The sequence below is a fragment of the Vulpes vulpes genome, chromosome 12 (assembly GCF_048418805.1).
Source record: "Vulpes vulpes isolate BD-2025 chromosome 12, VulVul3, whole genome shotgun sequence".
NCBI lineage: Eukaryota > Metazoa > Chordata > Mammalia > Carnivora > Canidae > Vulpes > Vulpes vulpes.
The window spans coordinates 110616611-110760789 of NC_132791.1; the positions used below are offsets into that span (position 1 = coordinate 110616611).

The window sequence follows — 144179 nt, forward strand, 5'->3', positions numbered from 1 at the left end:
TCACTATTAACTTGATGTCAGATGAGTTAATTCACCTATCTCAGATACCTAAACTAAAAAAAGAGAATAAGCAAATTCTTTTTGTACGAAACCAAACAAATAAGAGCCAATACAACTTAGAATTATAGGAGTAAAAGGTTGGTCTTGACATCTGAAAATCAATTAATGTAATATATCTTGTTAAATAGGAAAAAAAAAACCCACAAAAATCTTAATACAAAAAGCATTCCACAAAAATAAACACCTTTTCATAATAAAAACACTCAACAAATTAGTAACAGAATGTAACTTCCTCAAACTAATAATGGGCATTCAGGAACCCTTTATTAAAAGCCATTACTGGGGGCACCTGCCTGGGTGGCTCAGTGGGTTAAGCATCCAACTTTTTATTTCGGCTCAGGTCATGATCTCAGGATTGTGAGATCAAGCCCCATGTCAGGCTCTGTGCTGGGCATGGAGCCTGCTTAAGATTCTCTCTTTCCCTCTCCCTCTGACCCTCAGCCCTCACTGTCCCACCCCACTTCACTCTCAATCTAAAAAAAGTGCCTTTATTAAAACCCACAGCTAACATCATACATAATAATGAAAGACCAAATGTTTTTACCCTAAGCCCAGAAACAAGACAAGGGTGTCACTCATCATTCCTATTCAACATGGTACTGGTTGTTCTACTCAGAGCAATTAGACAAGAATAAGGTATTCATACTGGAGAGGAAAAGATTATCTCTATTTGCAAATAAGAAGATTATATTTATATATATATATAATATCCCAAGAAACCTCCTAAAAACTATTAGAAGTAAAAAATAATTCAGAAAGGTTGCAGAATACAAGATCAAGATACAAAAATCAATTATATTTTCTATACACTTGTAATGAACAATCTGAAAATAAAATTAACAAAACAATTCTATTTAAAACAGCATCAAAAAGAATAAAATGCTTTGGAATATATTTAACAAAATAAGTACACATTTTATGCTCTGAAAACTACATAACATTATTGAAAGAGATTAAAATAAATAAACACATAGATTAACAGAACAGAGAGCTCAGAAATAAACCCCTGCATTAATGGTCCATTAAATTTTGACAAGTGTCACATCAATTCAAAAGGGCAGGTAAGTTTTTTGAACAAATGGTGTTGGGACAACAAAAGAATGAAGTTGGACCCCTAACACTATACACAAAAACTAACTCAAAATAAATCACAGACCTAAATGCAAGGGCTAAAACTCTTAGAACACATAGGAGTGTATTAGGATTTGGTAATGGATTAGGTAGTGGTTAAAGCAACAAAAGAAAAGCCAGATGAATTGGAGTTCATCAAAATTAAGAGCTTTGGTGCCACAAAGGAAATCATCAAAAAAGTGAAAAAAACAAGCTCCAGAATAAGAGAAAATCTTTGCTAATCATGTCTGAGAAGGGGCCTGTATGTAGAATATACTACCCCTCGAAACTCAATTATCAAAAGATAAATAACCCAACTACAAAACAGGTAAAGGATCTGAAAAGATAGTTCTCCAAAGATATACAAAGGGCTGATAAGCAAATGAAAAGATGTTCAACATTATTAGCCATTGGGAAAATGCAAATTAAAATCACGTTGAGGTACCACTTTACACCCAGTGGGATGGCTATAATCAAAGAGACAGGTAAGGACACATGTTGGTAAATGTGAAGAAATCTTAACCGTTCCTACCATAGGCAGGAATATAAAATGGTGCAGCCACTTTGGAAAAGTTTTCAATTCCTCAAAATGTTCAACATAGAGCTACCATAGGACCCAGCATATACACTCCTAGGTATTCACGCCCAAGAGAAATGAAAACATATGTCCATAGAAAAATTTGTCAATAAATGTTCATAGCAGCAGAATTCATAACAGTCAATTAATAGAAACAGCCCAAATGTTCATCAATTGCTGAATGAGTAAATAAAATGTGTTATCCACAGAGTGGATGGAGTATTACTGGGCAAAAAGAAGCAATGAAGTATTGATACATGTTGTAACATGGAAAAATCTTAAAAACATTCTACTACACCAAAAATTCTATATATCGTATGATTCCATTTATATGAAAAGTCCAGAATAGATGCATCTCTAGAGAAAGAAAGTAGGGTGGTGATTGCTTAAGGCTGTGGATAGAGCGAACAGGAATGGAATAGGTGTAGAGTTTTCCTCCTTAAAATTTTTAATTGTGGTTTAAAAAAAGCCACATAATCTAAAATTTACCACTGTAATTGTTTTTAAGTGTACAGTTCAGTAGTATTAAGTAGATTCACATGATTGTAAAATAGGTCTCCACATCATTGTAAAATAGATCTCCGACAGTACTAAACAGATTGTAACATAGATTGCAAAAAGGAAACTCTACCCATTAAACAACTTCCTGTTTCCTCCTGCTCTCAGACCCTGGTGATGACTATTTTGTCTCTGTGACTTTGACTACTCTAAGTTCCTCATATAAGTGGAGTCATACTGTATTTGCCTTTTTGTGACTTTACTTCACTCAGCATAATATTCTTAGTGCTCATCTATATTATAGCATGTTAGTATTTCTTTCCTTTTTAAGGCTGAATAATATTCCATTCTGTATGTGCATCACATTTTGTTTATACATTCATCTGCTGACAGACACTGGGTTACTTCCACTTCTTGGCTATTGTGAATAATGTCACCATGAACATGGATATGCAAGGATCTGTTCAAGATCCTGCTTCCAATTATTTTAGATACATACCAGAAGTGGGATTGCTGGATTATGGGGGCATCCCCTTAGAATGACAAGATGATTCTAAAATTTGACAGTGGCTGATAGTTGCACAATCCTAGAATATACTAAAAACCACTAAATTGTACATTTCAAATGGGTTAATTACATGGTATATGAATTACATCTCAATAAAACTGTTAAATACAACTCATTAATGCTGAATCATGGATATAATTAAAGATTTTGACTGAACTAGATTATTAATCTGGGTAAATAACCAGTCAATCTTGTCATACAGGTAATTTTGACTCTTATTTTCAAAGACCTGGCTAGATGTTTAGGAGTTTTTTTGAGACATAACTCAAGTGCTTCTTCAACACTAATTATTAGAGAAAACTAAGAAAAAGGAATTATCTGGGATCCCTGGGTGGCTCAGTGGTTTAGTGCTTGCCTTCAGCCCAGGGTGTGATCCTGGAGTTCCAGGATCAAGTCTCACATCAGGCTCCCTGCATGGAGCCTGCTTCTCCCTCTGCCTGTGTCTCTGCCTCTCTCTCTCTCTGTGTCTCTCATGACTAAATAAATAATATCTTTTAAAAAAAGAAAAAAAAAAGGAATTCTCAGTATCTTTAATTCAATACTAAGCTTTTTCATATTTTGCATCAGGAAATACTATGAAGAAATAACAAATTCATGCTAACAATAGCAATTTTTATTTTATCTGCACTGTAGGTATGCCATTCACCAGATTTTTAAAAGATAGGGATAAATAAGGCAGGACTTTACTCACTTTGACTTCAGATTTACTTTTTGTTTTTTGTTTTTTTTTTAAACATTTATTTATTTATCCATGAGTGACACACAGAGAGGCAGAGGCATAGGCAGAGAGAGAAGCAGGGTCCCTGCGGAGAACCTGATACAGGACTCGATTCTGGATTCCAGGATCACATCCTGAGTGGAAGGCAGATGCTCAACTGCTGAGCCACCCAGGCATCCCCAGATTTACTTTTTGGATAATGACTTCACATAGAAGATGCTCAAAAGACAGAGGGTTTATTCACTTTATTTTTACAATACAAAATTATAAAATTAAAAAGTCTTAAGTCCAATGTCATTGAGTAGGGAAAGAGGTACTAAGTTTAAAAGCCAGGAGAGAAAAATCTTGAGAAAAAAATGTACATCAAATTCAGATTCTTCTCACTTCTAATTGTTATACACAACTAGAAAAGCTATCAGCAATACAGATGGCCACTGATGCTCAGAAACTCATTTCATCATCTTCTTTTTGGCTTTATCTAGACATTTTCAATCTTGTCAAGACTCAAAGTCAAGACTTTAAGAAAGACAAAATGAGAGAATCTCAAAGATTTCTCATGATCTCTTCTGACCAGAGCAAAGCTATTGGTCTGACTGATCATTTGAAAACAATAGACTCCATACAGTTCATGGCAAAAACACAGGTTTGGAGGTCAACTTTCAATTTCAATTACAAGCAGAGACTGAAACAATGGTTATGATCTAGTTATAGAGATGACTGTCATATGTGACAGTCCTTCTTACCAGATTACACATTTTAACAGCTTTTCCTAAATAATTTCTCAGGGTTGATTTTAAGCGAAGAGTGAAACACTAACAATTGGATTCAGATTCTCATTACAGATTTTTCAAAGTCCGTCTGTGTGCAGAAGCCAAATTATGCATGGCGACTCGAAGAGTTGAGGTCCCCTCAGGGATATCACAGGAATTGATGACGGAATGCAGTGCCCGGGTATATGCTGCAAATAAAGGTTTGCACAGTGATGAATGAAATCAGATTCTAAACTACTCTCCCAATCTCCTTCCCATTAGTACTGCTTCTTTACCAAGTCTCATAGGTATTTTGTCTATTCATTGAATAAATGTTTATTGAGCACTTAGTACACGCCAAGCACTCCATGAGGACAGAAAAGATAATGAAGAGAATGAACATACAAATTATTAAACTGCAGTGTAACACTCTCAAACTAGAGGCATATACAAAATATCATCACAGAAAGAAGTTCAGAATGAATGAAAAATACATCTAGGAAAAGATGGAAAAGATTTCCAGAAGTAGTAACATTTAGGATGGTCTTGAAGGATTAATAAGAGTAAAGGAAAGAAGGCCTTCTAGGCAGAAAAATACATAGTGTAAAAGGTATAAAAAAGTGATATGTACTGGAAATAGCAAGTTTGATAAGGCTCGAGTGTCACCTGGGGCCAGAGAGAAAATATGCCAATATGGCATACATTTTGTACTGTAATGGTGAACCCTCAAAGTTTTAGAATAGAGGAAGGGCATGATAAGATTTGTGTTTTTAAAATTTAACTCACGGAACTGATGAGAAACTTGTATCACACGGATGGGGCAGTAGGAGTACAAATACTGGCAGTATTTTTGGTGTGTACATGAAGCCTATATTATCTCTACACTATGTACATCAATATATTTAAGGATGGCCTGGAAACAGAAACATTAGTGCTAATAAGAAGGACTCTGTATTCTCAAGGTAGAACTTCTGAATACAGAGTTTATACGGGTCCTCATATTCCTCAGTGTCACTCGGCATAACTGGGAGTCTAACATGGATATAGATGGTAATAAGTCTATCTTAAGTGTCATGAAAGTTTTCAATAACAGGGAATTCAACTGGACAGAGGCCTAACTTAGATGGCCATAAAACAGAAGCTCTAGGGAAGCCTGGGTAGCTCAGTGGTTGAGCATCTGCCTTCGGCTCAGGGCATGCTCCCGGTCCTCACATCGGGCTCCCTACATATGGAGCCTGCTTCTCCCTCTGCCTATATTTCTGTCTCTCATGAATAAATAAATAAAATCTTAAAAAAAAAAAAAAAGCTCTAATTTCTTCATTTATAGGAGAACCTGGAATCCAAGTCTCCCAACAGTGGAGTGGAAATATTTCCCTAGCATAAATGGAGACAAGAAGATAGCAGACCTCAAAAAGGATTATAACTCACTATAATTGTTTTTATTGCCTCAGAGTTGTTTTATAAGGGGTTATAACAGTCTCTGATATATAGTAAATACCCAATAAATGCTAACTTCCTATTATCACTACATTTATTGTTTAGTCTTTTTTTCTTTTAATTGCCATCAGGCTCAACCATTCCTTTAAGAAGCTTACCTCTATGGTTTTTATAGAAAATACAATTGTTGGCACAGGTATCAGGATGAGCATCCCAAAAGTCAGGACCACAACAGCAGAGGGGAGGTAAAGTAATATTATACAGTCGCATTTTCTCCTGGATCTGGGCTCGTAGAGCTTCCATATATCTATAAAGATACAGTTTGATCAGGCAAAGTGAACCACTAGGAAGAGAATGAGCATGAGTTCCTATTTTACTACCAGCTTTAACCGTTAAAACTATTTCACATCTCCGTACCAATACAAAGACTTTATGCCGAACTTTTCAAAATACCTTTGGCATTCCTTTTTTCTCTGTTGTTGTTTTTCTCTGGCTCCTTTTATTTCCTCAAGTTGTAGCTGGGCTAGTATCTCACTCATCTTCTCTGAATATGGCTCTTCATGAAAGTTCATTCTTAGTATCCTCTGTTCTTCAGCATAACGCTGCTGCTCTTTCTTCTTCTTAATTCTGAGAATAAAATCATAACATGGTTAGGAATTTCATAAAATAATTATTGAGAATTAGCTTCTAGACCCAAATGATTCAAGGAATTCCCAGAGATAAGAGTCAGGAAACCAGTGTAACACCCTTAGAACAGCCTCAAAATTCCTGCTGGCTGATCTGAATTTATTCTACAGCTCACATAAATATACAGCCTCTCAAATGCCAATGACCACTGGTTACATATAAAAAAGTTTTTCTGTAAGAATCCAAGTACAAAAGCTTTCTTACCTTAAACAACAAATAAATAGGTAAGTCAACCAACCCAACCAACTAACCAGACAAAACACAAAAACAATGGTTTTTATGGCTCTGGACATCAGGCAATGAGAAATAGTGGTTCTTGATGGATGGTAAACAAATGAAGTGAGCCCGAAATTGCCCAAGCCTATTGCCTTGAAAGTTTCCAGGCAGTGGCACAAGGTGAGAGTGCTAAGGTAGAGCCTGATAGCCTCCCTGAATTATGAAGATGGAGCTGAAGGTCCAGGGACACAAAGGCAACTAGAGTTCATAAGAGGGAACACTAGAAAGGAGAGAGCTGCTCAAGAGAGAAAACATGGAGATCTATAGATGGTCTCCTTCTAATACACAGCAGAGTACTCTGACTTATTTGAGGAAATAACCTGAGGCTAGGGACAGAATCATCAAAACAGGTAACAAGGAACATAGCCTTGTGCTCACACAGAGCTGGGAATAGTGCCTGTTCTCACCAATCAGACTTGAAAAACTCATAATGCACAGGGCATTGGGTAGAGTTTTCAGGATGATCTTACCTCCACAGTGGGGAATAATGATTAGTCCTCAGCTGAGCACTGCACCAGACACAACCTAGTAAATCATAAAAGCAAAGCCCCAAAGTAATTTAACTGCACCCCAAAAGCTCAGAAAAATTTGTAAGAATATAGAGATATCTAGCAACCAACAAGGTAAAATTCACAATGCTTGACATCTAATCAAAGATTACCAAGCATGTTGGGATGCCTGGGTGGCTCAGCAGATGAGTGTCTGCCTTTGGCTCAAGGTGTGATCCCGGAGTCCCAGGATTGAGTCCCACATCGGGCTTCCTGCATGGAGCCTGCTTCTCCCTCTGCCTGTGTCTCTACCTCTCTCTCTCTCTCTTTCTCATGAATAAATAAATAAAATCTTAAAAAAAAAAAAAAAGATTACCAAGCATGCAAAAAAGCAGGAAAACATATTCATAATGAAAAGAATAACCAATCGGGAAAAAAAAATAACCAATCGGAATCAACCTAGAACTGAGTTATTAGAATTAACACAGGAACACATTAGAACAGTTATTATGTCTACATTTTATGCGTTCAAAAAGTTAAGATATAAAAAAGACAAATCAAATTTTTTGAGGTGAAAACTATAATTTCTGAAATGAAAAATACACAGGACAATAAGCCTATATCTAATGGAATCAAGAAGTAATAACCTTTCAAAAAAAAGCACCAGGCCCACATGGGTTTGTGGAAGAAATTATACCAGTTCTCTACAATCTTCTTTCAGAGGACAGAAACAGAAAGAATATTTAACTCATTCTATAAAGAGGCCAGCACTAACCTAATAAGAAAACCAGACAAAGATATTACAGGAAAAGAAAACTAGAGGGATGTCCGGGTGTCTCAGTCAATTAAGTGTCTGCCTTCAGTTCAGGTCATGATCTCAGGGTCCTTGGATTAAGCCTCGCATTGGGCTTCCTGCTCTATTAGGAGTCTGCTTCTCCTCTCCCCCTGCCCGCACCGTTTGTACTCTCTCTGCCTCTCTCTCAAATAAATAAATAAAATCTTAAAAAAAAAAAAAACAAAAAACAAAAAGAGACCACTATTTCTCAGGAACATAGAGACAAAAATTCTCAAAAGTCGAAACCAACAATGTATAAAAAGAATTATATGCCAAGACCAAATGGGACTTATCCCAGGAATGCAAGGCTGGTTCAACATGAGAAAAAAAAAAACAATGTAATCTATCACATCAACAGGCTAAGTAAGAAAAAGCACATGACCCTACAGATATATGCAAAAAAGCATTGGACAAGATCCATCACCATTTGTGATACTCTTGGTAAAGTAGAAATAAAAGGAACTTCCTAACCTTGATAAAGAGTATCTACAAAAAACCTACAGCTAGGGCAGTCCCGGTGGCTCGGTGGTTTAGTGCTGCCTTCAGCCCAGGGCAGGATCTTGGAGACCCAGGATCGAGTCCTGCATCAGGCTCCCTGCATGGAGCCTGCTTCTCCCTCTGCCTATCTCTATGTTCTCAAGAATAAATAAATAAATAACTTAAAAAAAAAACCTACAGCTAACATCATACTCACAAAAAATGATGAAACGAGAAACCTGCCCACTAGACTCAGGAATAAGGCAAGACTGTCTCCTCTCACCATTCCTTTTCAACACGGTACTGAAAGTGTTACTGAAATGCAATAAGACAAGAAAAGGAAATACAAGAGAAACAGATTGGGAAGTAAAATAAAAAGCTGTCTTTGTTTCCAGATGACATGATAGTCTATGTTCTTCCAACCTGATCCTACAGATTCAATGCAATTCCAATAAAAATGCTAACAAGTCATTTTATAGATATTCACAAACTGATTCTAAAGTTTATATGGAGAGGCAAAATTCCCAGAATAGCCAACATAATACTGAAGGGAAAAAACAAAGTTGGAAGATACACACTACTCAACTTTAAGACTTATTACAAAGCTAAGTAACAAGACAATGTGGTATTGGTGGGAGAATAGACAAATAGTACAGGATGGAACAAAGAGTCCAGAAATAGGCCCACCTTAATATAGTCATTGACCTTTGACAAAGAAGCAAAGGCAATGCAATGGCACAAAGACAGTCTCTTCAACAAATGGTGCAGGAACAACTGAATATCCATGTGCAAAAAATGAATCTAGACATAGATAGACCTTACACTCCTCACAGAATTAACTCATAAAAGGGTCACAGAATTAACTGTAAAACACAAAACTACAAAACTCCTAGAAGATAACTTAGGAGAAAATCTACATGACTTTGTGTATGATGTTTGAGATACAACATCAAAAGTATGATCCATAAAGGAAATAACTGTTAAGCTAGGCTCCATTAAAATCAGAAACTTCTGCTCTACAAAAGGCACCGTCAAAAGAATGAGAAGACAAGCCACAGACTGGGAGAAAATATTTGCAGAACATATCTGATAAGACTATTAACCAAAAATACAAAGAACTCTTATAACTCAATGATAAGAAAACAAATCTGATTTTAAAATGAGCCAAAGACCTGAACAGACACCTCAGCAAAGAATACAGTGTTGGCCCTGAACAACACTAGTCTGAATTGCATGCATTCACTTACATGTGGATTTCTTTTTATTTCTGTTTCTTATGATTTCCTTAATAACATTTTCTTTTGTCTTACTTTATTGTAAGAATATAGTATATAATACACATTATATAAAACGTGTTAATCAGCTATGTTGATTATGTAATTGTGAAGGCTTCTAGTCAACAAACAGGCTGTTAGCAGTCAAGTCTTGGGAGTGTTAAAAGTTACATGTGGATTTCTGACAGTGTAGAATATAACTGCCCCTAACTCCCATGTTGTTCAAAGGTCATACGATTATGGGATTGTGCCTTCGTGATGAGAGAGTGAGTGAATTACTGACTGACTGAATGGTCAGGTTGCCCTTTGGTGAACATTAATATGGAAGACAAATATCTTCCTATCTTTTGCCCAGAAAGGTCTGTACATTAACCTCTTCCCCAGACCTTCTTTTCACCAACTTTTCAATTACATTCCTTTCAACCAAACCACTGACCACAGCCCACGGATCAACATGAACTCTTACCTTTCTATAAGCATAAAAGTTTAGGTTAAGTGAATGGTAATAGATCTTAGATCACCAAAACAGTCATAATGGCCATTCAAGCAATTCCCAGACTTGAGCCAATTTACAGAATGAGAACCTCTTGAATGAAGTGGAGTCCAGGTTCCCCTGAGAAAGGACCTTGCTACATTGCCAAAATTTTATACTGTTAATCTACTAGCCAGATGCCACAGGTCTCTGTGAGTCAGACTCCTGTGATTATTGCTTTGGCTCCATTGTCCAATTATAGTAACCACATTCCTCTTGTTCTACCACTCCAGAACCACACCATCTCTACTGAATCAGGGATCCCAGTTTGATGGTTACAGTTCCTATTATGTTTGGATTACAGAGAAGAATGGTCACAGAACTCTTCAAGGATGCTGAAGTTCCCCTCACAAATTCCTCACAGTGGCAATGTAATTCCTCTTGACCCTCCTAGAGTTGGGAACACATCTTATCTAAGTCCATTCTAACATACCAATCTCCCTAAGCTTTCGGATACCTTCATCTACAATATGCCAAAGCTGTTCTGGCAGTTAACTTCATTTTGTGTAGGTTACCTTTGGGTATATGGTTTAGTCAACCAACCAAACTGTTAAAGACCTCTAACCCTTCAATCTCAAACTCCGAATTTGGAGTCTCTGCTGAGTGGGCCCATACCAGTAAGTCTGACTCAACTTTATATTCCATCCACCATGATCCTATCCTTTTTATCACCTAGTCTACACATACTCCCCAGATTTCTCTATGTATAAGTTGAAAAATAATGTAGTTTTCTTAGAGTGTAGTGTAGCTCCTCATAGGTCACACTTTGTACCTCCCTTGGGGCCTACTGGGACTTGAGTCTAGTTATAGGTTGAGAAACTAAGAGAGCTAGTAGAGGAAGCAAATTAATACAGGCCCAAATCAGGGCAGAGGCTACCAGGATGGGTAGGAGGGCGTGACAGTTATTTTTATGTCTCAACTTGATTTCAAGGATCACGGGACGTACATTATTCTGGGTATCTCCATGAAGATGTTTTTGGATGAGATTAACATCGAAATCAGTAGATGACACAAAGTAGATTGCCTTCTCTAATGTGGGTGGGCCTCATCCAATCAGTTGAAGGACTGAATAGGACAAAAAGGCAGAACCTCCCAAGAGTAAGAGGGACCCTGACTGTCCTGAGCTAAGATATCAGCCTTTTCTTGACTTTAGACTCAAACTGAAATATTGGCTCTTTGTGAATATTAAGCCTGCCAGCCTTTGTTGTTGTTTTTTAAAGTTTATTTATTTAATTTACTTTTTTTTTTAAAGATTTTATTTATTTATTCATGAGATACACAGAGAGAGGGAGAGAGAGGGAGAGACACAGGCAGAGGGAGAAGCAGGCTCCATGCAGGGAGTCTGACGTGGGACTCAATCCCGGGTCTCCAGGATCACGCCCTGGGCTGGAGGCAAGTGGCAAACCGCTGAGCCACCCAGGGATTCCCCTATTTACATTTTTTTTTATTTACTTATTTTTAAGTAATTTCTACACCCAACATGGGGCTGGAACTCATGACCCTGAGATCAAGAGTCACATGCTCTACTGACTGAGCCAGCCAAGCCCCCCAAGCCTGCCAGCCTTTGAATGGAAACTACACCATCAGCTCTCCCAGTTCTGACTGCAACTAAACCATTAAGTCTCCTAGGTCTCCAGCTTGTAGATCTTGGGACTTGCCAATCTCAGTAATAGCGTGAACCAAATCTTTAAAATAAATCCTATACACACATAGTTTATTTGTACACTGACTGTTAATGTCATATACAGCATATATGTACACATACACACACACACACACACACACACACAATCGGTTGTGTTTCTCTGGAGAATCCTAATATAGAGGGAAAGAATAAGAGAGACATTAAGATGAAAGAATACCTTTCAGCAACTGATAAAATACAAATTTGGAGGATGGGGAAAAGAGACAAAGAAACTCAGCCAGAGGACAATGGGGTTGAGATAAGTAAGTGAAGAAGATGAACAGGTTTGAAGGAGACAGTGCATCTGATATACCCAGCCTGAGTTTGAAAGGCATAGGATACACCCAGGGGCACATGTATAGGTTCCTGGAGGGAACTTAGGACTAGTTCTCGGAAAACAGGTCTAGTCATGAGAAAGCAATGGGAGTCATCTCTACAGAGAACTGAAATTTTAGAGTGAATGAGGCCATGTAGATTATTTTAAAGATCCTAACCAGCTCTGACTCTACGAGGAGTCTGAATTTTGGGATTATAACAGTCCTGCTTCTGATATTCTTAAAGGTACTTTGGCACCTATTCCTTTCACAACTTACAGGTTGATATTGCTGATTAGTGCTTCAGAGACCACTGCTGGAATCTCTCCCACACCATCCCTGCTAGATGGTTACCCTGTAACTACTAATGCCTACAGGGACGGGAAGCTCACTGCTTCAAAATCTGCCTATTTCTCTTTAGTCTGAAAGAAAAAAAGGCTGATTCTTGAGAGAAGGCCAGAATAAAAGGGAGTCAGGGCGAAGATTAACCAGTAAAATGGAGGAAGCAGTAGGTTGGTATCAGGGAAATCAAAGGAGGGGGTAAATCAAGAAGCTACAGGAGAGTTATGACATAGGCTCCTGGTGTTATAGATGAGGAGGCCCCTGGAAGGTGAGAAGAGGATGACTCCAAAGGAGGGGCAGACACTGAAGTCAGATCCCAGTGGCTAAAGATAGGCTTGGTGAGAGGAGTAAGAGTGTTGACTTTGCATTTCCCCTCCAGCAGCAAGGTGCATTTGAGCCTTTCTTGGTACTTGTAAATGGTGAACCCATTTCTATTTTGAATACTTGACTACATGAATACAATTTAGAAACTGGGTGTAAAAGAATCTACCTTTGAATGACTGCTTGATAAAGTGGGATGTATTTTGCAGATACAATTTTATTATGGCTCACAGTCATACACAATTAGGCTAGAGTCATCTGTTGCTGTATCACCAATCATCCCTACAACTTAACGGCAGGAAACAACAAAAAATACTTATCCCATTGTTTTTGTGGGTCAGGAATGCAGACAAAGGACAGTGAGGACAGCTTATCTCTGTTCCACGATGTCTGGACCTCAGCTGAGACTCAAATGCTGAGGAGCTAAAATCATCTGAAAGCTTAACTGAGATTAGACCTGTTTCCATGAATGGCTCATTCATGTGCCTGGCAAGTTCATGCTGGAAGTTGGTTCCTCCTGACATGATCTCCACAGTGTTGCTTGAATGTCCTCACAACAGGGTGTCTGGCTTCCCAGAGTGAGCAATGCAAGGGCTCAAGGTGGAAGCTGCAATTTCTGTTAATGATCTTGCCTGGGAAGCCACACACCATCAGTGCAATGCAATCCTCTGTTGGTCACATGGGTCAGTCTCTTCATTGTGTGAGGGGACTATGCAAAGGTGTGAATACCAAGAGATGTGGATCATTAAGGGCCACCTTGGAGGCTGGCTGCTGCATCTGGCATGACAGAGGTCAGTTAAAGCCAGATCAGACCACTACTGACAGAACACTAAAGGGCAGGCAACTGTCAGAGGCCCAAGCCTAACGGAGGTGGTACATTGTCCTGGCTACTCTAGCCATGGGGTCTAATAGAAGCTGTTCTTGGTCCATCAGGTTTGTCACCAACCCAATCCAATAACCTTCCATGGGTGGAGAGTTTATAATTTCCCAAAAGTGAAGCATTAGATGGGATCTTCAAAGCAAAGCCACACAAAGCTGCTTTGCTGGGCTGGATAAACTCTTGCTCGACACATGTCTATGGGATGCACAGTTTCTGGATGCACATTTTCTGTGGCTGCTAATGAATTTAGAGCTGAGTGGGAAGGGGTAGTGAAACAACAGCAGGGCTTCAAAAATGATTCTCCATAGAGCAAGGCTAAAAAGAAATCTATATTGACATAGTAGATTTACATGAAAATAGTCTTTCCACTCTGTAAACAGCCATAAATAAGGATAAGCAGTGACATGCAACACTTTGCAGGAGCCAGCAGGAGTTTCTGCTCTGGCACACTATATGGTTTCATGCTGGAGCACCTCTGCAGTTATTCTGCTGACCCGCAGGACAACTGAAAGCCTAACATTTTTCCTTCTCATCACCTCCTACATTCCCTGGTGGGAGCTTTCCTGCCATTTTCCTTTCCAGATGGAATGACGTGGCTTGGAACAGCCTAGACAGCTTGTCCTGAACAGAAGGGCAGAGAAAACCAGTGGACAGAATGTGACAGGGCTTGGTAAACAAGGGAGAGATACTGAGGCGCCAAAAGCACAGCTGCCCCACTAGAGAAGTGTTGCCTAGAACCCTCTCTCTTCTTGGGCAGGAGCATCTCAGACAGGAGGAGTGCCCCTGTTCTCAATGGAGCTCACTAACGCTGAGACTTGCTGCTACTGAACAGCTAAGTCAAGGTGGAAAGGACGGGATCTTCCCTCCAGGAAAAAAAGGGCTTCTGTTTCTATTACACAGCTTTTGTTATTATCATGTTATGTGACCAGGGCAAGTCTCAATCTTTCCACCTGTAGTTTCATCTGTGGATAAGAATAATCCGCTTCTCTGGAACTGAGACATGTAGTTACTAAGTGCAAAAGGAATGAGTAAATACTCACTAAACTCCAAAACACCATTAGGTGAAAGGCTTCAAAGGGGAAACTGGGCAAAAGTGTTATTTTGCTCTCCAGTAATTCCCTTGGCTTCCTTCAGAGCTGTGTGGCATTAAGACAGGGCCACGGGCTTGGGAGCCAAATGCCTGGACACCTGCTTGCTCTACCTTACTATGTTTCTGGAACATACTGCTCCCCAGGGGGCCTGCCACTTTAAAATAAGGGACTTGGGGGCAGCTCCAGTGGCGCAGTGGTTTAGCGCCGCCTGCAGCCTGGGGTGTGATCCTGGAGACCCGGGATCGAGTCCCACGTCAGGCTCCCTGCATGGAGCCTGCTTTTCCCTCTGTGTCTCTGCCTCTCTCTCTCTGAATAAATTAAAAAAAAAAGAGGGGGGGAGGACTTGTTCAGTGACCTCTGTATAGTGCTTTCTGCTCTGGTCTTTATGACCTTGAGTTTAAAGACTAGAACGGCCACATGGTGCCTTGTGGACTGTGGACCAGATGGACACCTGAACTCTCCCCCCCCCCCACGTCTTCAGGAGAGCTCAGAAACTAACCCATCCCATTTCTTTACCTTTACTATATGACTGATCTTGTAAACTCTATCAGCCCCCTGCCTCACCCAGACCAATTGAATAAGGATCTGAGGGCGGAGTCCCTGCTTAGATATAGTTTAGAAACTTCTGCAGGTGGATTCAAATGTGCATTCAAAGCTAAAATCATTTAGCCCATCATCATTTACAGCTCTCAGCACAGAGGCTCAGGGGCAGGCACTGGCCCAAACACGATGTTAGTTAGCAGCATAGTTAGAAGTGGACCTCAAAGCTTGTGAACCTGAATCTCTGAAAAGTACCTAGAAGGGACTTAGAGAAACTCTATCTCCCCCATCTGTGGAAACCTTGGGTTTCTGCAATAAAAATCATCCTAGATCCCAAAGGTCACAATGGAGAGACACTTCCACAGCAGGAGGGAAGCTGGACCACACACTGACTAACTTTCTGAGAATCACCCTGACATTGGCGATCTCACTAATCACAGGTGCTACATCAAGCTGCTATCAACTACAAGACCTCTAATTTAAATTTTAGCTTTGCTAAAAGGGACAACTGATGCAAAGTAGCCACAGAAAGTCACACATAACAAGAAAATCTGCTCCTGCTTTAGTTCACTTGTCTTCTGAGAGGAAGGCTGGTTGGTTGCCTCTGTGCCTAGACCCACATGGTCAGGCCATTTCTTTTTCCAGCAGACCAGAAAGTTCCATGAGGCCCATCACCGTCTGTGAAGTCAGAGCCAAGGAGAAAGGCCAGGAATCAGATTAAGGTCCATCTCGTACATTCAAGCTTCCTCTCCTGCTGACGTGAAAGGGCCACCCTCTCTGCAGCCCCACATCTCCCACAGCTGTCTCACACACTGGTCCCCTCCCCCCCTTTCGCAAATGCATTGAAAGCAAGTAGCAGAAGGGAGGTTTTGCTATATTCTGTTTCATCATTTCCTGGGTAAGTGACCCAAGATTCAGTCACAACAGAAAGAATTGCTGGTCCTAGTCAGCAGATCTGGATGGGGGTTTTGAGTGTTTGATTGACTTGCTACAAGTTAAGGGTCTATCCCTTAACTCCTCTGAGCTTTTGGCACCTCAACTTAAAAATAGGGATCTAGAACCCCACTCCATCTACCTCTCAGGATTGTGACAGAGATCAGTCTCATTAATGTACGTGAGAAGGATCTTTGTAAGCTGTAGAGACTGCTTGGGTGGGGAGCCTTATTAGGGAATTGAGCCTTGGATAGGAGTACAAATACTCTAAAGGATTGACTTTTCAGAGAAGCAGAATATTCTGCTAACCAAACCACTTTGGAGTTGAGAAATAGCTTCAAGGGATCTGTGCCTAGGTCTACAGGAGAACATCCCTAGTATTTATGGGTTCCCTGAGGGCGTACAACAGGGCTTATTGAGGAAGGCTTCAGCACAGACCCTGTTCTCTCCTGGGTGACAGAAGCTGTCCCAGAGACAATGCCTCCCTAAGGAAAGCTACACACTGTGTTCCTGCCAACCAAACGTGATGATCTGCACTACGGTCATTCATTGTGCCTAGTACATGGGAGATGTCCATAAATATTTGTTGAATGAACTGACTTCCATGTAAGCTAGTGCCCATGCTAATCCCATACTCTCTTGAGACCTGCAACTTGTCAGGGCAGAAGTAATAGCTATTACTGAGGATTAAATTAGTTAGAAGAGAAAAAAAGAAATAACCAAACAAATCTAATTATAGAATAAATATATATTCATTGTAGCTAAGAAGTAGGCATTACAGGTATGTACAACACATACACAACAAAAAGAAATAACACAATTCAGTTTCATAAAACTTTTCTAGTGACAGTTATTAATGAGCCCCAAACCATGCTGGGCATTGCTGTAGGCAGAGTATAGAAAGAAATCACCTACAGTGTTAGAACTGAGGTGAAAGACCCCATGGTGATTGAGGGATTGGGCGAGGTCAGGAAGGATTTGAGGAGGGGGTGACATCTGATGAAGCAGAGAAGGGGAACTAAGAGAACCATCCAACCAGGGAATCATGTGACAAGTGGAAACTCTAGAGCATATGATGATTAATTCACAACAGCAACTGCTTACTGAGGAGTGGCTATGTGTGGGAACTATGCTAAATGCTTTACAGACAGTATCTCATTTGCTCCGCATGTTAACTGCATGAAGGAGGTATTTTTATTCCCATTCTATATATGAGAAAACTGGATTTCGGATGGTCACAATGTTGGAACCAGCAGGAACAGGATTCAGACACTGGTCTCACTCATGCCCTCCCCCACCACCCCTCAGTCCTTGTTCTCATGTAGTACAGCATGCACAGAATTAATTATTCATGGAGCAACAGGTATATTGGAAGAAAAGACAGGATGAGGACAAATCATGTAATTTTTTTTTATGGATTCTGAGGTGCCTTTACTGAACATAGAGGTGGGGGAGGGGAGCCACAGAAGGGAAAGGCGGGGAAGAACAAGATTCGAATTGTGCTCTGAGATCACTCCAGCAGCCATAGAGGGAGTGGTCTAGAGACCACTTAAGAGGCTATGACCATGATCCAGGCTTGGGGTAAGAGAATCACTGCTTGTCATCAAGCTCTGCCTTCAGAGTGTGGTCCCAGGAACAGCAGCCTCCTCATCACCTTGAGCTTGTGAGAAATGCAGACTCTTGAGCCCCACCCGGACCTACTGAATTAGAATCTTTATTTTAACATGATGCCCATGGGGATCCCTGGGTGGCTCAGTGGTTTGGCGCCTGCCTTTGGCCCAGGGCGCGATCCTGGAGTCCCGGGATCCAGTCCCATGTCAGGCTCCCAGCATGGAGCCTGCTTCTCCCTCCTCCTGTGTCTCTGCCTCTCTATCATAAATAAATAAATAAATAAATCTTTTTTTAAAAAATAACATGATGCCCAGCTAATTCTACTGCACATTGAAATTTGACCAGCACTGGCATTAAGGACAGGAGCTCTGCCTGGCTGGGACAGGAGGGGGAGATGGACACTCCTAGAGGGGCACAGTTTTGGATAGCAGATGCCTTTGAGAATCAGAGGAAAGCCAAGAAAAAAGTGCTGATGCATACCAAAATTAGCCTACAATTTTAAGGGCTTCACAGAGTCCTGATGAGCACAAACGACTGCTGGATCTGTAAGAAATCCCTGAATCTTAATTCATTATTAATTTAGTTTGGGAGGAGTGAAATGGAGTTTTTTTGTTTTTTTTTTTTTTAAATCAAGTCTGAAACCATAGACTGTAATTTTAGAGAACTCTTAAGAGCCTGGACAAGGCTTTGGTCACTGTAGTCAGGGCCAAGACTCTGTTCCCACTCCCCAGCCCCACTGCTAGGCATTGTTCTCCAAATCCCCTGGTGATCTGAGCAGATACCCTGGCACTACAAAACAAGGCCTACCCCAGCCTCCTTGAGCTGGGCCTGACCTGTCTGCCTGCTTTTCTTTTCTTTGGTCCCAGAAAAGCCAAAATTAGCTTCACTTTTGTTCCTTTTCTTAGGTGCCTCTACATTGTATCTCAGGAAAGGATTATTGTGCTCTGGGGACTCTCTCATCATGGGATGTGGGGAAGGTGATGAGTGAAAAGGAAAATGGTCTTTGACAAATTGGTTCAACTCAGGTAATCACATGACTTTCCAGTAATTGCTCATCACTGCTTCAGGAAGGCTACTGTTTCAGCTCCCAAATATTAGCCCAATAGTAGGCCAAGGAAGGTTGGGGAGCAGTCAGAGGTTTGAAAGCATGACCACGTGAGCAAAGGACTTCTTTTGGGGGGTGAGGAGACATGTTAGGGTCACTGCCAGAATACAGAGGAATGGGAGCGACTCCTCAGCTATGGGCTCTGGAGGCTGTGGCATTTGAGCTTGGTTTGATTCCTGGATGGATAGGCTTTCCTTGCTGACTGTTCTGGGGCCAGAAGGAAATACTTTACCTCTCACAATGAGCACTGCTTGAAAAACAAAACCATGGACAATGATCCAGGGGGCAAATGTGATGTGAACTGTCAGAGCTAAAGGTTTCACGCAGAGAACTCAAGGTGTGGTCAGGCATTTGCCTTAAACTTCTCAAAAATTCCAGAGAGAGCTCCTACTGACCTCATTCAGACTTGCTCAGCCTGACATCCCTGGCCATTTGGGAAATGAAAGCAGTGGTGGCAGGAGCATGTGAGGATGCTTTCCTGGGCAGGACATTTTTTCCTATTCTCATCTATCTGATGTATCTGTGGGTGGAGGTGGACAGAGGGCAGTCACTAGTGACAGAGAAGAGACATGAGGTGATGAGAGCCAGCCCTGCCCAGCTGACCACTGCCAGCAGCTGTCTCTCCAGCCTGCATTCCCCAGGGTTTGCCTCCCTCCCATGGAGATTTCTGATATTGGGATTCCTACTTTGGACGTACGTTTTCCAAATCTGAAAATATGCCCCGATAGCCACACAGGGGATATATTATTTGGCAAGAGATTGGAGATATAACTTTGAGAGCCGCAATATGTTTCCACCTTCTGATTACACCTACCTACTTGAGATACCTCTCTTGCCTTGTACAACTTCCTGCTTAGGCAAACTGGAGGCAGTCTTCCACCCACTTTGTCCATACCTCCCCACAGGTCTCTTCCCCTGGCATTTCACTAGGATTTGGGATTCCTCCTCACTCCTCTACTCCCAGATGTACTAAATCAGCGAGACGAGAATCTGATGATAAGCAGACTGCCTGGGCGAGTGTGCTGCAGGCTGGGGCGAGTCAGCTCACAGCCTCCCAATTTGTATAGATGAATTTTTTTTAAAGATTTTGTTTATTTATTCATGAGAGACACACACACACAGAGAGAGAGAGAGAGAGAGAGAGAGAGAGAGAGAGGCAGAGACACAAGCAGAGGGAGAAGCAGTCTCCATGCAGGGAGCCCGATGTGGGACTCGATCCTGGGTCTCCAGGATCACACCCTGGGCGGAAGGCGGCATTAAAACCACTGAGCCACCCGGGCTGCCCTGTATAGATGAATTTTAGTAACCATTACACCTCACACTTCTTATACCAGTGATTCTCTACCTTGGCTGAATATCAGAATCATGCATGGGATTTTAAAAAATTAACATATAATATGGATTCCAAGCAGAGATTAGATGTGTGGGTTTCACCTCCTTTAAGCACAAAAAAGTACCTTAAAATCCCCAGCAATGGTTCCACCAGATTATATGTTAGCACCAGGTCATCTCTTGGAGAATATCCCTAATGAGGGTCAATCACTTGGTCCCACAGAGGACAGGAAGCCTTCTGAACAAAGGGGGTGTGGGGACCGTAGGACTTATCTTTAAAAGACTAACCTCACTGGGGACAGGGAAGTACTCAGACCTTTTAGGGGTCCAAGATGGTCAAGAAAAGCTGTAGAACCTAGAGTGGATCTCCGTGGGTAAGAAGGTGAGAGAATGGAGATTCTGGCTCCACTGGCTGGCGGGGCTGGAACTGGGTCTCACTCAGCATTTTAGGCCAGCTGATATCCTGGCAGGATGCTGCTTAGGTGAACTGCTATATTAGGAGACCAAGTCAGGGTACCCCTGGCTACGGTTAGCAAAGGGAGGTCCCTTCTTGAAGGGCCACAGCTGGGCCTGAAAGACTGCTAGGAGCAGGTGGTAAGCACCAGTTGCTCACAGGGTAGGACCCATGTCCAACAGTGACACCGTAAGGCAGTGAGAGGTCACAGCAGAAGTAATGGTAATATTTCTCTGATGTTATTTGCCCACCAATGATCTCAGTACCTTGCACTTATTCATTCATTTAGTAACATTTAATAAGAGTTCTGTGAGGAAGTCACAACCACCCCTATTGTCCAGAGAAGGGAATTGAGCCACCGAAGTTATACGGAGAGTAGCTAGCTGCCAGGCTGTGAGCCAGGCAGTTTGGCTCCAGAGCCCACACTACTAAACACTAGTCAGGCCTTGCTGCCCCCATTAACAAAAGCCACCATTTTTGTGCATTTACTGTGTGCTTCTATGTTGTCTGTGCTCTCTTAATCCTCACCACTATCTTATGACATGAGTACTGTTTCAATTTCCATTTCACAGATGAGGAAATTGAGACCCAGTGAAGATAAGTAGTGGATTGCTCATTATCTATTTTCATTCCCCTGGGGAAAAAAGGCTTATCTCACCCACAGCAGTTCCTTCACTTTTTCAAACTTCTAAACCTTTAGGCTTCTCAGAAAACTGAAGCTAGATGAGAATCTTTACTAGATGATAATGATACTGAGTGCATGTCCTGCAATAAAAACATGTGTAGTCTAGCAAGGAACTGGAACAACAAAGATGATACGACAATACTTCCACCTCTAAGTCTGTAAAAGCAGATCATTTCAATTTCAGCGGTCCTGCCCCAGACTTACTAAATCAGAATACATGAAAGGTGAGGCCAGGAAACCTGAACTAAAGCAAACCACGAGAGCTTCTAGTACACAGCCAGGGTTGAGAGTCACCGTCTTTATTTCATAGTATTATTTTGCAGCCCCCAAAGAGCATGCAGCAGTATTTCCAAAAACCATCTGTAGCTTTTAAATTTTTTTACTTTTTACAAGTAAATTTTTTTTACAAGTAATTTTTTTACTTTTTAAAATTTTTACAGAGGAGCTGGTTAAGGATAGGGGCAGAGAAGCAAAGGCCACGGGCTCAATGCTCACATCCACATGCTCTCTCTTCATGCTGGCCTTCTCAACTTAAAAAGTCATCATCTGTTCTTTGAAGACAGGCCCAAATGTCTTCTTCCCAGTGAACCCTTGCCCTGTCCAGCTTCCTCTCCTCCAGCCTTGTCCTGCCAAAGGACTGCATCCTGTGAGCCTGTGGCACACGCTTCCCTTAAAGCACTGCTTACCTCATCCTCTCTCTGTGCTCTCCCCGCACCAGGCAAGACACACCTGCAGGACTGGCAATAATTTACATGTTCCCCCGGCCCAGCAGATGTCTGCGACATAGCAACCTATCAGAAAGTGCTAGTTGAATGAATATAAAAGAGAGAAGACAAAGATATAAGGAAGACAAAAAGGGCCAAAGGGTAGCCATACATGGAGGATGGCTAGTGAAATCTGATTCAGTGCTGACCCCTTGAGCACATGTGATCCTTGCCCTGAACCATGGGACAGCCAGTCCAGGGTCATTTGGTCACCTTGGAACTGTGGGCAGAGTACTGACAGTGAGGTGAAAACATTTATGATTTCACCAGGAATCATTTCTTTCTCTTTCTCTTTCTTTTTTTTTTTTTAAAGATAGATTTATTTATTTATTTATTTATTTATTTATTTATTTACTTACTTACTTACTTACTTACTTATTTATGATAGACACAGAGAGAGAGAGAGAGAGAGAGAGAGAGAGAGAGAGAGAGACAGGCAGAGGGAGAAGCAGGCTCCATGCTGGGAGCCTGACGCGGGACTCGATCTTGGGACTCCAGGATCATGCCCTGGGCCAAAGGCAGGTGCCAAACTGCCGAGCCACCCAGGGATCCCCTCTTTTTTTTTTTTTTTTAAAGATTTAGTTTCTTATTTTAGAGAGACAGAAAGAGAGAGAGAGAAAGCAGGGAGGGACAGAAGGAGAGGGAGAGAGAGAATCTCCAGCAGAGTCCCCACTGAGCTTGAAGTCCAATGTGGGGCTTGATCTCACAACCCTGAGATCATGACCTGAGCCAAAATCAAGAGTAAGAGGCTTAACTGATGAAGCCATCCAACCACTCCATCATTTCTTATTTCTGTTGATACTTAAAACCACCTCGTGAGAGACACAGGGTAGACGTTAATCTCATTTTATAGTGAGATAACTAAGGCTCATAAAGGCTGATAAATATGTCCAAGGGTCACAGGGCTGGTAAACAGAGGATGGGTTAATCCAAATTCATTGCTAGATAAAAGTGGGACATATTGTTAAGGTTGGAAGAACCCTAGCATATCATCTGATCCAACTCTGGTCAATGGTGTATCTCCCCCAAAACCGCTTCAAGGAGGGGTGATGGAGTTTGTTAGAATTAACTGTAGTATAGGGGAGCTCCATGCAACCACTATGACTTGGACAGGGCCACATGAAAGTTCTCCCTGCATGGAGTTAAACTCTCTGTGGCACATCCCCACTACTTCAATCCTCTCCTCCTGAAGACCAAAGGCATTGCTCCCTTTCCACTCTGCCAGTTCCATTCCACTGCCCTTGAGATGCCGAGGCTGACATCTTGGACTGAGCGGAGGTCCCAATTCCCTTCCCTTGCAGCACTGTGGCCAAGAGCAGCCAGTGTTTGCTCAGCTAGGACGCTGGCACTGTGGATAGTGTGGGTGAGTCATCACTTGCCTATGGGGATTGAAGTCCCCATGAAGGCATTTCAAAAGGGGTATCATCCTCTGCCACTCTCTGTTCAGGAGAGTTTCAAAGAGCTATACTCCTCCAACTTCATGATGAAAATATACTCAAAACATCTAGTTGAGTTTGACCTAAAAAGGGGGGAAAGCTGCAAAATGAATTGCTTCATGCCTAGAAAGTAATAACAACAGGTATCTCACTGGCCTTTAGGAGTTAAAAAGGCCCTTTCATGGTTTGTTTTCAGTTTTTGCAGCTCATCAATAAGGTGGAGAAGTAAACTTCTTTTGCATGAACAAGAATAACAGGACTCAGCCTCACAGCTTGCATGTGGTGGGATAAGGACTTACTCCGGGCCTTCTAGGCCTGAGGTCAATGCCTTTGACCTGCACAGGAGGCCAGAGAAAACCCTCTGCAGACCACACAGGTGCTGACAGGGGCAGGCACTCACCTATTTTAGCTCAGCTCTGAGTGCCAGCACTTCTGAGCCCAGTGCTTTATTTTGCACTGTCTTATCTCAATAGGAAAAGGCAATTCAAGAGACCATCCTTGTCATGGTGCTCCAGTTTTTCCAGCTGTCCAGCTTTCTTAGCCCCAGTTCATCCCCTGGGTCTGACCCACTGTCTTATCTCAATAGGAAAAGGCAATTCAAGAGACCATCCTTGTCATGGTGCTCCAGTTTTTCCAGCTGTCCAGCTTTCTTAGCCCCAGTTCATCCCCTGGGTCTGACCATTACTCATAACCATGGAGGCCTCTTATCAGGGCTAAGATACAGGACCTATTTTTTTCTCCGTATCAGACAGACTGGAATCTATCCACCTTTTGTGGCTTGATATCCCACAATTAGCTGGCTCAATCCAGCCACACTGGGAAGCTGCTTGAAAAGCAGTCCCTAGTAAACCAGCTGCTTCCCTCACAAAACCCTAGGATTTTAGGGACTTCCTCTGCTAAGTGTGAGGGAGAGCCATTTCATGCTGGAGCTGATTCTGAGAGTCTTTAATCCTATACTTTCTCCCCCAATTTTTTACTCTGGAAAACTTCAAACCTACAGAAAAGTTGAAAAAATAATACAATGAACATGCATACGATTCACCTAGATTCACCAGTTCTCATTTTGTCACATTTGCTTGATTTTTCTCTCCATATACATATCTGCATATAACATATACACAGTCGGCCCTTAACAACATGGGTTTGAACTGCACAGGTCCATTTATACATGTTAGTTTTGTTTTGTTTTTATAAATGCAGTACCGTACTGTAAATATATTTTCTCTTTCTCATGATTCCCTTAATAACACTTTCTTTCCTCTAGCTTAATTTATTGTAAGAATACAGTATATAATATATATAACATACAAAATATGTGCTAATCAATGACTTAGGTCACCGGTAAGGCTTCCAGGTAATAGTAAGCTATTTGTAGTTAGGTTTTGGGGGAGTCAAAAGCTATGTACAAATTATCAACTGTGCAGGGGGTCAGTATTCCTAGCCCTCATGTTGCTCAAGGGTCAACTGTACAGATGGCAACCAAGTAAATGAAAAAATGCTCCACATCATGTGTCATCAGGAAAATGCAAAATAAAACGATGAGATACCACTGCACAGCTATTAGAATGGCCAAAATCTATAAACACTGACAATACCAAATGCTGACAAGGACGTGGAGCAACAAGAACTCTCATTCATTGCTAGCAGGAATGCAAAATTGTATAACCAGTTTACTAACTAAACACTTACCATACTATCTAGCACTCAGGCTACTTGGTATTTACCCAAAAGACTTCAAAATTTATATCCAAACAAAACCTGCACATGGATGTTTATAGTAGCTTTATTCAAAACTGCCAAATCTTGGAAGAAACTATGATGTCCTTCACCAGGTGAGTGGATAAATAAACTGTGACATATCCAGACCATGGAATATTATTCAGCCAATTTCTAACAAGAAATTGGCTATCAAGCCATGAAAAGACACAGAGGAACTTAAATGCATATTACTAATTGAAAGAAGCCAATCTGAAAAGGCTACATACTACATAATTCCAACTACAGGTAGTCTCAGCTTTTCAACAGTTTGCATTATACCACTTTGCTTTTATGAAAGATGTATATTTGTACCTGTTTTTGCTAACTGAAAGAAAGTCTGAGGAGGATTTTTGTTTTTATGAAAGAAAGTGACAAGTAAAACAGTGTTCAGCATTTATTTTGCAGTAAGCCATTATAGAGGCAGCATGAGCAGCCCCGCCAAGCTCCTTCCCTGGGAGCTACACTCAGGGGTCTCAACATCAAGTTGCCACAGCTCTGAACGGATAGCATCTGTGCTTCATCTAGAATTGTTTTGTGTATCCATTAGCAAGATGTGTTCTAGAGTTTCAGAAAAGCATGAGAGATTATTTTTTAGGTCTGGAAATGCTCAAAATATTTTTTGCATCAATTGATGGTAATTGCTTCTTGGCTTTACCATTTCAGTTTATGAAAGGTGTCACAGACATGCTCCACTTTTGGATAGTGGGGGAAATCTGTAAATAGCATTAAAAAACAGCTAAACAATGGAAACAATGAAAAAAATCAATGGTTGCCAAAAGTTAGCAGGGGAGGGAAAGGGTTAGAGGGATGAATGGGCAGAGCATACAGGACTTTTAGGGCAGTAAAACTATTCTGTATGGTGTTATAAAGATAAATACAGGTCATTACACATTTGTCAAAACCCATAATTGTACGATGCCAAGAGAGAGCCCTAATGTAAACTGTGGACTTTGGGAGATGATAATGTGTCAATGTAGGTTCATCATTTGTAACAAATGTACCACACTGGTGGAGGATGTTGGTAATTGAGGTGGCTCTGAATGTTGAGGGACTGGGAGTATATGAGAAATTGTTGTACCTTCCTCTCAAAGTTGCTGTGAACCTAAAACTGCTCTATAAAAATAATTTTACAAAATACACTAGATGGGATTACCAGCAGATAAATATTAAAAGAACCAAATATAAAAGCATAACAATAGAAATTATTTCAAGTACACTACAGAAAAACAATAATCCAAAAAGGAACAAACAATCCAATTAAAAATGGGTAAAGATGTTGAATAGACATTTCTCCAAAATGATCTGTAAATGCCATCAGGCATATTAGATGCTTGGGGGTTAGGGTTGAGGGGAGGCTGGGTGGCTCAGCTGGTTAACCTCTGACTCTTGGTTTCACTCAGGTCATGATCTCAGGGTCATGAGATCAAACTCCACATCAGGCTCCCTGCTCAGCAGGGAGTCTGCTTCCCATCTCCTGTCCCTCTGCCTCACCCTGCGCTTGTTCAAATAAATAAATAAATCTTTAAAAAAAAAAAAAAAAGATGTTCAGGGTACCTGGATGTCTCAGTCGGTTAAGAGTTCAACTTTTGATTTTAGCTCAGGTCTTCATCTTAGCATCCTGAGTTCAAGCCCTGCACTGGGCTCCACACCTAGTGGAGGTAGTGCTCAACAACAATTATAATCCAGAAAATGCAACCCAAACTAAAAAAAAAAAAAGTGCTCAACAACAATTATAATCCAGAAAATGCAAACCAAAACCTTAATGAAATATCACCTCACACCCATTAGGATGGCTACTATCAAAAAACCAAAATAAATGTTGCCAACGATGTGAGAAATTAGAACCCTTGTGCACTCTTGGTGGGTTTGTAAAATGGCACAATTGCAATGGAAAACAAAATGAAGGTTCCTCAAAAAATTAAAAATAGAACTATCATATGATCTAGGAATCCTACTTCTGGGTCTATATCTAAAAGAATTGAAAGTTTCATATTTGCAAGATGAAAAAATTGTGGATATCTGTTTCATGACAATGTGCATATAACACATATTTATTAATACTACTAAACCATACACTTAAAAAAAGTGTCATATAAATAAATGAACAGATAAAAAAAATAAAATAAATGAACAGATGAATGGGAATAAAATGAAACAAAGTTGGCTTTAGATGTACAAAAGCTGAAAGAATTCATCCCCAGTAAACCAAGACCTACAAGAAATGTTAAAGGTTGCAAAATAATATTTGTTATTATATATTATATATTATGATAAAATAATTCTTGTTTACATCTCTTAAATAACAATAGACTTTTAACAAAAATAATAATGTATTTTGACATAAAAGTAAAATGCATGACAACAATAGCATAAAGGGCAGAATAGGATAAATGGAAGTATACTATTGCAAGATTCTTATACTATGATTTTTATACTATATGGAAAGTAGTTTACTATCATTTGAAGGTATACAGTGGAAAAGCTAGAGATGTGTCCTATAAACCCTAGAACAACAAATAATATAACAGGAAAAAAGTTATAGCTAACATGCTAACAAAGGAGATCAAATGGAATTATAAAAACATAAAAGTAATTCAAAAGAAGGCAGGAAAAGAAAAAAGGGGAACAAATACCAAAAGGCACAAATAGCAATATGACATACTGACATCATACCTTATCAATAATCACATTAAAGGTAAATGGTCTAAAACACTAAAAGGTAGAAATAGTCAGGTCTGACAAAAAGTCAAGACTTGATTATATACTGCTGACAAGAAATGCACTTTAAATATAAAGGAACAAGCAGGTTAAAAATAAAAGGATGGAAGAAGATACACCCTGCTGGCACTAATTAAAAGAAGACTGGGTAACTATATTAATATCAGACAATGTAGATTTCAGAGAAACAAAATTCTCAGGGATAAAGAAGATCACTTCATAATTATAGTCGAAAAATTAGACATAACAACTCCAGACATTTACACATCTAATAATAGAACTTCAAAATACACAAAGACTGATGGAACTATAAGAAGATGTTACAAATCCATAGTTACAGAGACTTCAATAGCCCTGTCTCAATTATTGATAGAATAAGTAGGCATAAAAATGGCAAAGATATACACCTGACCAACATCCCCAACCAATGTGACTTGATGGACGTTTATAGAACATTGCACAACACTTACACAATAGAAGAATACACATTTATAAAACAACAGGATATACATTCTTTGATTGTGAGGTTATTAAACTTAGAACTTTTACCAAGTCACACTCTGTGCCATGAAAAAAAAGTGTCAATAAATTTTGAAAGATTCAAGACATGCACAGTATATTTCTCCAGCCACAATAAAATTAAATTAGAAATCAGTAACAGAAAGATGCGCTGAAAATCACCAAATATTTGGAAATCAAATAACACACATGGGATATCTAAATATACCATGATCAAAGAAGGAACTAAGGATACATTAACAGGTATTTTGAACTGAATGGAAATGGAAATGAAGTCATAAGGTACTGCTAGAGTAGTAAGTTTACAGCACTAATTGTCTATATGAGAAAAGAACACAAACATCAAATCAATGACCTACTCTTTTACATAACTAAAAAAAAAAAAACAAGAAAAAGAAAAAGAAAATTAAGCCTAAAGTAAGCAGAATAAAATAAAGATTGAAGCAGAAATCAATGAACTAGGGAACAGAAAAGTTAAAAAAGAAAAGAAAAGAAAAGAAAAGAAAAGAAAAGAAAAAAGAAAAAGCTAGGTCTTTGAGGAATTTAATAAAATTGATAAATCTTGAGTGTACCTGGATCACTCACACACAAAAGGAAGATATAAATTTTTTTTTTGAGAGAGAGGACATGTACATTCAACTATTGTGGGGCAGAGAGAGAAAGAGAGGATCCCAAGCAGGCTCCACATACAGCATGGAGCCCAACATGGGACTGTATCTCACAACCCTGAGATCATGACTGGAGCTGAAATCAAGAGTCAGGTGCTCAACCAGCTAGGCCACCCAGGCACGTGGAAGATACAAATTAGTAAGATAAAGAAAAAGAGGGGCAACATCACTACAGATGCTACAGATATTAAAAGAATAATAGAAGAATACCAAGAACAAAGTTATGCCAAAATATCTGACAATTTAAATGAAATGACAAATTCGTTAAAAGACACAAACTACTAAAGGTTACTCAAGAAAAAAAATAGCTAACCTAAATAGCTCTACTATCAACATTAACAATGTTGTTAATAACCTTTCCACATTGAAAAGTCTATAAGTAGATGGATTCACTGGCAAATTCTACCAAACATTTAAGACAGAAATAATACAAATTCCATATAAACTCTTGCCAAAAAATTGGAGAGAATATTTCCCAATTTATTCTATCAGTCTCTGAAACCAAAACCAATCAAAGATATTACAAGGAAAGTGCAAGTCAGTATCTTTTAGAACACAGATGTAAATTCTAAACAAAATTTCAAGCAAATCTAATCAATTAAAAGAATTATACATTATCATCGAACTGAGGTATACCCCAGGAACACAGAGTTAGTTTAACATCCAAATATCAAACAATGTTATTATTTTTTTTTTTTAAGATTTATTTATTCATGAGAGAGACTGAGGGAGAGAGGCAGAGACACAGGCAGAGGGAGAAGCAGGTTCCTTGCAGGGAGCCCGATGCGAGACTTAACCCCAGATCCTAGGATCACGCCCTGAGCCGAAGGCAGGAGCCCAACGCCGAGCCACCCAGGTGTCCCAAACAATGTTATTCCTATATCAACAAACTAAAAAAGAAAAATTAATATGATCATCTCACTAGAGAAAAATTTTTTTGACAAAACATAACATCCATTCTTAATAAAAATTCTCAACAAACCAGGAGGAGAAAAATTTCCTCAGTCTAATAAATGGCATCCAGGTAAAAACTATAGCTTACATCATACTTAATGATGAATGACTAAATGCTTTCCTAAGATAAGGATTGTCCACTCTGAGCACTTCTATTCAACCTTGTACTGAAGGTTCCAGCCAGTATAATCAGGCAATAAAGAAAAATAAAAGCCAATCAGATTTAAAGGAAGAAGTACAACTGTCTTTGAAGATGTTATGATCACCATGTAAAAATTTCCAATGAATATGTGAGCTTAATAAGGGTATAAGATCCATACCCAAAAATCAATTATGCATCTCTACATACCCACAACAATAAAAAATCAGAAACTGAAATAAAATAAATATCATTTACATAGCACCAAAAATATGAAATATTTAGGGTCAGATATGGCAAAAGACATGCGAGACCTATACACTGGAAACTTCGAGAAAAATTAAAGAGGAGCTAAATAAATGGAGTGATATACCTTGTTCATGAGCTGGAAAACTCAATTATCATTAACTATTTCTTCCCAATTCTCCCCAAATTATCTATAGATTCAATACAATCACAACCAAAATCCAAGAAGTCTTGGGGCATGTGGGTGGCTCGGTCAGGTAAGTATTTGACTCTTGATTTCAGCTAAGGTCATGATCTCAGTGTCATGAGATCCAGCCCCACATCAGGCTCTGTGCTCACTGGGGAGTCTGTCTGAGATTCTCTGTGTCTTTTTTTTTCTTTTAATTTTTTTTTTTTTTTTTTTTTTTATGATAGTCACACAGAGAGAGAGAGGCAGAGACACAGGCAGAGGGAGAAGCAGGCTCCATGCACCGGGAGCCCGACGTGGGATTCGATCCCGGGTCTCCAGAATCGCGCCCTGGGCCAAAGGCAGGCGCTAAACCGCTGCGCCACCCAGGGATCCCTGAGATTCTCTCTCTGAACCCCCTATTCTCTAAAATAAATAAATAAATATTTTTTAAAAATCCAAGAAAAAAATAAAAAATAAGAAAATCCAAGAAGGCTTTTTGTATGAATTGACAAACTTATTTTTTTAAAGATTGATTGATTAATTGATTGATTGATTTATGATAGACATAGAGAGAGAGAGAGGCAGAGACACAGGAGGAGGGAGAAGCAGGCTCCATGCCAGGAGCCCGACACGGGACTCGATCCCGGGGCCTCAGGATCGCACCCCGGGCCAAAGGCAGGTGCCAAACTGCTGAGCCACCCAGGGATCCCCTGACAAACTTATTTTAAAATTTATATGGAAATACAAAGGGCCTAGAATAGCCAAGATAGATCTGGGGGAAAAAATGGAGGGCTAACACTATGTGATTTCAAACATTACCACAAACTACACTAATCAGAACAGCATGGTAGGAATATTTAGACAAATAGATCAATGCAACAGAAGAGAAAGTCCAGAAATAAACCAATACATATATGGACAACTCACTTTTTAAATACCTTTACTAAGATACAGCTTGAATTATTATAAAGCTTACCATCACCATAATATAATTTGAGAACATTTTCATCACTCCCAAAAGAAATCTTATACTCAAAAGAAACTTTGTATTCATTAACAGTCACTCTCCATACTCTCTTTTCCAGACCTAGTAGATTTGCCTATTCTAGACATTTCATACAATGGGATCACACAATATGTGGCCTTCGTGACTGGCTTCTTTCACTTGGCATGATGTTTTCAAAGTCTGTCTATGTTATAGTATGGATCAATGCTTTATTCCTTTTTATTGCTAATATTCCACTGTACAGATATACGACCTTTTATTTATCTATTCATCAGTTCTTGGACACTTGGGATGCTTCCACTTCCTGGCTATTATGAATAATGCTACTATGAAAATGTATACAGGTTTCTGTTGGGATGTGCATTTTCAGTTCTCTTGGTTATATATCCAAGAGTGGAATTGCTGAGTCATATAGTAAATCTGTTTAACCTTTTGAGAAACTGCTAAACTATTTTTCAAAAACAACTATGCCAGTTTACACTCCCCGCCAACAGTGTATGAGAATTCTGATTCCCCCATATTCTCATCAACACTTGCTACTATTTGTTATTTTTATAATAGTAATACTTGTGGGTGTGGGATGGTATCTTATCGTGGTTTTGATCTGCATTTCCCAATAACTCTTGATGTTGAACATCCTTTTAAGTACTTATTAGCTATTTGTATATTTTCCTGGGAGAAGTTCTATTTAAATCCTTTGTCCGCTTTTTTTTTTTAAGATTTTTATTTATTCATTCATGAGAAACACACACACACACACACACACACGCAGAGACACAGGCAGAGGGAGAAGCAAGCTCCATGCAGGGAGCCTGAGGTAGGACTCAATCCCAGGACTCTAGGATCACGCCCTGAGCCGAAGGCAGGCACTAAACTGCTGAGCCACCCAGGGATCCCTCCTTTTGTCCACTTTTTAATTGGGTTGCTTTTTACTACTGAGTTGTAAGAGTTCTTTATATATTCTGAATAAAAGTCTCTTATTAGATATATGATTTGTAAATATTTTCTCCTATTCTGGAGTTGCTTTCCACTTGACAGGTTTTAATTTTAATGAAGTCCAGCCTATCAATTTTCTCTTTTGTTTGTTGCACAACTGATTTTTGACATATGCACAAAGGCAGTGTAGTGGAGAAAGGATAGCCTTTTTTTTTTTTTTTTTTTTTTTTTTAAGATTTACTTATTGATTTGAGAGAGTGTACAGGAACCAGGGAAGGGGCAGAGGGCGAGACTATCCAAGCAGACTTTCACTGGGCGTGAAGCCCAAGGTGGGACCTGATCTCATGACCCATGAAATCAGGACCTGAGCCAAAACCAAGAGTCAGACGTTTAACCAATTGAGCGACCCAGGCATCCCAAAAGGACAGCTTTTTTGACAAATGGTTATCTGTGTGCAAAAAAAGCCCCTTCATATCATATATGAAAATTAACTCAAACTGAATCATGGATCTAAATATAAAATCTTAAAGAATAATCTTTCTAGAAGAAACAAAAAAGAAAATTTTTGTGACCTTGGGTTAGGCAACAATTTCTTTAAAAATCTATTAAACAACAAATTGAAAAATGAGTCTTCATCGCAATTTAAAACTTCTACTCTAAAAAAAAAATAAAAATAAAACTTCTACTCTTTGAAAGACAATGTTAAGATAAAAAGATAAACCACAGGGTTTCACAGGGTAGGTGAAAATCTTTGCAAAGCATATATCTGATAGAAGACATATCCAGATTAAAGAAATCTTAAAACTCAATAATAAGACAATTAAAAAATTTGGATTTAAACAGATATACCACCAAAATTGATATACAGATGATAAATAAACACTTGAAAAGATGCTCAACATCTTCAGTCATATAGGAATGCAAACTAAAGCCACAATGAGATACCACAACACACTTTATCAAATGGCTAAAATAAAAAAGACTGACCAGCTTAACAATAACCCACAACCTTCGGACAACTGGGTGTTATGCTATATGCTGGCAAATTGAACTCCAAAAAAAAAATTTTTTTTTTAAATGTGTAATAAAGAAAAAAAAAAAAAGACTGACCATACCCAATACCAAACACTGGTGAAGATAAAAGAACTTGAACTCTCTCATACTGCTGGTGGTAAAATAATATGGTACAACCACTCTGGAAAATAGTTCAACAGTTTTTTTAAAAATTAAACATATACTTACCATATGATCCAACTATTCCACTCCCAGGTATACTCCCAAGAGAAAAGGATCATATTTCAAAAGACTTGTGCATGAATGTTCATTGCAGCTTTATTCTAACAGACCCAAACTGGAAACAACCCAAGTGTCCATCAAGCTATGAATGGAAAAAGTGTGGTCAATCCATAAAATGGAATACTATTTCACAACCAAAAGGAATGAACACTCGATAGTACAAGAATCAATCTAAAAATAATTATGTTGAATAAAAGAAGATGGGCACAAGAGTACATGTTGTATTGAGGCAGTATAGAGAAAATTCCTATAAAGCCATTGGTTTCAAGCAAGAGTTAAGTTTTCCATACACTTAAAGACAAATACTTCCTTCTGGGAAAGAGAACAAATAAGCAAGTAACAACTGTTAGTGAGTAATGATTGGCTGAACAAAAACAAAAGAAACAGTTTACCCAGAAGTAACAATTTAAAGTTGGCTTGCACAAGTATTTCTATTTTTCAGGTACCCTGAACAATGCTGATCATGGTAAAAGGCATCCTATGACTGTCTTGTGACCACTACAGAGTGACCAGAAGATAATGATCCAGAGACTAAAGGGCATTTCCCCAGCCCTAGCCCCTCATGCCTGAAAAGTGCCTTTCAGAACCATACATGGTACCCCTTGAGGGGTAGTAACATTCCTCTTTCTTATCAGCTACCTTGTATCCAAGCAATCTCCAATAAACTCTGCCTGTTTTCTTTCTCTCCAGTTCAAAGTTCATTTCTAGGACATTGAGACTCAAGAACCTGATCTTGGAGACTGGAATCATCATGATTTCAGAAAATGCAAGCTAACCTATAGTGACAGAAGACAAACCAGTGATTGCCTAGGGAAGTGGAGACAGGGAGGGAGAAAAAAGTGAGGTTACTAAGGGCATGAGTATAAGCTCTTGGGGATGATAGATATGTTCAGTATATTGACTATGGTGTGTGTATATATATATATATATATACACACACACACATGAACAACACATATGAAAACATCACAGTTTATACTTTAAATATGTGTAGTTTATTGAACACTAATTGTATTTATTTTTTTAAAAGCCCACCTAACAAGTAGAGAGGAAATAAATAAGTAGCTCATGGAGAAAAATATCAGAAAACCTAAGTAATGAGCATTTGTTAAAATACAGGACCGATTCAAGACTAAAACTTTTAAATACATGCTGATGTCAATTGCTAAAAAATTACTCTGAAACAAAGAACTATTGTTTTCTGAATAGTAGTATGAGGCCAATTCACACTCATACAAGGACTGCTGAAAATTCTGGGCTTCTATCCATTTGTGGCAAGCTATTTACTCCAGGGGTTATTATGGCCTTCCTTTTAGTTAGATTAACACAGGTATGTATTAAAAACCAGGAAACCATCCTACAAAGGCCAAAAGATCAGGCATTGGAAAAGTACAAGAGATTCTAGTCGTACTGTATATGGAACTCAATCCATCCAGATTCTGACCACTAATCATGGCCATCTCTATCCAAGTGAAAAAAAGGATTTTCTTACAAGTGTTCTCCCACACTTGCCATTCTTTGCTGAGCTCCAACTGTAGGTCTAAATTGAATATTCCTCAAGTATAAAATATAAACATATCTTTCTTTATTATATGATTCAAACTCAAATGCAAAATAAAACCATAATAGAGTTATTAAGCAAGAAGTCTCAATATTGCAACTTGGGTAGAGAGACGTTTTCATATCAGTGAAAATGAAGATGTAAAGGCATGTAAAGACAGTGTAGCAGGATTAGGAGAAAGGTAATGAGAATATGAGAAAGATAGTATGTGGAAGGCCGAAACAAGCACATACTCATCATTCACAACTGACCTTAAAATATATGTCAACTTGCTCACTTAAAATATAATGTGTGAAATAAGCAAGAGAATGACAGGAAAAGATTAGAAGAGTACAAAAGTTAAAAGATGAGCCTAAGATCATGAAGGTGGTCCTGGCTAGGGATCTACATAGAGATTGGATTCCAAAGACAGCCAGTAAAGAAAAGTGATATTTTGAGGACATTTATATTAGCTTAGTTCAATAACTGCTTATGCTGTGAAAATGGCAAGTGGTAAAAGATTTTTCTGTAAGTAATGAATCAAATTGAGGTTTTCAATGGTGAAATTTAAATGGAACCAAGAGAATGACAATGGAAAAGCTTAGTTACTGGTATAATTGTCTATACCAATTATTCTCTAAACAAGTAAACTAAGAACTATGGAAACACGTCAGCAGCAAATGTTGACACTTTAGATCTGGTAACAGAAGTTACTAGAAATGATGGACTCAGCGCCCCCACCTCCCTAGTTATTCCTTACGTCAAACATCTTGTAAGAGCTGTCTGGACTTTTTGTCTCTATTTCCTGATCTCCTCACCTACTCCAATGTGGCTTTGAGGCCCATCAATCACTCCACCAAAACAACTCTCTCAAAGGTCAATAGTGGCCTACAGGTCATTTAATCCATCTAGCACATTCATTCTCAATGGGAGCAATATTGTACCCAAGATAGCAAAAACGGATTTGAGAGAGCAAAAAATATTAGATATTAAAAATAGTCTGTGGCCCTCCAAAAGTCATAGTACATAAGCAGAAATGCAATATACCTAGGCATTCTCCACTTCTCCCTAGGTGACTTTATGTATACCATCTGCATCAGTTACCACCCACTAACACCTGTACCTTGTAAAGCTACAACTCCATCACAGTTCCTCTGAGGTTCAAACCTATTAACTACCTGCCAGTCTGACATCTCCATTTGAATGTCTCAAAGGCATTTTTCTGGGAAAAGAACCCACAGCTTTGGTTCAGATTCTCAGGTTAAGGACTACTGCCATATAGTAGTTTCAGAAAGGTTCATAAAATCAAAAATGACAAAGCAAACTTACAAAATGGATATAAACAATTATTCTATAAACAAGCTCTCATTCTTCTCTGACACTTTTAAGAAGCTGTAACTATAACTTGTGTTTTTGTTTTTTTTTTTTTTTTTTTTTTTATTTATGATAGTCATACAGAGAGAAAGAGAGAGGCAGAGACACAGGCAGAGGGAGAAGCAGGCTCCATGCGCCGGGAGCCCGATGTGGGATTCGATCCCGGGTCTCCAGGATCGCGCCCTGGGCCAAAGGCAGGCGCCAAACCGCTGCGCCACCCAGGGATCCCTATAACTTGTGTTAATATAACTTTGTATAAATATAACTTTCAGTTGATACACAATAGAAACTAAACTAGGTCAGAAATCAACATATCGATGTATTTGTTTTTTCCAGAGCACTGAAGTGAATGCAGCTATAAGCAGTTATGCCAAAAGATATTCTGAAACTAGTACAGACTTTCAATAAAAGAGAGGAAAAACAAAACATTGCAAATTGGTTGGTAAATTTGCTATGCTATTGGCAAATTTGCTATGCTATGTGTGGGCACAACTAAATAACAAGTATAGGTCAACATTTATATCCTGGGAAGAATCCTAAAGATAATATAACAGGCAAACTACATTAAAAAAAAGTCTTATAATTGCAACAACTCAAAAACTCGTCACTCAGTCATCTTCCATATGATAAGGCCACACCGCTAATCCTTTACAAAATTAAAACTAAAATACAGACCTAAAACTAAAAATGAGGCCTATCTTTTTGGCTCTATGGACTCTTGTCTTCCCAAACCAGAAATGTGTCAACCCCAATATGTTCAAATAAAAGGAATTCTGCTTGTAAGATTAAAGAAAAGGTTTATCTAAGGGGTTAAAGAGAAGAGGTGCCCTGTTAGATCTCAAAGACATGAAAGAAATCTTCCTCTTTGGAACAACAGGATTAAAGTCTAATCTAGCAGGTCTAAATCTTTGCTTGTTGATCCTGTTATTCTGTTCAACCTTTCTGTCTGCTCACTTCCTGATTCTGATACGAATTCCTCCTTAGTGATTTCTGAAATCATTATTAAAAATAACATAATACTTCCTACTGGGTTCTCTAGTTGGATTTCCTTTAAGCACCTCAAACCCAGGATGCCCCCAAACTAAACTTATCCTCTCCACATCTACCTCCTTCCAGGCAGATCTATTTTAGATTTTATCTGGTGACCTAAGCCATAAACCTTGGGCTTAACCCTGAATTCTCTGCTGACAAAATCTTATCTATCATATGCTCTTAAAATTGCCTCCTCTGTATTGCCTCGCTTGGCCCTGGCTTATATGAAAGGTGGTGTTACAGACTTTAACACCAAAGAGAGGTTAAGTGATAGAATCCAATAAATGGGGGATTGAATTCCAGTTCTGCCATTGCTAAGTGTGATCTTAATCTTAGGCAAATTACTCAACCTCTCTAGGGCTCATTTTCTATAGAATAATACTATTTGCCTCATAAGGTTACTGAGGTGAGTATAAATGGGCTAAAGCCTCGAAAACAACACTGTGCCTGGCACAGTATAAACACTCAATGAATGGCAGCTACCGCTATCCTGCCGAACTGTGTATCAATTAAATGAGGCAATAATCTTTGTAAAGCACTTGACACAAAGTAAGGACTTTAAATAATAATTAATTTAAAAAAATATTTCACCTCTCATCTTCTAAGTATATTACCGTTTTTTGTTTGTTTGTTTAAGATTTTATTTATCGGAGAGAGAGAGAAAAAGAGAGAGAGAGGCAGAGAGAGAAGCAGGCTCCATGCAGGGAGCCTGATGTGGGACTGGATCCCGGGTCTCCAGGATCACGTCCTGGGCCAAAGGCAGCGCTAAACCGCTGAGCCACCCGGGCTGCCCAAGTATATTACCCTATTAATAATCTCCTAACACTTAGTCTGAGTCACCTTATCTATTCCTCAAATGCCCTAAGTGGCTCCTGTTTTCAGGATAAACTCCAAATCCCTTCTGTGACATACAAAGCTGTTTATGATCTTGTCTTTATTTCTTAAGACTCACCTCTTGCCATTCTTTTAGCTCTAATCATATCCATCTCAGAAGTGTCATATTCTCTCAAGTCACTGCTTTTACAATGTTATTCCTTTTACCTAAGATTCCCATCTACTCTTTTCTCCAACACAATTACAATTTTGTCTCATACTACTGCTTCTAATCCTTCAAAACTCAGCCCAGGAAGCCTTCTGCTACAACCATATCCCCAATTCTGAGTTCAAAACAGTCTCTGTAATCCAATATTTTCTTGCAATTTTTTCTTCTAGTGATATACCTATGTTGATAAGAGAAATTAGTCTGTAACACTGCTTTCTTGTAATGTCTTTAACAGGTTGGCAGTAAGGCTATACTGGTGTCTATAATTATTTAGGGAGTATTCCCGGTTTTTCATTCTCTGGAATGATATAAAACTTGGTGTTATTTTTTCCTTAAACACTTGGCAACTAACATTTATGGAGCAGCCACTGTGCCAGATTACACACATTTACATGTTACCTCATTTAATCCTCACAGCAACTTTATGAGGTTTATGACACTATTATCCCTGTTTTACAGAGAAGAAACTGAGGCTTATTGAGGTAACTTTCCCAAAGTCACACAGCTGGTAAGTAGCAGAGGTGGGACTTGAACACATATCTCTGAATGTTCTTAACGACATGCTATGTTGTCTTGTAATACTTAAAATATGGTATTATTATTATTATCTACCCTTTTATCTGCTTCCTCACTCATGAGTGAAATCTATCTAGTAAGATCTTTGAAGAGCAGACTTTCATTTTTTTACAACCCTAAGTCTAGCCATCAAGTATATCAATTAATAGATACTCAATAAATTGCTACTAAATTAATGAATGAAAACATTATCATTTGATTTTTATAACTGAGTGAGGTAAAGCAGTTATTATTAATTCCTGCTTAGAAAACAGATGTATGTTCATTTTAGAATGCTGTTAAAGTGGTTTTGTCCTTAAGTTAAATCATATCCTCCATGCAAAAAAGGCTTTTATGATTTAGTTTCTTCAACAAGGAAAAGGCAAAAAAATAATTTTTAATTATTTGCAAACGACTGACAGCAGATTTAATTTTCTGATGCCATCTGTAAGACAGAGGCCTTCCTATTTTTTCTGGAGTCAAGAGTATAAATCAAAGAAGAAAAAGATTATCCAGTGAGAAAATGGCAATAAAACAAAAGCCTTAAGCAGAAAAGCTTTCAAAGAAGGTCAGCATATAGCTAAAGAAGAATTCCCCACTGACTATGCCATGTGGTAGGCATGTCATAAGAAGATTTAGGTTAGACATAAAACACCCACAGCAGGGATGTCTTCGCTTCAGTTATATAAACTGAACTAAATTTCTGTTCTTTTGCTTGATGAATTGGTAAAACACATACATGGGCACTAGAAAACTGAAAGAATTTTTGATGCAGATCAGATCCTAATTATGGCTAAACGACTAGGTTATAGTAAGACAAATCTGGCCTACATATAAGAACTAACTTCATGAGAGCCAACGTCCTTAGATTCTGAAATTGTTATCCAGGGAGATTATGTAATTATGGTCCTAATGAACATTAAGAAAAGATCCTTGAAATATTTAAAAAGAATCCTGCTGAAAGTTATCCTAGACAACATCATGGGGATTTTTCCAAGCTTCTACTTCAATTCAAAACATACACACACTTTTTCATTGCAGTCATTTTTGTCAAATTGTTTTTAAGACAATAATATTATATCTCAGGGGGAGAAAAAGCATGTGAGAATAAAAACATACTAAAGAAACTATTAAACACCTCAAAGGAAACCATTCTCACCAGTGCACTGCCACATAAACATTTCAGAAGTCCTCTATTAGAAAATAAACAGTATATTCACCAGTAGGGGGCTGCTGCAGATATTGCTTTGGCATTCAAAGTCAAATACATTAATGATAAAAAATTTGAAAAATCATGAAATAAAGAACAGAAAAAAATATTTCCAGTATTCAAAGATAATTCTTAAACATCTTGGAATGTTTTATTTTAGACATTTTTTTCATCATCATTGGTATTATAAAAAGCTTTGTTTCCATTGGATTCACGGCTTGGGAAAAGTTCAGGGGTATTAAGAAGCTGTCCTGGGGCAGGAGGCAGGAGCCCAGGAAGAAGTTCCAAGGGCAGGAGAACACAAGAGTGCCCCTGGAAGGAGAGTGGGCTACTATTTCACTTGTAATTTTACATTTCTGTACATGAGAGAAATCAGTCTGTAATGTTGCTTTCTTGTAATGTCCTTGTCAGACTGGTATTAAGATCATGCTGCCTTCTACAATTATTTGGGAAGAATTCTCCGTTTCCATTCTCTAGAATAGTTTATGTAAAACTTGTTTTTTCCCTTAAATATTTGGCAAGGATCCCCCAGTGAAGACATCTGAGCCTGGACCTGAGCATCAATTTTTCTTTTTGGAAAGATCTTTTAATAATTGATTTAATTTTGGGGGCACTTGGTGGCTCAGTCTGACTCTTGATTTTGGCTCAGGTCATGATCTCAGGGTGATGAGACTGAGCTCTACATCAGGCTCCTTGCTCAGCAAAGCGTCTGCTTGGGATTCTCTCTCTCCCTCTCCCTCTGTCCCTCCCTTCACATGCATGTGAGCTCTCCCTATCTCTCAAAAAATAAATTTTTTTATGTAAAAAACTTTATTTACTTATTCATGAGAGACACACAGAGAGAGAGGCAGAGACATAGGCAGAGGGAGAAGCAGGCTTCATGCAGGGAGCCCAATGTGGGACTTGATCCTGAGAAACCAGGATCATGCCCTGAGCTGAAGGCAGATGCTCAACCACTAAGCCAACCAGCCATCCCATAAATAAAATCTTTTAAAAAAAAAAACTCATTTCCTTTCTTTTTTAAAAAAAGATTTTATTTATTTATTCACGAGAGACACAGAAAGAGGCAGAGACATAGGCAGAGGGAGAAGCATGCCCTGAGGCAAGCTCAATGCAAGACTCGATCCCAGAACCCTGGATCACAACCTGAGCCAAAGGCAGAAGCTCAACCACTAAGTCACTCAGGCGTCCCTGATTTCTTCTTTAAGTGATATGGGATGAGTCAGATTTCTATTTCTTCTTGCATCCACGTTTGGTTTTTTATTTTTAAAGAAGTTTGTCTAGTTCAACAAAATGATCAAATTTTTTTAGCATGGAATTATTCATATGTCTTCTTATTATCATCTAATGTTTCTAGGCTCTGTAGCAATGACTCCTTTTTCATTCCTTTTTTTTTTTTAATTTTTTATTTATTTATGATAGTCACAGAGAGAGAGAGAGAGAGGCAGAGACACAGGCAGAGGGAGAAGCAGGCTCCATGCACCAGGAGCCCGACGTGGGATTCGATCCCGGGTCTCCAGGATCGCGCCCTGGGCCAAAGGCAGGCGCCAAACCGCTGCGCCACCCAGGGATCCTTCCTTTTTCATTCCTAATATTGGTAGTATTTCCCATCTTTTCTTTTTCCTGATTAGTAAAGGTGGTATATCCCTGGCAAAACTAAATTTTCAAAGAACCAGTTTTTGGCTTTGTTGATTTTCTCTATTGTACATTTGTTTTCTATTTCATTGATTTCCATTCTTTTAAAAAAACACACTTTTAAAAAATATTTAATATATTTATTTGACAGAGTGAGAGAGAGAGAGCACAAGCGGGGGTGGGGGTGACAGACAGAGGGAGAGGGGAAGCAGGCTCCCTGCTGAGCAGGGAGCAGCAGGGAGCCTGATGCAGGGCTCAATCCCAGGACCCTGGGATCATGACCCCAGCCAAAGGCAGACTCTTAACGAAGTGAGCCACCCAGGTGCCCCTGATTCCTGCTCTTTATGACTTCTTTCTTCCTGTATGATTTGCTATTATTCTTAGCTTTTTAGAGATAGAAAGTTAAAACATTGATTTTTAGTCTTTTTACTTTTTCTGATAATTGCAATTAAAGGCTCCAACATTCCTTCTAAGCACTGCTTTAGCTGCATCTGACAAGTTTTGATATGTTTTACCTTCCTTATTATTCTCTTCAAAGCATTTCCTTTTTTTTTAAATAGCATTTTTTCTTTTCTTTTCTTTCTTTCTTTTTTTTTTTTAAGATTTTATTTATTCATAGAAACAGAGAGAGGGGCAGAGACACAGGCAGACAGAGAAGCAGGCTCCATACAGGAAGCCCGACGTGGGACTCGATCCCAGGTCTCCAGGATCACACCCCAGACTGCAGGCGGCGCTAAACTGCTGCGCCACAGGGGCTGCCCTTCAAAGCATTTCCTAATAATTTCCATTGTAACTTTATCTTTGACTCAGAATTCTTTTAAAATGTACTGCTCATTGATTTCTAACTTAACATCACTATAGTCAGAGAATATACTCTGAAAAATAACCCAGGAAATGATCAATATTGGTAAGTGTGCCATGGACACATAAAAAGAATATATTCTTATCATTGTTCAGTGTTTTCATAAATGTTTTCATTTTCCTTGAGGAAATATCTAGTAGTAGATGTATGTTGAACTATATAAAATACTAAATGGTTTTCCAAAGTGGTTATGCTCTTTTCCACTTTCACAAACAATACATCAGTTATAACTAGTCTATATCCTTGCCAATATCTGGTACTGTTAAGTTCATTGTTCTTTTTTTTTTCTTTTAAAGCTATTCCAATGAGAATGAAGTGGTATCTCATTGTGTATCTACTGAGTTCCTATTTTAAGATTATATTTGTCAACTCCAGACTTTCTATTTTATTCTATTTTATAGATTCCAGTTCTTTTGTGAAATTCTGCATATCTTCATCTCTTTTCTTCATCTTTTCCTTTATTTACTTGAGTATATTAGTCAACAGTTTTAAAGTCCTTGTCTGCTAACCTGAATACCTGAATCATCTGTGAGTCTGCTTCTGTTGTTTCTTTTCCTTTTGGTCATCTGGTCTTATCTCTTGACATGCCTAAAAAATTCTGATTGAATGCTGAATGTTGTTTTAAAACAAATTTAGAGGGGATCCCTTGGTGGCTCAGCGGTTTAGCACCTGCGTTCAATGCAGAGCATGATCCTGGAGTCCCGGGATTGAGTCCCACATCGGACTCCCTGCATGGAGCCTGCCTCTCTCTCTGCCTGTGTCTCCCCCCCCCCCCCCGCCATGAATAAATAGAATCTTAAAAAAAAAATTTAGAGACTCCAAATGATGTTATCTATGACCAGAAAAAGTTCACCCTTATCTCTGCTAGGCAGAGAATGCGGGGTTCATCACCTTATTCCAGTCAGGCACTCAGCAGAATCAAGGCTGCTTTAGAGTTTAGGTAAGGCTTATTCTACAGTTGGTTAGAACCATTAGACCATCTTGTTAGTGTAGAACTCTCCAGTTCCTGTAGAACTCTTCAGTCTCTTTTTTTAAAAAGATTTTATTCATTTATTCATGAGAGACACACAGAGAGAAAGATAGAGGCAGAGACACAGGCAGAGGGAGAGGCAGGCTCCATGCAGGGAGCCCGACGTGGGACTCGATCTGGAGTCTCCAGGATCACGCCCTGGGCCGAAGGCGGCGCTAAACTGCTGAGCCACCTGGGCTGCCCACTATTCAGTCTCGTTTTGATTGAAAACCTGGGATATTCACTGGGTCCAAGCTCCCCTTTTTCACCCTGGTGGGTCCTGAACTCCAGATGTACTCTAACATCATAGAAAATTTTTCTCTGCTTCCCAGAAGTTTTCAACTTAGACCTTTAGTCTTCTTTACTGCACATATTTAGACATTGGCAAATGTCTTGAGGAGAAAACTAACCAAGTGTCTGAGACTCCTCAAAGTTTCCAATTTTGCTAATTCAGTGCCCGAAGACCAACGAAAGCTCCTCTTGGTTATCTGTCCCCCAGAAGTAGCTCTGTGCTTAGTCCCAATTCATGTTGAAACAAATATTGAAAATTCCTAAAGAAATCTTAAGTTCTCATTGCTGCCAGAACTCTAGTTCCTTATTTCCAAATGTGTGTAAGTCAGCCCTCCCTTAATGTTCCACAGGCTTCACACATTCAATGTCCTAAACTGAACTTGCTAGCTTTCTGTCAAATCTAGTTCTTCTGTGGCCATTGCCTACCTGTTAATGATCCTACCATTTAGTTATCCAAGAATAAAGTGAGAAACTACCCTTGACTCCTCTCAACACCAAACCCAACTGGTCATTGAGTCCTATGGATTCTATTTCTTTAATTTTATTAAATATATGACTCTGTTCCCAATGTCTCCATCATATCCTACCTTAACTACTAAAATAACTAATTAGACTCTGCCTTAGTTTTCTGTCCTCTCCTGACCAGAATGATCTTTCCAAAACACAAATCTGACAAAAGACTTAGTCTTAAAATCTTCCAACAGCCTTTTGATAGCCCCTCTGCCCCTTTACTTCCACCAATTTAGCCTCCCCCAGTTTTCATACCATTTGCCACACATATCTTATACTTCATACTAAGTTCTATGACCATCTAGCAAATTCCAGTTCATGATTCAAGATCCAGCTTGAGTATTAACCTATCTATATATAAAGCCTTTCTTGACCTCCTGAGACTGTCTCTGCCTTACTTCTCACATAGCATTATAATTATTATTTTCATCTCTTTTCTGTTTGTCTGGCCTCCTTTGGTGATCATCCTATTTACCACCATCATCATCATCATCATCATCACCACCACCACCACCACCACTATCATCATCATGGCCATAAAAGGTACTATTTATCATGTTTTTATTAAGTGCCAAATACAATGTTAAGTATTTTACATGTATTTCTCCATTTAATTCTAGCAACAACCTAGGAGCCAGGGATTATAATCCTCATTTTATAATTAAAAATACTGAATCTCAGAACAGGGCAGCCCCTGTGGCACAATGGTTTAGCGCCGCCTGTAGCCCAGGGTGTGATCCTGGAGTCCCCAGATGAGTCCCACATCGGGCTCCCTGCACGGGGCCTGCTTCCCTCTCTGCCTGTGTCTCTGCCTCTCTCTCTGTGTGTCGCTCATGAATAAATAAATAAAATCTTAAAAAAAAAAAAAAGAAAAAAGAAACATTTTGAAGGTTATACAGCTAACAAGTTGTAAACTCAACCCTAGGGCTATTTGATTCCAAGATTGTGCTATGAACCACTATCCTACCACATATTCATATTTAATATTCTCAGCATATAATGCACTACCCAGTATGTGCCATACTCTTAATAAATGTTTGATTGTTGGAAAATACCAAATGAAATAATGTATGAAAGCCCTTCTAAATTATAAAACTCTGTATGAATACGATTATTTGCTTCCACTCGCAGCTTATGGTTATTTTTCTACTTCACCATCCTTATCTGCTTCCTCAATGAACACATATTTATCCATCTAGGCCAACAGAAATGTAGTAATTTCTCTAACTTTCCAGATGGAATCAGTAATCCCTCTTCTGTATTCACAGGGACTCTGTACCTAGTTCTTCTATTTTTTTTTCCTAATTCTTCTATTGTAATAATTATATTACTTGTTTATATACAATTATTCCCCCATCCACCTTAGATTCCTCAAGAAGAGGAACTACATTATATTTATCTTTGTACTGCCTATGCCTAGGACAGTCCCATGATATGAAAAATGCCACATTAATGTTTGCTGAATAAATGCAGAATCACTCTCAGGGATGGATCAGAAGTGAGGTCTTTGCTCTGGAGTTCACATTTTCCCCCACAGCTTTATTGAGAAATAATTGGCAAAACCATTGTATAACTTTAAGGTGTACAATATATATCAATGATTTCATGTACATATATAGTGTGGACTGATTACCACGGTATTAGTTAACACTTTTCTCACTTCACACTTACCTTTTGTGTGTGTGATGAGAACATATAAAATCTACTCTCTTAGCAAATGTCAAGTATATGATACACAGTACTGTAATGATAGTCTCTACACTGTACATTATTGGATCCCTGAATTCCTTTATAACTGAAAGTCTGCAGCCTTTCACCAACATCTCATTTCCCCCACCCCCCTAGGTCCTGGCAAACACCAATCTATCTGTTTCTATGAGTTCATTTTTTTAGATTTCCCACATAAGGAAGATCATAAAGTATTTCTTTCTCTGACTTATTTCACTTAGCATAAAGCCTCAAGGTTCATCGATGGCAGAAACAGCAATATTTCCCTTTCTCGTGGCTGAATAATATTCCAATTTATATGTACCACATTTTATCCATTCATCTGTTGACAGACACTTACAAGGTTTTCCATGTCCTAGCTATTGGGCATAATCTTGCAATGAACATGGAGGTGCAAATACCTCTGTGAGACAGTGACTTGGTTTCCTTCAGATATATACCCAGAAGTGGGATTGCTGGGTCATACAGTAGTTCTATTTTTACTTTTTTGAGGAACTTCCATACTATTTTTCCATAGTGACTGCACCAATTTACATTCTCACCAATAGTGCACAAGTTTCCTTTTTCTCCACATCCTTGCTAGCACTTATCTCTTATGTTTTTAATAACAGCCATTCAAATGATGTGATATCTCATTATGTTTTTGATTTGCACTTCCCTGATTAGTAATGTTGAGCACTTTTTTAAGTACTTATTGGTCACTTGTATGTCTTCCTGAAAAAATGCCTATTTAGGTCCTTTGACCATTTTTTAATTGGGTCTATTGAACTCTAAGTTCCTCATCAACCTAGATATGAACATCTTATCAGGTACATACTTTCCAAACATTTTCTTCTATTCCACAGGTAACCTTTTCATTTTGTTGACTATCTCCTTTGCTATACAGAGTGAAGTCTTTTAGTTTGATACAGTCCCACCTGATTCTTTTAGCTTTGGTGCTTGTACTTATTACAATGTCATATTCAAAAATCATTGCCAAGATTAATGTCAGGAAGCATACCCCTATGTTTTCTTCCAGGAGTCTTATAGTTTCAGGTCTTATAGTCAAGTCTTTAATTGATTCTGAGTTGACTTCTGATGGTGTAAGTTATGGGCATTCTTCTGCATGTGGATATCTAGTTTTGCCAACACCACTTACTGAAGAGACTATCCTTTTGCCATTGTAAGGGAAATGTGCCAGGCTGCTTGGCCATAAATTTACTGATTTATTTCTGGGCTCTTTATTCTGTCCCATTGATCTGTATATCTGTTTTATGTCACTACCATGCTGTTTTGACTACTACAGCTTTGTAATACAGCTTTAAATCAGGAAGTGTAATGCTTTCAGTTTTGTTCTCTTTTCTCAAGACTTCTTTCACTGGGGCACCGGGGTGGCTCACTCAGTTGAGTATCCAACTTGTGATTTCAGCTCAGGTCATGATCTCAGAGTTATGGGATCCAGCTCCATGTTGGGGGTGGGAGCGCACTCAGTGGGGAGTCTGCTAGAGATTCTTTCTCTCCCTCTGCCCCTTACCCTTTACATGCATATGTGCTCTTTCTCTCTCTCTAAAATAAACCAATAAATCTTCAAAGAAAAAAATTCCTTTCACTATTCAAGGTCTTTTGTGGTTCCATGCAGATTTTAGATTTAGCATGGTCTTTTCTGTATCTGCTCTAGAACTTCGATAGGAACTGCATTAACTGTATATTGCTTTAGAAAGTATGATTTCTAAATCATACTTTCTAAATTTTACCAATATTATTTCTTCCAATTTATGAGATAGGAATATCTTTCCATTTATTTGTGTCATCTTTGCTTTCTTTCATCAATGTTTCAGCTTTTAGTATATAGATCTTTCACTTCCTTGGTTAAATTTTTTCCTAAGTATTTTATTCTTTTTGAAGTTTTGTAAATAGGATTATTTTCAGGGATCCCTGGGTGGCTCAGTGGTTTAGCACCTGCCTGCAGCCCAGGGAGCGATCCTGGAGACCCGGGATCGAGTCCCATGTCGGGCTCCCTGCATGGAGCCTGCTTCTCCCTCTGCCTGTGTGTGTCCCTGCCTCTTTCTCTGTCTTTCATGAATAAATAAATAAAATTTTTTTAAAAAGGATTATTTTCTTAGTTTCTCTTTCTGATAGTTCATTGTTAGTATATAGAAACACAACTGATTTTTGTAAATTGATTTTGAATCCTACAAAATACAGGAATTACTAAATTCATTTATTAGTTCAGACAAGTTTTTGTGGAGTTATTAGGATTTTCCATATATAATATTGTCATCTGCAAATGGTTACAGTTTGATTATTCCTTTCCAATTTGGATGTCTTTTATTTCTTTTTCTTGCCTAAATGCTCTGGCTAGGATTTCCAGTACGAAGTTGAATATAAGTAGGGAGAGTGGGCATCCTTGTCTTGTTCCCGATCTTAAAGGAAAAGATTTCAGCTTTTCTTTTTTTGAAAAAAAGATTTGAGAGAGAACAAGAGCACAGGGGCAAGTAAGGGGGTGCAAAAAGAGAGAATCTTCAAGCAGATCCCCAGTGAGTGTGGGGCCCTACAGGGGCCCCAATCTCAAGAGCCATGAAATCATGAACTGAGCCAAAACTAAGAGTTGGATACTTGAGCAACTGAGCCACCCTGGCACCCCATGATTTCAGCTTTTCACTGTGGAGTGTAATAGCTGTAGGCTTGTCATGTAGGGATTTATTGTGTTGAAGTACCTTCCCTCTATATCAGTTTCTTGAGTTTTTATCAAAATGGACATTGAATTTTGTCAAATGCTTTTTCTGCATCTATTAAGATGAACACATGATTTTTATCTTCCATTTTGTTAATGCAGGACTTTCATATATTTGTGAATTTTCCAATTTTCCTCGTTACTAATTTCTACTTACATACCAATGTGTTTGGAAAAGAAACCGGATATAATTTCAATCTATGATATCAGAGCAGAAATAAATGATATAGAGAACAGGAAAAAAGTAGAGATCGATGATACTAAGAGTTGATTCTTTGAAAAGATAAACAGAATTGAAATGCTTAGTTATTTTAACCAAGAGAAAAAAAAAAGAGGACTCAAATAAATAAATTTCTAGAAACATGCAACATATCCAGACTGAAATGTGAAGAAATAAAAAATCTAAACAGACCAATTGCAGGTAAGGAGATTGAATCAGTAATCAAAAACTTCCCATTAAACAAAAACCCTGGACCTGGCTTCACTGGTGAATTCTACTAAACATTTAAAAAATTAATACCAGTCCTTTCCAAATTCTTCCAAAAACTGAAGAGGAAGGAACACTTTCCAACTCATTGCAAGGTCTACCCTGATATGAAAACCAGACGAGGTCACTATAAAAAAATAAAATTACAGTCCAGTATCCCTGACGAATATCGATGTGAAAAGTCTCAACAAAATACTAACAAACTGAATTCAACACTACATTAAAAGGATCTTATACTGGAATCAAGTGGGATTTATTCCAAGGATGCAAGGAAGGTTCAACAACTACAACTCAATCAGTATGATACATTGATTGAGTATTATACTCAATGTATCACTGAATTTGTTAAGACTTGTGTCATGGGGGCAGCCCCGGTAGTGCAGCGGTTTAGCGCCGCCTGCAGCCTGGGGTTGATCCTGAGGACCTGGGATCGAGTTCCATGTCGGGCTCCCTGCGTGGAGCCTATTTCTCCCTCTGCCTGTGTCTCTGCCTCTCTCTCTTTCTGTGTCTCTATGAATAAAAAAAAAAAAAAAAAAAAAAGACTTGTGTCATGGCCAAAGTGGCATATGATCAATCTTGAAGAATGTTCTCTGTGTTCTTGAAAAGAATGTGTATTCTACTGCTATTAAATAGATTGTTCTGCATATGTCTGTTAGGCCCATTTGGTCTATAGGGCTGTTCAAAACATATGTTTCCTTATTAATTTTCTGTCTGGATGATCTATCCATTGTTTAAGGTATGACACTTTCAGTTCTGTTTGGATTTGTTCATGCTTAGGTACTCTCTACATGTGCTGCCAAAGTGAGCATTGCATTTAGATACTCTGATATTGGGTGCATAAATACTTATAATTGTTATATCATTTTGATTAATTTACCCCTTTATCATTATACACGACCTTCTTTGTCTATTGTGACTCTTTCAACTGAAAATCTATTTTGTCTGATATAAGGATAGACACTCCCACTCTATTTTGGTGCTCATTTGCATGGAGTATCTTTTTCCATCCCTTCACTTTCAGCCTGTATGTGTCCTTAAAGCTAAAGTGAGTCTCTCATGCATCACTTCCCTTTTAAGACAGTGTGGTATTGGCAAAAGAATTGACAAATAGGTCAGTGGAATAGAACAGAGAGCCCAGAAATAGACCTACATAAATATAGTTAACTGATCTTTGAAAAAGGAGCAAATGCAATACAATAGAGCAGAGATAGTCTTTTCAACAAATGGGGTAGGAACAAATGAATATGTGCAGAAAAATGAATCCAGACACAGACCTTATACCCCTTATAAAAATTAACTCAAAATGGATCATAGAGCTACGTGTAAAACACAAAATGATAAAACTCTTAAGAGATAACACAAAAAAAAATCTAGGTGAGGGGTGCCTAGGTGGCTCAGTCGGTTAAGCGCCTGCCCTCGGCTCAGGTCATGATCTCAGAGTCCTGGGACACAGCCACATTGGACTCCCTATTCAGGGGGCAGCCTGCTTGTCCTTCTTCCTCTGACCTTCCCTCTACCACCCCAATGCTCTCTCTCAAATAAATAAGTAAAATATTAAGGAAAAAAAAAAGAAAAATCTAGGTGACTTTGAGTATGGCAATAATTTTTTAGATAATATACCTAAGGCATGATACATAAAAAAAATTACAAGCTGGACTTCATTAAAATTAAAATTTTCTGCTTTCCAAAAGACAGTGTCAAAAGAATGTGAATTAAAGCCACAGATGAGGGGAAATACTTATGAAAAAAAAAAAAAACTGGTAAAGGACAATTATCCAGAACTACAAAAAAACTCTTAAAACTCAAGAATAAGAAAACAACCCAATTAAAAAATGAGCCAAAGACCTAAACAGACAGCTCACCAAAGAAAATGCATATGAAAACATGTTCCACATCATGTTATTAGGGAATTGCACACTAAAACAACAATGAGATACTACTACACAACTGTTAGAATGGCTGAAATCCAAAACATTAACACCAAATGCTGGAGAGGATCTGAAGCAACAGGAACTTTTGTTCATTGCTGACAGAAATGCAAACTGATACTTTGGAATAAAGTTTGGTAGTTTCTTTCATAAGTAAACATACTCTTACCATATAATCCAGCAAACATACTACTTGGTATTTACCAAAATGACGTGAAAACATACACCCACATGAATCTTGCACATAGATATTTAAAACATCTTTATTTATAACTGCCATATCTTTGAAAAGAAACAAGAAGTCCTTCAGAAGGTAACTGGATAAACTGTGGTACAACCAGATAATAGAATATTACTCAGAACTAAAAAGAAATGAGCTGTCAAACCATGAAAAGGTATTAGAGGAAACTTAAATGTATATTAGTGAGTGGAAGATAAACAATTTGAGAAGACTACATATTGTATAACAACTGTATGACATTCTGGAAATGGCAAAAACAATGGAGACAGCAAAAAGATCAGTAGTTGACATGGGCTGGGGGGAGGGAAGAAGAAAGATGAATAGCTGGAACACAAAACATTTTTAGGGCAGTAAAACTTATCTGTATGATATTATATTATGTGGATATGTCATTACATATTTGTCAAAATCTACAAGAACATATAACAACAAGAGTGCACCCTAAAGTAAAATATGGATTATAATGTGCTAATGGAGGTTTATCAGTCGTAACAATTGTACCATTGTGATGCAGGATGTTGACAGTGGAGGGGGCAGACCATGTATACTGCAAGGGGGTAAATAAAAATCTCTGTACTTTCTGCTTAATTTTGTTATAAACTTACAACAGGTAAAACAAACAAACAAAAAAGTCTATTAAAAAAACATAGCCCTGGGCAGCCCAGGTGGCTCAGCGGTTTAGCGCCGCCTTCAGCCCAAGGTGTGATCCTGGAGACCGGGAATCGAGTCCCACGTCAGGCTCCCTGCATGGAGTCCGCTTATCCCTCTGCCTGTGTCCCTGCCTCTCTCTCTCTCTGTGTCTCTCATGAATAAATAAATAAAATCTTAAAAAAAAAAACAAAAACCATAGCCTCTTATTACCTTTTCATACTTCTATCCATATGAAAAAAGTTGTTTCTACTAAGGATCAAAAGACAAAACCACTGCCTAATTGTTTTTATTTTTTTTATTTTTTATTTTTTTGCCTGATTATTTTTAAAACTTAGCTTTCATAATCATCCTAATTAGTAATTTAAGGCTCACAATAAGGATCAAAGAACTTACTTTTCAACTTTCTTCTGATGTTCTTTTTGCCTTTGTTGTTCTTTTACTTGTTCTCTCTCAATATCCATGAAAAGTCGTCTATATCTCAGGTATTGCTTTTGACGCTAAAGAAAAGAGGTTAAAATTGTTAAGATTCGGCTCTCAGAGGACTTTCCAAGGAAGGACAATACGCCTGTGCCACAGACATACTATGTGATACAAAAGTCACATGAAATTAAGTCCTTAACTCCCTTCCATTTTATGGTGACCTAGGATAATATCACATACAGCAAGAGCTTTATATTCTCAAGCACATAGCTATTAAACATTACAGACAAATCAGAGAAAGAAGTACTAATTTAGTTTGCCCTCACTATAGTCCTTTGTCAACAGCACTTGAGGAGATAACTGTATTTGATACGATATGTTACTATATTTACTCTGTGTTCCCAAGTAATCCGTACCAAAGAAGCAGGGCCAAGGAAAGAATGTGACAGGTATTTTATAAAAGAACAATAGTCACTTTAAATTTTCAAAAAGAAATTTTTAAAAAATATTTTATTTATTTATTCATGAGAGACACAGAGAGAGAAGCAGAGACATAGGCTGAGAGAGAATCAGGCTCCCTGCAGGGAGCCGGATGTGGCACTCGATCCCAGAACTCTGGGATCATGACCTGAGCCAAAGGCAGACACTCAAACCACTGAGCCACCCAGGTGCCTCTCAAAATTGAAACTACAACACAAAAGTAAACTCTAAGCCTAGCCTAATATAGTAAGAAGAAGGAAGAAGGACTGAGGAATATCTGAGCACCATACTTTCAAAGGGAACAAGTATAGGGGCTTCTGTATAGTTTAGGTGGTTAAATGACTTACTCTTGATTATAGCTCAGGTCATGATCTCAGAGTTGTAAGATCAAGCCCCTGTTGGGCTCATGCTGGGTGTGAACCTGCTTGGGATTCTCTCTCTCCCTCTCCCTCTGTCCCACTTCTAAAAAAAGGGTGGAGGAACAAATATAATAAAACCAAGTGCTATTGCCCTGTGGGTTTATACATTCGCAGGACACGAGCTACTCAAAGGGCACTAGTGTACATACAGACATGGTTTTGCCCTCTGAGTAGCTTATGTCTTTCTGGTAAAAATTATTAAAAGTATAATAGCTGATTCTTAATTCTGAGGCCAACACAAGCATCAGTGGTGTTTTTTAAAAACACAAGATGCCCCAAACCTACCTTTGCACATACGGATCTAATAGATCTGTTTGGGTCTAGGCATTTGTATTTCGAAAAAAGCTCCACATCTGATTCTGGCATGTGGGCAGTGTTAAAAACTGCTGGTTTAACTAACTTTAGATTGAGGAGGAAAAAAAGGAAGTCAGGATGCCTGGGTGGCTCAGCGGCTGAGCATTTATTTGCCTTTGGCTCAGGGTGTGATCCCGGGGTCCTGAGATCGAGTCCTGAATCAGGCTCCCTTCAGGGAACCTGCTTCTCCCTCTGCCTGTGTCTCTGCGTGTCTCTCATGAATAAATAAATAAAATCTTAAAAATAAAAAGGAAGTCATAAGTTAAAACTCTTCCTTTAAGTTATTGTGAGAAATACATACTAACGGGAAAAATTCACTAGGATCAGATCTCTGATCTTACATCAAGGTATCCTAAATCCTAGAAGCCTGAAAAAAAAAAAGTTCAACAGATTACAATGATTCAAGTAATTTCTTTGCCTTTATCCATGGAATTTTTTTTTTTTTAAATTTTATTTATTTATTCATGAGCCACACAGAGAGGGGAGGGGTGCAGAGACACAAGCAGAGGGAGAAGCAGGCTCCCTGCAGGGAGCCTGATGTGGGACTCAAACCCAGGACTGCAGGATCAGGCCCTGGGCTGAAGGTGGTGCTAAACCGCTGAGCCACCCGGGCTGCCCCTATCCATGGAATTTGCAGTATTAGCTCTTAATGTGCAAAAACACAAGAAATTATTCCCAATTTCACATGTACTATTATAGTAGAAATACTGGTGTCCAAGAGCGATTATCATTACATACCTCTTTCTTGTCTTCTTCTTGATCTACTCCAGACTGAAATGTCAGGGGAGTTTGGAATTCAGTGTTCAATCTTGATTGATATTCATCATAAACCTGTTAGAAGCCCAGTCACACAAAGTGACTAAACTGCCAAAAGTTAGTCCTATACATGCTTTTGATATCTTCACCAATTGATTCTTTTCTCCCTCAACCTCAACCCCAACCTCTCCCTCAATTGGATAAAAACAAATAAAAAATCAATAAAATAAAATAAATTTTAAAAGAATGAAAGAAACAGATTCAGAAGGAATAAACCAAATAAAAACCAATAAACTAAAGAAAAGGACTCAGGTCAAAAACACGGTCAATTAATAACAAATCAAAATGTTCAGAATGAGGGGCACCTAGGCTCAGTGGTTGAGTGTCTCCCTTTGGCTCAGGTCATGATCCCAGGGTCCCAGGATCAAGTTTAACATCATGCTCCCTGCAGGGTTGCTCCTTCTGCTTTTGTCTGCCTCTCTCTGCGTGTCTCTCACAAATAAATTAGAAAAAAAAAAAAGGTTCAGAATAAAAGTTCTTCTAAAGTGGCTACTTGAAATCTGAGTTTGCTTAGGATTGAATCCAGGATATAAAGTCAGATTCCTTATTATCTCAAATCTAATCATTTTCAATTTATATAACTCTTTTGGTGGGTATGAGTTCAAATAAGAATCTGAAAATATTATAACATCGAGTGATTAAAACTAGCTAATTTCCGCCCCCCCATGTTACCAGAAAAGCCTTATGACATAACTTGGTACACCTACTTTGTTACTGGTCAAAGTATGACCTCTAACTTTTAGAAATGTAAGCTTAATATTACTTTTTTAAAAAGATTTTATTTATTTATTCATGAGAGAAAGAGAGACAGAGAGACAGAGAAAGAGAGAATGAGAGAAAGGCACAGACACAGGCAGAGGGAGAAACAGGCTCCATGCAGGGAGCCTGACGTGGGACTCGATCCCAGGACTCCAGGATCACACCCTGGGCTGAAGGTGGCACTAAACCACTGAGCCACCCAGGTTGCCCTTAATATTACTTTTTGTTTAGTTTAAAGTTATGTATCCTTTAGCAAAGTGGCAGGATATAAGATCAGCATACAAAAATCAATTGTACTTCTTTATACTTGAAAATAAAATTAATGGAAAAATCCATTTAAAATGCCATCAAAAAAATTACTTAAAGTTAACAAAGTTAGTGTAAATTTTATACTCTGAAGCCTACAAAACATTGTTGGAAGATATTAAAGGAGGTCTAAATGAAAGAAAAGACATCTGTTCATGGGTTGGAAGACTTGATAGAATGGCAGTACTCTCCAAATTGATCAACGGATTTAATGCAATCTCCACTGAAATTTCAGATGACTTTTTTATAGAAGTTGACAGAGTGATCCTTAGATTCAAATGCAAGAGACCCAGAATAGCTAAAATGGTTTTGAAACAGAACACAGTTGGAGGAATCACTCTTCCCAATCTCAAAACTTACTACAAAACTACAGGAATCAAGATGGTATGGTACTGGCATAAAAACAGGCTTAAAAAATAAAAAAGAATAGACTTATATATCAATGGAACAGAAGTGATAGTTCAGAAATAAACCATTATATTTACAATCAACTGATTTTTGGCAAGAGTGCTCAATGGGTAAATGAGTCATGTACTATTATATTATATTATATTATATTATATTTATTATATTATAAATGGTTAAAATGAGTCATTTTAACAAATGATGTTGGGACAACTGGATGTCCACATGTAAGAGAATAAAATTTGATTCCTACCATATACATATATGAAAATCAACTCCAAATGGATCACAGACCTAAATATAAGAGATATAAAATTCTTAAAGAGTAAATATTCATGATCCTGGATTAGGTGGTTTCTTAGATATGACATCAAAAGCACAATCCACAAAAGAAAAAGTAACCTTAGACTTCTTTAAAACTAAAAACTTTTGTGCTACAAAGGAAACCATCAAGAAAACAAAAAGTCTACCAAATGGGAGAAAACATTTGCAAATCATGTAAAATCTAGTAAGAATTCACAAAAGACAAATAACTCAATTACAAATTGGGCAGATAATCTAATAAGCAGTTTTCCAAAGAAAAAATATACCAATAGCCAATGTGCACATGAAAAGATGCTCACCATTAACCATCAGGGAAATGTAAATCAAAACCACGAGATACCACTTCACACTCATTAATATAGCCATAATTAAAAAGGCAGATAATAAGTGCTGGTGAGGATGTGAAGAAATTAGAACCCTCATACATTGTTGGAAGGGATGAAAAATAGTGCAGCCGCTTTGGAAAACAGTTTGGCAGTTCCTCAGAAGGTTAAGTATAGAGTCACCATATGTCCCAGCAATTCCACCCCTTAGTATATTCAAGAGAAATGAAAACACATATCCACAGAAAAATTTGTACGCAAATATTCATAGCAACATTACTCATAATATCCAAGAAGTAGAAACAATCCAAATGTCCATTAATTGATGAGTGGATAAATAAAATGTGCTATATGTATAACATAGAATGTTATCTAATGATAGGGATAAAGTACTGCTATATGCTACAAGGTCAATGAACTTTGAAAACATTACACTAAGTGAAAAAAGCCAGTCACAAAAGGCCATATATTCCGTGGTCCCATTTATATGAAATGTCCAGAAAAGGCAACTACAGAGAAATTGGTTAGTAGTTTGCATAGGGTTGAAGGGTGGAGGAAAAAGGAATTGGCTGCTAATGAGTAAGGACTTTTAGGGTATGATGAAACTGTTCTAAAACTCATTGTGGTAAACTTTACACAACACTTTGAATATACTAAAAACACTGCTTTGTACACTTAAATAGATTATGTCATTCAGAGTCAATCGTCAACATTCTATGTTCCTTATCTGTGAATTTGCCTATTCACCAAAATTTATTTGTAATCCCAAAATTAACACTTGTGATGCTTTTATGGTCATTTACAGACATGTACAGAGCTTGAGAAATTTGAGTCACCAGATAAGAATGTTGCCAGCTGAGGCTGAACAAAGTGATGCTCTGCTCTTTTTGTTTCAGCTTTCATACTGTAACCAAGTATTCTTTCCAAGGTCTATTTAGTGCCAAAGTTTTTGCATTTTTGGCTCTTTTTTTGTTGGTGATTTCACTACTTAAAATGGCTTCCAGGGCACCTCAGTCAGATGAGAGTCTACTCTTGATTTTGGCTCAGGTCATGATCTCAGGGTCCTGGGATCGAGCCGCACATTGAATTGGGCTCCAAGCTCAATGGGGTGTCTGCTCAAGGAGGGAGTCTGTTTGAGGTTTTCTCTCCCTCTCCCTCTGCCCTTCTCCCAGCTTGGTCTCTTACTCTCTTTCTAAAATAAATAATCTTTTAAAACAAATAAAAATAAAAAATAGAATAAAATAAAATGGCTCCCAAGCACAGTGTTGAAGTAATATCTAGTATTCCTAAGCATAAAAAGGTTATGATGTGTTTTACAGATAAAATATTTATATTAGAGAAGCTCATTCAGGAATAATCTATAGTGTTATTGACTCAGAGTCCATGTTAATGAATCAACATTATATATTCAATAAGATGTCTTTAAACAGAAATTCACAGGGACGCCTAGGTGGCTCAGTGGTTGGGCGCATCCACCTTTGGCTCTGGCATGGTGATCCTGGAGTACCTGGATCAAGTCCCGCATTGGGCTCCCCTTGAGCAGCCTGCTTCTCCTCCTGTCTGTGTCCCTGCCTCTCTTTCTGTGTCTCTCATGAATAAACAAAATCTTTAAAAAAAAAACAAAAAAAACAAAACAGAAATTCACATAAAATAAAGTCAGGTATTAGTCAATGACCAAAACATGATCAGAGGCTCACAAAAACCTAACTCTGTATCTCCCCTAGGAACAATGGTTTAGTATTCACCAATTCAGTGTTTGTAGCAACTTTATATACTACTACAAATAACAAGAATTGATTGCATACCTCATTTTTAAAGCTATTTGTTATAGATAAAATCTGAAAATGATACATAGCAGAGACAGATGGTAGTTTTTTCTGGAATTTTGGGTTATTTTTTTATTTGTGTTTACTTTTGCTACAATAAAAATGAAAACATTTTCTGCTTTCAAAAAAGTAAGGGAAACTGGACTTTCAGCACTGGGCAAGGAGTAAGCTCACTATGGGCCTGTCTGTCTCATTCATTCTAACTAAAGATTCCAGGAAATGTGGCCTGCAGTTAAGTGGAGAGCGTAGGGGTGAGGTGTCCTGAAGAGGAATGAGCTAGAAAAGTGGATACCTTAACTCTGTGTATGAATTGGCTTAAAATCCCAAATCACCTCGGAGTTGCTCTTGCATAAGATGGACCTAACGGAGTATAATGAAGGCTTTGAAAATTGAACTAACATTCAAGCCACTGTTCAGAGAAGATGAGAAAGACCTTATAATATAAACTTAACCAGGTTGATTGCCTGCTAGGACCCGTAAAACAAAAGGTGTAACATTCCTTAGAGGATTTCAAGAGAGGCCAGAGTCTCACAATATTCAAAATTGGACACAGAAGAAAGGATGGCAAGAGAATCCAGAATGTGGTCCAAAGACAGACAACTCTTCTTCTGAGATAGTAGGAATATGTAAGAATGCCAAAAAAGCAAATGGCTGAGGGAATTAGCACATGATGGCTTCTATTTTCTTCATGAAAGTCTGAGTATGAGGATGCAGCAAGAACTTTACAAGGTATCTAAGCTTTACAATCATTAGTGTGGGCCACAGGATAAGGAGCAGCACAGGGGACTAAGCAGTTGTGACTGTAAACCGAGTATGACTGTGATCTAAATCTATACTATTGACGTGTTTTTCCTGATAAGGCTGGGTTATTTCAGGAGCCTAAAAAGGGAAAGTACTGACCCAGGAAATCAGGGCTTGTATGGTGGAAAAACAAGAAGAGGTTCCAACCACCAAGGTAGCACCCTCAATCACAGTTAGGTACGCCTCTTCTGTGCTCAGTTAATGCCCTATGCATCCTCTACCATTAATTATGTTGCTTCATAATTATCTGCTTATGTATCAGTCCCTCTTCTGTAGACTTAAAAAAAAAATTTGAGTTCTGAAATTTGAGTTCTATGGCTGATTTACAATTGTATCTTTGATATTTAGTGCCTAAACAATGGCTAACACCTAACACGGTGTTGAATAAATGTCTGACTGATTAATTCATTCAAAACATATTTAGGAAGAGACTAACAGGTACCAGGCACCAGACTATCAGGTACTATACAGGCTGCCCATATACTGGTAAACACCTTAGGTGAGGTACCTCTCTTCATAAAGCTTATAGACCAGTGGAAAAACATGTTAAATAAATAAATTATTACAAATTGGTTTGTGCACTGAGAAGGAAAGAGAATGTAAGGATAGAGAAAAACAGAAGAGAGGAGACCTATTTTTGATAAGGTGGTCAGGACAATCTTTTCCAAGGACGTAATATTTATGCTGAAATCTGAAGGATGAGAAGGGACTGGCTTTGTGAACTAAAAAACAGAAGGCTATCCAGGGAAAGGAAAAGATATGCAACAGATTTGGCATACTCCAGGATATCTAAGTGACAATGTATGACAGCATACCTTCAGGCCAGCCTCATAAAGACAAGCTAAAAATGACAGAGAGCTACAGTTCAGTCCTGAAAACCTCAGCCCAAATCCTACTTTCTGTCTTGATGCTCCTTTTCTTCTGCTCTCTTAAAAGAGCCAAGAGGAAATATCTCTTTAGCTCTTTTATATATCCTAACAACACTGGTTGCCTGAAGGCTCTGTTGTTAAAATAACATAAAATCATAAGATAGAAATTATCCAGACAGTGATAAATCCTAGTGGGAATAAACCAGACTTCAGTTAAGCCATGGAGGAATCTCAGAAGGCCACATTATTATAACATTTTCTTGAAAAACTATAGATCTTAACTCAGTACATCAAAGCTTAGGCAATATAACCCTAATAAGCTCCAGGCTACACTCTGAACAGTTTATTTCTTGGTGATCCCATGTTATGCTCTACCAGCTTACAGACGGAGATCTAGGCCTGGCCATTGGGTGGAAGATCTTCCTGACCCCTCTCCCATAGAAACCACTCATTTCTTCCTCCCTCATGCCATAAAAGACAACGGCCATCAGAAATATACCTCTTACAAAAGAACATACATTTTCCAACAGGCAGCAAGTGCTCCTGACAATATCCTAGGTTTCAGTGAAAGCACTAAAGTAATCTTAGGTCAGGGTAAATCTTACACACTATGACATAAAATAAGAAATCTGCTTTTTGCTCAGCCTTACCACTCCCAGCTCAGTAGGTGCCAACAATCCTGTCTAAATTCCAATACCCAGACAAAACATGAGAGACACCTAACTCTGGGAAATGAACAAGGGGTAGTGAAAGGGGACGTGGGTGGGGGGTTGGGGTGACTGGGTGATGAGCACTGGGTGTTATATGCTATATGTTGGCAAATTCAACTTTTTTAAAAAATTTAAAAAAACACACACACAAAAATAAATAAATAAATTAATTAATTCCATTACCCATACCCTACCTGTCTTCTGCTGGAAGCCTCTCTCTGGTGCTTGGGTGGCAGATGCTGATGGTCATCCAGACGCAAATCCTCTTGCCATCTTTCAGATGTCCCAACAGATGGCTGCTGCCTGAAACATAAGCTCTAAAAAAATACAAAAGCAGTCACCAAGGTGTGAGCAGTGACATAATGCTAGTAAAAATACTGTAGGCTGCAGTGACAGCCCTGACATACTCTACAGGTCTATTAGAATAGTCTGATACATCATGGCATAAAAAAAGACTTTACACTCCTTGCCACTATTAGGGATCTTAGCTGTATCCACAAAGCAATCATAAGTTTGTTCTTTTCTAAAACAAGGATAATCATAGTGTCTATCTCCCCAGATATTGTGAGAATGAGAAATGAGACAATGAATACAAAGTTCTAGAACTATTTTGGTTATAGAAAGTGCCTAATGAACGCAAGCTGTTATTCATATTATTAACAGTATTAACAAGAGATAACACTAACAGTTGTAGCACTGTTGTTGGAAGCAAGCCCAGATCAAACTCCAACTAACTTACTTTCTGCTATTTACTGTTTACTACAGTCTGATCTACCTGCTGTCCAGCAGAACCTGGATCATGGGTATCACCTAAAACATATTCATAAGGCTCCAGAAATAACTCCTTTTTCCATCTCTCCTCTGTCATATTATGTAAGGCCTGCCCATAGTTCTTGTGCTAAAAGACAACATAAACATTGAATAACATTTGTTGAAGCAGGAGCATCATGCCAGGGCAATGGTAAGAGCTTCAGTGAAGAGGCCTGAAGGAGTTTCAACAGGTCAGAATGGTATGATACATCACAGAACTAGAGAACAGGATAGCTTTGCTCACTATTTACTGGCCTTAACACTAAACCCTTAAGTAGTTATTATATTTCCCTGTTAAACTTGAGCCAAAACCTAAGCAATTTATTCTGGGGTACTTATTCCTCACTATACTCTGCTCTACTTATTCCCCAAGAGAGGCAAGATCTTAAACACTGGGTGAAACATACTGGTGGTACTCCAGAAGCCAGTCTTCTTTCAATCTCCCATTTCTCAAAAGATGAGGGTTGCTTGATATACTTGCTCTAGGAACAACAAAATACAAAACTGTCTAAGCAGAAATGATTAGTGACAACTCCAAAATACTACTATAGGAGGGTAACATAAAAGAGTTGGTGTTCATGTGTGCTTGCATGTGTTAATACAAAATCCCCAAATATAAAGCAAAGTAGGAAAGAAAACAGTATAGTGAATCCCAATATATACATCCCCCAACTTCAATAATTAGTAACACTTTTGTCCATCTGTCTCTTTTCCCAATTTTTCCTGGACTATTTTAAAGCAAATCCCAGATTATTCTGGTACTTTTTTTTTTCTTTTGCATCGGGTAACTTTTATTCAATAGTATGTTTGGAAGTAAGGCAGCAAAGTAGTATTTTTATCATGTTGCTAGCATTTTCCCAAGGTACAGCCAGGAAACAAGCTTATGTCATTTCCACAAGGATCCTATGAAATGTCCCCAATAATTCCATACACGAACACTAAAGGTGGTAGAGTTGAGGCAGTTCTGAGGTGATCAACAGCTTGTTTTATCCTTCCTCATAACTGGTTTGCAAACTACATATCTGGTTTTGGTGTATCGCTTCAGTTGGCCAAGATTAGAAGCCCTTCAGTATTCATAAGACTAAATGCAGAAAGCCAAATATGCTCCAGGATGTGAGTTTATGCAGAACGATTTGCTGTTAACCAATCAGTATTACACAAACCCTGCCTCTTGGTCAACCCAAAGGACAGATATATGCTTTCCCACCTGGACAGACTTTAGGTTCTGGCACATTTTGAAATAACTGAAGATGTTCTGCTCTTAGCCTCACTCTGGCAGCTCTAATTCTATGTAGCCTACATGTAAACTAGCTTGATAAGCTCCAACCCGAATCTTAAGTACTTTCACCTCCGTTACTCTTTTATGAAGGAGACAGTGTTCCCCCTGTATTCTGCTCTACCTCTTCTCTAGGGGAGGCTCGGTCCTGGGTTTTAGGTTTAGCACACTGCTGATCCTCCAGAGGCAATTCATCACTTACTCCCTCTGCTCTCATAAAAGATGGCATTTGCTTGAGAAACAAGTTCTAAAGGAATAAAAATAGAAACCAAACTGTCTGACCAGGGCAACATACTAACCAGGATACTGTAGGTCTCAATGACAACTCCAGGGAAATGGTACCAGGTGAGATATTCTGATACATTTTAACTTGAACAAGGATATAATGTTTTTATTTTATGCTATTTTTTTTAAGGATGTAACACTTTTAGCCCAACTCTGTAGACCTGAATTTTTACTCCTAAGCCATGTACAGAATAGTGTTAACAAACTCCCCATATGTTTCGTAATTTAAGATTTGCCACATCTTCCTACACTGTTCATGTGGGGACAGTGGGTTTGTGGTAATACTGTGGGCTCCAGCAGAAGTTGTAGCATAATCTTAGTAAGCTAAAATAGTCTGATTCCACAAGAGAATACGAATGTGATTTATCAACCTTCTGAATGACAGAATTGATTTGACTGGTATAGGTCATCAGACCAGGGTCTTTGCACCTGTCCCTACACTTTACGTTACCTATTACCGAGGATATATACGATCCAGTTACTTTATTTTGTGTTTATTTCCTTTTTATTCTGCTTTACCTGATCTCTGATGAAGGTCTGGTCCTGGAGCTTGGGAGGCAGATACTGATGACCTGCCACAGAAAAGCCTTCCCTCTTTTCCTCACTTGACATATCAGAGTATGACTCCTTGAAGCGTACTTTCTGAAAGAAAACAAAAACATGGACTGTAAATTGTCCAGTAGAATAATACGATAGTAATAGTGCTATAGGCTTTATTGAGAGCCTTACAGTAATTTTTTTTAACTCGAGATAATGTGAAATATGGAATAAAACCGAAAGCCATACTTTTTGTCATTTCCGAAGTCTAGCTGAGAACAACCTTTGCCAGTTCCCAACTACACCCTGAACAATTCAGTTCCTGCTGGTCTCTCTCCTTTTTCTGTTCTACCTTGTCCATGATGGTGGCCTGATCTTGATGCCTGTGTTGAAGGTCCTGATGGACAGCCAGAGGAAATGCCTCTCTCCCTCTTGGGCCTAACAAAATTGATGCTCCCTGCTTCAAACCTGCTTTCTAAAGAAAGAACAAACACAAGATATCAATTGTTCAGTTAAGAAAGACAGGTTAACCAGTAATACTTGAGGCTGCAGTGAGAATTCTGGCATTAACTGAGGTCAGAATATAACTGAACATGATATATAAAAAAAGAAAACACTAGACTCTTTCACATAAGCCCATAATTTACTTCCTGCTGATCCCTTGGTTCTTATTTTTGGCCTAGCTGATCTCTGGTGGAGGGATGGCCTTGGAACCTGAATAGTAAAAAATACTGCCCCACACTTGTGGGCCACTCCTTTTTCCATCTTTCAGCTGTCAAAGCAGATGATGGCTGCCAGAAATATTTTTCTAATAAAGGTAAAAAAAAAAAAAAAAAAAAGTAAATGGCCAGGGGTAATGTGCTACTGATAATACTTTAACAATTAATAAGAACCCTAGACTTCTGAGAAATTAATGAGGAAAGTATTTTTCCCAACTATGACTCCAAATCAGCTGTAATTTAGTGCTTGCAAACCCCACTCCAAAATTTAAGTAGCTATTTTTTTTTGTTTTATCTCCTTTCCACTCTATTTTACCTGATCCCTGGGTAGAAAATGCTGGTCTTTGGGTAGGAAGTCCTGGTCCCGACATCTGGGTAGAATATTCTGGTCCTTGGGTAGAAAATCCTGGTCTTTAAGTAGAAAGTCCTGGTCCTGACATCTGGGTAGAATATTCTGGTCTTTGGGAAGAACAGACTGTTCTTTGGGTAGCAAATCCTGGACTTTGGACATAATACTCTCATCTTCTAGTTCAATATTCTGGGCTTCTGGCAAAATACCCTGAGTTTCTATCTTAACAGCCTGGACTTTAGGCTCAATGGCCTGGGCCTCAGGCTCAACAGCTTGGTTTTCTGGATCAATAGGCTGGATACTGAGCCTTGGTTCAACACTCTCAGCTTCTAGCTCAACATTCTGGACTCCTGTCAAATCACTCCGGGTTTCCAGCAGATCACCTTGGGCTTCTGCAAGATAATCCTGGGCTTCCGGCAGAATATCCTGAAGGTCCTGAAGATCTAATTGCTTTTGCTCTTCCTCTTTCACCACAGCAAATAATGGGTTTTTGAACTGTACTTTCTAAAAGTGAACATAAACACCAGATATAGAAAGCCAGGTAGTAGCCATACTATAGGTTCTCCCTAAGATTACTAAAATAATCTCAAAGAGATATGGTAGTCAGGGGCACCTGGGTGGCTCAGTCGGTTAAGTGTCTACCTTCAGCTCAGGTCACGATCCCAGGTTCCTAGGATTGTGCCCCACATTGGGCTCCCTGCTCAGTGGGGAGTCTGCTTCTCTCTCTCTCTCTGCCCCTCCCCTTGCTTGTGCTTTCTCTCTCACTCTTGTGCTCATTCTCTCAAATAGATAAATAAAATCTAAAAAAAAAAAAAATATGATAGTCAAACAAATTACTAAAATAAAATGGGAAAATACAATCCTTGCTTGACTTAACAGAACCTAAATCTATAATCCCAAACCAGTACAACAATATGGCAGCCCTAGTCTAAATCACACTTAGTTTAATTTCTATTATACTATCTCCTTTCACTCTGCTTTACCTGAACTCTGCTGAAAGGTTTCTCCCTGTCTTCAGAAAGGAGATCCTGCTGCTGTCCCCAAAACAAATTTTCTCTCTCTCTCTTATCTACCGTAGTAGATGAAGATTCCTCAGAGTCAGGTTCCTGCAAACACACAATCAACAACAGTAAAAAAGTATCTATTATAGGTAGAAACAATGTGATTACAATAAAATCTTAGGCTTCAGCACACTATTAGGATAATTCGGTAGGTCAATATAATCAAGTATTATAAAAACAGGACATTACAAAAGAAGCATTAAGACTATATAATGAAACTATAAAACACAGTTGAAAGAAATTTAAAAAGATCTAAATAAATGGAAAGGCATCCCATGTTTATGGGTCTCAGAAGATAATACTAAGACATCAAAAAACCCTCAGTCAACTGTTTTTCAACAAGAGTGCCAAGAAAATCCAACAGAGAAAGAAGTTTTCCAACAAATGGTACTGCGACAAGTGGATATCCACATGCAAAAGAATTAAAATACTTCCTCAGTACCGCATACAAAAATTCACTCAAAATAGGTTTTAGACCTTAGTTGAAGGACTAAAATTATAAGTTTTAGAAGGACACATAGTAGAAAATATTGATGACTTTGGATTAAGCAATGGTTTATTAGATACTAGATCAAAAGCACAAGCAACAAAAGAAAAATAGGTAAGTTGAACTACACCAAAATTAAAATTTTTTCACAAATGATAGCATTAAGAAAGTGAAATGACAACCTACAGAATGGAAGAAAATACTTGCAAATCATCTATCTGATAAGACATGTATCCAGAATATATAAAGAACCCTTATAACTCAGTAAAAATCAAATAACACAATTAAAAAATCAGCACCACATATGAATAGACATTTTCTCCCTAAGAGACATGTAAATGGGCAATAAGCATGTGAAAAGATACTCAAGATCATAAGTCATCAGGGAAACACAAATCAAAAATACAGTGAGAGGGCAGCCCCGGTGGCTCAGCGGTTTAGTGCCGCCTCCAGCCGAGGGCATGATCCTGGAGACCCGGGATCGAGTCCCACATTGGGCTCTCCCTGCATGGAGCCTGCTTCTCCCTCTGCCTGTGTCTCTGCCTCTCTCTGTGTGTTTCTCATGAATAAATAAATACAATCTTTAAGAAAAAAAATACAGTGAGATATCACTTCACATCAGTAGGACAGTTATAATAAAAAATATGGACAATAATAAGTATTGGAGAGGATGTGAAGAAATCGGAGCCCACATATATTGCTGATGGGAAACAGCCTGGCAGTTCCTCAAAATACTAGTTAGCCTATGACCCCAAAATTCTATTACTAAAGGAATGAATATCCACACAAAAACATGTACACAACTGTTTGTAGCAGTTATTCATAAAAGCCAAGCCATCAACTGATGGATATACCAAATGTGATATAGCCATAAAAGGAACATTATTCAGCAATAAAAAGGAATGAAGTACTGATATATTCAACAACATAAAACATTATGCAAAGTGAAAGAAGCCAGTCACAAATGACCATTATATGATTTATTATATATATTATTAATGAAATAATTGATGGAGACGAGAGAATAATTAATATCCAGGCAAAATGTCTCAAATATATATATGTTTCCATTTAGAGGAAATGTTTAGAATAAGCAAATCTATAGAGACAGAAAGTAGATGAGTGGTTGCTTAGGACTAGGAGGAGGGAAAGGAGGGTATGGGAAGTGATAGCTAATGGGGATAGGGTTTCTTTTAGAGGTGAAGAGATTGTTCTAAATTAGATTATGTGGACAGTTGTATAAACCTGTGAATATACCAAAAAAATCACTGAAATGTATTAATTTAAATAAATGAATTGTGTGATATATAAATTATATCTCAAAACTTAGGAAAAAACCAATACTGGACATTAGAATCTTAATCCTTAGCGGTGCCTGGGTGGCTCAGTCAGTTAAGCATCTGCCTCCAGCTCAAGTCATGATCCCTGGGTCCTGGGATTGAGCCCTGCATTGGGGCTCCCTGCACAGTGAGGAGTCTGCTTCTCCCTCTCTGTCCCTGCTCCTGATCTCGCTCTCTTGCACATGTTCTCTCTCTCAAATAAATAAAATCATAAAAAAAAAAAACAATCTTAACCCTTAAATCCAAACTTAATTAGCTGTAGATGGCTCTAACAAGCGATTATCTTTCCCCTCTATTCTTTATATTTCCTTTCCTGATTTTCTATAAATTTCTGGTAATACAAAGTAGTTAAAAGACCAAAGATCCTGATGGACCTAAAGGTCAACTGTCCTGTTGTTCCTATATTTATTTTGAGGGGTGATGGTTTACTACAAAGTGCTTTCTGGAAAAAAGAAATTAATACAAATATAAATGGTCTAGAGAAAGTAATACGCTCATGATACTAAGTTGAGTTTTTAGGAAGATCTGGAATGATTTTAGCAGATTATAGTGGTTGAATAAAGAATAAAGAAAAACAAATAGTGAGGTCTACTTCAGATTTACAAACAAATCACTCACACATCAAACATGGAGTAAAACAGACTGGTAAGAGAATATATTAACTTTATAAATGACAATTTATCCCTATCCCCACCAGTGACAATTTTAGTAGGCTTATGATTTTGTCTTGGTGACCTAACAGTATGCAAGCAACTATATCTTCTATTTGTATCTCTAAATCTGGAATAACAATAACAACCAGACAGATTCTAAGGTCAGTAAAAATAAGTCTAACAAGGAAATGAAACCAGAGTTCAACCAGGTTATTGATTGTGTCCTTTCTGACTGGCAGATTTCCACTTCACACAACTGAGGGGCTAGAAAACTATTCAGATTTAAGGGAAAGTCCACATACATGATATAAGAAATAAGATCATTCTCATTTCTATGGAATAGATTTGTTTCCAATGTGTTAGCTGAAAAATACACATGCATTCTTTGGAAGCTGCAGTGAGTCTGAATTGATCATCACCATCATCATAATGAACTACATTTAAATGGCATCTTTGTCATACAAAACTGGTTTAAACAGGATGTTATCTTAGACTTAATCCTTTTCCCTTCTACTGAATGATTATTTCAGTCAGACCTGTAAACAGTACTTTTTCTGGAAAAACATCAACTGAAAGGTTTGAAAATGTTCCACACAATATAAAATAGGAGTGTCTAGGATCTGATAACCCTTTTTTTTCTGGTTTACTAGAATGTGTCCAATCACTTCATTCTAACCATACTCTGGAGTCAGTCCAATGGCACAAAATGTAGTTGCCAAATCCACAGGTATGAAAATTGTAAAAAAAAAAAAAAAAAACCTAAGCCATTTAGAAGAATTTAGGTACAAAAGAAACTATCTTGAGAATCATAACAAGGCAATGCTAGAAAAAGGTAACCATACTAAATGCATCTAGGATGAAATGCCATATGTGATATACACCCATGCCCGCTTGTTTTTTATATTTAACTATAAATGTCTTAATTATCACTGAAGAAGGAAGCATTATAGGTTAGTATTCTACAAACTGCAAACATATAAAAGACAAATGTTTTTGATGGTTCTGTTGAGACACGTAAGGAAAAAACTGTATATATATATATATATATATATATATATATATATATACACATACATATTTAGGAAGCAAAACTAAGAAAGAATAAGAGACAGAGGTGATGATGGCCAAAAAAAAAAAAAGAGTAAAAAGGATGAAATGGTCCATTTTACTAGATGTTGTCTATCAAAACTTGAAATTAATGCCAAAATGAGTAACCACAGGAAAATACATGAGTTTGGGGGTGCCTGGGTAGCTCAGGCAGTTAGGCGTCTGCCATCTGCCTTCGGCTTGAGTCATGATCTCAGGATCCTGGGACTGAGCCCCATATTGGCTCCCTACTCTGTGCTTCTCCCTCTCCTTCTGCCTCTCCCTCCCCCTCGCCCCCCACACTCTGCTTGTGCTCTTTCTCTCTCGAATAAATAAAATCCTAAAAAAAAAAAAAAAAAAGAAAATACAGGAGTTTGTTTTTAGCATCCAAATTTGTGAACACTGAAATAAACAGGCACAGAACAATGGCATTTTACAAGTATAGCCTTAAATATCCTTTTAAGTCTAGTTCCACATTTAGGTTCCAATTATTCATTCTAACCTTGTATTTTGAATTAGCGCTAACAAGAAATAATCAGTATTAACCTCTGGGTCCATTTCTTTCCAGGCTTTCATCTCTGCACATAGCATCACTCCCTATCTCTTTATTTAGCTTTATTTTTTTATAGCATTTATCATTTGAAATTATATTCTACATTTATTTGCTTATTATTTGCTTCCCTACTAGCACAGAAGCTCCTTGAGGGATCTTTGTCTATCTTTTCTTCATTCTAAAAGTCCTGCTTCTAGAACAATGCCTGGCAACTATAGACATTCCATAAATATTGGCCGAATAAAGTTTTTTCAATTGAGAATATATTGTGTATAATCTTGTATCCTACTTTTTTCACTTACCTTTGTACCACACTTTCCCTTGTTTTCATATATACTCTGAAAGCATGATAATTTTTAAAATGGCTATACATAGATACACTGTAATTTTTTAACCATCCCCTACTATTTGGATATTTTAGGTTATTTCCAACGATTTTTACAGTTCTCAATACTGTCGAGATATAAATAAATCTTTATCTGTACTTTTTAAAACAATTTATTAGAAATGAATTTACCTCTTGAGGGGGAAAGGTTTTCCTTCTACCATCTGGGAACATTGATGCATTTTTTTTATTCACAGTCTTAAAGGATGCCAGCCGGTGACGGGCCTGTTTCATGGTTTGACTAAGCTGCCAGGCAAAGGGAAGAAAGAGCAAACAAAAACAGGCTAAAGTTTTAATACCAAATTCACCAAGTGTTCCAACAGGAAAACAGGCCCCTATTATTAAAAAAAGCCAGACCTAAGACAAGAGGATTATCTGCAAAGGAGACTTTGTCTGCTGATAGTATTTTTACAACATGATTTTCATTACTCTAAAATACTGTATTTCATAACTTGATTTAAGTTCTGTTATTCAAATTTTTTTTAACAACATATGCTTTGTATTAAGAGTGTACACAAAAATATCAGAACCTTTATCAGGATAAAAAGTGTGAATTAATAAACTTAGAAATGATTGAGCAGATACATTCCTTACCTTCCATTCATGCTCTCAATAAGGAGTTATTTCTTCAACTAGTCCTTGCATGCCTAATCACTTTTGTCACTCCTTGCTAGAAGACTCCATTCCCAGTCCCTCTAAATTCTTTTTTCCTATTTATAAGAATCCCTTCTTCACCCCTAACTGGAAGACTGTAGCTCTTAAGTCTTTTTTCAAATCCCCCTTCTTCCAGAAAGCCTTTCTAAGTTAATTCAGAACACAAATTCAAACATCTCAACCCATTTGTTTCAAGTACTCCAAGTAACAGCTGATAATAAGTATTAATATTAAATACATTGACTTTGTGTTCATTCCTTCTATCTAGTAATTTTAGTAAGCACCTATTTTGATTTCTTTTTCAGAGAATCATAGCCTACCTATTTTTCACAAATCTGCACAAAATGTTCCCTTAAAGAAAATACAGAAATGAACAAAGTATGATTTTTTTTTTTTTAGGCTGAGCTCTATATCCATCATGTGGAAGAAAAGCATATCCCTACTATACTATTCAGTAAAATTATGGCAAAACCAGGACCAGTTCTAACCCATCCAGTAAAAGTTTAATGATATCAATTCTCCCTTGAAGGCAAATCATAACCATGATTTACAACTATAAATAATAAACACCTTGATTTTTACTAATAGTGAGCTAGGGATAAAAACACTCTCACTACCAGTGCAGTTTACTTACAGTGTATCACCTCTGTTTCATTCTTGCTTCTAAAGGTCTACATCTCCAGTCAGAAAAATCAGCTTGAAACATCACTCTTTATTCTGCTAAAAGGAGGACCTCTAAATTGGGTTAGCAGAGTGGCTAAAGGGGTCCAGATAGAGATAATCTTATTGCAAAAAGAGATACATGTGCAGCTGAGGTTATGGAAAATACAGAGCCACACATATGTCTGGTCTTACTCATTACCAAGTATGGTAAATGTTATTGCTTGCACAATGTGACCAAGGATTCAAAATACCCATTGTAACAGATCTGAAATAAGGATACATAATCTTCTTCTCCCATCAACTCCGAACCTCTATTAGAGTCACAGATTGATTTTAGTCCCTTAAACAAAATATTTCAACTGGTCCAATGGCTGAAATATACATTATAGTTTTTCCATTTCTCTATCATTACCATAACCCTTCATCAAACCTCAACCTAAAGACCCTTTCAAAGACCAGCCATGAGGACTGTAATAGGCTGAATAATAATATACACTCAAAGACACCAGGTCCTAATCCCTGAAACCTTACAGGTTATAAATGCTACTTTATAGGGGAAAAAAGGCCTTTGCAGATATCAAGCCTTTAGAGATATTATCTTGAGATGAGATAATTTTAGATTATCCACATTGGCCCTAAATGCCATCCCAACTGTCCTTATGAGAGAGAAAGAGAGGAAGATTTGGCATACAGAAGAGGAGAAGGTGATGTAAAGATGGAAGCAGGGATTGGTATGATATAGCCAAAAGCAAAGAAATGCCAACAGACACCAAAAACTAAAGAGTCAACGATCAAATTTTCTCCTAGAATTTGTGGAAGGGGCCCTGCTGACACCTTGATTTCAGCTCAGTGAAACTGATTTTGTGAGGCACCTGGGTGACTCAGTAGTTGAGTCTCCCACTTTGCCTAGAACTGCCCGGCTTTAGCACTGGAGGTCTCGGATCATCAGAGAAGTGAAGGTGTGTCACCCTATGAGAACAACTGAATCAACTGTTAGTGATTAAATAATAGTGTGAAGATCAAAGATCCTATGCTGTGTGATCACCAGAGCTACCTCAGATTCAGAAAAACTATCCAGCCACAGACTCCTTAAAAGAGGTTAGATTTGTGTGTTTCTGATTCTGCCTTTATTATCCCACACATATTCTTTTTTTTTTTTTTCCTCCGTCATTCAGCTTTATTTTAAGTGCTGGTTTTTGGTTCCCCAAGAGCTGCATGAGTGGTAGTCCTGACCACCCGACTGGGGACTGGGGGTCCACACATATTCTTAAAATAAAAGGAATTCTTGCAGTCAAAGAGCCTAATTCAAACAATAGTTTGCCAATGATAGATTACAGAAAACTTAACAGGTTATTTCATATTGCTTAAACCTTTCTTAACTGCCAAAATGAATTGTTATTTCCAGGGTTGAAAAAGCTGGAAAACGTGTATTATAGAGAGAAAAAAAGTAAAAAACAAGATAATAAAAGATTCAGTGAGAAACAAATAAAAAGCTGATTTTATTTATTTATTCATGAGACATACACAAAGAGAGGCAGAGACATAGGCAGAGGAAGAAGCAGGCTCCATGCAAGGAGCCTGACATGAGACCCAATCCCGGGACTCCAGGATCACACACTGAGCTAAACCGCTGAGCTAGGGATCCCCCCATGGGTCCCCCCATTGAAACAATACTTATAGTAATTTCAAGAGTTCTAAAAATGAAATAGTCTAAGAAGTATTCAGTTGCTCAGCAGTGGCAATGTTCTAACAGAAAACTAGATGGCCATTTATATAAGAGAGGTTATAAAAAGAACTCCTTAAAGAAAGAAAGGTTAGACTAGATAATGTCTTTGGTTTTGCAACATTTAATTAAAAATGTGAGTAAATTCAAACATATTGGAAACTTCAAACATACAGAGAAGTAGAAGCTATAATACACACATGTATTATGTGTGTATTATATATATATATATATATATATCTCAACCAGTTTTAACATTATCAATTCCTGGGCAATCTTGTTTTATCTATAATGCCCTACTTCACCTCACCCTTATGTTATTTTGAAGTATATGCCAGATGTCAAGTCATTTCATCCTTAAGTATTTCAATATATCAGATGAACATTTAAAACCCTCCAATACCAGGATTCTATGTTTCTATCACTCTGCAACACAAGAAAACTGAAAAGTCCACGAACATTCAGAAAGTGAATTGCATTCATCATTGACTCAACCACTTCTAGATAAACCAAGGGAGTTAGTGCTTTAACAATATCTCACTGTCTAGTTCTTAGTGACATCTAGTGGATAAAAACTGCAACAGAAATTGCAAAATTAAAAAGCATCTATTGTATTGTCATGGTGTTGTATGGGCAAAAGTTTATAGGCTTAAAGTAGTTTAGTTCACTGAACATTCTTCAGTAGTTCGTCCTTCCTTCCTTCCTTCCTTCCTTCCTTCCTTCCTTCCTTCTTTCTCTCTTTCTTTCTCTCTTTCTTTCTTCTCCCTTTCTTCTTTCTTTCTTTCTTTCTTTCTTTCTTTCTTTCTTTCTTTCTTTCTTTCTTTCTTTTTCTTTTCTTTCTTTCTTTCTTTTTCTCTTCTTTCTTTCTTTCTTTCTTTCTTTCTTTCTTTCTTTCTTTCTTTCTTTCTTTCTAAGATTTTATTTATTTATTCATGAGAGACACGCAGAGAGAGAGAGAGGCAGAGACACAGGCAGAGGGAGAAGCAGGCTCCATGCAGGGAGTCCGATGTGGGACTTGATCCCGGGACTCCAGGATCATGCCCTGGGCGGAAGGTGGCGCTAAACCGCTGAGTGACCCAGGTTGCTCATCTAGTTCATCTTTAAAAAAAAAAAAAAAAAAGGGATCCCTGGGTGGCGCAGCGGTTTGGCGCCTGCCTTTGGCCCAGGGCGCGATCTTGGAGACCCGGGATCGAATCCCACATCGGGCTCCCGGTGCATGGAGCCTGCTTCTCCCTCTGCCTATGTCTCTGCCTCTCTCTCTCTCTGTGACTATCATAAAAAAAAAAATTAAAAAATAAAAAATAAAAAGCAGGGTATAAAAACTTTTTAGGGATGCCTAGGTGGTTCAGCAGTTGAGCATCTGTTAGCCTCTGACTCAGGGAGTGATCCCAGTCTGGGATCGAATCCTGAATCAGGCTCCCTGCAAGGAGCCTGCTTCTCCCTCTGCCTATATCTCTGCCTCTCTCTCTGTATCTCTCAGGAATAAATAAAATCTTTTAAAAAACTTTTAAAAAATTTTGTGACATTTCAGGCTTTTCATAACTTGATTTCCTTCTACCTATCTAACCTCATTTTCTATTATTCTCTCCTCTGTAAGCTATCAATTAGAATGGTTCCATCACTTATTCCCAAATATACCAAGCTCAATACATATACTCTGTTCTTCCTATCTCAAAATTCTTTTGAATATAACCAGTCAATTTACCTTATCATTTCAAAATATACAGATCAATTCCACATCTTCCAGGAACTCTCCCACGAACGTTTCCTTGGATTTAAAAATTTTTGAAATCCAATAGCACAACTTTTCCATCAAATAGAGCAAATGTCTCTATATTAATATCTGATAGTTTGGGATCTGTTAGCTTTATATCTCTACTTGGAAATATAAACCCATAAAGGGTCCTATTTCACATTTCACTGGTATCCGTATAATGTTTAACAAACACAGGATATTCAAAGATCTGTGAACTGATGTATTCTATTCATGTACTGCACAGATGAAGTAAAATCCACACTACAGTGAGGTTACAGCTAGAAGCACCATGAAGGCAACAGCTGTGTCTGTCTTCATCAATGTTCTATCCCTTATACTTTATGCAGTATCTAGCTCAATAAATACTTGCTCAAGAAATTGTTCATAATCTTAAAAAGGAAAATAAAAATGATTTATAAAATGATTACTACAAACCAAGCAATGGCAGGAAAAAGTCATAGAGTCATAGTTTGGGGCAAAGAGAAAAAAATTGTTTTAAGTATCTCAATATAACACATGCTTATATAAAGCTTTACCTATTGATACTAACAACACAATTAGATTTGCTTCATACTTATGACCGATCATGTAAGCAGTTGCAAAACTTTTATTTTCACATAATCGTTTTTTTTTTCTTTAAAGATTTATTTATTTTAGAGAGAAAGAGAGAGAGTAAGCCAAAGCAGGGGAAGGGATAGAGGGAGAGAATCTTCAAGCAGATTCCCCAGAGCACAGAGCTCCACACAGGGTGTGATCCCACGATCAGTGAGATCATGACTTGAGCCAAAACCAAAAATTAGACTCTCAATCAATTGAGCCACCCGGGCACTACCACTACTTCTACATTTTTGCTCTTCTCTCACTATTCCTAGAAATACATTTTAAATAAGATGAAGTATAATTCCCAGAGCAGAGTTGAAGAATATGGTATCAACTGGACAAAAAAGCTCATGTACACTAAGGAGAATTGTGAATGTATGGTGCCAAATGATTTGAGTGGATAAACCTACTCATGGTAGTTAATTTCATTCATTCATCCATCCATCTATCCATCTATTTATTTATTTATATTTAAATTCAATTTGCCAACATATAGTACATTAGTTTCAGATGTAGTTTTCAATAATTCATCATTTATGCAAATTTTTAAACAACAGATATGTAAGGAGCACCTGGGTGGTTCAGACAGTTAAGTGTCCAACTCTTAGTTTCAGCTCAGGTTACAATCTCAGGGTCATGAGATCAAGCTCCACATCAGCTCTGCACCAGGCTCCAAGCTCAACACAGAGTCTGCTTGAGATTTTCTCTCTCCCTCTTTCCCTTTGTCCTCCTCCCAGCTCTTTCTCTAAAACAAAAAAATAAATCTTTGATAAATTAATAAATAACATGTAAAATCAATTTCTAGATAGGTTACTTTTTTAAAAAATTCTGATTATGTTGAGGATTTATTATTACTTGACCTATAGATTTATTATGATAATCAGATTAAAAGACAGGAAAGACAAAAATGATGAATGAAAAAAAAATGATGAATGATACGCCCTATGTACTGTACTTTTTTGCAACAGAGGTTAGAAATCAGTTCTGTCCATATGCTACAAAAAGAATAATTTACCCATAACAAAATTACAGTATAATGGGGGGGGGGGGGATCTTTGATCTTTGACCTAAAGCTCTTTCTCACAAGGTTTGACTCTAACACTTTGGCACCTTCCTTTAGATGATTCTAAACTGTCTTACCAAAAATAAATAAATTAAAAATATGTATAAAAAAATAAACATCATTTCACTATTCACCACTTTACAAAGGTAATTAAAAGTGAAATTGAATGTGATACCTCCTAATCGCTACTTCATACCTTAGATATAAGTAAAAAAATCATAGACATAAAATGAGTATATACTTACCGCCTGGGCTTGTTGTTGGAATAATTCATTCTGATTCTCTCTATCATCTATTCCATCTCCAAGCATCTGGGAAGGAGGTAACCTAGCACTTCCAATAGCAGCATTCAAGTTGTTTGAAAAAACACTTGTTTTTTTAGGAGTTAAATGTGCTGGATCTGAAGACTGCATGGCTATAGAGCCTTCTTTTTCTGCCTACACAAAGGAAGAATGAGATTCTTCTAGTGAGATTCTACTCCAAGCCAGCACAATCAAATAATGCCCATAAGCAGCCCCAAAGATTTTAAATCAGAGTCAGGGTAGAAAGAAGAAAGCTTCAGCAAGCAAAGAAACTACCATTTGCCAGGTACTTACTATGTGCTAATAACTTACATATCTAATTCTCATAATGCTATGAGACAACTATCATGGCCCCATTTTATAAATGAAGAAACTACAATCCACGCAGCAAAGCCAAAATTCAAACCCAATCCAAAATTCTGACATTGTTTTTAACTATTTGGTGAAAGAAAAAAAAAAAAATTGTGAGTCAGAATAACACAGAAAACACAAGTTTCTCTACATACAAATCTACTGCCCTCCCTAGCAATTATACAAAGCACAGAATCCAAAGAAAGTGATTCTGTTACTGCCTAATAGCTTATCTCATAACACACAGTTTCCATTCGATCGTTACTCAGGTTCACTTTTGAACTTACTGCTTCATAAGATCTCTGAAGCTGTTGCTTTTTTCTCAGCCTGATTTGCTGATTTACTCGGTGTTTGACTTGTCTCTGAAAATGCTTCAGAGCTTCTTGTTTTTTTCTTAGCTGCTCCTTTAGTTCTTCTTCAATCATATATGCTGAAGTCTTAAAAGACGAAAGATAGAAAATAAATGTGAATGTCAGCAGTTTTTGCCCATTGGGGCACTCAAATCAAATCTTAATTTTTCATTGAACTGACAACTAAAGTTGTCTTCATTAAATCTTAATGAACCAATTCAAACCTATCTTATATCACACATTTCCTAAAATGAGTAAAATAGTCCAAATCCAGTAGATTGTTCATCACTCACTAAATATGTCCTATTGTAAAATAGCTTCACGCTCAGATTTATGCTCCATTTTTAACCTAGCATGCCCTTCCTGTCATCTCCATCTAGTAAGGTAAAGGCCTATTCACTCTTTAAGATCATCTAATACCCAACCACCTAGGACCTTCCACAATCCATTCTTCTGAGCTCTCCCATGCTGTAGTATTTCTCACTCTTATTAATGTTAATTGAGAGCAAAACTTCTTAACTCCCCCACTAGATTAGGTATACTTTGAAGGCAGGAAATGTATTTAATTCCTTTGTTGCATCTACAGTATATAACAGAGAGCCTTGAATATAAAGGTACTCAATATTTATGTAATGCTCAATCACAAAACATAGTCAAAACAATCCAGAAACTGTATCCCATTTGAGTCCCTGATCACTACTCCTTTCCTCTGAGTGCCCTGAATAACAACCATGTACATCATAATTAAAAGCAGTTACCATTACTAAAGATCTGCTACAAGACAAACACTTTTAACTACATTATATCACTGAATCTGGAAACTACCTCCAATAGAAAGCATTCTCTGTCCTATATTAAAGAAGAGGAAACTGGGGCTCAGAAAGATTCATCTTCAGTAGTAGCCCAAGATCCTAATGCTGGCAAGTAATAGAGCTAGAAGTTTCTGACTCCAATATGTATGCCCTATACTGTACTGTTTTTCTCTTGACTGTTTCTCTTTCAAAAAGAATCTTCAAATTAAATAAATCATACTCCTATTGAGTCCTTCTTCTGACACAGTGATTCCAAATTCTAGTTTAGAAGGTGCTCAAATATATCACAAGTCATTAACTCTCAAAATCAAATGAACTTAAATTCCAATTAAAATTAAATTATTTTCTAATTAAATTAAATTATTTTAAAAAATAATAAAATAAATTAAATTATTTAATTTCCTTAGAAATTAAATTTTCTAAGGAATCTACCTCATATTTTACACAAGGATATATCTAGGAGTGTATAAAACAAATATCAAAGAACAATTATAGGTAAAATAATTCCAAAGGAAAGATACAGGTAGTAAAGCCTGAACAACTGACTGAAAGTAACTCAAGTCCCAGAAAATTAAAGCCATCTTGCTTCTTTTACTTTCATTATCTGTCAGCTCCCTCTTTTAACCCCATGCTGAGATTATCAAACATCTTACTGAAGTATATGACTGATTCCAAACTGTGAATCTCAACTATAAACCAAAGATAAGAGTATACCACATTTTAGAAACATATTTTTCTTAGCAAACACCATTGTATAAGGCCACCAAAACCCAAGAACATTGTCCCATGTTTGGAATGTTAGGAGATTCCCAGAGTCAAATAAATTTTAGGAATACTGAGTTAAGCAAAAATACATACTGTTTCAATTGTACAACTAACTCCTCATAGACCTTTTGAATCCTAAGGACTATCCAAGGGGATAATACAGGATGAAGTGTTTCTCACAATAACCAAAGGACATTTTTGCCTAATTCACATATGATGGAATTGATACTGAGATTTTGCAGTAGTCTCCAAAGATGATCTCCCCTTCTCCCCACAGTGAACCAAACCTCCCAGTATTTATGCTCTTGTGAAGTCATCTCCCATATTGACTGTAGTCGGGCTCTGAATAGCCAACAAAATGAGGAAGAATTGGCTCCATGACTTCTCCAGCAAGGTCATAAAGCAACTCCCACTTCCACCGCCTTAGAGGTCTCACCCTTGGGGAAACCAGCCACCATGTAAGAATTCTACCCTTAGACACCATGCTGAGAGGAAGCCCAAGCTAGCCAAGTAGAGAGACCATGTGGAAAAAGAAAGCATCCAGCAAGCCCCTAGCCATTCTAGTCATCCTAGCCCAAGTGCCAGGTATGTGAATAAGAAAGCCATCTTGGACATTACAGCCCAGTAGACGTCAAATGAAGAAGAACCAAGAAAACCAACAAACAGGCAGAACCCAGTAAGCTTGTCCCAGACATCTCCAGCTATTTTAGCTGTCCCAAGTGAGGCTTCAGATACAATGTTGCAGACAACTGCTTGAAATCCTGACACACAGTATCTTTTGCTTTATGCCATTAGGATCCAGGTTTGTTACACAAACAGATAAAATATAAAATAATGCAATAGCCATAAAATGCTGATAGAACTGCAGTGTCTTTTGATGCTAATTTACTTAATGGAAGGGGAGGTCTGAAACTATAGTACTTTTAGGAATCTTGATGGCTCTGTAACGGGACAAAATGATTAGGAGTTTCCCTTTAGAATAACCATATTAGGTCTACCATGCTCTAGAAGTAACTATTCACCATTTATTCTGAGCTGACAAGAGCTGCATCTGTTAATAAGGGTTGATTCCCAAGACAGTATGTGCTAAATTGGTAGAGTTCTATGAGATACTCGATCAAACTGCCTTTGACTGGTACTGATCAGAATTTTTTAAATGAGGGAAAAGAGACATGTTTATATTTTTTTCCAAGACTAATATTTTGCGTTAATATTTGGGAACATGAGATTCAATTGTCTAACATAGAAAAAGAAAATTTTGGTGGTTTTTAGGCATTTTGCTACTACATGATCAAGGTGTCATAATCTGAGCAATGAAAAAGAAGTGTCACTAACTTAAATATCAAAATATCTTTGTACCAAATCTTATCAATTCTACTGGCTTATTTCTTACCTTTACTCCTCTTCATTCCTGCTTCAACCTCCCTTTTTTAGGGCTTTCCCTCTTTATTCCTTACCATTAAATAAGTCTCGATGCCATACTTCATGGCTAAATTGTTATAATTACATCCTAATTTGTCTCCCAGGAGCCAATCTATCCCTTACCTCAAAAAAAAAAAAAAAAAAAAAGAAAGAAAAGAAAAAAAGAATTGAAGCAACTAACCTAATCAGAACACTGTTTTATCATGAAATTCATCTGCAAATATTAAACAATGAGATCAATCCCTTATCCAAAATTTCCTGTGGTTCCTATTGCTCCTATTCTTTTACAATCCTATCAACCACCATACCCCTATGAAGCTTCCCACTCCAATTCATCTAATCTACCCTTAGAATCCAGAAAACATTTTGCTCACTTCCCACTCTCCCCATTCTCCTTAATTGGGAGAATCATCCTCCTCTGACCATCTAAATTCTTCATTAACTTGCCTGTATCACATCAACCCAAAGTCCTATCTTTCTTCTTTAAGTATCATAGTCATAGCACTTAATCATATACCCTTTTTTGGAAATAGGCAGAAGAGGAATAAATGAATGTGTGTGTGTGTGTGTGTATATACAAAAAATAAAATGGACATATGACATTGCTTTGCTACTTAAGATTTACTTTAAACATGTCTCATTTCTTCTCTGAGATCAAGGATCACTCATATTTTTCATCTTATGTTCAATATTTTGTCTACACATCCTGAAGACCATCACACAATTTGCGCATTACACTTATTAGACACTAAAATGAAGTTGGGGGCAGGTTAATAAATAAGATTTCTTCCTTGTGCTCTGGAAGCTCACACTCCATCAGGAAAGGCAGATATGTAAACAACTTACTATAAATATAACATGGTAAATGCCACAACAAAATTCCAACAAAGAGCTAAGGGGCACAGTATAGTGAAAGACTATCAACAATCTTCTTTACAAAATTGTCCTCCTGTGTTAATGGTGACATATGGGAGTTACTGGGTAAACAGGCACACAGGTAAACTTTGCAGAAGTTTCCCTTCATCTGAAATGCTCTTCCCTACCGTCTGTACTTATAACATTTCCATTTTTAAGGACTATCATAGACTGTATTTCTACATCTATTCTACATCTATTCATTCATTCATTCATTCATTCATTCATTCATTCAACGAGTGTTTCCTTAAAGACTTACTATATGACAGGATAGGAGTGAACAAAAAATAAAGGTCCCTTTCCTTTTGGAACTTATAGCTAAACGTTCTCTGGGCGCCTCAGTGGCTCAGTGGTTGAGGGTCTGCCTTTGGCTCAGGTCGTGATCCTGGGGTCCGGGGATCGAGTCCCACATCGTGGACCTTGCAGGGAGCCTGCTTCTCCCTCTGCCTGTGTCTCTGCCTCTCTCTGTGTGTCTCTCATGAATAAACAAATAATATCTTTAAAAAAACAAAAACAAAACTTTCTCAGAATAGCCCCAGTCAGAATCAATCTGTTCTTCCCTTATTCTCTTACTGCGTCTGAGTCTTATTGATTCTACACACTTACCGTAACTTTAAGAATCAACTAATGTAAAAAAAAAAAAAAAAAAAAAAAAGAATCCATTAATGTTACTTACACACACTAAGTGCGGCAACTGTGGCAACTGTCATCCCTACTACCTTGGAGGGCGTCTGCAAGATACAGCCAGTGCCTACGTCTTGTGCATAGCAAACAGTTTAGACTTTGTGAATTAGACAGTTTTGGCAGACACCTGTGCGTTCTGCAATCCTAATTCAGGAACATACTCATTTTGCAACAGAAGAGAAAGGACTGTTCATGTTTATCTAAGCACCGATTAGAGAGGGCCAATATGGGGGGGGGGGTGGGGGTGAGGAGACCCCACTACACCTGCATCGAACTGACACTCACATACGCGGGGACTTCCGAACTATCTGGCGAGGCCGCTTCCACCCAGGCCCCAACCGGCATGACAGCCTGGTTCCTCTCGGCCAGCACCGCCAGCACGTCCTTGCTCTTCAGGGGGTTTAGGGCCAGGGGCATCCTTGTGGCGTGGCGAGGCTTCTGGAGGGGGGCCATACTTCCCGGCATCTGCGACTCCTGGGCAAGCAGAAAGGAAACGCTTAAAACCCTCCGAGGACGGCGTGGAAAGCTCCACCCCGCCCCCCGGCCCCCGCCCCAAGCCTGCAGCGGAGGCGCCAGGAAAGCAGAGAAGCCTTCGAGAGGCGGCGGGGGAAGAACAATCCCGGAGAAGGAAGGAAGGAAGGACGGGAAAGAGGAGTAGGAAGAAATTAAAAGGGAGAGTGTAAAGCCTGCCTCCGGGAAGGAACGGCGATCGGAGGGGAGGGAACCTAGAGCGGCCCACGGGTGGCCCCGCCCGGAGAGGGAGGACGGGCCGCAGCGGCCCGAGGGAACGGGGCCGGGAACCTGAGTCTGAGGCAGGGCCCAAATAACCGGGGTCCCGCTACGGGGGGAAGCGCGCCACCGACTCCAACTATTCCGGACGCTACGGTAACCGCCTCCAGCAAACCGCCACTTCCGGGAGGGCCGCCCGGTCCCGCCCCGCCCCGCCCTTCCGGGGGGGCCTGGTAGCCTCCCCTTCCGGCCTTGAGTCCCCGCCCCGGGGCTGGGAAAGCGTGCGGGGCGGGACTCCGGGCTCCGCAAGGACGTCACTTCCGCTTGGTGGCCGACTGAAGGGGCGGGGCCTGTGAAGGCGCGGGAGACTGGGCGGGAACGAGTGGGCTCGCGGGGCTGCTGGGTAACGGGGCCCGGGGCGTGGCCGGCTGCAGGTGCCTTTGTGGTCCTGGCGCCGGGTCCAGCCCGAAAATCCCTCCGGAGAGGGTTGAGGGGAGCTGGGGAGCGCAGACCGGGAGGGGCGGGGGTCCCGGTGGAGGGAAGCAGGAGAAAAGGATGGGAAAGGGTGGGCCTGGCCGGGCGTCCTGGAGGAAAGAGCTAACCGTGGATGCTGCGGCTCCTGGGGACACCTCGTTACCTTTATGAGACTGTTTACTAGTTTCTTGAATTCGAATATCGCAGCATCGCGAGAGGTCACCCTCTCTGCTCCGAGCTCTACTGGGATTCCGGGGACACCTCATTATCCCTGTGAAATACCCATGCATTCATTCATTTCACATATAATTGGGAGCTTTTTAGTATACGGGTACTGTTCTGGGCGCTGGAAATCGACACCAGTGAACAAAACAAACAGCCCTTGTTAGTGGAATTTGCAGTCTGACGAGAAGAAGTGACCAAATAAACACATGAATAAGTAAATGTGTCTTGGTGCTGATGAACATCGTTGATATAAGCAAAGAAGGAAGATTGCGTTGTGGGCGGTTTTCTGTGTTTATTGAGCACCCAAGAAAAGCGTGATCTATGATAGCAAGAAAAGAAGTGTGGGGAGAGGCAATGAATGTGTAGATAGGATGACTAGAGAAGATTTCATTGAAGTACTTAAAAAAAAAAAAAAAGATTTTATTTGTTTGAGGGAGAGTACCCAAGCTGGGGGGAGGAGCAGAGGGAGAAGCAGACACCCCGCTGAGCAGGGAGCCCCCAGCTCAGTCCCAGGACCCTGAGATCATGGCCTGAGCCAAAGGCAGTGGCTTAACCAACTGAGCCACCCAGGCGCCCCCACTGAGGTCCCTTTGAGCAAAGGCTCCAAGGCAAACTCCCATGATACAATGGAACAAGCTACTGTCACCTTCAAAGGAGAGTTAAGGGATCCAGGTAGCGAGAACAGCAAGCACAATCGCTCCAAAGTAGCTGAGAAACAGCAAGGAGGCTGGTGCGGCTGGTGGAGTGAGAGGAGGAGAGTATTGGGGTAGGCAGTCGAAAGTTAGGGGGTGGGCAATCATATAAAGCATTGCAAGCCATGGAAAGGCATTGAGATGGGGAACCACTGGAGGGTTTTGAGCAAAGGAATGCCATAATGTGACTTAAATTGTTAAAAAATCACTGTGGATGCTGTATTGAGAATAGACTGCATGAGGCAGGAGTATAAATAAGTAGTAGGCCAAGTAAGTGACTATTTATTACAACAATTCCAATAGGAGATTATGATGTCTTGGATCAGAGAAGTAGTGGTAAAGATGGTGAGAAGTCGTTGGATTCTGGATATATTTGGAAAGCAGGACTTTCAGGACCTGTTGAAAGTTGGAGTGTGTGTGTGTGTGTGGAGAGAGAGAGAGAGTAGTCCAGAAAAATTCTAGCGATTTTGTTCTGAGCAATTGAGAGGATGGAGTCGCTATTGCCATTTCCTGAGATGGGGAAAATGGTGGATAGAATAAGTTTGGGAGGAAGATCAGGAATTCAGTTTGAGACAGATTTTGTTTTTCGAATTGACATCCAAGAACATAATATGATAAAAGTATCTGCAGAGAGTTCTGGTCTAGAAATAAGAGTTTGGGAGTTGTTAGGTTATAGGCTTAAAGCCAGGAGATGAAATTAAATCAAGCGACTGAATTATAGACAGATAAGAAAAGAGGACCAAGGACTGAGCTGTGCGGAATTCCAACAGTAAAGAGGCTGAGAAGGAGGAAGGATCAGCTAGTAAGCTAAGGGAAAAAAACAAGGAATGTGTGATAGCTTGAGAGCCAAGTCAAGGAAACGTTTCATCGAAGAGAAGAGACCATTCATGTTAAATCCTGCTGATAGCTCAAATTGGATAAGGACTAAGAATTGGCTTATTGGGTTAACAAAGTGGTCATTGATGACTTTTAAAAGAGCAGTGTTTTTGAAGTAGTTGGAAAGTGAAAGCCTGATGGGGTTCACTTAAGAAAGAGGGGAGGAGGAATTGGAGACAGCAATTTTAGGCAGCCTTTCCAATGAGTTTTGTTGTGAAGGGACATAGGGAAATGGGTAGCTGAAAAGAAAGATAGGATCACAGGATGATTCTTTTCTTTAAGAATGCAGCACGTGTTTTTGGTTGTTGGGAATTATCCAGTAGACAGGAGAAAACTGACAATGCAAGAGAGAGATGGGAGACCGTTTGCATCTATGAACTTAAGTGGACCAGAAGGAAAGGGATCTAGTGAACAAGGGGAAGGATTGGCCTCAGATAGCAGGAAGAAAGGTTCATTATAACAATACCAGTGAAGTAGACTATACACTGGTAATCGGGTAATATAGTGGTGGCAACTTGTGGAAGTTCTCTTCCGACTGCTTCATTTTCTCTATAAAATTGTATTGTAGCCAGCCTACAAGATGACCTCTCATGGTCTCCTGGTCTTCACACCCTGTGTAGTCCCCTTTTACATTGTACCAGTGTTGGTCTGTGTAACCAATAGAATATGGCAGAAGTAATGGTATATCTCATCAGAGATTAGGTTGTAAAAGATGCCGCGTTCTCTCTCTCTCTGTCATTTTTCTTGCTCTTGCTCTCACTATCACTCAGATCACTTGCTCTGAGGCCATTTATGTCACAAATAGCCCTATCAAAAGGCCCACATGACAGAGTTCTGAAAACTTCTGCCAACAGCCCTTTGAATGATCTTGAAAGTAGGTCCTCCAGCCCCAGTCAAATCTTCAGAAATTGTTGTCTTGGCCAACAGCTTGACTGCAACCTCATAAGAGACCCTGAGCCAGACTCCGCACCCAGCAACTATGTGGGATAATGTTTGTTGTTCTAACATACTAAATTCGGGGATAATTCATTACACAGAAAATGATAACTAATACAAGTAGGAATCAATTAATAATATAGAGGAAGAGATGTTCAGGTCTGAGGAAGGAAGATAAGGTACAAAAAATAGTTGTCTGGAAGAGTAAGGACCCATATGAGATTCATGACTGTGAATTTCAACTGAGACTAGTCAGCATGGTTGAGCATTTTTCTTCAGTTGCATGCTTACAGCATAAAGTAGGTGGAAAAATTTATTTTAATAAGGGTTGAGGCTTTACCAAAATATTACTATCAAGCAAGAAATGAAAATTTAGGGAGTTGAAGAGAGTTGAAGATGAGTGCAAGGGAGCAATTAAATGACCATGAAACTTAAAATAAGTAATAAGGAAAGGGAGGACAAGTGGGATGTAAGCAACATTGTAAGGTTTGTAAGATTAAGAGACTGAAGGTTCCAGGGAGGTCTCAGGTTTGTTGAAGCAGGATAATTGGAAGAGTGCCCTGAAAAAGATAAGAGGTGGGGATCCAAGAGTGGGATGCTTGAAACTGAGGGTGTGGAAGGACTGCCTATAATGGTACTGTCAAAGTCCATGGTAAGGCCAGGGGAGGGAATGCTGAGATAGAATAAAAAACAAGATCACTGGAGAAAAACATCTCATAGAAATGAGGGGCCAAAGCACTGGATGGACTGTACCCAAGGTGATCAAAATCACCAAAATGGGGGCACCTGGGTGGCTCAGCTGGTTGGGCATCTGCCTTTGGCTCAGGTCGTGATCATGGGGTCCTGGAATGGAGCACCACATAGGGCTCCCTGCTAAGTGAAGAGTCTGCTTCTGTTTGCCCCTCCCTCTGCTCATCTTCTCTCTCTCTCTCTCTCTCTCATAAATAGATAAATAAATATTTTTTTAATCACCAAAATAGGGGATCCCTGAGTGGCTCAGTGGTTTAGTGCCTGCCTTCAGCCCAGGGCATGATCCTGGAGTCCCGGGATCGAGTCCCACATCAGGCTTCCTGCATGGAGCCTGCTTCTCCCTCTGCCTATGTCTCTGCCTCTCTCTCTCTCTCTCTGTGTGTGTCTCTCATGAATAAATAAATAAAATCTTAAAAAAAAAATCACCAAAATATATGACCAGAATAGTGTTGGTGAGAACCAGGAACAATAATAGTCTTCAAGGAGTTTTGAGAATGAGACCTGGAGGTTGGTAGAGGATATTAACTTGGAAAGCAGTGAGTGTTACTATCTAATAACATTAGATTCAAAGCGATGGGTGAAGCTAAGAAAAGGGAGAGAGAATGGTCTATAGATAGGAGTGATGGAGAAGGTAACCCATCCCACCCCCTCCCCACCCCCACCCAGAGGGGTAGGGAGCAGAAAAGAGCCACCCTTGAGAGGCTGGAGGGAGATTGAATTGCACACCTCCAAACACATGCGCGCGCGCACACACACACACACACACACACACACACACACACACACACGGCCCTCAACACTGGGGAGAAGTATGATTAGGTAGCTCCTTGCTTTCTCTACCTCAAGGTCTTTGCATTTCACCGGTAGCTGCACCAGTGGTCTCATATGAATCTATACTCTTGTTAAATCCAGGAAGCTCACATCTTGGGCTCTTTTCCTATTTTCTGACCTTTGCATGCAGTTTATCTTCTCTTTGGCCAGAGTTAGTTTCTCAGCAGGGAACAGTTTGCTCAGGAATGTCTGTTTTCCTTAGAAACTTAAAAGAAAAAAAAAAACCGCGTGTTTTTGGCATGAGAGTCTTCAGATCGTGTACCACAAAACTCCTCATCAGAGCTGTATTATCTCTGTTGTGTGTGCCTGGGAGATCCCTGGCCATCTCTGCACAAAGCCCTGAGTCACTGGGTCCTTGGCAGCAGTCCACTCCACACAGAACTGATTGTTTGAGGAGCAGCAGGGGGCAATTTGCTGTTTGCTCACCAGCATCCTATTTGTGGCTGACTGACCCATCCTGGTAACAAATCAGAAAACTTGGCCACCAGTTAGGCCAAAGGGCTGACCCCAAGGAGAACTTCTGTAGAGTTGGGAAACCTCCTATTCTGCTCTCATGGGATCTAGATGTTGGGAACTCAACCCCAGGCAGCTGAGTCGTACCTACTTTCACTCTCTTCCCCAAACTTAAGTTGGATTTCCCAGGACTAACCAATTTTCTAGACTATTTCCTGAGGTAGATCATAGCACTGTCTTTCTTTGATCTTCCTCCTTAGCCACCTTTCCAAATAAACTTTCTAACTGAAATCATTGGTGAGGGTCCTTCTGTTTGTCTATGCAGACTAGGTTTTTGCAAAGGACTCGGCCTAGCTTTTGGAAGCCTTGTTGTTTTTCCAGCTGTCAGCTCCTTCAGGGACTGCCTCAGCTTCAGATTGCTGCCTTCCCTTCCCTTTGAGGAGCAGCCACATCCAGTGACTGATGGATATAAGATGTAAAGGCCCAGTGGTTTCTGCCTAATTTGGAACAACTAATGAGCCATCATTTCAGCTTCAGAGCTCCCTATGGGGTCAGCTGGAGCTGTCTGGCCTGCTCAGAGCTCAGCTTCTCCATCTACCTACTCCTGCTTCCTTCTTTCCACAGGTGTCAATCTCAAATACATCCTTGATCAACATCCTAGACATGAAATTTTGTTGCAGAACCTGCTTCCTGGAGAACCCAACTACCACACCCTTTGAGGGTTGTTAAGGGTTCAGAGACCAAAGCACTGGCAGTGCTCAGGCCATATGAGTCCTAATGTCAAAAGCCATTGACTCCTGATCATTATTCTCTTCCTTTCCATCAGAGACACCTGCATATTTCAAGGATATGGCCTAACCATAAGTTAATATCCTTATTTCTTATTCCTGTTGACAGTTTTGAGCCTCTGGATTAAGCTCTCAAGGCTACCTACTCTCCAGACTTTGTAAATAGGTGAGCTAATGAAGCTCCTTATTGTTTTAATATTTTGTTGAGAGAAAGAGAGAGCACAGAAGGGGCGGGAGAAGCAGACCCCCACTGAGCAGGGAGCCCGATGTGGGGCTCGAACCCAGGACTCTGGTATCATGACCTGAGCTGAAGGCATATGCTTAACTGACTGAGCCACCCAAGCACCCCTGAAGCTGTTTATAGTTAATGTCAACTTGCATTAGGTTTTATACTGTTTGTAACATAAAGAGCCCCGAGATACACAAAATAGAGTCAATTGGTCAAAAGAGGAGAATGGAGCAGAGAAGCAGGAAGATTCAGAATTACTTTCAAAAATTGATTCTGGGAGCTTCCCCAGTGTTTGGGCTCTCCTACTCCAGACCCATGCAATTGTGCCTCTCCTTTGATGGTAACTTCACTGGGATATCTGTTCTGTGAAGCCAAAGAATCTTGACTTTGTCTTAACGTAAAGCAAGTTTGGTCAAAATGATTTTATCTGTCTATAGTTGTTATCTATATGATTCACCATACTTTTGACTGTTTCTGGAAACATACTCCTAAAATATAAAAGTTGACATCATTAAAGATACTTTAAAATATGGTGCAGGTTTTTAAAGCAATGTCAAAAGAGGAATTTAAAAAATGTTTTATAGAATAAGTAGGAAGGCATTCAACGTAACTATCTGGAGAAAACTAAGTCATTACTTTTATAATAATCTGCTGTTGTTATTGTTATAATTGTAATAATAATCTGCTATTAATAGTCACAGTTTCTACATCCCAAACTTCTAGGGACTGCATATTAATAGTGCAGAGAACAGAGCTTTGGAAACAAACTTGGATTTATATTCTAGCTCTGCGTTTTACTGTCTGTGGTCAAATCACATAATATGAGTCTTTGTTTCTTCATCAGTAAAATAGGAGCAATAATTGACCTTTCAGGACTTTTCTGTGAGAATTAAGGTAATATATATGAAATGCATGATATGTAAGTAGGTTTTCAATAAATGCTAATATTTTTAAGGAATTAGGATAGAAGTTATCTCTTCTACATGAAGAAGACTTTAATTTGCCCAGAGTCCCTTCTATTTTGGGGCTGGGGGGTAATAAACTGACCCACCTGTGACTGTGGGGTTAGGCAGATGGCCCAGCCTGAAATGGTATTCTATTTTGATTATAATGATGGAGAACTATGTATGTCATATATGGTAGGCCAACAAAAGTCCTTCACCAAGATTTTTTTAACTAGCTTCATCAAAAGTCTGTTCTCTGGATGTCAAGAAGCACTGTCCAGTATGTTAATCCATAGCTGCATGTGGCTATTTAATTTTAAATGATTTAAAATTAGATAAAATTCATAATTCCTATCCTTAGTCCCACTAGCCACATTTAAAATACTCAATAGCCACATGTGACATGACCACCAGATATGACCACTTGACAACACAGATATAGAACATTTTCATCACCACAGGAAGTTACATTGGACAGTATTGATAATCTGCAGCATCTGGCAACCATAATCCCCATCAAAACGTATAAGAAGGTTTGAGAAAATTAAGCTGACACCAAAAGCTAAACAACAGGTGAGTAGTAGCCAACATGGATTTTAAGCATCTTAATTCCAATTATCTGAGCTCCCTCTTAAAATTTTGTTATACGGTACAAGAAATCTCTCCTTTTTTTGCTTCAAGTCATTCACATTGAACTTCTATCAAAACCAAAATGTCTTGACAGATCCCACTCCTTAATTTGTTGGGCAACAAACCAGATACAGAATCCCGGGGGGCTAACTCTGGCAAAGATCTCTAGACTAGACAAAGCTGGACCCTAGAAATACTGTGACAAGGGCTGAAAACTTTGGCCTGTTTTCAAGGCGACCTTCCCTACATGGGGTTTTCTTTTAAGAAACTTTGCTTCTGGGGCACCCGAGTGGCTCAGTTGGTTAAGTGTCTGACTTCAGCTCAGATCATGATCTTCAGGTCCTAGGAAGATGGAGCCCTACACAGAGCTCCATGCTCAGCGGGGAGTCTGCTACTCTCTTTCCCTCTGCCCCTCTCCCTGCTCATGCTCTCTCTCTCAAATAAATAAATAAAATCTTAAAAAAAAGAGAAAGAAAGAAAGAAAGAAAGAAAGAAAGAAAGAAAGAAGAAAGAAAGAAGGAAAGAAAGAAAGAAAGGAAGAAAGAAAGAAAGAAAGAAAGAAAGAAAGAAAGAAAGAAAGAAAGAAAGAAAGAAAGAAACCCTGTTTCTCTCCCTCTTGGGTCTTGTGTATCACAAATCTATCTTATTAGTGTCCCTGGGCTCATTATGGGGACCCGATCATTCTCTGGCTGATTAGGCTTTGTTTTAGGTCCTCTTGTCCAGCTTACCATTCTTTGTTTCACATCTTGTTTCAGAGCTTTGCTGTATTCTACAGAAGTTTTACATCTGGGCCTGACTGAAGGCAATGTCTTTCTGGAGTGTAGTATATAAACTACAGACCACGAAGCACAAGCTGAGTCTGGACTGTGCTAATGCTGGGCTTTGAACAGGCTACTTAACCTCTCTGGGCTTCACGATTGTTTTTGGAAAACAAACAAAAAATTCTACCACATAGAGTTGATAGAAGATTAAATAAAATAATAATTTAAAAGGCAATGTGCCCCAAAGATACAGATGCAATGAAACGCCGGGACACCTGCACCCCGATGTTTCTAGCAGCAATGTCCACAATAGCCAAACTGTGGAAGGAGCCTCGGTGTCCATCGAAAGATGAATGAATAAGGAAGATGTGGTCTGTGTATACAATGGAATATTCCTCAGCCATCAGAAATGACAAATACCCACCATTTGCTTCGACGTGGATGGAACTGGAGGGTATTATGCTGAGTGAAATAAGTCAATTGGAGGAGAAACATTATATGGTCTCATTCATTTGGGGAATATAAAAAATAGTGAAAGGGAATAAAGGGGAAAGGAGAAAAAATGAGTGGGAAATATCAGAAAGGGAGACAGAACATGAAAGACTCCTAACTCTGGGAAACAAACTAGGGGAGGTGGAAGGGGGGTGGGGGGGACTGGGTGACGGGCACTGAGGGGGGCACTTGACGGGATGAGGACTGGGTGTTATTCTATATGTTGGCAAATTGAACACCAATAAAAAATAAATTTATAAAAAAAATCACAGGGCAAAATCAAAGCATGCAATTGGAAATAGATATTTCAGAAGTCCATAATAAATTCAGCTTTTGAGAGTCCAAAAAAATCATCTCTGGGAACTGGTGGTCAATAAATGCATTCATAACCTCAAAAAAATAAAAAATGAAAAAAAGGCAATGTGTACACAGCAATGCAAATGTATTAGCAATTATACTTGCTTACAGATTAAAATATACCTCTCCCAACTATATTTAAGCACCTAGACAGGATTTGCACCTTCTCTTCCTTTTGAACGTGCCACCTGTCCCCTTTCCCACATCCCCCCTCCTTTTATCAACCTCTGGAACACGGAGTGCTCTTCATAGAGTGGGGAATTATTAGATGCTGGCTGGCTAATTTCCATTTCTGTGCCTCCCTCACTGGGGGGAGGGGAGAAGGGGAGGGAAGGCAGAAGAAGGGGGACAGCAAATCCTCTCCCTGGGACGCAGTTGGTGGGAGGACATCATCTGAGGATCCAGAAGAAGGGAAACAATGATGTCTTTCATGAGTTGGGGGTAGTGGCTTCCCCAGGATTTTTCAACCTGTTTTCATTAGAGTACTGGCATTTTACGAGAACAGAACTCCAGAGATGTCCTCTACTCACTACATCCTAACTAAGCCAGCAAAATCGTGATCTTTCCAACACTTTAACACCAATTCATTTCCCCTCTGTTCTTCTGGAGAGTTGCTGAATAGGACGCCTTCAGCCACCAGGGACACAAGCCTGAGTTCCTCCTCATTTCTGAGGGGGCGGGAATTCTATTCAGAAGTCAAATATTTACTCTCAGCATAATAGGCTTTGGTGGTTTTCAGTTAATGGGAGCACCTCCTCTCCGCCTTACTGAAATTCACCCAGTACCCCTTGCCATGTCCCAAGATCCCATGCTTCTCCCAAACACACCCCACACTTTCTTGAGATACCATATGTCTGCAGAAGGCTCTTCTGCTGAGTGACTCCTCATATTTACAGAAATCAATTGGCAGGCAGCAAACCGGACAGTTCAGGACGAACCTCCCCGGGAAGGGCAGGAGGGGCCTTTCTACCCATCTCCACTCTTTGTTTGATGTTTCTCAGAAGTACTCTGGAGTAAAGCTACCTAGGAGTAATTTAAAAAGGAAAAGGAAAGACAAAATGTCCTTTGGGAGGGCCATTCCTCTCTGTCCAGTCCCCCCACCCGCCCACCAAAAAAAGCTTGTTTTGTTCGAAAGAGAGCTAGCTAATCTATCTCTTGTTCAGTGGCTGCTGGAGCAGCTAGGCCCTGCCTCCTTTCAACACAAAGCCTCACACAAATTCCTCGTTTCCCGGGCAATGAACTGCAGCTCTACAAATTCTCTGGCTGATGTTGGCATCCTGATTCCGCCCTCTCTCTCTCCGTTCTGGCAAATTGAACTTATGAAAGTACCATTCACGTACAGCTTTATGGAACCAAGAATTGAAAACAGCTTCAGCAATAATAGGGGGGCTTTAGGGGTGGGCAGAGAGGCTCCCTTAACATTCTGGAGCCTAGTCAGAGAGTTGGTTCTGGGAATAAAAGACTAGACCACGACCAAGACTTGCACACAGGAGGTGGATTCCTATTGCTGAGTGAGGGAGGTGGTCAGAAGCCCAAGTTTTGTTGATGATCAGCCTGCATTTATTTATTTATTTATTTATTTATTTATTTATTTTTAATTTTTTTATTTATTTATAATTTTTTTAAAATTTATTTATTTGACAGAGAGATAGAGCAAGAGTGCACAAGCAAGGAGAGTGGCAAAGGGAGAGGAAGAAGCAGACTCCCCACTGAGCAGGGAGCCTGACGCTCTATCCCAGGACCCTGGGATCATGACCTAGGCCTAAGGCAGATGCTTAACCAACTGAGCCACCCAGGTGCCCCCAGCCTGCATTTCTAATCCAAGTTCTGCCACGAGTAGATACAGGATCTTAGCAAGTTGCTAACTTCCTGGAATTTGAAATTTTCTTGCTTGTCGGGTGGGGTTATAATGGCTACCTAAAAGGGATATTAGGAAAATTAAATGAACAAATGGATATAAAGTGCCTGGCAAAATGAGGAGTAGCTTTGGGTGTTTGTACACACACAAACACACACACACACACACACATACACACACATGCGCTGGCCTATATTTTCCAGGCTGCATAGGGTCTCACCAAACTTCAATTAAGGTGTTGACTGGTCAGCATTCCTCTCCAAAGCTCGGGGTGCCCTTGAAGGCTATCTGGTCATTGGGAGAATTCAGGTCCTTGTGATTGCAGGGCTGAGGTCCCTAGTTCCTTGCCAGCTGTTGGCCGAGTGTTGCCCTTGGTGCTGAGATGCCAATGGCAGTTCCTTTCCATTTGGCACTTGCCGTCATACAGTTTACACCTTCAAAGCCAGTAGGACGACAAGCTCTTTCTGGCCTGCTGAGCCCAGTCTTCTATGATATAACCTAGTTAAGGGAGTGGCTGTCCTATCACCTTCACCATATTCCATCAGCTAGCACACACATTCTGCATTTCATGTAGTAAACTTTTCTGGAAGTTTCAAAGAAGTCAGAGGAGGAAGGGTTTCACAGCATAGCTGTGTCGTTCGATTTTCTTCAGCTCCCCCACCACGTGCCTTTCTTAGTCTCTCTTCCTATTGATTTCTTTCCTCTATGCATGTCACCCTCCCCAAATTCCTATCTCTAAAGCCTGCAGCTTACCTTTTGGTTCCTTGACTTTTTATGCTTAAGACCTTACCTCCAGCTCCCTGTAATGTATTTCAATTCTTTTCTGGCTAAAGACAATTCCCTCTCGAAGAGGGATTTTGGTGCCATTTGTTGGAAGACTTTTTTTCATTCTGCTACCAAAGATGATTTACAAGCTAGTGGAAGAACAACTATGACTCAATACCAGGAAGTGAATGGAGAGAAAGAGGAAAGTGCTAACTATAAAAATCACCATTGATGTCATGGTATCCATAAGGCCAGAACCCCTCCTGTAGTACCATCAGAGGCAGCACATTCTTGCTAGAGCTTGGAGACAAAGAAACAGGCCAGGTGGGTGGAGATGTTCTTAAATCTAATGACTGAGTTATTAAAATTGGCACTTAGCTACCATTTTGTGTGTGTGTGAGTTACCTCTTCTTGCCTCTACTATAAAGAAATTTCAGGAGTCCCGGGTTGATCATTATATAACAGTTTAACTCTGGGCAAGTTACTTAACTTCTCTATCAATCCCGTCACCTAAGAAATGAAGAAGTGAGACAAGGTCATCTCAAATGTCTCTTGCTGTGGAATGAATCTACTGTTTTGCCGTTCCTGCTAGATCTTTGGTTCTTTGAAGACTGAGCTCATTTTTATGATTCCCCAGCCAGCTCTCCCCCTGCCTCCATTTCCCATAATGGTCTGCAGAGTGTGGTGACTTATTCAAGATCACTAAGTATAACTGCCTCCTGTCCTGGGGATGGAACACTTGCAAGCTTAAGCTGGCAGGTTGTATGTATGAGTGTGTGTATGTGTGTGCATGCATGCATGTGTCTCTTGGGGACTCCATTCTGAGCCTCAGGGGGACTATCTGAGCCTCGGCTCAGCACCGAGGTCTGAGTACAGCAGGCCAGGCCTGCCATGAGTGCTGAGGTGAGGAGTCAGAAGCCCCAGAGAAGGTGCCAAGTGAAGAGTGGCCGGAAGCAACTGTGTGCAGCAGAGCCAAGAGGACTGGGCATGCTGCTCAGAAGAGGACAGTGCCCTTGGAAATGCATCTCTGAAGTGCTCAGAGGAGAAAGGGGCACAGGTCTTGGCCAAGCAAGGGCATCACTGCCGTCAGCCCAGCAGTCCTCCTCCATCATCTGCTTCAGCAGCTGCATGAAGCAGAGTTCAGAATGGGGCCCTATGAGGAGACTTCTAAGAATGAAGAGTCACAGTCCCTGCACTGGAGAGTCTCCCGGGCTAATGAGGAAATGGCCACAGTAACATCTTCTGATACCAAAGTGGGACATGCAGACTGACATGTATAGATGTATTTTTGAAGTTGAAGAAATGTAACATTTATAATCAGGCTATCTCCATAAAATCAAAAAACAGCCTACCCTCAACAATTAGATGAGGCAGATAGACCCACAGAGGACATATGGAAGGATGAAACAGGGTGAGATAAACATCATGTTACATATGGACAATCAAGTTGGTTTGACTGTTCACCTTACGTGTCTGTAACCCAGTTGCTTATCAGATCAGTACCCCCCCAACTCTCCTCTACCACCGCAAAGTGAATCCCAGTTATTTCTGGGAATCCACAAAGAGGTGCCTCATATATGTCCCCAACTGCCATCTGCAGCCATTATTTGGTGCCCTCCCTGCACTCATACCTCTGGCCCAGCTGCCCTCCACCATCATCCTTTATCGTATCCGGTTGCCTAAAGAGCACCCCCTTCCAGGTCTCATCCCTGCAATATTTAGCAACTGTTTACTGAGAACCTACTGTGCGCCCTGCCCGGGTAGGCAGTAGAACCACAGAGACCAGTAAGACATCGTCCTTTAGCCAGAGTGTTCACTGCTTTAAGAGAAAAAAGGCACATAGACAGATGACATGAACCTCTTTGGGTCTGCTTGGCTTAGAAAGAGCTGAAGCAAGATGGCAAGACTGCTGGGTGGACACTCGGACGCACAGAGCAGCTGCAGTGCCTTCACACCTGCCACCTGTGCGCCCACCCCCGCGGCCCCCGGGCAGCAGAGAAAGGCTAGATATTAATCCATCCTTCTGACCCAACTATTTCAACATTCTCTTGAGGTGGCTCAGTCACTGCTGGGATGACTCACAACTGTTTGCTCAATTTGTTTAGTTTCCTCCCCCAACCTAGCTCCTCTCTAAGGACAGTAGGGGGAGGAGTATACCTGGCACGGTTTAGGTGGCAGCTGGTGTCTGTGGACATGTGTGGCGTTCTCCCTGTTGAGCTACATGCTGACCCCCCCATAGCAGTTGGTGGAGCCCCCAGCTGTTGCCAGTTCTTTGGCCCCTGGGCACATCTGAGTCCCTTCAAGGGAGCTTGTGGGCACCTTGGGGCACTTGCGTCTTCTGCACAGGTGTGAGGAGCCTAAGATCCACCCCTAGGACAGGGGGAGGGAGGATGCTGAGAAGTTAGATCCCACTTAGGTCACCTGCTATCACATTTTTCTTTCCATTGTCCTTCAGGCTAAAAAAGGCAGACTCCAGACCTTCTATTTCCTGAACATCATATCCTCCTTTTAGCCTCAGACAATAAGCCTCAAGGCCTGGCCATCACAGACAAAAGAGGCCGTTTATCTGCACTATACAGCAGAAGAAGCTGTGATCCCATCCACAGGTGGCTCTGTGATCTGTGGAAGTGATAGTTAAAGGAAATTAAAATATCCTTTTGTCCTCTACAAAAGCTCACAAGCCTTTTGCCTTGCTACTGACTCTAAAATACTATTGTAGATGTCAGAAGCTGAATCTCTGACTTTTTCTTTTTCATTGTATGTCTGCTGAAACCACACTGACTTTACCAGGCAGACAGTTGCCTTGAGCTGTCTAAGGGAACCCATTGGCACAGAAATGCAAAATGCAAAATGAAAAAAAAAAAAGAATCTTTACATATTTCAGAATATTTTATTGGAGTTTCTCCATAAAGTTCAAAACCAATGCTGATCTCCTCTACTCCCCATTATTGGTTCAGATGAGCTAGGCAATGAGTCTTCAGTTCTAGAAACTTGGCCTACTCAGGCTTTCTGCAGTCTGTAACGAGAATATTTTGAGAGGTAGCTACCACACTTAACAAAAGTAAGACCAGGCTTGGAGACAACCAAGAGGGGAGCTGTAAACTTTGGTCTCATCAAGGTATAAAGATTGCTACAGGGGAGCCTGGGTGGCTCAGTGGTTGAGCGTCTGTCTTTGGCTCAGGGTGTGATCCCAGGGTCCTGGGATGGAGTACCCCATCAGGTTCCCCACAGGGAGCCTGCTTCTCCCTCTGCCTGTGTCTCTGCCTCTCTCTGTGTGTCTCTCATGAATAAATAAATAAAAATCTTAAAAAAAAAAAAAAAGATTACTACAGGAATGAAAAAGAAGAAGAGGCAATGTTTTTAAAGTTTAAAATGTTATCTAACACAGAGTTTCCAAGGCACTCCACTGTACGAAATTATCATGATGCTCTCAACAATTCCTCTAAGGAAGCTACTGTTTCTCCAATTTTTAGATATGAAATTAGAGGCTGCAAGAGATTGTAAGCCAGTCCCAAGATCTCACAATTGGTAAGCACACATTGCACTGATTGTGCTTTTGGAAAGGTGTGGACACAGTAGTGAGGGGTCAGGTGGAGCTAGGTGTTTCTCCTCATCACAGCCTGGAGACAAGAGGAGATTAAGTGATTAAGTAGGCTGTCAAGCTGCTGACAGAACCGCCAGGATGCTGGCGGTTAGACCTTTACCTTCATCTGTGCTCTGGCGTGTTCTAGAAACTTGGCTAGAGGCAGGGGAATGAGCAGAGTAGCTCCAGGAAAGAGGTCCCCAGCATCTGTGTGATTCTGTGCTAGGAGAGAGAATCCCAAGCAGGACCAGGAGAGGCATGAAAATAATAGAATTTGAGCCATTTTCCAATCGTCATCCTTGGGATTGAAAGGGGGATTTTGCATTTCTTCAGCAGTTTTCTGGAGTCTCTCTTTCCCCGGCTATTTCAAAGCTCCCCTCCCTCCTTTCCAGAGCTCATCGGAGGTCTGTCCCTGGTATGCGCCCTCCTTTGCAGCAACAAGGAGCATGAGGTGGAGACAGGATAGGTTTGGACACAAGATCCAGTTCAGTCCCATCATTGAGCCCAGTCCCATCATTGAGCCCAAATCCTCATCTCCCCCTGGTAGTGGGGCTCAGCATAGGCAGGCAGAGAACTGACGGGACCCATCGGGCTAGAACCCGCATTGAAGATTAAATCCTAAGCAGATACCCCCTTCCGAGCTGGGGATGTAGGGCTTTGAAACTAGAAATGCCAGGTCTGAAAGAGAGGAAAGAACAAGTCCAGCAATACACAGGGCTCTGTGTATTCAGAGGGAAGTTGGCAGGGTTGTGCTCGGGCAGAGAAACTCCGAGTGGTACAAAGGGACGTGCCCAGAGTGGAGAAATCATGCTAATTGTCTGCACCAGAGCCGGAGAACGCCACCCAAAATGAAGAGAGAAAGGGGAGCCCCGTCCAGAGCCTTCAGTGCCCTGAGCCTCGCTCCTTTTGTCTACCTTCTTCTGATCCAGACAGGTAGGCGACCAGAAGGGTAAGAGAGGGTCTGGAGAGGGGACCCGTTACTTGCAAAAGAGAGGGAGGGGGAGTTGGAGGGAGGAGGGGAGAGAGCTCAGCTGCCGTGGGAAGCATCTCAGTGAGTTCAGGCATTAGTGTTGAATGTATTTCTTCATTCTGTGTGCCTCCCGCCCAGCCCCTGCGCCCCTCCCCCAAAAGGCTGCATGACTTCGGAGCTCCCACGGCATTCAGTACATTAGATAGAGGGCAATGAGCCATTTCTTATGGGATGTCTTGTTGGCGTGGGCCAGTCCGGCATTCTTTCCAAGGGATCGTGATGGGGCTTGGACGGGTGGGGGAGATCTGGTTCTGTGCCTCCCCACCCCCCACCCTGGCTTCTCTGAGTGTACCACAGCAAGGGAGATGAAATACGCTTTGGAGATAATGAGCCTTTTGGTTTTGGGAACTAACACCAACCTGCCCATAACTCACCCCATGCCTTTGACAACTCTACCAACTCCTTAGAGGATGGATCTTTAAATATCTGGGCGTAGACACACACTGCTCTGGAGAGCCTAGCAATTCACAATTTGACCAGGCAAACAGACACAGAGATCATTTTAATAAAATGTAGAAATGGATGCCCAGAATCAGAGAGAAGTCACCTATCCCCATCCAGAAAGCTGGTTCTGGCAGTACATGGTGGGGTGGAGGAATATCAGGGGAGGTGTCCTGGGAATGTCTGCACTAACTTTTAAAGGATGAGAAAAATAGGTAGGTGTGGGAAGGGGCATTTTAGTTGGGGAAATGCATTTCAACATTTTGAGATGGCATCATGTGTTTGGGAGCAGCCCAGCCACTCACCAATGGGAATTCGGCGAGAGCCTTGTAAACCATACTAGGGAAACTGGGATATAATCTGTAAACAGTGAAAGGGGGGAAGGGGTATTGGATGGCTTTTCATCTGGGGACTGGCAGGGCCAGAACTGTGCTTCAGATAGCTCGGTCTGCAGCGAGGCGTTGGAGAAGAAACTGGAAGCGGATAAGATAGGAAAGGAAGCTTGTATCCATTTGCTAGGGCTGTTGTAACAAAGAACCACAGACTGGGTGATTTAAACAACAGAAATGTATGGTCTCACAGTTCTGCCGGCTAAAAGATTGAGATCAAGGTCATATTTTCTTTGGAGGCTCTAAGGAAGGATCTGTTCCAGGTCTCTCTGATAGCTTCACGTAGCTCCTTGGCTTATGGCAGCAGAGCTTCTATCTTCACAGGACATTCTCCCTATGCTCATGTCTGTGTCCAAATTTCCACTTTTTATCAGGACATGAGTCATATTAGATTAGGGCCCCATCCTACACCAGACCTCATCTTAGCTTACTACATCTGCCAATAACCCCAATGCCAAATAAGGTCACATTTGAGGTCCTGGGGGTTAGGACTTCAATGTATGAATTTGGGGGTGGGGAGCACATAACAAGGCTACTGCAGTAATTCAAGAGAGGAATAACATAAACTGGAATTAGAATAAAAATAAGGGGAACAAGACATGGGGAGATAATATTTTGGAGGGAATTTCAGGACCTAGTCATTGATAGGAAGTGGGAGGATCCAGAGAGGGGGATAGGATTTGTATGTGAAATCTGAAATGACAACTGGGATAGGGATAATGCGTACTGTCCCTATTGAGGTTGAAATGCCTAGGAGGCATCTGTGGGAAAATGTTAAATAGCCTAAACTGGGGGTGGGGTTAGGAGTGGGGGGCAAGGAGGTCAGGGTTGAAGAGAGGTATGTAGAAACTCTCAGCCTATAGATGAAACACAAAACAATGGGAATGGATAATATCACCTAGGAGGAGAAAATGGGCTGGACATGGAACATTGAGTAACCCCAAGTTTTGTACAGGAAGGTAGAGGGGAAAAAAGGTCCACTGAGGAGGCCAAGAAGGAAGTGAAAGAGATGGAGAGGGAATAAGAAGACTGTGGTATCCAGAATGTCAAGAGAGTTGGTAGTTTTCCAGAGAATCAGCATCAAATATGTCAAAAAGGTCCAGTATACCAAGGGCCAATTATATCTCAATTATTATTATTATTATTATTATTATTATTACTATTACATCACAGCTAAAAGAGTTTGTTGGAAATGGCAATTCAGAGGTAACTTTTAGCCTTAGTGACAGTGGTCTCAGTGGAAATTACAACAAGTGGAAGGAATCAAGAGAGCTAAAGGTATGGAGACCAAGAATCAGGAATACAAAATACATGATGCAATATACAAGTCAGCGCAGTCCCTAAATTCTTTCAGGTCATCGAATGGTAAAGAAAAAATATAGAAAGATCTTGTCAGTCAGTGTGACCAGGCAAAAACAAAAGATGACAAAGGATTTTCTGTGTGGGAAAATGTAACTCAACAAATACAGCAAAAAAATATAAATTATGCTGATAGGATATTAGTTAAGACCTACGATGGATAAGAGGTAAGTGCAGGCTTGGGCCATTGTACTGCTGTGGACTCAAGAACAATAAAGAGCTGAAATTCTATAAGGAATTTCTGCCCTGCTCACAATATTAGTTAGGAAAATACCAGCTTCTATGACAAATAAATTCCAAAATTTAAGTTCCTGGCGATAACCATGTAGTAGTGCAATGCAGTTCCAGACTAGGCCTGGGATGAGGAAGGACTCTACTCCATGAAGCTTTTCAAGGACCAAGTTGATAAAGCTCTTTATCAACTTAAAAAAAATTATTTATTTATTCATGAGAGACACAAGAGAGAGGCAGAGACATAGGCAGAGGGAGAAGCAGGCTCCCTGCAGGGAGCTGGATTTGGGACTCGATCCCAGGACCTCGGGATCAGGACTTGAGGTGAAGGCAGTTGCTCAACCACTGAGCCACCCAGGCGTCCCTCTCATCAACTTTGACATGTGTTTCCAGTAGTCACACCCTGTCACCTTGGAGTTTTTCTCCATTTCTTTCAGGTAGAGAATTTAAAAAGAGAGAGAGAGAAAAAAAAAAGTTTCTTTAAACTAGCCTATAAACAGTACCTATCACTTCCACTGGTTCCATTGGCTGGAACTCAGTCACATGGCCATACCTAAGTGCCAAAGAGACTAGGAAATGTAGTTTTTTAAGACAGGCACTTAAAGGGGGCAAGGAATAAATACTTGGTCTTCAATGTTCTGTCCCTAGCATGGACAAATGAGGCTTTCCTAAATTGATCACAGCCCCATTCATGAAACATTCAAACAAGGTTTTTCTAGAGGCTAGGACACTGACATACAGATATAAATGTGGCACGCCATAAATCTAGATCATCTAATCTGCAAAATTTCATTCTCTGGGATCCTAGAACTATTCCATCTTCTGGGAACCCAATAGGAAGAAATCCCTTACCTGGGTTCTGCCCTTTTAGCTCTAAGATCACCTCCACATTGTGGGTGCTATTTTTTTCTTCTAACAGAGAGTTATGCACAGAGATGCATTTAGCATTAGGATACAGTTTGATGAACCTTTAAAAAGCAAATTAGCCCATGTAATCAGCCTCCAAGATCAAGAAATAGAACATTTCAGCACTTCAGAAGCATGCCCTTACTATTTCATTTCCTGTTGCCCTCCCCCAGGGTTACAGTGGTATCCTAACCTCTAATACAGATTAATTTTGCATGTCTTTGAACTTTGTAAATGGAATTATATGCATGCATTCTTTTGCATCTGGCTTCTTTTGCTGAACACCAAATCTGTAAGACTCATTCATGAGTTATTGAAATTGTAACTTGTTTGGTCTCAGTGCTGTATAGTATTCCATTGTCTGAATATACTACAATTTATTTGTCTATTCAACTGTAATAGACACTTTGGTAGTTTCTAGTTTGAGGCTTTATCAATACAGTGGTTAATATATCCTAGTACTTGTCTTTTGGGGAACAGATGTACATATATGTTTGGGGATATCCCTAGGAGTAGAATTGCTGAGTTATATCTGTGTGTTTAGCTTTAGTAGACATGGTCAAACAATTTTCAAAAGTGATTGTATCAATCTGCATTCCTACCAGCAGCTCCAGTTACTCTGCATCTTCACCAATTGTGTCTTCTCTTTTTCATTTTAGTCATACTAGTGAGTATGAAGGGTATCAAATTATGGTTTAAAATTGCATTTCCATTATTATCAATGAAGTTGTATCTTTTTCATATCATGATTAGCCATTTGGATATCCTTATTTGCGAAGTCCCTGTTCTTTTTCTTTTTTAAATTCATGAGAGACCCTGTCACCTTGAGAGAGAAAGAGAGAGAGAGGTGCAGAGACACAGGCAGAGAGAGAAGCAGGCTCCATGCAGGGAGCCTGATGTGGGAATCAATCCTGGATCTCCAGGATCATGCCTTGGGCCAAAGGTGGCGCTAAACCGCTGAGCCACCTGGGCTGCCCTGAAGTCCTTTTTTTCCCCCCATTTTCTATTAAGCTTTCTGAAATTTTTTAAAAATATTAATTTGTAGGAGTTTAAGAACTATATTTTGGATACCAGTCCTTTGTAGGATATATGCCTTGCAAATATCTCTCACTCTGCATCTTGCCTCTTCACTCTTTTAATGGTGCCTTTTGATGAACAGAAGCTCTTAATTTTATTGTGTCCAATGTATCATTTTCTTCTTTTATGTGTACCACTCTTGTGTCTTGTTTAAGAAATCTGTCTCTGCTTTCAAGTTGTGGAGATATTCTCTATGTTTTCTTTTTTTAAAAATAGTATTTTACCTTTCACAGTTAGATCCACAATCCATCCAGAATTAATATTTGTGTAAGGTATGAGGTAAGACCATCTTTCCTACATGGCCTGGCACTATTCATTGCCAAAAGAATCCTTTCCCCAGAACACTGCAGGATCACCTTTGTCATAAGTTGAGTGATCATATATAAATTTACTGTTTGGCTCTCTATTTTATTGCACTGATCTGTTTGTCTATTCTTGTGCACTATCACACAGCAAATCTCCTGGGATTTTGATTGATATTATATTAAATTTATAAGTCAGTTTTGGTGAATTGACAGCTTAATGATAATGTCTGTGGGGCACCTGAGTGGCTCAGTCAGTTATGTGTCTGCCTTCAGCTCAGGTCATGATCCCAAGGTCTTGGGATTGAGTCCTGCATTGGGCTTCCTGCTCAGTGGGGAGTCTGCTTCTCCCTCTCCCTCTGTCCTGTTCATGCTCTCTCTCTTGCTGTCTCTCAAATAAATGAATAAAAATTTCAAAACAAAAACAATAGTGCTTGTTCTGATCTAAAATAGGGTAAATCTGCGTGCTATCTTAATACCTATTAGCTAGATACACATTTACTGAACATCTACACTCTTTAAGGTTGATACAAAAGTAGGTATAAAAAGGTACAAAGACACCTCTCTTCCTGTATGCCAAGGGCCTTCTTCACAACTTCTGCTTCCTGACTTTCTCCTATGTTCCTGAGTGATTGACATTTAAAATGATTTCACACTCTTGAAGGCCCTTGAAGGCCTCAAGAGTACACCAACATAAGAACCCAACACAGGGGCAGCCCAGGTGGCTCAGCAGTTTAGCGCCACCGTCAGCCCAGGGCCTGATCCTGGAGACCCGGGACTGAGTCCCACATCAGGCTCCCTGCATGGAGCCTGCTTCTCCCTCTGCCTCTGTCTCTGCCTCTTTCTCTCTCTCTCTCTGTGTCTCTCATGAATAAATAAATAAAATCTTTTTAAAAAAAGAAAAAAAAGAACCCAACACAGTAACCTCATTATGTATGCAATCAGTGGTGCACCTATAGGACAGCGGCAGAGGAGGGGGTTGTTCTCAGAGCATCATTCACTAAGAAAAATACTAAAAGCCAAAAGCAGAAAGCAAAATATTTTCCTTTTAGAAAACCATGCTGTGGCACAGATTAAATTCTGGTCACCACATCTCAAAAAAGAAATAATAGAATTTAAGAAAAGCCAGAGAAGGGTATCTGTGATGGCCGAAGGGACCTCCTTGGGGTGACAGACCCAAATAAGACCAAAAAAAAAAAAAAACCATAAGAAAGGATATAACAGCAGCCCGTGGTGTTAGCGAGACTAGGTGTATAAAGATCAAACCCTAGAATATGTGCTTGGCACCGTCTCACTGACACTCTTAGAAGGAAAATTTAAGGCAAACACTGGCAAAAGGAAAACTTTGCTAAGCATAAAGAAGCACATAAAAATGAGTAAGTGATGGTTTCCTTAAAGGGAGAGGCTATTAAGGAAACCCAAGGCTACTGGTACGTACATTCTCATACTTTAAAACTTAACATTCCTTGGTGTCACTCCTGTTCAAAATCCTACTTGAGAGGGGCCACCCACCAGCATGGCCCAGTTTAAGTTGACAGGTAAATCTTGCTGTGATGTCAATTTCCTTTTGTTCCGCCTCCTGTGGGAACAGAGACTTCCTACACAATGATGCCTCAGAGACTCAAGGACCATGATTAAGTTAATCACTTCTCAAGGTCAAATAGCCCTAGTCCCTTTTATTTCCACTATGGATCGTAGTTGTTAGCCATTTCCTCATTTCTGTGTCCTGCTTTGGCACCTGTCCCAGTTCTCTGTGTCCCTTGAAAGTTGTAGAACCCTGAACTTAATACCAACTCCAATTTTGGCTAGAGTTTTTAGAAATGGTGTTTGCTCAGCAAAATACTCTTTGTCAGCTTTTGAGAAAGACTGCTCCATTCACTTCTGAACATGTGTACATACATCCTTGAGATTCGTGGGCATACCTGCATTCCTGTGCGTGAGGAAGGTGCCCACCTAGAGGGGGGTGAAACCTAGGGCAATCCATATGCTGTCACTTTCCCAATGTTTTTATGGAGAAGAATCAAGTTTAAATTGACAGAAAGAACTGACCAGAACTAGGAAGACATCACAAAAGGAGCAGTAGGACCTTGTATGCGATAGGAGAGATAGGACACAGGGGAAGCTCGAGGGAGGGCCAGGGAGGAGGAATCCCTTCCATTTCCCCTTAAGGTTAGGACTGTCACTTCCCAGCCTCCTGGAAAGAGGAAATGAGAACTGTCAAAGTTTGATGCTTGGGGTTGCTGAACCCCAGGACGGTTCTGCATATACAACCCTCATGCACAGACCCCGCTGCTTCAGACTGGGTCCTGAATAGAGGTTCCCCAGCCATTTGCTCATCACCACCATGGCCTTTAATGAAACTCAGTGACTTTTTTCAGGGCCACCTCAAGTCACACATACCGAAGTCTATTTGCCTATTCAGGGAAATCTGAAAGCTTGCTTTTCTAAATCAAGCCAAGCCTGGGACCTAGCAGTTGCTAAGCAGGAAATCCCAACTAAATAATCACAGAAACTGAAAGCTGGAAGAAATTTTATGTATTATGTGATCAAATGGATTTCAGTCTGATACACAGAGCCAGAGGGATTCCTAGTAGCATCCCAATTATTGGGGAGGACAGGAGTCTAGTCCCTACCACCTCTTCTACCAAATTTGGGAGCCAGAACTAGATTTTATGTATTATTTTTATACATGGTTTTGTGGGAACAAGTATATCTTTAATTTTAAAAACATTTAAAAATATTTGATTTTGTTCATTCTACATCCCCCAAATCAAGACTCCTCTCAACAACAAGCATAGAGGTGCCTGGGTGACTCAGCCTGTTAAGCAACCAACTCTTGGTTTTAGCTCAGGTTGTGATCTCAGGGTTGTGAGATTGAGCCCCAAGTTGGACCTCATGCTCAGGGGTTAGTCTGCTTGAGATTCTCTACCTCTGTCCCTCCCCTGCTCGCTCATGTGCTCTCTCACTCTCTCTAAAATAGAGAAATCTTTAAAAAACAAACAAGCATATCATATTCATACATCTGGCAGCTTTCATCATTTGAATAGTTTCTTCCACAATTAGATATGATTCTAACATACCTGGCATAATGGATCATAGGATGTCAGAGTTGAGAAGACCCCTTGTGATCATGTGGTCCCATGACCTCATGATACAGAGGAGGAAAGGTACAAGGTGAAAGGTGAAAGAATAGCAATTAGCCTTTCCTTGATCCTTTCCAAAGGTGACGACCACACTCCTTAACAACAAAGAACTTATTCCAAAAATGGACTGAATAGTTTTATTACATTTAATCTCCACAACTCACCTTTTAGTTTAATTTCCTCCTGGTTCAATGTGGTCATATAAGCACATGAAGAAGAATAAGGGAGGGAAGGGCACAACATGACTTCCCCCAAATTTATTTTATTTACTTTATGATTTTTTATTTATTTATTAGAGACAGAGAAACAGGAAGAGGGAGAAGCAGGCTCCATGCAGGGAGCCTGATATGGGTCTCGATCCCGGGTCTCCAGGATCACACCCTGGGTGGAAGGCGGTGCTAAACCACTAAGCCACCAGGGCTGCCCCACTTCCCCCAAGTTTAAACAGCAGAGTAGGAGAGTGGGAAGATGAGAGAGGGAACTTGAGAGGCAGTGATGAGAGAGAGAGCAGCTGGGGGTGCAGAGTGACTGAAAGCCTGACCTGTGTCTGTTTAGTTAAACTTAGCCCTGCTCCCAACTTACATCCTCTCCAGAAGACCTTCATTTGGTCACATTGCTTTACAAGGCCCTGTAACATGAGTGAGTGGCATCTGTTCAGGCCCCTAAAGCCCCTAAAAGATTTGTGAAATACAAGATGCATCTCTAGATGGGCCAACCATTAGACAAGATGGTAAAATCCCAGAATTGCAGGGTGGGAACAAATGGATGTAACATCCAGTTTGCCATTTATTTCACCTATCTGAGTCCCAAACAGATACATGACTTCTTCTAGGTCCTAAGTCAACAATAAGAGCCTAAGTCTCTGATGCTCACTCTTGTGTTCTTTCCACTACACAATGATAACTGAAGTACTGTCCTTTTCCACCGTGAGCTTGGTAAGGCAGTTGTTCTTGTAATTGTCATGTCCTGATTTTCTAAATGAGAAGAATGAGGCCTGGAACGATGGCTTTCCCAGGTCCGCATGGCCTGTAAATGGTGGAGCCCAATCTTCCAAGGCCTCTTGATTCGAACCACTTTGTTCTGTCCATCCCAAATCCCTCTTCTCTAGGGGTTGCAGGTTGGGCTGGATCTTGGGTGTATTTCCAAAACCAACTACTCATCTGCAGGACTATTCAGGCCTGGGTGGGCCTAGTAAAGTGCTACATCCAGCTGGGGTAAGGAAAGAGAAGACTCTTGGTGTGAATGAAGAATGGTCTAGTTGTCTCCTGGCCCCTAAACTCCCCCTTTTATTGGCACTGCCTTGTGCCACACTCCCTTCTTTATGAACCTCTGTTCCCATGCTGCTCCATTCCCTACTTTCCCAATCCCCAATCAAGAAGCAAATCTGACAAATTCACCCTGAGGTCCATGTCTGTCTGTTTTGCTCATTGACGCATCCCAAGGACGTAGAACAGTACTTGTCACAGGCGAAATACTCAATGTTTCTGTGAATGGAGCACATAGTGTTAGGTTAACTGGAGGTCTTCCTCAAGAGGAAGGCGACAGAGAAAACCACCAGAGGCAGAGGACCATGTAGAAGAAGGACCGAGGGCAATGGGATGGGTAAGAGGGGTGATGGTGGATCAGAAGGTTCCAGAGCTATAGCAGGAGAAGAGATGGCATCGAAGGGTAAGAAGGAAGGACTGACATGGAGTGAAGAGCCCAGAGGGTGAGGCAGGAAGACATCTGAGGACATAAATGGGGGAGAGGGGTGGGAAGCCAAGGGCCTGACACTGCCCTCTCCCCATGGGTCTCTGTCCACAGAGCCCCTGGAGGGGGTGAACATCACCAGCCCAGTGCGCCTGATCCATGGCACGGTGGGGAAGTCAGCCCTGCTCTCCGTGCAGTACAGCAGCACCAGCAGTGACAAGCCCGTGGTGAAGTGGCAGCTGAAGCGGGACAAGCCAGTGACCGTGGTACAGTCCATCGGCACAGAGGTCATTGGCACCCTACGGCCTGACTACCGAGACCGCATCCGCCTCTTTGAAAATGGCTCCCTGCTCCTCAGTGACCTGCAGCTGGCCGACGAGGGCACCTACGAGGTTGAGATCTCCATCACAGATGACACATTCACTGGAGAGAAGACCATCAACCTCACTGTAGATGGTAAAGTGTTCTGGCAGGGAAGGAGGCAGGCCTGAGGCCTGGGACTGGGGCAGCCAGACCCGGGGAACACCCCCACAGAAGCCTCTTGGCAGCTGAGAGTGAGACAATCAGGATTCGAACTCGGCAGATAGGACACAGCGAACGCCTGTAGAGTGCTTGCTATGTGCCCGAGACTATTCTAAGGGTTTCACCTACATTGACCCATTTAATGCTCCTAATAATGTAGGCCTAGCTAATATGATTATCCCCATTTTGTAGATGCAGAAACTGAGGCACAAAGAGGTTGAGTAACTTGCCCAAAGTCACGCAGCTAGTACATGACAGAGCAGATACTTCAACCCAGACATTTGGACCTAGGTTGAGGCCAACTGAAATACGCTCCGGCCTGGGCCAGTTTAAGACATCTCGAAGGGGCATTTGAGGAGAGTGAAGGGAAGGTCTGTAAGGGCAGGGACCTTGCTGTCTTGTTCAGCACTGTATCCTCTGTACTGAGTAGGGGCTCAACGAATGCACAGATGGGTGGATGATGGGGAAAGACTGGACGGATGATCCCTGAAGGGCTTCTCAGACCACAGGTTGAGTTGCACTGTGTTGGAAGGCAGGGAGTCAAGAAGGGGAGGGGAGAAGCTGCTTGGCCCACGGCTCACAGACTCCCTTTCCCCCACCGCTGGGACTCAGTGCCCATTTCGAGGCCACAGGTGTTAGTGGCTTCGACCACCGTGCTGGAGCTCAGCGAGGCCTTCACCCTCAACTGCTCCCACGAGAATGGCACCAAGCCCAGCTACACCTGGCTGAAGGACGGCAAGCCTCTCCTCAATGACTCGAGAATGCTCCTGTCCCCCGACCACAAGGTGCTCACCATCACCCGCGTGCTCATGGAGGACGATGACCTGTACAGCTGCGTGGTGGAGAACCCCATCAGCCAGGGCCGCAGCCTGCCCATCAAGATCACCGTATACCGTGAGTCTCCCTGTCTGCTCACCCTCAGGCCTCAAAATCCCAAGAGGCAGGCACCTCAAGGGACTGAGGACACCCCAGAAGGAGTGCCCCTAGATGGGGAGAGACAGGCAGGGATGGGCCACCTCTCCGTGGAGGCCAGCAAAGGGTGGGAAGCGGGCTCAGCAAGCTCCGCCACTGGCCAGCCCTGCTGCTTGGGCCTCCTTCTCCCTGCAAGAGCTTTCCCCACTATACTCGCTGCCCCTCTAAAGTCTCTCCCACCTCTCTGCCTTTCTCTCTCTCCCTAGGAAGAAGCTCCCTCTACATCATCTTGTCCACAGGAGGCATCTTCCTTCTTGTGACCTTGGTGACAGTCTGTGCCTGCTGGAAACCCTCCAAAAAGTCTGGGTAACTCCCCAAGTTCCACACCCTGAGCACCCTAATCCTTTGATACCACCCCAAGCCCTATTCTTTTCTTAGTCTCCTAAATGCCTATCCCCGCAGAGGGCCCTGCACCTCTTCCCAGGAGATCCATCTAACCACTGCATGTGTTGAGTACGGAATCACCTCCTGTGCTCCCAACTCCCAACAGCCCCAGCGCCCTAACAGGGGTTTCACTTGCAGGGCACCCTTCTGTGGGCTGGGCACGCTGGTTGTGACTAATGAACCACCTTCTAAGTACGATTATCTGCAGTTTACAGATAATAATAACACTGAGACTCAGATGGGTTAAGTGACTTGCCCCTGATGCCAGCCAACAGACTCAGGATGCAAACCTAAATGTGACTCAATCCAAAGCTTACGGCGCCATCCTCCCGTGACAAGGCCTCTTTTACCGACACCAGATTCCTCTTGTGCCCCTGCCCCCAGGCCTTCTCCGGCTCACACTCAACAGTTCTGTTCAGAGGATGCTGGGTTGATTTGCAGGAAGAAGAGGAAGCTGGAGAAGCAAAACTCCCTGGAATATATGGATCAGAATGATGACCGTCTGAAACCAGAAGGTGAGCTCCCAGCCACCCACTCACCCATCCCATCGTCACTCAGATCAGTGGGCTGCTGGGAAAAGGCAGAACTGGGCCACCAGGAAGCCAGCTCTGCAGGGCCCCTTCCTCCACCAACTGTACGAAGACTGCAGAGCAGGGAAAGGTGCAGCCAAGGTAGGACCCCAGGGATTCTGGATCCTTTGGTGGAGGTTGTGGCGGGGCCTTGACTGGCCACTTGGGGAGCAAAGAGTGTAGGCGCTGGCTGGCAGAAAGGGTTCCCCACGGGGCCAGCCACCCCACTCTCCGCCCTGTGCAGCAGACACCCTCCCGCGAGGCGGCGAGCAGGAGCGGAAGAACCCCATGGCGCTGTACATCCTCAAGGACAAGGTGAGCGGTTGCTGCGGGCCCTGCCAGGTTCTGGCGCCGGACAGCCGCACCACCCCGTGCCTCTTCACTCAGATTAGCCCTGGGAAGTGTTTGCCCCGCCCCCGCCGCCCCCACTTTAGGGATAGGAAAACTGAGGCTGGCGGAGGTGCAACGGCTCGCCCAGGGTCAAACAAGGGGATGCGCGTCCGTGGGAGCTCTCGGCTTCAAGCCCCGTCTCTGGGCACCGATCGGGCCATTTCCTCGCTCGCGTCCTGCAGCTAGGTCGGCCGGGCCGGGCCGTCCAGGACAGGCGGGAAGCGCGGCGGCAGGGCGCAGGGCCCTCGCGTCCGCGCTGCGGCTCTTCCCGGGCCCTTCCCCGCCGGGCGCCCTGCTACGGCCTCGCCCAGCCAACCGCGGCGCCGCGTGTCCCCGCAGGACTCCCCGGAGCCCGAGGACAGCCCCGCCGCCGAGCCCCGCGGCGCCGCCGAGCCCGGCCCGCCCGGCTACTCCGTGTCTCCGGGCGTCCCCGGCCGCTCGCCCGGGCTGCCCATCCGCTCCGCCCGCCGCTACCCGCGCTCCCCGGCGCGCTCCCCCGCCACCGGCCGGACGCACACGTCGCCGCCCCGCGCCCCCGGCTCGCCCGGCCGCTCGCGCAGCGCCTCGCGCTCACTGCGGACTGCGGGCGTGCACCTGCTCCGCGAGCAAGACGAGGCCAGCCCGGTGGAGATCAGCGCCTGAGCCGCCTCGGCACCCCCGGGGGCGCCCGGCCGAGCCCGGTGCCCGGGGGGAGCGCGGCCGCCGCCCGCAGCGGACCACGGAGGGCCCCGCCCGGGCGCGCGGGTCCGGCTGGCGGGCGAGCGTGGGCACCGCGGGCGGGGGGGGGGGCTCAGGAGGTGAGACCGTGCCGCTGGCTCCCGGGCCACCCGCTGTGTTCTCGGTGGGCGGGGTTGTGCCCTCTTAGGACCGTATAGATTATTAAATTTCCGGCCCAGCCCCCCCAACCCAGGGTCTCATGGAAACTAACAACAGTAACCTAACCCCCGGGACTATCCCGTGCCCTTCCTAGGGAGCTCTGCGCTTCCACCCACCCTCCTTCCCGCCCGGTTCCCGGGACACTTTTTTTTCTTTTTGGCTTTTTCTCTTTGGCTTAGAGAGGCCACTTGCCCAAAAGGGACAACTGTCCTAAACTAGGGGAAGTCAGAGGCCGGCTTCGAACCTAGGTTTGAAGAGGACTATTCTGAGCACCCCGGGAATCACTGTGAAGGCAGTGCCTTGGAGCACCCTTCTCTGGGTACCTACCGGTTGGTGAGGCAGGAGTCAAGTTCATTCTTTTGACCCCCTGACCTGCGCCCTAGCAAGGGCAAAGGATTCAAGCTTGGCCTCCTCCCAAAACCTCCCTCACTGGAGTACCAAGCATTCTTTCCGTCTCTAGTCCAATAGAGAAGGAAGTTCTCACTCCTCTGACCCAGAAAGCTAGATCAAGTGAAGAACTTTTTTTTTTTTTTTAAACCCTCACACCTATGCCTTCTCCTTGGCTTCCTTACAAAACAAGCCTTTCAAACAATCATTATCCCTGGGAAAGGTGGTTGGGCTTCCTTCAGCTGAGAGTAAGGTTCAAGTCTGCAGAGTAATCGTGGGCAAGGGAAGGGGGGCAGCTAATTGCTCCCCAGGATGGCAGGGAGACAAGATGCAACCCTTGGCCTCCAGACTCCCACCTGTCCTGCTCCCAGCTGCTCAGATCCCAGGAAACAGGACAAGGGCAGACTCTCTCATCACACAAATGTAGAATACGGAGAGGTTGGGCCATGGCATCGCCAGACCGTGCCTATGTCACCGCCTCTTGAACAGATTGCAGGAGAGACAATAAGCTACTGTGTGAGGAGTGATGGCAATTAAAAAGCTGAAAGAGAAGGAGGGCCTCTGTGTTCTAACTTCTCTTCCCTGATGCCCATCCAAGTCCCTTGCATCCCTGGCCCCTCCCCAACCTCCTATGCTCCAGCCCTGACTCTCCACCATCCCACAGAGAAATCCCTGTGTTCCCCACCATTCCACATGGGGCAGGTTTTGTTCCAGCCCCAAGGACAACAACATTTCTAATTGCCCCCCCCCCCCCCCCCCCCCGTCAGGGGCCAATTACCTCGACAGCATGCCCCTCCTGGCTCCCTGTCCCTATGCACTTCTCCAGGCTCCTTTGAGTAGGTGTGCCTTCGCAGCTTCCCTTAGCTAGCCAGAACTGTTCCCTTAACTTTCCCAGGTGCCTCATCCAGAATGAGATCACGCCTGCAGGGGACAGTTGCTCAGGCAGGTGTGAGGTGTGGGACTTGGGGGAGGGGTACAAGCTGCTCAGCCTTGGGAGACAGCATTGAAGTGAGGAGGAAGTGAGAGCATGCCACACGTCATGCCTTGGTGCTGAATCCCTGAGGGGCCAGCTTCCCAGGCTCAAGCCAAATCTGCCTTAAATCCAGGGGGGCGGGGGGGAAAGTAAGGAAGTGGTTTTGCTTTTGGTTTTTGGTTTGTTTTGATCTTCATCTTTGTATTACCAGCATCTAGCAGAGTGCCTAGCACATACTGGATGCTCAATAAACTTTTGATGAAATGAAATGACAATTTTATTGTACTTCAGCAAGGAAAACACAACAAGCAGCTTAAAAATGCCAGGCATTTCCCTTTTCCCTTTTCTTCTCATCTTCCTTCATCATCCGTCACCCTCTGTGCAAATCCCATATTGTCCACTCCAAAATCATCACTCACTCACCCATTCATTCATTCATGCATTCATTGCAATGCTTTCATTTATTCAACAAACACATGTTAATATACCATGGACTTGGTCCTGTGCAAGACACCAAGGAAACAGTGTGACTATGCCATGACCCCTACCCAGATGACAGCCCCACGAAGGAGGACAGATGAGTAAGCAGGTTATCACAACACAGTGTGAAAAATGCCATGACAGAAGTAGCTACAGCATGTTCTGACAGAGCATGTAAGAGCATCATCTAACCTAGATTAGGGGTTGTCAGCAAAAGTATCTTGGAGGAGAACAGATCTGAATTTAGTCTTAGACAGATTAATCAGGTGAAAAAAAAAAAGGATGAAAGGACACCTATTCCAGGGAGCAGGAGCAGCACGTACAGAAACTTGGAAGTATAAGGTGAGTCCAGACTATTTAGCACTGCGAAAATCTGGATTATCCGGGAGCAAATGTTTATTTTAGCCTCGTAATGGAAGACTAGACTTGGGCCAGTCGGCAGGATGGGGGAGCAGAGCCTGAGACTCCTGGATTGAGTTGGCATCCTAGAAAGGAGTCACAAGCTCCCAAAATAAAAGTGCACATCCTCTCTGGAGAAAAGCATCTCCTAAAATTTTCAAAGATTAAGATCAACAACTTGACCATAAAAGGCCATTAAGCACAAGAGGAAACAAATCACCATAAGTGAGAGTCAGAAGACAGAAATGGTAGATTTAGACCAGTAAGTCCTTCAAATATTAAAACGATCAGATATAGAATATAAAATAACTATGAAATGTTTGAAGAAATGAAAAACAAAATTATAGAAATGAACAAGCAACAAGAGACTGTCAAACTTTGTGATTAAGTTGAATAGGAACAAAATAGAACTTTTGTAAATAAAAAATAGGACTTATTGAAATAAAAATTGTAAATGAGAAAATTAAACAGCACATTAAGCAGAGCTGGAAAGAGTTAATTCAATTGCAAGATATATCTGAAGAAATGTTTCAGGGTAAAGCACAGACCAACAAGGAGATGAAAAATATGAGAAAGAGAGTAAGGGATATGGCACGCACAAAGAAAAGAACTAACACATATTTTGTCAAGAACTCAAAAGGAAGAATAGAAAGATAAATGAGAGACAATATTTTAAGAGTAATGACTGAAGTTTTTGTAGACCTCGTTATAAACATAAATATATGGATATAGGAAGGTTATTAACAGAAGATAAATTTTAAAATTTCCATACTTAACACAAAAGTAAAACCAGAGCATACCAGAGACAAAGAAAAAATATTATGAAAAGCATCCAGAGAGGGAAAGATAGATCTTATATGTTTAGACAACAATAATAGAAATCATTAGAAAGTGGTTCAAAATTATGAGCACAAATAACTATTAACCCAGAATATTGTACCTTAAAGAAATCTCTCAAATATGAGGGTAAAATAAAGATATTATCAGATGAACAAAGCTACAGTTTTCCATCAACATGATAAGAACTCCTAAAAGACACATTTTGGGAAGGGGGAAAAGCAAGATTTGAGATACAAGAGAGAATAGTGGGTAAATAGGTTAGCAAATCTAAATAGTGTCTTATTAAATGAGTAATAGTATCTAATTTATACTTTTCAAAACTTGACAAATAAAATACAGGAAAATGATAGCATGTAAACTGGAAGGTTGGAGGGCAGCCCTGGTGGCTCAGTGATTTAGCGCTGCCTTCAGCCCAGGGCGCGATCCTGGAGACCCGGGATCGAGTCCCACATCGGGCTCCCTGCATGGAGCCTGCTTCTCCCTCTGCATGTGTCTCTGCCTCTCTCTCTCTGTCTCTCTGGGTCTCTCATGAATAAATAAGTAAATTTAAAAATCTTTTTAAAAAATTGGGAGGTGGCATTATCAGAATGAAACTTTTGTAAGGCCCTTGAATTCTCTGGGGAGGGGAAGATAGGTAAGGTAGTAACTTCAGATTTTATTACATATTCAAGGCAACCTTATCAGGGTCACCACTAAAATGATTGAGAGAATTGGTAAAGTTCCAAACCAATAAAAGGGAAAATAGAATAAAGAACCAAACAAACACGATCTAAACCAAGAAAAAAGAAAAAACAGAAAAAGTGAAACAATAGAAAGTCAAAAATAAGATGGTAGAAACAAGGCTAAATTGTAAATAAATTGTAAATGGCCTAAATTCATCAGTTAAAATGCAATCTGTTGGAATATATAGGATTTTATTTGTTTATTTGACAGACCCTGGAGTCATGATCTGAGCTAAAAGCAGTTGCTTAACCAACTGAGCCACCCAGGCACCCCTAGATAATGTTTTTAATAATTTAGCTATATGCTGTTTAAATGAAATACACTCAAAACAAAGATTTGCAAAAACTGAAAATAAAGTAATGGAAAAAGAAAAAAAAAGTAGTGGAAAAAGATATACCAGGCAAATAGCAAGCAAGAGGAAACTGGCATAGCTATTAACAGAAGACAAATGGACTTTGGGACAAAAACCCTAATTAGTGGGATGACCTTACACCCTGTTTGCCTAAAACAGCCCTGGCTTACTCAGATTACCCTAGCAACTAGTATGCCCTCTGACTCCCAAAAGTATCCCAGTTAGATAGATGGCCTCCTTTAATATTAGGACTAAGTGAGGTGCCTTGAATTTGAGTCCAAATAATTTATTTATTTCAGGAAATAAATAGATGAATAGAATAGTAAGGAAATGGATCAGGAAAGCAATCAAAGTTAGTAAAGGACATGTGATCAAACCAGTTAATACTTGGGAAAACCAGAGCCCAATGCTATCTGGGACCCTGGAAGAACAGTATTGAGATCAGATTTTAGATCAACAGATTCCAGGATAATCCTAACTGAGAGGCAAGGCAACTGGGGACTGATCCACCAAATCCCCATGCATCCTTAGTTTAGGACTTCTTTTAGGGTCTTAGCTCCTGGTGCTTCCAACTTGCACTGATGTGTGTCCAGATATGGTCCCCAAACAGAAAGTGGCCTTCAGCATAGAGGTAAATTCTGAAGAATTGTAAATGAAGCCTCAATAGTGTCTGCTGAAGAGGGTAACTACATAATATTAAAAGATTTATTTCACCAAAAAAATTAAAATTGAATTGGGTATCTAATTAATTAACTTCAAAATATATGAAACACATACACATACACACACAATATCCTGCATCTTCTTTTCCATCCACCCATTGATGAATGAATATGGAAACAGGTTGTTTCTGTATCTTGGCTATTGTGAATAATACTGCAATGAACATGAGACTGCAGGTGTCTTTATGATTTATGGATTTCAATTCCTCGATCCAGGATCGAGTCCCACATCAGGCTCCCTGCATGGAGCCTGCTTCTTCCTCTGCCTGTGTCTCTGCCTCTTTCTCTCTCTCTCATGAATAAATAAATAAAATCTTTTTTTTTTTAAAAGAAGCTTCATACTGTTTTCCATAGTGTCTGCACAAATTTGCATTCCCACCAGGAGGGCACTGGGGTTACCTTTTCTCCATACCCTCACCACCCTTTGTCTTTTTGATGATAGCTATTCTAACTGATGTGAGGTGGTGTGTTATTGTGGTTTTGATGTGTGCTTCTCTGATAAACCAGTTTATCCATTTACCTACGAAGGACATCTGGGTTACTTCCAAATTTTGACAATTACAAATAAAGCTGCTGTAAACATCTATGTGCAGATTTTTGTGTGGACATAAGTTTTCAGGTCCTTTGGCTAAATACTAAGAATGCAAGAATAATTTAAAAATAGAAAAGTCATGGGTGCTTGGGTGGCTCAGTCGGTTAAGCATCCAACTCTTGCTTTTGGCTCTAGTCATGGTCATGATCTCAGGGTCCTGAGATTAAGCCCCATGAAGGGCTCTGCACTCAGCAGGGAGTTGGCTTCCCCTCTCCCTCTCCTTCCGCACTCTCTCTCAAATAAATAAATAAATCTTTAAAAAAGCAGAAAATTAAAAGATGTATTCACCACATTAATGGATTAAAAGAGACAAACTACCTCAAGAGATGCAAAAAAAAAAAAAACCTTTAGAATTTAATACTTAATCATGATCAAAAGCTATAAACAAACTAAAAATAAAAGAACACTTAAAAAAAAAAAACCACTTTGAGACCTGATAAATAGTATCTACAAAAACTGATAGCGACTCTCAATGTTAATGGTGAAACATTCAAAGAGTTCCTTTTAAAATGAAGGAGACAGGAGTGCCTGGGTGGCTCAGTGGTGGAGCATCTGCCTTCGACTCAGGTTGTGATCCTGGGGTCCTGGGATCGAGTCCCTCATCGGGATCCCCACAGGGAGCCTGCTTCTCCCTCTGCCTGTGTCTCTGCCTCTCTTTCTGTGTCTCTCATGAATACATATATAAAATAAATATAAAATAAAATGAAGGAGACAAAGATATCCACACTCACTCTCTGTAGTCACCATGGTCCTGGCAACACAAGAAAAAAACAAAACGGGATAAAGATGGGAAATATAAAGCGAAAAATGTCGTATTTGGATTATATGATTTCCTACATAGACAATTCAAAAGAACCTTTAAACTATAAGACATGATATCAAGGTATCTCCATTCTTTATTGCTTTGTAATGAGCCACCCCAAACTGAGCAACTTAAAAGAGCAGCTATTCTATCCAATTGGAATTCTTTATGTCAGCAGTTTGCACTGGACTTGCTGGGTGACTCACTTGCTGCTGCTAATGTGAGGTCACTTATGTGACCACATCATCTGCTATCTTGAACTGGATCTAGGTGCCTAAGATGGCCTCACCCACATGTCTGATGGTTGATACTGGTTGTTGGCCAGTAGGTTTAGGACTCCTCAGCTAGAATAGCTCATCTCTACTGTATGTGGCTAAAGCGAGCTTCTTCACCTGGCAGTCTGAGTGGGGTTTCCAAAGGTCCAGAGCAGAAGCCGCAAGCCCTCTAGAGGCTTAGACTTGGAAGTTCCACACATCACATCACTTCCACTGTTCTGTTGGTCAAAGCGATTCACAAAGCCAGCAGAGCTTCAAGGGGTTGGGGGAAAGATTCCACTTTTTTTGTGGGAGGGGTGACAAGCATTGCAAAGGGACAAGTATACAGGATGATAGGAATTACTGTAACTATCTTTGCTTAACAAGTCAACTAAAAATGAAGTTAAAATATAGGTAACATCTATACAGAGCAAAATTTAAGACTTTGTTGAAAGACAGTAAGAAAGAGTAAAAAATAAAGGGAGAGGTATATGCATTCATGAATAGGAAGACTTGATGTTATAAAATGTCGCTTCTTCCTACATGTTCAATCAGTTCCAGGGAGGTTTTCAAGGCACTTGGCGAGCTAAAGCCCCAAGTAGAGCCAAGACACTTCTTTTTAAAATTTTTTTAGTTTTAGTTTTTTGAAAGATTATTTATTTATTTATTTATTTATTTATTTATTTATTTATTTATTTGAAAAACAGACAGAGACAGCATAAGCTGGGGGTGGGGAGGGAGACGGAGAAGCAGACACCCTCCCTCTGGCCCCTGCTGAGCAGAGAGCCCAGTGTGGGGCTCAATCCCAGGATCCAGGAATTATGATCTGAGCTGAAGGCAGATGCTTAACCAACTGAGCCATCCAGGTGCCCCTGAGCCAAAACACTTCTGAAAAAGAAGTGAGGGGTCTCACCCTACCAGATATCAAAATTTACTAGATAGCTCTAGTTATTGGGACAATGGGATGTTCACATAGGAATAGACAAACAGGCCTATTTGAAACAAATGAAACAAGATACACCTATATAGACATTTGATGTATAACAAGATCACTAGATAGGTAGTGCTGGGATTATTGTTGACTACCTGAAAAAATATATATACACAGAAGCCATATAAAATAATCAATTAATGATAGATTGAAGACTTAAATTTGAGATTTTTGAATTTTCAGAATAAAATACAGGAGAATATCTTTTTGGCTTTCATGTAAAAGAGGTTTTCTACAAAAATAGAAAGAATACGGTAAACATAAAGTGGATATATCGATAGTAAAATTAAGAACATCTGTTACACCATTAAAAAAGAGCAAATATAAGGCTAAGCTTGTTTTTGCAACATCTCTAGTCCACAGAGAATTATTATCCAGAATATGTAAAGCTTCTGAAAGTTATTGAGAAAAAGACACTAAAAAAAAAAAAATCAGCAAAAGATAGAGACAAATACTTCCCAAAAGAGAACATGCAAATGATGGGTAAACACTTGAAAAGGTGTTCAGCTTTATTATTCAATCAGGCAAATGCAAATTAAGACAATAATAAAATCTTATTTTCCATGCTAGATTGTCAAAAATTAAGAGGTTTACCAACTGTTCTGCAGATGTGGCTCAAGGACATTGATACAACCAGCTGATGTGGAAAACAATCATTACCATCTAAAGTTGAATATTAGTATGGCCCAAGACCCAGAAATTCTACTACTAGGTTTATTTATTCCCTAGAGAAACTCTTAAACACATATAGTTATACTGGGAGACATATGAAATGAACATTAGGGGCAGCACTGTTCATAATAGAAGAAGAAGAAGAACCACTTGATCTTCTACGTAGCACAGAAATTATCAAAGACACTCTTCTGCAAAGAATCATAGAATTGTCCATGATTCCTGACAGCACCCAATTTAGAGCAAAGCTCTACTTCCTAGAACCCTCCCAAAATCACCCAGTGAAAGCCCAAATCCTATAATAGGTTCTTTCTAACACCCTAGTGAGTTTTTTTACTGAGTTAAGTGTCTCTTACTGAGACACCGTATGGTTCCCCATGGTGTGCACGCTCCTTAGCTGCAAGGAGTAATAAATTCCTTACGTTCAATAACAAGTATGCTCCGGGTGGTCTTTGGCTGGAAGGCACTGACAGGTTGAACACAAAGTACAGTAACTGATCTTCTTGGACATGTGAGCAGATGGTTAAATGTTGATGCTAGCAGCCTTGAAATTTCCATTTGGTACAACCTCCAATGCTTGATCTGGGATGACCCATATTGATTGGTGTTGAAAAGGTCAAGAAACTATAGGGTTGAGTGTATTAAACGTGATTCCCCCATGGACCTTGAAATTGCCCATGACGTCGATAGGACCAGAACTAGGGAACAGATGCTATGCAAGTGAGGTAGTATCAGAGCAACTTTTCCATTCAGCTTAGAGGAGACCATTACTGTCTCCTCTCCTGACTCTGTTTCCCTCCAGCCATTGGCGTCCGGCAACAAAAATGAGAATTTGGAGATTGGGACCAAACGGACTTAAGCAAAGAGGAGAAAATAAAGCAAAACAAGAAAGCCAAAAAGGGCGGGATCTCAAGACCAAAAGAGTGGCCTATGTGTAGCTGGGGCTAGCTGGGGCTGTGTTGGTCAGGGCAGGGGTATGGCATTCCCAGAGCACTCAAGAGATAATTAATAGACACCTAGTATTTTTTTTTTTTAAGATTTTACTTATTTATTCATGAGAGTCACACAGAGAGAGAGGCACAGACACAGGCAGAGGGAGAAGCAGGCCCCATGCAGGGAGCCCTACGTGGGACTCGATCTGGGGTCTCCAGGATCACACCTCAGGCCAAAGGTGGCACTAAACCGCTGAGCCACCCGGGCTGCCCCACACCTAGTATCTTTTAAGTACTTCCACATCCTCGATCCATAAACCTCACACAAACATTTTACAGATTAGGAAAGTAGAGTCAGAGAGGTTATGTGACTGACTTATTCAAGGTATCTCTGCCGGTGAAATTAGGATCTACGCTTAAGTGTAACTGACTTCAAATCCTACCTGAGTTCATATATTTTGCCCTACCAGCTTACCCAGCAGGGACCCCTGGCTGCGTTTTCAGAAAACATAGACTAAGAAGCCAGAGGAGCCAGGAGCCAGGAGCCAGAAGTGAAAAATCATGTCCCCTGGAGGGGGGAATTCCTCTTCTCTCTCTCCCCTTTTATAAGCAACTAAAAAATTACTCACAAAAACACACAATTCTAAAATTGGGAGATAAGGGAAGATGCTATGTAAACTGGCCACTGGCCCTGGAGCAGAGCTTCCTCGAAATAACTGGAGACAGCTCCCATTGACTAACCTCATCCGCATGACTCATGCAGTCGGCTTTTCCTTAAACGTGTGGAAATGAGACAATACGGATGCTGTGAGGCCAGTGCTGGAAATGAGCACTGTGATCTCTAGGAGACATCCAGACACACCTTACGGTTGGGAAGTCGCCTTGGCCATCACCCCATGGATCCCTGAGTGCCCTGGACACTTGGGCTGAAGGGGGAGAGTCCTAATGTCCCCCAGGAACAGCCCAGTTCTTAGCACCTGGCTCTCCAGGGTCTGGGAAGGGAGGCAGGCGTGCTGAAGGCAATTCCAGAGGTGAGGCATGTGGCTGTGGGGTAGGGACAGCTCCTTAGGCTGCTGCAGCCTCCCTCGGGGGCTCTGTTCCTGCAGTTCAGCACTGGCACCTCTCCTCACTGTGGACCTGCCCATCCCCGCTCAGCTGAGGACAGGGCCAGCCGCAAGTTCCCACTTTGGGCTCCCCGTTTGGTGGGAAGCCTGCTTCTCCCTCTGCCTACTGCTCCCCCTGCTTGTGCATACTCTCTCTCTCTTTGTCAAAAAAATAAATAAAATCATTTAAAAAAAAAAAAAAGACTACTGATAGCAGGCGATCGGGGGTCAGATGGGCTTGGAGGCTCTGGACCCGGGAAAATCCCCAGTTGGCAGTAGGCACAGTAAGTCTATCCATCCCACAACATCCTTCCTTGTCTTGTCCTTGGATGACTTAGGTGTCTCCATGAACACCCCCCTTCGTCACTCTGGCCTCCCAGATCCTTGGCCCCATAAATCTATTCCCCTCTGCTGGGTACACATATGCCCATGCTCCTGCCTCGGATTTTGCCCTTAGCTCCTCCACTTCTCAAATACCAACCGGACTCTGCTCTCTAACTCCAACCCCTATCCTTTCCAGCTCTATCACTGTGTTACTCTCACTCTGTCTATTCTTCACCCACTGGAAGGGCCCCGCTTGCAGAGACTAGGGTGTTCTCTCCCCGTGATGGTCTTTATCAGTCTTGGAGTGAGGGAGGCCTAGGACTGCGGCTGGGGCTGGCACTGAGGCCAGGCGGGGAAGGGGAGGGGGGGGGAGGGAGGGAGTCAGCTGCCTTAGGGGCCCCACAGAGGAGCTGGCCAGGCACAATGTGGAACAAAGGCTGGACACTCTTCCGCTGAGCCCCAGCGCCTGGCCTTGGCCTTCCGGGAACAGCTCCAGGAAATGGCTGAGATTCCAGATTTGGGAGGAAGAGACCTGTAAACAGGAGCTGGGCTCTGAGAGGGGAGAGCAGCCTCTCTCTGGGAGAGGGGGTGGGGAGGAGCGGCAGGGTGAGCAGGTTCAGAAGCTGCTGTAGACACAAGCTTCCAGGGCTTGGAAAGACCATCTTTCTGGAGCCTGAAGACTATCCCTGCCGAGGATGCTCAAATAGTTCGGGTGATGGCATGAGCATAAAAACAAATCAATAACAACCTTGGCCAACCCTTGCCAATCACTTATAGTGCAATAGGCACTGTTCAAAGCGATTTCAGGCACAAACACATCTCATTCTGACTCCAGCCCTCAAGGTGGGGATTATTACTATTAGTCCTACTTTACAGATAAGGAAACCAATTTGCAAGGATGAAGGAACTCGGCCAAGGTCTCACACAGCTTATTTCATTTGTCTCCAAGCTGACTGTGGGCACCTCCCAGCTTGTCCCAGAGCCCCTAAAGCCTCCCCATCTTCTGTCTTGCTCACCCCCCCGCCCCCCCCCCACTCCCCATCCCTGGGGAGACGGGCTGTGGGATGACAACATGTCCCTGCTTCCCTCCCCCTGGCCACCTTGGCTCACTTTTCTCTACCCTCAGCTTCTTAATGCCGGGCCCTGACACTCCACCGCGGGTCTCCATTCCACTCTAGCAGGAAAGTGCTTAGAGCCAAGCGACCAGAACTAGCATCAAGGTTTAAACAGAGGCTGAGGGCTGCATTTAGAATCACATCAGTGTCAAGATCACCTTTAGAAAATCCCAGACTGGACCACAAGGTAAACCTTAGGGCTGGAGCTGGAGTCAGGGGTCATGACTAAAGGGTCAAGGGCAGAGAGTTTCTCTCTGCTGGTCCCCTCCCAGTTCTCCAAGGCACGGAGGGCCAGGCAGGAAGCATGGGTTTCCTCAAAGCTGCTTCCCTCCTGGGGCAGAGTCTCAGTCACAAACAACCACCACCACCCCACCCCGCCCCTCCTTCCCTCCGCTGTGAGCTCAGAGCAGCAGGACAAAGTGCCTGGGACAAGGATAGAGGCCCAAGAGCAGCCATGGGCTCTGGAGGAGCAGGCCTCCTTGGGCCCCTGGGGCCCCTGCCTCTCCTGCTTCTGCTTGTCACGGGTGAGTGCAGCCCTCCCCTCTCCTAGCCCCTGCTCGCTTGATACAAGGCCTGGCCAAGGGGTGAAGGGCCTTCTTGCTCCTTTGCTTCCCTTTTGCGGTAGAGATGATGGTGTTGATGGTGATGATGATGGTGATGGTGATGTATGTGGGAGCCAGAGACAGCCTCCCCTCCCGGCTAGGCTGTTATTGGAAGTCATGTTCAGGCAAGAAAAGGCAGAAAAGATATTCAGGGATTTGGGGGATCCTGTTGGTAGTGAGACTGGGCTCTGTCCCTCTTTCCCTTCCAGGAGGCACAGCTCAGGACTCCCCACCCCAGATTCTAGTCCACCCCCAGGACCAGCTGCTTCAGGGCCCTGGCCCCGCCAAAATGAGCTGCCGAGCCTCAGGCCAGCCACCCCCCACCATCCGCTGGCTGCTGAATGGGCAACCCCTGAGCATGGTGCCCCCAGACGTCCACCACCTCCTTCCTGATGGGACGCTCCTGCTGCTGCGGCCCCCTGCGCGGGGACGTGCCCACGACGACCAGGCCCCATCCACAGACCTGGGCATCTACACATGTGAGGCCAGCAACAGGCTGGGCACAGCAGTCAGCCGAGGAGCTCGGCTGTCTGTGGCTGGTAAGGCCTGGGAGGGGAGGCCCCAGGTGGGGGACACCTGGGGGGACCTCTGGGCTGGGAGAACTGAGGAGGGGGGCTCTGAAGAGTGAACATAGGTGATGAAGAGGTGGGTAAAGCTGAATGGGGTGAGGGTGGTCAGAGGCACTGAGGCAGGGCCTTGTGGAAGGGAGCACTGGACACTCGTCCCTGCTGACCCGCCCTCGTCTCTGTAGTCCTTCGGGAGGACTTCCAGACCCAGCCTCAGGATACAGTGGCCACTGTGGGTGAGCAGGTGATTCTGGAGTGTGGGCCACCCTGGGGCCACCCAGAGCCCACAGTCTCGTGGTGGAAAGATGGCAAACCCCTGGCCCTACGGCCAGGGCGGCACTCGGTGAGTGTAGCCCCCTTCCCCATACCTCCTCTGGCCCAGAGCAGAACTAGGCACACCCGGAGGGAGTGACCCGCACCCTAGCCCTATGTCTCCTGCAGAGTTTAAGGAAGGGAAGGCAGGGAGGCCTGAATCAGAGCCTCTCCCCACACGGGAGACTTCACAAAGCACCTGGCCCTGACAGGTCTCCAGGGGCTCCCTGCAGATGGCAAGAGCAGAGAAGAGCGATGCAGGGACCTATATGTGCGTGGCCACCAACAGCGCAGGACAACGGGAGAGCCGGGCAGCCAGGGTATCTGTCCAGGGTAAGGCGAGGGTGGTCAGCAAAAGTTAGGGCCTGGTTTGGGCTGGGGCTAGGGTCTGTGGGCATCAACCTGGGATCAGAATCAGAGTGACGAGGACCCCATTTAAAGGGAGGTCCCCCCATCCTAGAATAGAAATAGGAGTGCCCTAGACTGGGAAATCTAGCACTTTGGGTTGCTCCAAGCCTGGGGGATATCTCACTCCTCAATCTCATCCTCTGGCCTAGAGGCCCCAGACCAGCCCTATGCTCCCCACAGAGCCCCAGGACTACAAGAAGCCTCTGGAGCTGCTGGCCGTGCACATTCAGCTGGAAAATGTGACCTTGCTGAACCCAGACCCTGCAAAGAGCTCCAAGCCTGAGCCTGCTGTGTGGCTCAGCTGGAAGGTGAGGCCCCGGACCCAGGGGTGGGTGCCAGTCCAGAGCTCAAGGAAGAGCTGGTCTTAAAACACCTTGACCCCCCACCCCCCTCTGGACTCTTTCCTAGGTGAGCGGCCCTGCAGCACCTGCTCAGTCCTACACAGCTCTCTTCAGGGTCCAGACGGCCTCAGGAGGCCCGGGAGCTCCATGGGCGGAGGCCCTGCTGGCTGGCTGGCAAAGCGCGGAGCTTGGAGGCCTCCTTTGGGGCCAAGACTACGAGTTCAAAGTGAGACCATCCTCTGGCCGGGCTCAAGGCCCTGACAGCAACGTGCTGCTCCTGAGGCTGCCTGAGCAAGGTCAGGGACAGGTGCCCTCAGGGCTCAGCAATATACTCTCTGGCACCTTCTTGTCTGGGGGCCCCTCAACTGGCCCACTCCAGGCCGCGGGAACGGTGGGTCCTAGTCCTGGACTCCCTCCTGCCATGGCCAGGCAAGCAGAGCTGTAAGAAACTCTGGTTCTTATCAGTGCAATCTGTGACCACATCCCCAGACCAGCTCTGTTTCCTAGTGTCCCCCCCTTCGGCACCCCTAAAAGCCTCTCCTCCTCCCCTGCAGTGCCCAGTGCCCCTCCCCAGGAGGTGGCCTTAAAACCTGGCAATGGCAGTGTCCTTGTAAGCTGGGTCCCACCACCTGCTGAAAACCACAATGGCATCATCCGTGGCTACCAGGTACTCCCACAGCCTGCACGCCCCTTCCTAGTGGTGCCAGGACATCCCTCTTCCCTGGCGCCCTGCATGCCCTTGCTCTGGACACTGAGAAACAGCCCCTGGGCCGAGAAACAAGGGAAACTCACTGTTGCTAAGCCAGGGTTTGCCAGACGCTGCCAAGTGCTTTCCTACATGATCTCATTTTTTTCTTATAGTCCGTCCCGGGTTATTATCCCTACTTTACAGACATGGCAAGTGAGGCCAAGGTCACAGGTGCAGGAAACAGAACAAGAATCAAACCGGGCTGTGTCTGACTCCCAATCTCTAAGGCTGCGGCATCAGAATGTGATTCTTGGACCAGCTGCCCCTTGACAACTTGTTAGAAACGCACATGAATCAGAAACTCAGGGATGGGCCTTGCAGCCTGGCTTTTTAAACCCTCCCTGTGACCCTAAAGCACAGTGAGGTTTGAGAACCATGGTCTTACATCTCTTGGAGCAGATTGCTTTTGCTCCCCTTCTGTCAGTCTCGAGAGAGAAATCTCTCTCACTCCATAGGGAGAAGGGCATAGGAAGTACAGCTTCATGGGGTGGGGGGAATGTCCCCAAGGTGCCCCAAGCAGGGCAGGATGATTGCATGCCCAGAGACGAAGGGCTCAGCTACTGGACTGGTGCAGGGGGAACGGGCGCTCACCTCCACTCCTGCCTCAGATCTGGAGCCTGGGCAACACCTCGCTGCCCCCAGCCAACTGGACCGTGGCCGGTGAGCAGACCCAGCTGGAGATCGCCACCCGAATGCCAGGTTCCTACTGCGTACAAGTGGCTGCAGTCACTGGCGCCGGGACTGGGCCTCCCAGTAGCCCTGTCTGCCTCCTTTTAGGTGAGGGCAGTGCCCACCAGCCCCCTGCATGCCCCTTGAGCCCCCCTTCCCACCTCCCTCCTCCCTCTCTCCCTCCTCCCACCTCACTCCCACTTCCAGTTCATGGTCTGCCCCCACCCCCACATCACCCACCTGCCCCTCCTGCTGAGCTCAAATTCCCTCACAGAGCGGACCATGGAGCGAGCCACCCAAGAGCTCAGTGATGGTCCCTGGACTCTGGAACAGCTGAGGGCCACCCTGAGGCGGCCAGAAGTGATTGCTGGTGGGGGTGTCCTGCTCTGGCTGGTGCTGCTGGGCACCGCCGTGTGTGTCCACCGCAGGCGCCGAGCTGGGGTGCACCTGGGCCCAGGTGAGAGGCCGAAGTGGACTCCTGGGGGTTCAAGGCAGAATAATACAGGGGCTTAGATCTCTGGCCACATGCTGGACACTCTGGATTCAGCCTTCCTTTTGCCCTCTCGCAGGTCTGTACAGGTACACCAGTGAGGACGCCATCCTAAAGCACAGGTGAGAGGTGAAAGGGGAGGGGCTTGAGGTGAGGGAGGGGCAGAGGGGCTGAGGGACAGTGGGGCCTGGACAGAGAGGAGGAGGAATCCTGTCTCTCCTACTGCCAGGCACTTTGGGATCCTACCACTCAAATCTCTCCTGAACTCCAAGTGAGAATTAATTTCTCACTTGTTAATGTTCCTATGACACCATTTGACAGTTGAGTGAACTGAGACTCATGACTTACGTGATTTTGCCCAAAGCCACACTGCTTGCTAGTAGCTGGGGTGCTTTAGGAGCTCCTAATCCAGTGCGCTTGGCATCCCCCTCTCACTAACACTACACTCTCCTGCTGACTCGTTCTGCTAGGTGGGGAATAACTAGCATGGGAGGGGCGGTCTGATTTCTAGTTTTCTCTATATAAACCCCGGGTCCACCTAGCAGGGCCTTTGCATTCAGGAGAGCACCCCCCTTATTGAGGGGTGTCTCCTTCACAACCATCACCCGCAGCTCCAGCAGAGGGCGCTCGGCCCCTACCTTCGCGATCCTCTCTCCCCGGTCTCAGTACCAGGGTCAGCTGGCAGGTACACCTGCTCAAGTCTTGGGCTGCCAAAGTGAGTCTGTGGTTATGAGACAAGATGCTAAGAAAGAAAACATCCTTTTTTTGTCTTCTTGGCTGAGTTTTACACTAAAAAACCATTTCCACTCTCTGCCCACCTGCTCCTGATCTTTATCTCAGTGGATTTCCTCTGAAATGCTTTACATTCCAAGTCTGCATCTTTCAACAAAAGATTATCAAGCACCGACTCTGTGCCAGACACATCCAACCCTTGAGTCACCATTTTGCTGCCAGTGTCTCAGCCCAGAGCCAGGTTCCAAGCTGTCTGGGGCCATGCTCCTGAGTTATTCTGTGCTCACTGGCCTTTTTTTTCTAGTTGCTTCCTGGGCTTTGTTCTATCCTGAACATCCTCTGGATCCCCTGGGACTTTATCCCTTGTCTTTGAGGGGGATTCCATTCTCCTTTTTAAAGATTTATTTATTTGAGAGAGAGAGAGAAAGAGAGATGGGGGGAAGGAGGAGAGGGAGAGAGAGAGTCTTAAGCCAACTCCACACTGAGCGCAGAACCCCATGAAGGGCTCCACCTCACGACCTTGGGGTCACACCTCAGCGGAAACCAAGAGTGAAACACTTAACCAACTGTGCCACCCAGGCACCCCAGGGGGATTCCATTCTGATTATTTTCTTCATTCATTTCTTTAGCACAGGCTCTACACCCCAGGGACTCTCAATCTAGGCAGAGAAAGCCTTGCTAGCATATGAGTGCAATCCAGTGTTAGAAGTGCCGGGACATGGGGTGCCTGGGTGGCTCAGTCCATTAAGTGGCCAACTCTTGATTTACGTTCAGGTCATGGTTTTGAGTGCTCAGCAGGGATTCTGCTTGAGGAGTCTCCATCTCTCCCTCTCCCTCTGCCCCTTGGCCCACTCACATACTCTCTCTCTCTAAAATAAGTAAATAAATCTTGTTTTAAAACAGTGCAGAAACTTATACAAGGTATGTGGAATGAGTGGAGTGGGGAAATATAGGTGGGAGAGTCCACGTTTACCCTGATGGTAAGAAGGAGAAGGGCAAAAGGGGCAGCAAGAAGTAGCCTGCTATGTTCATGGGAAAAGATAAGCCATTTGGTCTGGCTGGGACATAGGGGGCAAGACAGGTGAGCGTAAAGGATAAGGTTAGGGAGCTGGAAGCCAGACACCAGAGGCCCCGTTAGCTATGCTAGGCAGCTGGGCTCTATCTTGGTAAACAAGGAGCACTGAAGGTTTGGGGCAGAGAATTGCTCTGGTCCCATCCCTGTTCCTGAAAGATTACTCAGGCAGCCAGCCTGAGTTCAAAGGGAGCCAGGCTAGAGGCAGAGAAAGTCGCATCCGCAGAGCCAACTCCTGCCCCGCCAGCTGAGTGAGCTCACATTTCCTCCTTTGGGCTCACAACATCAGCCTTATATGGAAGGCTTTTATGTCGTCCTTTTACAGATAAAGAAGCAGGGCTTCCAGAGGCTAGTAGACCTGCGGCAGATGGGGTCAGTCTGCCCCCAGGTCTGCTCTCTTTGTCTGGGCACAGGGCTGTCGGGCTGTCTCTCTTGAATACCTCCTAGTTCCACTCCACTTGGACTTCCCCTGGTCCCAGGATAAGAAAGGAGCACTGAGTTAGGGTCAGAGATCTTGAGGAGTCTGCGGAGGGCTAGCAGGCAGGGAGAATAACGCTGCTGCCACCATCCACTCAAACCCTTCTGCTACCCTCTGAGCTGGAGGTCCTGGCCAATTATGTTCTGGCTTCACCCGGTTTCTCCTGCCCCACCCCCACCCTCCATTGCCTCAGGATGGATCACAGTGACTCCCCTTGGCTGGCAGACACCTGGCGCTCCACCTCCGGCTCTCGGGACCTGAGCAGCAGCAGCAGCCTCAACAGCAGGCTGGGAGTGGACCCCCGGGACCCACTAGACTGTCGCCGCTCCCGTAAGCATGCCCAGTGGGGCCAGGGCCCTGCCAGTGAAGCTGGGATCCTGGAGGCGGGGGGGATTGTGGGGTGGGATGCACTCACCGTAATTCTTCCTGTCGTTCTTGCCACAGTGATCTCCTGGGATCCCCGAAGCCCTGGTGTGCCCCTGCTTCCCGACACCAGCACTTTTTATGGCTCCCTCATCGCTGAGCTGCCTGCCGGCCCCCCGGCCCGGCCAAGCCCCAAGACCCCAGCTGTCAGGCGTCTCCCACCCCAGCTGGCCCGGCTCTCCAGCCCCTGGCCCAGTCCCGACAGCCTCAGCAGCCGCAGGGGCCTCGCTTCTCCTCTGGCCCCCGCAGAGGCTTGGAAGGCCAAAAAGAAGCAGGGTAAGGATGGGGAGGTGGGGTGGAAGCAGGTGGCAGGATGGAACTGGACTGGAAGTGTGGCAGGACGTGGCCTGGGACTTGGAAGCCTGATGACTTGGCTTCCAGTTCCCTGTCCGGGGAGACACAGGGACTCCCCACTATCACCAAAGCACTCAGAGAGGGGAGTGCTGGCCTCTGCTTTTCCTGATGTGCTGTTACTGCTACTTGCCACACCAGTAGCAGGCCCGATTTCCGTATTCAGTTGAATTTGGCCAACATTTCATAAGCACCATTGTATGCCAGCCAGGGGGACACGAGGGACAGCTCTTGCCATCTGAGGGCTCAGAGTCTAGTGAGAGCGCCTGACCAGCGTATGAGTAACTCTAGAACCCGGCAGCATGTGACCAGTGCTAGGGCGCAGCCTCATCTCCGGGTGCACTATGCACGGGCCTCCCCAGGCACTGACTCCCAGCTCCCATTTCCCAGAGGAAAATGAGTAATTCCTTTCTGCCCAGATTTCTCTCCTAACTTCCTACTACCTGCTTTGCCTTCCCCAAGAGAAACAACTATAAAGTCTGTTTCTTTAGCAACTAGTATATGTTAGGTGCCTTACTTATTTATTATTTCATTTAAAAATACCCCTCTCCTACCTATTAGAGAGGTATTCTTTCTCTAATTTTGCAGATGGGGAGAGAAGATCAGAAATGAGTAACTTGTTCAAAATTCCCCCAAGTCAGTAAGCGGCCGAACTCAGATTTGAAGTCAGAGTGGTCTGCTTCCAAAGGCCACCCTCTGGGAGCTCCCCTGAGAGACTTTACTCTACCACCGACTATTTTCTCTTGTTTCTGAACACTGGCCTGCACTCCACCTGCTGTCTTCATGAGCCTTCTGTGCTGATTAGTAAGCCTTACAAACGTCCTACAGCCAATTCTTTTTTTTTAAAAGTGGATATAATCCAGCTTTCATTAGGACAAAGATGGATTCAGAGTAATTAAGAGCTTGTCCAATATCCAGAATTTTATGACCCTAAATATTAGCCAAGCTGGCATTATTTCCAGCTTCGCCTCGGAACTATAACATTTGGAATCCTCGGTGGTAATGAAAGAGCAGCTAAAAAGGTGTTGAAAACATCCCATTTAAAAACAAGTCTTCCCATGGAGAACTACTTTGATTTGGGTATGATGTAAAGCCCATCTTAGAACATTAATACTACTGGGGGGGGGAGTGAGTAGTTTACAGTCAATTCTTTTTTTTTTTTTAAGATTTTACTTATTTATTCATGAGAGACACACAGAGAGAGAGAGAGAGAGAGAGAGAGAGAGAGAGAGAGAGGCAGAGACACAGGCAGAGGGAGAAGCAGGCTCCATGCAGGGAGCCTGACATGGGACTCGATCCTGGGTCTCCAGGATCACACCCTGGGCTGAAGGTGGCGCTAAACCACTGGGCCACTGGGGCTGCCCATCTACTGTCAATTCTTAAGACAGGTTCCACTTCTGAGAGAAGGCTTAGGTCCCCACTCTCCCCTGTGTCTCCTCGCCCAAGCCCCACTGGCCAACCACAGTGGCTCCCCTGCACAAGTGACACTCGATGGCCCACCTCCAGTCCAGAGCCCTCAGCAGCAGCAAGATCGTGCTATGGTCTTGTCCAGAGCCATAGAGTTGGCTCTACTGCTGTCACTTGGTCCAAAAGACTGAGGATTCTTTGTCTTCTGTCATTGGCAAGCTCTTTCAGTGCCCCCTACTCCCCTTAAGCTGCTTATTCTTTTTTCTTATTGTTCTTAGTTCCCCTCTGCCAGATACATACATTGAATATCCTAATTACTTAATTAATTCAAACAAATATTTATTGCCATTCAGATAAGTCCAGTGAGATTTGACCTAACCTTGATAACATTTTTATTGTGCCATTTGCTCAAATAACACTGAAACTAAAATCCAAGTAATTTTAAGTGTGTTGAAAGGAGGCTTTTGTTACTAGAGTCCCTCAGAGGAAATAAAACGGGCTGGGACAAACGTGGCCTTTTCTAGGACTGGCCTTTCCTCTTCCTTGTCCACACAAACCAACCGACCAACATATGTCCCCATTTCTGAGCTTACTCAGGAAGCCGGGCACTAGATGAGACAAAGCTGCTGATAGCAGAGCTGGAGCACCTGAAGTTGGCCTCCAGGTCTCCCTAGGTCATACAACAAATAAAGGAAATAAATTAAAAAACAAAGCAGCCTACGAACAAAAGGAAATTTTGGTGGAGGAAGTCTAGCCATTGTGTGGGTTTTCATCCCGGTAGCTCAGAAGTTCTGGCCACTGTACATGGATAGCCAGGGCCGAGATAGTCCTGGTGAATGCAGTAGCCTTGATCTCATCCCTGCTCTGAACCTGCCCGTGGTGGCCTCCAAATCCTTGAGATCAGACTCAACGGTCCTCTCTGGTCTCTGGTTTGCCCTTTCCTAACTCGGTTTCTAATCATGTGACACTAAAATGAAGGCTGCTTCTTTTTTCCTTTACTTGATATTTTCCTGGTTCCTGGTCTTAGGGAAATCTCTTCCTTCTATTACCTTCCTGATCCCCTTCTGGTTTAAACTTAGATCAATTTGGGTTTTGGCCTGAGCAAGAAGCATGCTCTTGGGTCACTGCTCACAGCTGGGTCTGTTGCTTCAGTTGTCTCAGGTTCTCCATTGTCAGAGTTCACTCAGAACGTTGTCTCTTAAGCAGCCATGTGAGCCAGATGGTGGCCACCCTCTTGTGATTCTTCTCATCTCATAATTACATCTACATCTCTGCTATTATCCATCCATTTGCTCATTCATTCAATCAATGTCATCTAATATCTGTGGGCCAGGCATTGCCTCCCTGAGTGAGACCAACACATCCTCCTATTCTAGAGGGCCTCTTCTTCTCAGCTGACTCTCTCCTGTTACACCCAGCGTGGTGTGGGGTTATCTTACCCACTCGGCTCAACTTGACAGTCTAACCCTTCTTCCCAAGTGAGAGATACTTAGGTTTTTCAGGGCAAGGTTATCCAGAACCATGTCAGATATTTGTCATGTGAGAAATGGAAGATTGGAGTGTATACAGTAAGGAAAAGAAAATAATCAATGCATCTTTTAGGCACCAGGAACTTTCCAATCTGGCTTTAGTTTTTGTTTTTTTAGATTTTATTTATTTGACAGAGAGAGAGAGACCACAAGCAGGGGCAAAGGGAGAGGGAGAAGCAGGCTCCCCACTGAGCAGGGAGCCCAACTCAGGGCTGGATCCCAGGACCCTGAGATCATGACCTGAGCCAAAGGCGGACGCTTAATCAGCTGAACCACCCAGGCACGCTCCAATCCATTTTTATAAATAAATTAAAACTGGTAAAACTATCACTTGACTGGGTGTTCCCAAAGAAAACAAAAGCTCAGGAAAGCTGGTGGATTTACCTGTGGTCACGCAGTAACTATGTAACTGAGCTGGGCTGTGAGTGCAGGTGTTTTGACCCCAAGCCCAGTGCTACCTTCCTCCCTATCATAGCTGCCTGCACGAAGGTGAGGGTGGAGAGGACAGAGGGAGGTTTTTCCCTCCCTTCTTGGGGTTCAGGGGTCCTAAAGCTTAACTGAATGACAGGCTGAAGATAGAAGCTGTGGTTGGAGTCTGCAGGCCCACCCGACTTGCCCTCCACCCACTGACTCTTGCCTTTGCAGAGCTGCAACAAGCCAATAGCTCCCCGCCCCTCCGGGCCAGCCGGCCTATGGAGCTCTGGGCCTGGGAGTTGGGGAACAGAGGCTCCAAGAACCTTTCCCAAAGCCCAGGTGAGAGGAGGCCCAAAAAGGGAAGTGAAGGGGTGAGGCAGGGTGGAGGGGTCCATAGCCCCTGAGGAAGCTGGGTGGGTGGGCTGTGGGGACAAGAAGCTGGGGGGCAGGGCAGGGTCTGGGGCTGACGGGGGTTCCACCATTCTCACCCCCAGGCTTTTGCTCCCCAGGAGCTGTGCCCCAGGCTCTGGTGGCCTGGAGGGCCCTGGGACCGCAGCTCCTCAGCTCCTCCAATGAGATGGTTTCACGCCCTCTCCCCCCAGCACCCCTCGCTCCGCGTGGAGCCCCTACTCAGAATCAGCAGACCCAGTAAGAGGGCACAGGGTCAGGAAGCAGGGCTGGGGGGCTGGGAGAGGGTGGCCAGGGGCTGCACTAACCACCCTATCATCACTCTTACCCCAATCAGGCACTCTGCAGAGCCCCAAGCTCCATCCTCCCACCCACTGCCAGCAGCCCCCATCCTGATCCCCTCCAGCCCGCAGGCCTCTTCCCTCTCTGGGCCCAGCCCAGAGTCCAGTCGTCTGTCCAGCTCTTCACTGTCATCCTTGGAGGAGGATCAGGACAGCGTGCTGACTCCTGAGGAGGTGGCCCTGTGCCTGGAGCTCAGCGAGGGTGAGGAGACCCCCAGGTGAGTGGCCTGAGGGATGACCAAAGGACTAGGGGTAAGCACAGGACAGGGGTATGCTTATCTCTACCCAGCCCCTGTCCCTCCTCAACTGGGAGCTGTGCCAGCCTACCTACCTGTCTCCCCTTTTGCCTCCTTTCTAGGAATAGTGTCTCTCCTATGCCAAGGGCTCCTTCACCCCCTGTCACCTACGGCTACATCAGCATCCCGGCTGCCTCAGAGCTGGCAGACATGGGCAGGGCCGGAGGAGGGGTGGGATCCGAAGTGAGGGGCTTGCTGTGCCCGCCCCGGCCCTGCCCCACCCCTACCCCCAGCGAGGGCTCCCTGGCCAACGGTTGGGGTTCAGCCTCCGAGGACAATGCCCCCAGTGCCCGAGCCAGCCTTGTCAGCTCCTCCGATGGCTCCTTCCTTGCTGATGCTCACTTCGCGCGGGCCCTGGCGATGGCTGTGGACAGCTTTGGCTTTGGTCTGGAGCCCAGGGACATGGACTGTGTCTTCACGGGTACGTGAGATGCCCCTGCCTCGCTTCTCAGCCCCGCCCCTTGGAGTAGACACAGCTCCTGTAAGAACTCCTCCCCAACCAAGGAGCAAGGCTTCCTAATCATTGTCTTGGTGGTTATGCTTCAAACAGCTAGCTTTTACTGAATGATTACTAGGTCCCCGGCCCTCTGCTAAGTGCCTTATATACACCCAATATTAATGACTCTATGAGGAATATTCTTTATCTTTCTTTTCCAAATGAGGGAACTATGAATCCAACAGGTTGTCTAACTTGCCCAAGGTCACCCGCAAGAACCAGGACAAAATGTTCAAGTCTAAAGCCCAGGGGCAGCCAGTTGTATGGCCCTTTGCCCTGCCTCCAGGTCCCTCCCCTGAACCCAGACAGAGGTCTCCAGGACAGGTTGTGCTTCACCTCTTCTACTTACTCCAACCCACTGTTTCGGATTCTCCTCACCAGAGGAGCTTCTGTTCTCTCTCTTACAAGTCCTTCCTCTTGCCCCGACTGTGGCTGGGGTGAGGAGAAGCTGGCTCACCTCTCCACGTGTCCAGCGGGGTGGGACCGCTATCTCCGTGTCGGAGAGACAGTAGCTCAGAGTTCCCTGTGCCCCTGCCTCGTACCCTCTCTCAGATCCCCTATACCCATCTTAGGAACCCTAACTCTACCCTCCCCTCCCACACACAAAGAAAAGCAATCTTGTGGTAAAATGGGAAAGCAAGGATTATCCAGGACGGAGGTACCCGTAACAGGGGGGAAGAAGGGTGCCCAGGGAGAGGAGAGGTGAAGGGTGAGACTATGGATAGAAGGCCAGAGCTGGGCTAGGAGGAAATGTTCAAATTATTCTCTCTAAAGAAACCAGTGGATTCGTTCCAATGGCCTCCGGAATTGATGAGCAGAGTTGGAGCTACGTTATCTTGCGGGTTGGGTGTGTGCCCTAAGCGTCCTGCCCTAAACTGGTCCCTCAGAGTGATGGCCAATGCTCTACACACAAATCTACCCTCCCTGACAGATGCCTCCTCTCCTCCTTCCCCCCGCGATGACCTCTTCCTGACCTCCACCCTTTCCCTGCCCCTGTGGGAGTGGAGGTCAGACTGGCTGGAGGACATGGAGAACAATCGTAGCCAGCGGCTGGGACGGGGGCTGCCTCCCTGGCCCCCCGATTCCCGGCGCTCTTCCAGAAGGAGTCAGCTGGGCCGTCCTGAGCCCAAGGCCGCCAGTAAGTGTCTGTCTGCCCAGCCAAAGTGGTGACCTTGACTGAGGGACTCTGGGGAGGAGCCAAGGGGGAGCCCTGGGGTTGGGCAGGAGATATGGACCTGCGGGGTAATCCACTCCCCTTCAACTTCCCCTACAGACTCCTCATGAAGTATGCCTGGGACTGCCTAGAAGAGAATCAAGACCACCCCTCCTGTGGAGCCTCAGCCTTGGCCTCTGCTTCTCTGCATCTGGGGGACCCCTTGCCGGGTGTCCAGGGAAGTTCTCTGTCCAGGATTGTGAAAACAAATGAAAGCAAAACAAAATAAGCACAAAGCAGACCCAGGGCCCTCAGGGAGCGAAGTCATCACGGCCTGCCTCCTCGTCCTGGCTTTCTCCTCCTTCCATCCATCCCACCACCAGGTCCTTCGGCCTGAGAAGTAGCCTTATCTCCAGATCGTCCCACCCCCTTTGGATCATGGGAACCAGGGAGAGCCAGAGGTCTTCCCAGAGGACAACAGCAGCCTGGGGACAGGCAGGCCAGAGAAGGAGCTTTACAGAGCCACCCCTCTCAGGAGGGGACGTTCCTTCCCACAGGGGCAGGCTCCCCTCCCCCCAGCCACACCCTTGAAAGCAGGGAAGGAGGGACAGCACTGGAGCGCCAGGCCCCCCCCCACCTTGGTACCCAGGCCAAGGGGCCAGGATCCATCCGAGAAAAGGTGGGACTAAACACCCTCCTCATACGTGGACTCTGTGAGCTTAAGGAACTAATACCATAAACGTGTGATGACTTGAGTACTGTGGGATCATTCCCCAGAGCACCAGGCTGGGGGGGCCCCCGGAGATGCGGGAAGAACTCTGAGTCAGAAGGGGGTCAGGCATTCACTGGCGCTCGGGGAGCATCACTTATTTCTGCTCTGTCACTGAGGGAAGAATTACACGCATCCACCAGATTTTCCTGGTCTGCTGGTCTTAGCAACCGGTCCGGGGAAGACAAGACCCGCTTTCAGTCGGCCCAGCACCCCCCTTCCCAGAGACCAGCCCAGATGGTTAAGACCAGATGGTTTCTTAAAATGGACAAAGTAGCTAAATTCCAGAAAAGGTAGAACCACCTGAGATGGTTGGCAAGGGAACACCCTTCAGACGAAACAAGAGAACCGAGGAATGGAGCAGGGCGGCCAGGGCCGGAGCCCCAGAAAGCTCTGGGAGGGCAGGTGGGGTCCCCGTCTATCTGACCTGCTGGGAGAGACAGGGGCAGGCCACGCAAGTCTAGAGGGGACCATGCTCCTGTATGGGACCAGAGCCGCAGGAGGACAGCTTTCGGGAGGGCCGACTAGGAAGCAGGAGGTGACAGGGGATGATAATCCCCCAAACCTAAGCAGCTCCAGCTGGGGTCACTTTGAACTCACAACGGGCTGGCCCGAGGGACCAAGGCCCAGCGGCGCTGGGGGTCACAGCACTGCCTGAACTGCCGTCATCAGGCCCTTCCGGCCGGAGCGTCTTCATTTCAGGATGACAAATCAGTGCTCTGGACTCAGATCCCTGCCTCTCTATCTGCTTTTCCTTTTTTGGATTTTGTTTTTCTTTTGGCTTCCTGGTAAAATTCCTTTTGAAAACATTCCAAGCCCATTTGCCAGACGGATGGAGAGAAAAGGATGTGTGCACACTTAGGTCACAGCGCCGGAGGGGCCACAGCAGCCAGGGCTTGGGGGAGGTGACAGTGGGCGTCCCCTCCTAAGAGCCCAGGGCAGTTACTGCACCTGGGGTTGAAGCCGTGGGAAAGAAATGAGCCCCAGGAAACCAGTGAGTGGCACAAGCTGTGGATGAGGGAGCAGTGGGTGCGATGGCATCCAGGGCCAAATTTTTAAAAAACAGTATGCCAGCAAACCAATCACATCTGGGTCTACCTGGCTGAGAGGTGTCCGTGTGCACGAGGGGGCCGGGGGGCGGGGGTCTAAAAAAAAAAGCCTGTTTTTCCTTCTTGGCTGGGGTTTCCCCCATCAACTCCTTTCTTTGAGTTTTGCTTCATTTATTTATTTTAAAAATTCCTTTTGCAGATTTTTTAAAATTTATTTGAGAGATGAGGGAGGAGCAGAGGGAGAGGCAGACAAGAGGACGCCCCACTGAGCAGGGAGGGAGCCCGGTGTGGGACTCTGTCTCAGCACCCCGAGATCGTGACCTGAGCCAGAATCAAGAGTCAGGTGCTTAATAGCCTGAGCCCCCCCAAGAGCCACTCTTTAAGTTTTAAAACAATTATGATTATTGTGAGGGGCCGATTTGCTTATAGGAGGGTAGACAGACCCTGAGGACACCAAGGGAGGGCCTGGCTTGGCTGTCTGAAGGTGGGACAGGTTTCTCGTTGTTGGTTATTTGGAAAGTCCTTCTGTCTTTTTTTTTTTTTTTTTAAGATTTTATTTATTCATTCATGAGAGACACACAGAGAGAGGCAGAGACATAGGCAGAGGGAGAAGCAGGCTCCCTGTGGGGACCCCGATGTGGGACTCGACCCCAGGATGCTGGGATCACACCCTGAGTCGAAGGCAGATGCTCAACCACTGAGGCACCCAGGCGCCCCAAAAGTCCCTCTGGTTTTCACTGGGATAGGGTGGGCTTCAGCTCCCTCAGGAGGCAGGACAGGCCGGGATCCCTTGGCTCCTGTCCTCATCTAGTGCTTTTAATAGAGGGTCAAGAGGAAGTGGAAGCTACTCTGTGTGCCTTGATCTACACTCTCTTGAAGCTCCTTTCTTCCCCGCGTCCTGCACAAAATCAGACAAGCGGGCTCCAGGGCTCTGATCAGACTCCTTTTATTGTCTCTTTTACAAACGTGGTTCAGGTAGAAAGAGATGGAAAGGGAAGAGCTGGCTCTCTGGCTTCTAAGCATCATTGCAGGAGGGAAGAGACCCTCCCCCCTGCTCCTCTCTGCTCACCCCCATTTGCCAGGGGGAAGGGCTCCCATCCAAGGTTCCTGGCCCAGGGCCAAGCCCTTCCCCGTGGAATTCCAGGTATCCTTATCCAGGGTCATCTTGGTTCCTAGAGAGAGCAAGAGGCTGGTTTGCAAGGCCGGAAGCCAAGGCAAACAGGCTATGGGAGGGGACAGGCCTCTTCTCTCCTGACCTCACTCTCCTCTGGGGAGCCCAGGCTCCCCTATGTATTACCTTGTCTTCACTCTTTGTCACCTGTTCTCCAGGTGTCACCTGTTCCCCCTCACTCACTGGGTCCCCTCCTTTTGACACCTGCTCAGAAAGCCCCTCCTGTTCCCAGGCACCCACTCCTCGGCTCGCCTGCCCAGCCTTCTCCCCATTGCTCGCATACCCTAGCCCGCACCTCTCCACATTTCTGTCCTGGCCTCTGGCTCTGGCTCCGGCTCCGGCTCCGGCTCCGTCCAGGTCCCCGGGAGCCTCGAGAGCTGCCGGAGCCTCTCGAAGAGTTGCTGCCGGCTGTGGAACAGGTGTTGGGCCCCTGGCCCCGGGACAGGAAGCTCGGTCGGCTGTAAGGGAGCCAGGCCTCTTCTGCAGCCCAAGAGAGAAGGGCCACGGGGCCCAGGCAGAGAGCAGGACATCACTGCCTGGCCACTGTCTGCCCACCCTGACCTCAGCCCCAGCTCTGGTGGAAGAGATTACGGGCATGGGGCTCAGGCTACCCTGGGTGCTCAGGAGAGACAGAATGCCTGTGACCTTGCCAGCACGGGACCTTGACATAACACAGGCTCAGAAACCCATGGGGGACCCAGAAAGCCTCGGGCAAGGAGAGTCAGAACACCCAGCCCCACTCTTCTCTCATCTGGGCTTCAGTCCTGGGAAATTACACAACTTGGGAACGTCAGGGGATTCTTCCCACGGAGAACTACAGAGACAGGTGGAGGTTTTGATCAGATGCATGAACCCAGCTGATGGGGGGGGGGGGGCCGGCTGGGTCGAAAGTTTCAGGTCTCTACTATGCTATTGGCCTCCACTCCCAACTTCTTGTGTAGCAGTGGCCGTCTGGCCTGCCCTGGCCCTCCTTACCATCCAGGTGGGGACCCCGCTGGGCCCCCAGGAGCCCAGCCTGCACCATTCTCTCCCCACTGCGCTCCCTCTCTCGTTCCAGGGAGGACATGCTGCCTGCTGCTCTCAGCCCTAAGGCCCAGCTCGTCTCTTCCTCTGGTGGCGGCAAGGGTGGTGGGGGCAAATCTGGGGAGAGACCTGTTTTCAGCAGAGTCTCTCACTTCTCCTGATACCTATCTTTCTCCCACTCCTACTCCCCAGCATTGAAGGGGTGGGGAGGCTGTGACTGAACAGCCCAAGATTTGGGTTCATCTGCTCCCTCCTCCAGCCCCCAGAGCTCATCCTTGGCTTCCTTCCTGTTCCCTCTACTGTCACCAACTCTCAGGCCCAAGGCACCCTCACCGCCAGGACTGTGCTCCCGCCGGTAGGGAACAGCCTTGGGCTTCCGGATTCGGGCACGGGGCCCTTGAAGCGGAGGGGTCATCTCCCCAGGCACCTGCCGGGTTCTCCCTGTAGCATTAGAGGATTAGGGGATGGGGAGCAGAGCAGGTAAGAGAGAGGATCAGGAAAGGGGCTTGAGGATGAAGCTTGGTGGGGAGGGAGGGCAGTAGGGGGAGGTAGGGACAGGTTAAGTGTTCCACAGACTCACCTGGGGCACTGCTGGCTGTACTAGGGACAGGGCTGGGGTTGAGGTGATGGGAGGCTGTGGGGCCAGCACCCAGGCCAGCAGGCCTCCCTTCGTGGCTACTCAGAGTGGGCTGGGATACACTGAGAGGGGAACTTGGCCCCAAGGGCACCCTCCTGCAATGACATGAGGCCTCAGCATTTGTTCACTCTATGAACTCTAAGTGCCCACTACGTTCCAGGCACTGTGCTAGACACGTCGATGAATAAGGCACAGAGTGTCCCCCACAAGGCTCCAAAGCTAGTGAAGTATGAGGAGAGCCATGTCTTTGAAATGCCCCAAGAAGCTTGCAGAGCCGCTCCCATGGAGAGACAGCCTGAAGGGAGTGAGAGACCCTGTCAGCCTTCACGTTCCTTCCCAAGTCACACTTCCACTCTGACACGGCCATGAGACCTCTGGACCCCAGATTCATCCATCCGTCCATTCATCTATCTATCCAATCCCCCACGGAAGAGATATGCACCTAGGGCCAATAATGTGCCTCCCTACCTGGGCATCTGGTGGAGATGGGGGATGTCAGTGGGGGGCTGGGGAGGGTCAGGAGGTGAGGGGGTAAGAGTAGCTGTGGACTGCTGTCCATAGGAAGATGTGGG

General features: G+C 42.6%; 5 protein-coding genes across 25 annotated transcripts in view; 2 read left to right on the forward strand and 3 right to left on the reverse strand.

The window, feature by feature from the left end:
• Window positions 1-835: 835 nt before the first annotated feature.
• On the reverse strand, window positions 836-84364 carry CCDC15 (coiled-coil domain containing 15). 14 transcript variants are annotated; one of them, XR_011995783.1, is made up of 17 exons: window positions 84210-84362; window positions 83694-83882; window positions 78748-78897; window positions 78053-78244; window positions 71481-71594; window positions 66767-66889; window positions 65751-66287; window positions 65068-65190; window positions 64698-64820; window positions 63025-63099; window positions 62002-62124; window positions 55407-55499; window positions 53389-53492; window positions 7151-7205; window positions 6171-6344; window positions 5876-6024; window positions 3762-4489 (listed from the first exon to the last, which is right to left on the reverse strand). XR_011995783.1 is itself a non-coding variant. In XM_025998977.2 (16 exons), exons 2-16 carry the CDS (start codon window positions 83871-83873, stop codon window positions 4368-4370), a joined length of 2382 nt encoding a protein of 793 aa, XP_025854762.1. In that variant the 5' UTR covers window positions 83874-83882; window positions 84272-84364; the 3' UTR covers window positions 836-4367. The 14 variants fall into 14 exon arrangements, 12 of the variants coding, with proteins under 12 accessions (XP_025854762.1, XP_025854761.1, XP_025854764.1 ...); XM_025998977.2 differs by lacking the exon at window positions 7151-7205 and having other exon boundaries at window positions 836-4489; window positions 84272-84364; XM_025998976.2 differs by lacking the exon at window positions 7151-7205 and having other exon boundaries at window positions 836-4489.
• A 15975-nt stretch (window positions 84365-100339) lies between these two features.
• HEPACAM (hepatic and glial cell adhesion molecule) lies at window positions 100340-114170 on the forward strand. Of its 7 annotated transcripts, none has more exons than XM_072729456.1 (7): window positions 100340-100714; window positions 110463-110804; window positions 111483-111764; window positions 112049-112148; window positions 112668-112741; window positions 113040-113110; window positions 113525-114170. In XM_072729456.1, exons 1-7 carry the CDS (start codon window positions 100630-100632, stop codon window positions 113825-113827), a joined length of 1257 nt encoding a protein of 418 aa, XP_072585557.1. In that variant the 5' UTR covers window positions 100340-100629; the 3' UTR covers window positions 113828-114170. The 7 variants fall into 7 exon arrangements, with proteins under 7 accessions (XP_072585557.1, XP_072585551.1, XP_072585552.1 ...); XM_072729450.1 differs by having other exon boundaries at window positions 100530-100714; window positions 112611-112897; XM_072729451.1 differs by having other exon boundaries at window positions 100530-100714; window positions 112611-112897; window positions 113043-113110.
• A 611-nt stretch (window positions 114171-114781) lies between these two features.
• Window positions 114782-115200, reverse strand: HEPN1 (hepatocellular carcinoma, down-regulated 1). Its single transcript, XM_072729458.1, is given in 2 exon segments — window positions 114782-115048; window positions 115050-115200. Coding segments are annotated over 2 exon segments (216 nt in total). The 5' UTR covers window positions 115137-115200; the 3' UTR covers window positions 114782-114919.
• A 10859-nt stretch (window positions 115201-126059) lies between these two features.
• ROBO4 (roundabout guidance receptor 4) lies at window positions 126060-139871 on the forward strand. 2 transcript variants are annotated; one of them, XM_025998981.2, is made up of 18 exons: window positions 126060-126246; window positions 126534-126863; window positions 127076-127233; window positions 127415-127535; window positions 127791-127918; window positions 128019-128247; window positions 128506-128618; window positions 129308-129476; window positions 129643-129825; window positions 129938-129980; window positions 132334-132470; window positions 132585-132839; window positions 136496-136603; window positions 136759-136912; window positions 137010-137231; window positions 137372-137730; window positions 138737-138943; window positions 139079-139871. In XM_025998981.2, the coding sequence occupies exons 1-18, from the start codon at window positions 126177-126179 to the stop codon at window positions 139087-139089; spliced, it is 2997 nt and encodes a 998-aa protein (XP_025854766.1). In that variant the 5' UTR covers window positions 126060-126176; the 3' UTR covers window positions 139090-139871. The 2 variants fall into 2 exon arrangements, with proteins under 2 accessions (XP_025854766.1, XP_025854767.1); XM_025998982.2 differs by having other exon boundaries at window positions 136774-136912.
• Window positions 139872-141706: 1835 nt separating this feature from the next.
• ROBO3 (roundabout guidance receptor 3) overlaps window positions 141707-144179 on the reverse strand; it is a 15530-nt gene continuing 13057 nt past the window's right edge. The window contains exons 23-28 of the mRNA XM_025998983.2: window positions 144076-144179; window positions 143551-143702; window positions 143304-143411; window positions 142923-143087; window positions 142243-142427; window positions 141707-141948 (exon numbers count right to left, since the gene is read on the reverse strand). The exon at window positions 144076-144179 is cut by the window's right edge and continues 109 nt beyond it. Of these exons, the coding sequence (XP_025854768.2) occupies window positions 141937-141948; window positions 142243-142427; window positions 142923-143087; window positions 143304-143411; window positions 143551-143702; window positions 144076-144179 (726 nt within the window). The 3' untranslated portion in view covers window positions 141707-141936. The remainder of the gene's footprint in view (window positions 141949-142242; window positions 142428-142922; window positions 143088-143303; window positions 143412-143550; window positions 143703-144075) is intronic.

Excerpts from the sequence above, each read along its gene's own strand:
- CCDC15 (XM_025998977.2), bottom strand. The coding sequence starts at position 83,873 with ATGCCGGGAAGTATGGCCCCCCTCCAGAAGCCTCGCCACGCCACAAGG. Across the intron at positions 55,500-62,001 it reads AGGCTTCCAGCAGAAGACAG|GTTTATGATGAATATCAATC; the intron begins GTAGGGTATGGG and ends GGCTTCTAACAG. Across the intron at positions 6,345-53,388 it reads CATCAGAAGAAAGTTGAAAA|AATTAAGAAGAAGAAAGAGC; the intron begins GTAAGTTCTTTG and ends TTTTATTCTCAG.
- HEPACAM (XM_072729450.1), top strand. The coding sequence starts at position 100,630 with ATGAAGAGAGAAAGGGGAGCCCCGTCCAGAGCCTTCAGTGCCCTGAGC. Across the intron at positions 110,805-111,482 it reads CATCAACCTCACTGTAGATG|TGCCCATTTCGAGGCCACAG; the intron begins GTAAAGTGTTCT and ends GCTGGGACTCAG. Across the intron at positions 112,149-112,610 it reads AAACCCTCCAAAAAGTCTGG|GCCTTCTCCGGCTCACACTC; the intron begins GTAACTCCCCAA and ends CCCTGCCCCCAG.
- ROBO4 (XM_025998981.2), top strand. The coding sequence starts at position 126,177 with ATGGGCTCTGGAGGAGCAGGCCTCCTTGGGCCCCTGGGGCCCCTGCCT. Across the intron at positions 132,471-132,584 it reads ACTAGACTGTCGCCGCTCCC|TGATCTCCTGGGATCCCCGA; the intron begins GTAAGCATGCCC and ends TTCTTGCCACAG. Across the intron at positions 137,731-138,736 it reads CATGGACTGTGTCTTCACGG|ATGCCTCCTCTCCTCCTTCC; the intron begins GTACGTGAGATG and ends CCTCCCTGACAG.